The sequence below is a fragment of the Vanacampus margaritifer genome, chromosome 17, assembly GCF_051991255.1.
Source record: "Vanacampus margaritifer isolate UIUO_Vmar chromosome 17, RoL_Vmar_1.0, whole genome shotgun sequence".
Classification (NCBI taxonomy): domain Eukaryota; kingdom Metazoa; phylum Chordata; class Actinopteri; order Syngnathiformes; family Syngnathidae; genus Vanacampus; species Vanacampus margaritifer.
In genome coordinates, this window is record NC_135448.1 from 17025174 (window position 1) to 17145369 (window position 120196).

General features: G+C 41.0%; 9 protein-coding genes and 1 long non-coding RNA gene across 17 annotated transcripts; 4 read left to right on the top strand and 6 right to left on the bottom strand.

Moving 5' to 3' along the window:
- Nucleotides 1-1420: 1420 nt before the first annotated feature.
- On the bottom strand, nt 1421-12860 carry snx27a (sorting nexin 27a). Its single transcript, XM_077548224.1, has 13 exons — nt 12389-12860; nt 8997-9222; nt 7715-7907; nt 7561-7625; nt 6443-6547; nt 6281-6359; nt 5987-6150; nt 5780-5869; nt 4138-4287; nt 3847-3975; nt 3672-3731; nt 3437-3485; nt 1421-2117 (listed from the first exon to the last, which is right to left on the bottom strand). Exons 1-13 carry the CDS (start codon nt 12706-12708, stop codon nt 2047-2049), a joined length of 1701 nt encoding a protein of 566 aa, XP_077404350.1. The 5' UTR covers nt 12709-12860; the 3' UTR covers nt 1421-2046.
- On the top strand, nt 12852-18231 carry LOC144037092 (uncharacterized). The gene is made up of 3 exons (XR_013288813.1): nt 12852-13090; nt 13871-13888; nt 15560-18231. It is a non-coding gene; the product is annotated as an uncharacterized LOC144037092 (long non-coding RNA).
- LOC144037091 (ictacalcin-like) lies at nt 13984-16003 on the bottom strand. The gene is made up of 3 exons (XM_077548232.1): nt 15892-16003; nt 14300-14442; nt 13984-14215 (listed from the first exon to the last, which is right to left on the bottom strand). The coding sequence occupies exons 2-3, from the start codon at nt 14435-14437 to the stop codon at nt 14063-14065; spliced, it is 291 nt and encodes a 96-aa protein (XP_077404358.1). The 5' UTR covers nt 14438-14442; nt 15892-16003; the 3' UTR covers nt 13984-14062.
- Nucleotides 18174-27133, bottom strand: LOC144037090 (protein S100-A1-like). 3 transcript variants are annotated; one of them, XM_077548230.1, is made up of 4 exons: nt 26931-27133; nt 19860-20034; nt 18821-18987; nt 18174-18436 (listed from the first exon to the last, which is right to left on the bottom strand). In XM_077548230.1, the coding sequence occupies exons 3-4, from the start codon at nt 18959-18961 to the stop codon at nt 18275-18277; spliced, it is 303 nt and encodes a 100-aa protein (XP_077404356.1). In that variant the 5' UTR covers nt 18962-18987; nt 19860-20034; nt 26931-27133; the 3' UTR covers nt 18174-18274. The 3 variants fall into 3 exon arrangements, with proteins under 3 accessions (XP_077404356.1, XP_077404357.1, XP_077404355.1); XM_077548231.1 differs by lacking the exon at nt 26931-27133 and adding an exon at nt 21191-21405; XM_077548229.1 differs by lacking the exons at nt 19860-20034; nt 26931-27133 and adding an exon at nt 21191-21408.
- LOC144037583 (protein S100-P-like) lies at nt 21814-23667 on the bottom strand. Its single transcript, XM_077549156.1, has 4 exons — nt 23564-23667; nt 22432-22538; nt 22042-22184; nt 21814-21965 (listed from the first exon to the last, which is right to left on the bottom strand). The coding sequence occupies exons 1-4, from the start codon at nt 23665-23667 to the stop codon at nt 21834-21836; spliced, it is 486 nt and encodes a 161-aa protein (XP_077405282.1). The 3' UTR covers nt 21814-21833.
- Nucleotides 27134-28595: 1462 nt separating the features above from the next.
- Nucleotides 28596-58578, bottom strand: LOC144037352 (protein S100-P-like). Of its 2 annotated transcripts, XM_077548774.1 has the most exons (5): nt 58434-58578; nt 41918-42050; nt 31458-31624; nt 28880-29022; nt 28596-28803 (listed from the first exon to the last, which is right to left on the bottom strand). In XM_077548774.1, exons 4-5 carry the CDS (start codon nt 29015-29017, stop codon nt 28672-28674), a joined length of 270 nt encoding a protein of 89 aa, XP_077404900.1. In that variant the 5' UTR covers nt 29018-29022; nt 31458-31624; nt 41918-42050; nt 58434-58578; the 3' UTR covers nt 28596-28671. The 2 variants fall into 2 exon arrangements, with proteins under 2 accessions (XP_077404900.1, XP_077404901.1); XM_077548775.1 differs by lacking the exons at nt 31458-31624; nt 41918-42050; nt 58434-58578 and adding an exon at nt 29229-29662.
- Nucleotides 32883-46122, top strand: trim46b (tripartite motif containing 46b). Of its 4 annotated transcripts, none has more exons than XM_077548769.1 (12): nt 32883-33144; nt 35461-35722; nt 36590-36770; nt 36994-37192; nt 37273-37419; nt 37542-37637; nt 39458-39711; nt 40490-40611; nt 40708-41046; nt 43024-43253; nt 44270-44337; nt 44531-46121. In XM_077548769.1, exons 1-12 carry the CDS (start codon nt 33094-33096, stop codon nt 44973-44975), a joined length of 2394 nt encoding a protein of 797 aa, XP_077404895.1. In that variant the 5' UTR covers nt 32883-33093; the 3' UTR covers nt 44976-46121. The 4 variants fall into 4 exon arrangements, with proteins under 4 accessions (XP_077404895.1, XP_077404898.1, XP_077404897.1 ...); XM_077548770.1 differs by lacking the exon at nt 32883-33144 and adding an exon at nt 33635-33793 and having other exon boundaries at nt 44531-46122; XM_077548772.1 differs by lacking the exons at nt 44270-44337; nt 44531-46121 and adding an exon at nt 41998-42059 and having other exon boundaries at nt 43024-43172.
- Nucleotides 58478-59328, top strand: dpm3 (dolichyl-phosphate mannosyltransferase subunit 3, regulatory). The gene has a single exon (XM_077548773.1). It carries the CDS (start codon nt 58478-58480, stop codon nt 58754-58756), a length of 279 nt encoding a protein of 92 aa, XP_077404899.1. The 3' UTR covers nt 58757-59328.
- Nucleotides 59329-63682: 4354 nt separating this feature from the next.
- Nucleotides 63683-109792, bottom strand: efna1a (ephrin-A1a). Of its 2 annotated transcripts, XM_077549278.1 has the most exons (6): nt 109696-109792; nt 96705-96792; nt 67645-67940; nt 66048-66113; nt 65856-65951; nt 63683-64698 (listed from the first exon to the last, which is right to left on the bottom strand). In XM_077549278.1, exons 1-6 carry the CDS (start codon nt 109712-109714, stop codon nt 64580-64582), a joined length of 684 nt encoding a protein of 227 aa, XP_077405404.1. In that variant the 5' UTR covers nt 109715-109792; the 3' UTR covers nt 63683-64579. The 2 variants fall into 2 exon arrangements, with proteins under 2 accessions (XP_077405404.1, XP_077405405.1); XM_077549279.1 differs by lacking the exons at nt 96705-96792; nt 109696-109792 and adding an exon at nt 82701-83029.
- On the top strand, nt 66589-69937 carry LOC144037649 (uncharacterized). The gene is made up of 4 exons (XM_077549280.1): nt 66589-66615; nt 66791-66804; nt 69488-69609; nt 69691-69937. Exons 1-4 carry the CDS (start codon nt 66597-66599, stop codon nt 69842-69844), a joined length of 309 nt encoding a protein of 102 aa, XP_077405406.1. The 5' UTR covers nt 66589-66596; the 3' UTR covers nt 69845-69937.
- Nucleotides 109793-120196: the final 10404 nt, after the last annotated feature.

A 120196-nucleotide genomic window follows, 5' to 3' on the forward strand; every position in this document is an offset into this window, starting at 1 on the left:
GTGCAAAAAAAAAAAAGAAAAAAGACCGTATTTCTGGAAATCAAATAAATGCCTCTTTTTTTTCCCCTTCAGTGGGCCGCCCGATACCACTAAACCGAGCTGACGTGCACGGAGAACCCCAAGCGAGTTGAAATGGAATTTCTACACTGTAACAAATAGTCGGGCAAAACATGCAATTGCAAGGCTGCCGGGTCACGGGCGCTCATTCTGACAAAATCATCCGGTTGCCGGCAGAACCTCGCAATCTTGTCAAACTACATAAAATCGAGACAAATGCCACAAACGGGTTTTCCTGCCCCCCACATACAAAAAAAAAAAACAGGTCACAACACCTCAATTTGTCTTCATCCAACAGTCGGCTGAAACACAACATCCAGCCGTTTTGTGCGGAATAACCACAACTTTTCCGGTTAGCAAGATGTACTCACAAAAAAACAACAACAATAATAATACTAATAATACTTTGACGCATGTCTGCGGTCTCAGTTAGTTCGACACACGCACACACACACACACACTTCCTGACATGGTTCATGGAGATTGCAGCCATCTGCAGGGGAGGGACACTTAGCTGGCTGAGCTACACAACCCCCAGGCATCACATTCGCACACACGACTTAACACTTGGCCTCTGCCGTCCCCTATTGTCCATTTAGAGTACTGCAGGATGTGACACAGAACGCCCTACCCTGACTTTGCCTCAACAAATCGAAGACCTCTCCAGTGCGACTCTATGGAAAGCCTTTTTTTTTTTTTCTAAATCCTTGATATCCACGTTAAGCTCCATGTACTAGTATGTTATTTGTCCTCACTAGCAACGCAATTTAGTGCACTAGTAGAACGACGGTCTTGTTAGTAGCATTTTTTATTTTTTTGGCTCACAAGTATGCAATTAGACGCTACTAGCAAACTACTGTAACACCGAAAGGATGAAGCAAGAGTAGCTCCAGGATTCTACTAGTACCAAAGAAAGTCCCACGAAAAGTTTTGCCTGACTTGTAAGATGTAGTTGTCCTGCTAGGATACCAAAGCTGTTCTACTAGTGCAGAAACCTCATACAATATCCAACCCTGTGTAAGATCTATGTACTAGTACCAACTTTGTCCTCTAGTTGGACAATTCCACGCACTAGTAGAAAGACCAGTAGTAGGATTGTCTTACTAGTAAAAAAAAAAAAAAATCCACTACTGTATGTCATTTCTGCACACTAGTTGCCTGCCAGTTGGGCGTATTAGTCTTAGTCGAGCACAGTAGTTTACAATGAAGGTTTGCGTGGAGGCCAAAAGTGGTACTAGTTGTGGAAAAACCCGAAAAATGAGATGTTCTACTTATGTGCTTAATAATGAGGACTAGTGCACGGCTTAAGGCGGATGATCAAGGATATCGATTAAATGCTCATGTTTGATCAATAAATCAATAATTATAGCTCTTATATTAATCTATATTTGATCAGGAAAAAAAAAGGCATGTTAAAAGTACACACAATTAGAACAGTTACATTTTGTGTCACTTTTTGAGTTTTCGGACAAAACAAAACAAAAACTGACCCCGCTAATAGAAAACGTCTTTGTTCGTGTCCAGCATCAGACTTTGCATCTTTCGGTAGCGCAAACTTTTTTCTCTCTCTCTCTCTCCGTTTCCCTCCCGTTTTCGTCTGTCGTGTGGGCTCATTCGAAGCCGAGCGTATCAGCCCGCGCGGCCTGCGGTCCCGTTTCTGGTATGCGCTCCGGTAAGTCGCACGCCAGCCGCCCGTACCGGGAGGGAAGCGTCTCGCAGACACACAGAATGGAGATCCGGTAATGAAAATGGAAGCCGACTTCCCTTCCCATCGCTCGTCTTGGTGAGTAACCGTGGCTTAATGGGTGACATATTCCGATTCCCCCCTTTGAAAAAGAAAAAAAAAGAAAAAAAAAAGGTCGTTCCCGGTTTGCGCTTTCTCGGGGGGGGTCCGCCCGTCCCTCAAGTCTTGCTGCGGTCGACGGGGGTGGGTATGACGATGCGAGTGGAACAGTTCAGTGTGGGACGGGTTTGCGGGTTCGCTTTTGTTTAGGTTGTGGCAATCTCCCCCCCTAGGTGGCGCCATCCCTTCTGCTGCGTCTCCAGAGGCGGCAGATACTCTGCAACACAGAGCCACGGGCGAAAAGAACATGTCATCCGTTGCCGTACAGTCGCGCCCGGACGTCCTGGTGCGGCCCCGAGCGCATTTGAGACGGCTCGCCGGGCATTTCTAAAAACAAATCAAATCTCAAGAGGAAGCGTTATAACAAGCCCCAAAACATTAAACGCACAAATGCGTTTTTTTTAACTCATTCAGCCATTTTCACTGAAGCAACCCCCTTCGCTCCCGGCTGTTTTCCTGGATTTTGACTGATTTTTGCAAGGTCCACAGAATATTGTGTTTATTGCTATAAAAACATGTAACCTACCAAAATTAAGATTAGAGTCTCTTCTTTCATCAGGAAAAAAAGTGTATTTGTATCAAGTTTCCATTTTGCAGCAATTAGCGTTAGAATACGGTGTTCCCTCGCTATAACGCGGTTCACTTTTGTTTTTAGTGTCATTTTGCATTCTTTTTTTTTTTTTTACAGTAATGTACCTATTTTATAAAAAATCATGAAGGTTTAAACATTGAGAATGTTTAAACGAGAGAGAAATGTGAGAAAATGTAAATTCATGGATGAGAAAAGTGTATATAAACAGTGTAGTGAGGGGTTTTAGAGCCTTAAAACTTTTATAATAAAAGTAAAACATAAAGCTAACTACTTTGCGGATTTCATTTATTGCGGGTATTTATAACCCCAGCGGAAGACGAGGGAACACCGCATAGCTAAGTTTCATGAATATTTTGTAATAACTACCATTGCTTTAAGCCACCTCTTCATGTCAGAAGCTAAATCAAAGCATTCTGTAAAACATAAATACGTTTTTGGGAGTGCAGGACAAAGTGTTGAGAAAAAAAAACGTTTTCCAAACATTTCCCACCATTAATGCCGGTTTCACAAGATTGCACGGCGAGATAATACGGACGCTTACCGCCGAACATTTATGCAATATTAAACAAACGCAAGGCTTGGCGAAAGTAAGGACGCGTACAGCGCGCTGCATTCTGTTATTCTCAACAGTCTATAAAAATATTTACTGCATTTATTTTGCTGATTCTACCCAAAAATCCGTAACCGCGATTTATGTATTGTTTTTATTTGATCTCGCAGATGAGAAGTGATAGCGGCAACAATGGGACCCAATTGAATGTGACTCAAATGCCACAGAATGACTTCAAAGTGTTTGTTTTTTTTGCAGATAGCGCAAACTCCCCCCCAACTTTTGTCAAACAAGAATGTGGACACGTCGTCAGTCACTTTGATGAATTCCTTCCCTTGTGGTTTCTGCTGGCAATTTCCTCCGAATGTTGTTATTCAGTGTTTAGCACGCTTACCGTTGCTGCTGCAGTTTTTGTTGTCTTTATCAGAAGCCTCTTCCTCCACCTGAGCGCAACGAAATCCCAAATTAATTCAGGACGCACGCACACAAGCGCACAAGAGGAGTTTTCTGTCTGAGTGTGTTTGCAAAAGATAAGGTCAATAATAAGCCATTTTTAGACATTTGAACTTGGGACTCATGTGCCCCCCCCCCCCCCCCCCTGAATGGAAGAGGAAAGGAGTGGTCCCTACCTGCTTCCTCCACTTGAGCTCACAAAAGACCCGCTCGAAGCACTCGTGCATGTAGTTGAACTGCCGGACGAAATCAAACGACACCAAAAACAAAACAAATTGTCTGTGAATATTTTTGTTCTCCTTCACGTCGGCTCAAACCGATTTTGTTTGCATCGGTGGGTCTTGCGCTCACATATGGAGTGAAAATCTTGACCCAGCGCGGCTTCTTCTCCCCCCGCGCGTACTCGAAGCAGAAGGCCATGCCCTCCTCGTCCGTGTCCCAGCGCTGCATCTCGCCCCACTCGAACGCGATCACCTGGTTCTGAGGAGGCCAACGGTTGCAAATGGGAGTCTTAGCGGGTCAAAACTCACCGTCAAATAAGCGGTCATTGCGCTGATTTGAAATCAAGCAAAACGCAAGTTCATTTCGATAACAAGTGTTAACCACACAAGAGTTTCCCCACGGGGTGCTTTGACCTCTCACCTCCAGCGTGCCGTCCTCGGTGCAGGCGTGCAGCTTGAAGTGATGGATGCTGATGGCCGTGACCACGTGGCCCTTCCGCCGCGAGTCGCAGGAGCAGTGGGGGAAAATCACTTCGTTGTAGCCCTCGCACGAGCGCAGCTGGCTCAGGTACTGACGGGACACACGCAAAAATGTGCGCAAAAAAAAAATGACTTGATATGCTCTCTCGGGTGGCACTCGGGTTGCGCGGGATTTTTTTTTTTTCATGGGCCACCTCTTAAAACTCATGCAAATGATTCTAGAGGAAGGCCATGCGAAAACGTGCTTACGAATTAGCGGCTGCTCAAGGATGAAATGTTTCCACCCATCACTCTTCAACAAATTTAAGGTCACGTTAATAATTGGGGATGTTTGATAGTGATACCACTTTTTTTTTCAGATCGATACCAGTAAGAGTTGAGAAGTCACCGATACCTCTGGTACTTTTCAGACATCAAATTTCCCCATAAAAACAATGATATATAATTTTAAAGAAAGACCTATTATATCCCATTATAGTATTTCTCCGTAAAAATGGCAATTTTCTATTCTTCTGATTTCAAATTTCTGCTAATAAAACGGCCACAAGGAGGGCGGCTGACACTTGTAACGGTCACGGCCGTGGGTACCGATACCTTGAAATAAGGGCTGCTTCTGGCATGATGCCGATACCTGGTATCAGTACTCGCCCATCTCTAGTTAATATATGAATGTAACGCGCTCTTACATTTGCAACTAGCTATGAGACTTAGCATGCCTACAATTGGTGAAAAAAAATAGCTAGCACTAGCTTGATTCCGCTGATGTTACATCACAAAGCGCTGAGGAGCAGAGTAGTACTAGTAGCTACATGTGATGGGAAATAATCACTTAAATTATTTTACAAAAAAAATTAGGGATGAGTGAGTACCAATATCGGGCTGATACCCAGCCTTATTTCAAGGTATCGGTACTTGCCCATTATCGACCGCCCTCTCGTGGCCATTGTATGACCAGGAACTTGAAATTACGGTATTTATATAGGTTCCTGCCATTGTTTGTTTTAGGAAATGTTATGTATCAAAAGTACGAGCGATATCGGTACTTGGTATCGGTGACTACTCGTACTGGTATCGGTCTGAAAAAAAGTGCTTTTGAACATCACAGAGAAAAAATTGCATTGTTTTGCTTTTACATTCTCTCATGTACTGTGTAATGCGTTATTGAAAAATAAACGTGTTCAATGGAATATAAGTTGTAATAATACATTTACTATGAAACCACAATCGATTCCATCAGAATCTGGTAGCAGCTCATTCCGAGTCACAATCATTTCGGAGCCTTTTAATTAAAGCCAGTATTATTGTAAGGTCAGGAGGAGTCATTTGTATGTTTTTGAGAACCACTTCTCAAAATGACCCGATAATTTGCCACAAGCTTAAGCGCTAAAAACAAAAACCCTCACTTGCTCTGACACCAGACAGTTTCCTCTCTATTCCGAACGCACTGTTTTTTTTTTGTTTTTTTTTTACTCTAAATGCTTTTTCTGTTCATCTATGTGAACGTCCAGTAATGGCTCTAGTATGTATAGTAGCCACCGTCCCCGAGTCTCCTCGCCGGACAAAGACGGTTCTGTGGCACTGACCGTGGCCATCTTGCGCTGCTCTGCCAGCTTCTGCAGCTGGTAGGATTTGTCCTCCGTTTTTATGAATCCCTTCTTCACATCATCCAGTGCCTAGATGGCAACGGAGGGGAGAGAGAAAAGATCGATTCAGTTTTTTCCCCCCTTTGCCGGTAAAAAAAAAAAAGAGAGAGAGAAGAGTTTTACTAAGATGTGGCCGCTAATCGTTACCTGGTGAAAGCAGTAGTGCAGCGCCAGCGGGTTGTCTCGAAGCAGCTCCTCCTCCTGGAAGCTGAAGAGCCACTTGCGGAGCGCCAGGCAAGTGCCCGGCACGGCCGACGTGTAGTTCTGCACGTAAAGCTTGTGCGGGAACTCGTTGGGCGCCAGCTTTCGTACTGACGAGACGAGAGAACAGAGGAAAGACGGACCATTTCTGCGCCGATCTAGACATCCTCGTGCTCCCGTTGGCTGCCTCGAAACATGACTCATCAAAAATTAAAAAACGCATCCGAGCGCGGCGCTCACCAAATGTGTGATTGATGACCTCAAACAGGGCAAAGTAGCTGGCCATAATACTGTCCATTCCGACCTTCACCACCAACGCCTACGGGAAGAACGTATCACAATTGTGTACATTACGTTATGATAAAACAAGTGCAGGAAGTTGGTCGAGGTGCGGACTCCGACCTGGTAAACTTGATCCGTGGTGCTGTTCTTGCGCACCCTGACGGAGATGGTGGTCTTGTCGGGCAGCGCTACGCGCAGCTCCACGTCCGTCACACCGTTGTAGTTCTGTGTGGTGAAAGTAGTAAATGTTGAATTCATATACCAGGTTTTCCCCTCAAATGGAATCATGACTAGGGCCAAAATGCCAAATATCGGCATCTGCCTTTTTATGAATCTGAAGGCCGGTAAAGCTGGTTTCTCACGGCGCGGGTGAATGCTTGCCAACGTAGCGAATTGAGGGTTTTCATCAGGATTTGTAAGATGTCCACAGACAGTTTTTACTTTTCACAAAAGCATTCTAACATATTCAGACTATTTTTTTTTACTGTCTGCGAAGTTCTTTTGAAACCTTTTACGAACCCTGACCAAAACCCCAAATGAGCTACCTTGGCATGCAATTGTTGCTCAGTGAGATACAGGGAACTTTTCATTTATGGATGTATTTAGATTTCCATTTTATAAAAACTGATGCTGACATTGGGAACTCCTTACACTTTTTATTTTTTTAAGTTAAAATTAAGAAATTATGCTGAAACTTTGGAAAACTAATTACAGTGGAAAACCTTGGGGAACTATTGTTAAGTTTTTTTATTTAGCTTAACACATGCTGATGACCTTGGAAGCTTCCCGCTATTTTTGATATCATTTTTAAACAAATCAGTCAATTCCTTCTAGGTTTAAATTTTAAAGAAAAAGTTTTTTGGGGGGAAATTTCATACTAATATTTTCTCTTTCACTGCAAATGAATATTGGCTCGAAATATTGGTTATCCGTCTCCTTGACTACTAATAAACGGCATCGGTCTATCACTAATAATTACGATGCATTGATTTGATTAGATTTTTTACGCTCATGTAATAATTACTACATTTACACACATTGAAATCAAATGTGGCCCTCGGGCACTGAAACTTGCCCAACCTGTGTTGTCGTTTTGTCAGATGATCAAAACAAACACGAAATAATAAAACCAATCAAGAGTGCAAATCCTAACGTTTACGTGGGATTTCATGTGCAGTCGTGTGCTCATTTTTTTCCTGTATTTCACAGCACAAAAGCCCGTTGAATATTGAAAATACCTCGTCTGATTCCGAGAGAAACTCCTGCATGATGTCGCTCTCCCCGATCACCCGCACAGAACAAACTAGACGTACAGAAAGAGAGATCAAAAACAAGGTGAGCAGTTCCATCAAATGAAAGTCATGAGGGCGTGTCAATGCCCGTTGCGCGCACCTCGCTCCAGGTATTCCTCCAGTCCGCGGCGGCGGGCGTCCAGCTGCTGCTCGGACAGCGAGAAGGGCCACTTGCCGGGCAGCTTGGGGAAGTTGAAGTTGGAGAACTCCCGCTTCAGGTTCTGGCTGAGGATGGCGAACTCCCGGTAGCGCTTGGAGCACAGCTGCCGGCCGGACATGTACACGTTGTATACCTACGGGACGCATGTGGAATTAACGCCGGCATAGTTTTACCCAATTTCCAACAAGCTTTTATTGAGCAGATATTTTTTTATTGAAAAAGGTATTAAAATAGCCGTCTCGTGTCGTCCGACATTTTCTAACCAGATTGGAATCGTGGCTCGAGAAAGGTTCTCAAGTGGGACACACATTCTTCTTTTAAGGTTATTTCTTAAATGTATTATTATTAATATGGGAACAAGTATGTGTATGCTTGCGATATATCTTGGGATTGCCGCGATCAAATATTTAAAAATTTTTAAATCAATTATTCCATCAATTCATGAAATAATCTTGCCAGATTTATTACAAAATCAAGTTAGATCCAATTATTCTTGTACATTTGGTATTGCTAATTGATTCAACAATACTAAATAAACAATTCAGCAAAATCATATAAAAAGGAAGGAGTGATGCACTGTTGACATGGCTGCTGTGGTTTGACCTGCAGCCTCGCGCCCAAGATAACAGATAAGAAATCCGCAAGTGTGATATTGCTTTTATCTAGCAGTTGCACAAGCACCATCTATTAAGTAATAGTTATGAATGGCCGCAAATTATAATTGGTTTATTTAATCAGTTATTCGTCTCGGCCAAAACAAATAGCAGCAAAATTGGCCGCAAAATAGCATTAGCGGTTATCTGTTAACTCATCTTTTTAGAATCAATCCTATTGATTATTCCATCGATTACCCACCCAGGTCATTGTAATAGTTTTGAGGAAGACATTTTCGGGTTAGACTTCCCCAATTTAGTAGACATTTTCTCCCCTGCTCTACTATTAGCGCAACATGCTAACTAGCCATTCCGTCAACCAAACATTGAAATAAAGCTTTTTCTTTTTTTACAGAGTTAGTTGGACGATTTGTGCAATATTGAAATTAAGCTTTTTATTTTTTTTACAGAGTGAGTTGGATGATTTGTGCACTTGTTAGACACTTGGGCATATGGGAACCTTGTATGAGGTTTCTGCTCAAGTACTATAACAATAAAATAAAAAAACACACATTGAACCTCCTCCATATGAGACTATGATGTATTAAAAAAAATAAAAGTCTACTCACCACAAATCTCTCGGAGTGCTGCTCCACGTGCTTGTAGGTGGGGATGGAGATGGGCACGGCCTGCTTGTCGCCGTAGTCGTAGTTGGGCTGGACGTCCTCGCCCCCCTCCAGGCCGTCGGCCTCCTGCGGCGGGACCGACAGCACGGCCAGGACCAGCTCCTTCTCGCCGGCGCGGATCAGGTCCACCACTTGCTTGTGGGTGGCGCCCTCCACGCTCACGCCATTGCTGGAGAAAAAAAAAACACACGACACCGTGTTAACTAATGCACATATTGCATGCCGTCGAAATGAGAAGACATTTATATACGTTTTTTATTTTTGGTAGTTTAAAAATGATTTACTGCTGAATGTGTCTTAACGCAGTCACTTATGGTGTCTTTAAAAAAAAATAAAAAATACTTGACTGTAAAACACTTTTTAAATGGCTCCACCATGACATATGTACACTGTTGTCATCGGGGTAACGAGTAAATAACTAAGCTGCCTCTCTTGCTTGGTGGTGCCGTCACACACCCGCTCGCTTGACTTGGCAGAGGCCAGATGGCAGCAGCATCGGGTGTCTCGGATAATCTTCCGATGAGCAACAGCGGGACGGCCGAGGAGAGTGCGACGTGCCAATTGGCTACTTGTTTAACATAGCTACCTTTGCGGGGGGAAAAAAAAGAAGCTGAGTTTTGATTGTTAATAAATCAGTAATAGAATTAGGGGAAAAAAAGGGGTCTTGGAATTTCAAGAAAATAGGTGATGCATGTGTGCGTCAAACTGAGCTGCTTTAACGGTCACAAATCATTTATAAATTGCAACAGAAAATGAGGATAAAACTTCTACTGGCACAATTTCTGTTATTTTCGTCTTTTTGTTATATTAGGAATATAGTTTTTATTAAAGCAGGAAAAAACATGAGACATTTTTAGCAAGTACATTGGGTCGTTTTCAACTTACCGTCACAATATCAATACAAAATTACCCCCCCACACACACACACTATATGTCTCCGTGGATTCTCAGTTCTCCTGGTCATGGTAATCTACAGCGATTAAATTGAACAACTAATTTGATGTTTTTCTTACTTGCTTTCTGTAAGTATTCAAAAATGACATATGCAAATATTCTTATTAGGTCACGATTTATTCTTTTGTCCTCAATTGGACATGAGACATTTGGACAAATTACTTATTGTCTACTTGAAGGCTAATTGCTGTCATTTTATGGATTGTTTCTTTTTTTATTCCAAAAATAAATCATAATTTTATTTTAAAAAATTGGGGGGGGGGGGGGTAATAAAGCTAATTTTGTCCATTTTTAAATGAGCCATTTTATTAGGTTTACAAAATGTTATAATTTTGTAATTTTTTTTGTCATATTTTGGATTAAATAAAAAACATTATGAGGGAAATTTGTGACAAGTTTCCAAATATTGCACTGGTACAGAAACTCAAAATGAAACTTCATCGGCTCAGATTTTTGTTTTTTTCATAATTGCAATCATTTCATTTCTTAGACTAAACGTAGTCACACTGACACACAAACGGCAGTCTTTCGCTGATACGCGAGGGTGGATGGAAAGCACTTGGTTGTTATCATGACTTCCTATCTATAAGTTATACAAGTGCGGTTTGTAAAAAGAAAATCGTGCAGACTGACTAGGAACTTAAACCTGCGTGACATGTAAAAACTGCGGTTACTCTAACAGCGCACACTAAATGTAGTTCCTCCGGGTTATGCTATTCAACTAAAATACATCATGTGATGCCAAAACACTGCTGTATACTGCTCATAAACAAATAACAAGCACAACTCAATATGAATTTTGTTAAGACGTTTTAAACAAAAGCCGCTTCTACATAAATGCATCACATTTCCCTCAAAGTATGACTAACATCAGATATTAGGCCAAAACCACAATTCCAGCGAAGTGCTGACTTGCACAACTGATTTGTTTGTATTTAGCAAAATTCCAAAGCACGCTCATTTTCACATAACGTCAAGTGGCCAAGGACCCAAACACACATTTTTAGCGCTTGTTATTTTTGATGGCTAAGCAAAGGAAGACGACGCTCGTTTCAGTTCCCTCCGTGTAATTTTAGCCTTTTAAATCCCCATGGTCACATTCGCATGTCTCGTGACTTTCAGACTTTAGGGGGGATATATTGTGGGAACATGACTTTTTAATGGCTTCTATTAAAATCGGGTGCCTGGAGAGACTGCCCACCTATCAAAACATGAAAAACGCGTTTGCGATCTGCCTATTTATGAAAATCCATCTGAATTTCCCCAAATTGTGATGTAACAGCCAGGCTTATTTACATAAAAAAGGCCCCATCACTGAGTTCCTTCCTCCGTGACTTGGATGCTAGGCTAGGTGAAGATCTGAAACCTTCAATTTCAATGACTGAAGAGCTTCGCAGCACGTACTTGTAGCTACAAGATGAAGTTGCGGATGCAGTTTTTGTCCACTGCATGCACCACACTCACAAATCTAAATTGATAGAAAGCTTACTTTTCAAAGGCAGTATACACTGTATATATATGTTAAGCGGCGCTGTTTATTAATTTAAGATAGTTATTTGGCTTTCGAGCTCAAATTACAAAACAAAGCACACAATTGACTCAAAAATGCCAGGTCTGTTTAGATTGTAATATTTGGCAGTGTTTTACAAAACATAACAAACTACTTTCCATGTGATATGATGAATATGATACATATTGAAAAATTTATTCAACTTCAGCAAAAAACAGAAATTGCTGTCTGAAAAGCTTTTGGAGCTGAGGTGTACTGTACCTAATGTTTTGACTTATTGTCCAACAAACGTGCACATGGGGGATACACATACAAACCTAACAATTAAGAGTATGTTTATATGAGTAAAAAAATGTCAATAAAAGACGAAAAGAGGTAAGCAAACCTCGTCGAATGTTTAGCTAGCCTGTCAGGCGGTGTCACTCACGCAAACACACGACGCGATGACGAACCGGAGGGGCAACACTGCGGTCCATTGTCCACAACAACTACGTCAACTAAAACGGACAATATTTGGGATAACCGTCAGAAAGGCTGACGTTCGGACGTCGAACTCGCGTTCAATGAGAGCGCCCGGCCCAAGAATGTTGTGGGGGGAACCCGGGGCTGTCTCGACGAGACGTTAGCTACCTGGGCTAGCTGCTTGGCTGGAGCTAATCAACATGCAAAGCCCGTAGTGCAACTTACATAAGCAGCTTGACGTCTAAAAATGTCCCCAAAACAATTTTATTTATTGTCGAAACGTTATTTTGTAACGCAGGTAGTGATGAAAACAATGACGGCTGGCTAATAAACACGCTGAATGGCACAGAAGCAACAGTTTAACCGCAATGCTAGCGGCGGTGGCTAGCGGGGGACGAAGCCAACTTACACCTCCAGGATCCGGTCACCTTTGGCGATGCCCGCCCTGTCCGCAGCCCCGCCGGGCAGCACGGCGCTGACGTGCTGGAGAGGAGCGTACAGTTCCCCGTTGATGCTCCGCAGCTGACCGCCTTCGCTGACCTGCCCGCGGACGTTGAAGCCGTAGCCCGACTCGGACTTGACTATCCGCACCATCCGCGGACCCGACGTCGCCGTAGCCGGGCTGAGGCCCGCGGTGCCCGCCGCCGGTGCGGTCACCGCCACCGGGCCGTTGAGGTGGGATGCCGAAGGGAGAGGCGGCCGCGTTTCATCGCTCCCTACATCCGCCATTTTATCCACAGGCCCCTGCTGACTGCTGCCCTGCGGTCGGTGCTGGGTGTCTGCGGGGCGAATTCAAAAACAACGCACTCCGGCTCCGTCCCTGCTGCGACGTTACTACCTCCGCACACACTCGCAAAGCGTCAGCGACTGTTGTCGACGGCCCGCCCATCGGGAGCGTCACGGGACACGGCCACGCAACGTGACCTCACTCGGGGGCGTGGCCACAGTTCTCATGCCACAACTATGCAATTTCATAAAGCAAAAAAAGGATGCCTTGGTTAACGTGTTTTCGCACTGTGATGAATGGAAATGACTTTGAAAGAAAAAAGTTGCACAATATTAAAGTAGTCAAAAGGTCATAATTTTCACAGAGGATAAAGCATATATGCCTGTAAGTATTGCTGTATGTTCTGTGCACGTGCCAATACCATTTGTGTTCAAATATAAGGGTTAGGGTTAGGTATAAACTGCTCAAAGAAAACACTTGGCCTCTTTTTTGATTTTTTTCCCTCCAGTTTAGATGGCGAAAATTTTGCCATCCATCAAAAATAGCACTCATTTTATGACATGTTGACAGGGTTGAACAGGGTCAGGTCAGTAATTTGTCTCAGGGTTAACACTGGCAGACATTTATCTACATTCACTGTCGCTGCTTCAGGCCATTCACGCTTACCAGTTTATCTAAGATGCACTTGTCCATACAGAGAATTGGGACAGTTGAAGAAAACACACACACACACACACACACACACACACACAGTGAAAAGCCCCAGTTTGAACTGATTCATGTGAAACACGCAATGCAGTGTCTGCCATAATGGACAGTGTAATATTTATATTTTTAAAAATCAATCAAAATCATGCTACACTATGATACACCAGCATCCAATTTTTGATATAGAAAAAAGTCATATTGCTGCTTTGGTACAAAATATGGACATCGTTACCGCTCACGATTACAACATCGATAGTCATCACAACTCAAATGTACAATTTAAAATAAACTTTCAATTTGTCATGTTTTTATCATATTACATACTTATTTCATTTAAATAAAAAACTCTAGTTTTAGATAAAAATGTATATTATGGTAGAAAAATGTGTTTTGTTTACTAACAAACCTTAACCTCCTTGTGTTCTTCTATGGACTGCAACCTGAATGAATCAACAGCGCCCCTGCTGGTTTCAGGCAAGTGCTGCACTCCATTGCTTCATGATGGAATGAATTAATTCCATGAAAATGATCATTGTGATGATATATTCCCACAAAACACAAAGCGTAGGTTGAGTATTTTAGTGGTGTTTATTGCATGAAGTATGTTTGACTTTATTGGTGTTTTATGGCCTTTCAGAGATGTTCGCTCTATTTTTTGCACGCGCCCCCCTTCATGCTCTCTTGCAGCACCATAGCGAGGGAAGCCACCAGGCTGGCAAACTCCATGAAGTCCACTTTGTTGTCACTGTTCATGTCCAGATCCTTGAAGATGCGGTCAATGGCCGCCTGGTCCTTGGCTTTCTATTCAACACACACACACACACACACACATGCAATGACTTAACATGTACATTTTGTTTGTTGGTGTGCTGGTCTGTCACTCACCCCCATCTCCAGCCCAAATTCCTCCTTGAGCATGTCCTTCACTTCTCCTTTGCTCATGTTGTTCTTGTCGCCATCCTTGCCGGCGTACTTTTGAAAGGCGTTGATGAGTAAACAGATGGCGGCCTGAACTTCACCCATGATGGCTACAGGAATTTAAAAACATTTAATTGCATTTTTCTTTTACTTGTTTTTGCATTACATCCTGTCTTTATTTTGCGAAAAATAATCACACTTGAGAATTTTTTTTTTTATTACACACCACCTCATTGATGTTTCGGATACTTACGGCCCCACTAGTCTAAACACGGTTACTGGTTAACACTGCTTTTGTGGAATACCAATTAACAAGCAAAATCCACCCATTTTTATCCATCTCCGGGGGCGGCCATTTTGCCACTTGCTGTCAACTGAACATGACATCACAGTTGCTCAGGGCTCAAGTAACAACCAATCACGGCTCACCTGCTTTCTGAGTTTGGTCATGTGACGTTCCTTACCCGAGCCCTGAACAATTGTGATGTCATTTTTAGTTGACAGCAGTCAGCAAGTGACAAAATGGACGCCCTGTGAGAGATAGAAACTGGCCAATTTTGCTCCATAAGTCATATATTATGGGTACTGTGTTTTATTTATTTTTTCTTTTTGAATACATTTTGGGGTGAGGGTATTGTTATATATATATATTTTACTTTTTACTTTTTTTTTTACTTCGATATGGTATTTATTGAATCAATGTTATAGTTAAACCTTCAAGCATCATTTACATGTTTATTTTTGGGTACTGCTTTTTATTTTTTTACTTTTTTTCATCATTTTCTGGCAAAGAAGCATCATCTAAAAATAGTATTAATTTGTAAAGTCTCAATTTAATTTTTTATTAGTTTTTAGTTTTAGCCAATGCTTATTCATTCTATTCTATACTTTTGCAATCTCACCACATTGATTTCAAAAGGATGCTATCGTAAGTGCTATGGCGCCCTCTAGCGGGCCGAGTGTTGCCCGTGCAAGTTTACTGGAACACCTCCCACTGGAACCACGCGATGCTTTGTGGTGGTGAAAGACTGGCATGCAACCAAAGAGCCTTGTTTATTATACGCTCAAGTTGAGGGAGTGGTTTGTAGGGTGGAAAGACTATCAGACTGTCGGAGAAAAAACATTTTGTCTCAGACCCAGCTCCATTAAATCATCTGTTTGTGTGGCCTGCTTTATTTTGAAAGATTTAACACTGCTTCTTTTTTCTTTCTTTTTTTCCTCCAGCAGATTCCTGGCGAATGAAGCGGAACATTGCCAAGGTGACAGCGTCGTGTCTCCAGATGCGGAAACTCGATTAGAAAGTGTCAGGAGATAATTGCTGAATCTCAAACTTGACTTTATTGAACATAAATCGGACAAGTTAACATTGGGTTAAAGTTGCATGTGTGGAGAGCCCAAAAAGTCAAAAAGGGTGTGGTTGTCCACGCAAACCGCCATCGGATGTCCGTTACGTAAGCGTGGCACGTCTTTCCCAATTGAAGTTCAAAGGTCAGCTAACTTAATCATTAAGAAAGACAGTAAAAAAAAAAAAAGTTTCTGAATGGGGATTTTCCACTCACCTGAGTTGTTGTAGTTGATGTGGAGAAAGAAGAGTGAGAGTGCAGTGATGAAGTGATGAGAAAGAGGATGCGGGGACGGCTTTATACTTTCACCACACCCTCCACTAACCCTCTCTCCCTCCCTCCCTCTCTCCCTCCCTCCATGTTCTCGTTCATCACTCACGCCTCCTTCCCTCGGATCCTTTTTCACTCTGACTCGACTTCCTCTTTGAAGCGACATTTTGTTGCATAACGTTTAAGAATAAAGGCCCAAAACGCATTTTTAAGAAACTAAATGTTACCTTTTCCCCCCCTCCGCCGTCAACAAACTTTATTCACATTCCAATTCTGAAAAGTTTGTCAAATTGGCAAGTTTGAGTCACTGCGTGCATTGTCTTCAGTTTGCCCTGGCATTTTTTGTGGCGGAGGCTGTGACTCACAGTCACAGGGTGCAACGTTCATTCCATGCGCACACACATAACTCATTGCTGTGGCAACATGTTTTTTTTTGTCAATGGCTGTTGTGTAAAAAAGAAAAAAATATATTTCTTTTCACCCCAACTTATTACCATCCAACAAAGAAGGCCCGGATCAGATTTACAATGTTCCAAATGTGAAATTTTGCCAAATCATTTCAAACTGACTTTTTCATAGCTTGCATGCAAATAGTTGCGCTACCTGCCCATTAAATGTCAAATTAAGCAGCCCATGACTCGGAAGCTAGGCTAACTGAAGATTCCAAGCCACTTTTAAGCGATGGCCATACCACACTGTCACACAGGAACACCCACACCCGAAGCATGGTGCGACGCCCAGGCAATCGTGCCAAATTAAAAGGTAAGCAGAGCTGCATTGACTTTTGTTGGATGCGCAGATTAGCGGCAGCTAACAACATTAGCCTTTGATTAGAATGACGTCCCTCAAGCCACTACTAAAACATTTTCACATATTACTGGAAGGCTCTCACATTCCCAACTGAAATTATTTCCGGCACGAACACAACATACAGAGACACTCTCACATGGAAACGAAATGCTCTCACACGCGCTTAAAGTGCTCTCACTAAACTACTTAAATGTTCTCGTACAATACTGAAATGCTCTCAGTAAACCTACAGAAACACTCTCATGCAGCACTGAAAAGCTCTCATCACTACTGTAATGCTCTCTCTCACTCGCTACTATAACACTCTCACATGACTACAATATGCTCTTGCACGCTGCTAAAACACTCTTACGTAACTACTGAATGCTCTCACACACTCCAGTGAAATGCTTGTCAGACACCCAATTGACATGCTCTCACATGCCGCTAAAACACCTTCACATGTAAATGAAACACAAAATTCAACATATAATCTATGAGCATTTCAGTGTGAGAGGATATCATTAGTGAGTGCGAGCGAAGGAATTTTAGTGATGTGCCTGAGGGAGAGGGAGAGAGAGAGAGAGCATTTTACTAGTGAAAGAATTTCGGCAGTGCCCTGAGAGTGTTTCAGTTAAGTTTGTGAGAGGCAATTCTGAATGATGTCCCTGACTGACTCCTATCGTAACATCGTTGTTTCTTTTGTGCCATCTAGTGGTCCAACAGAAGAACTACACAATCAGTTCTCAGTTAATTTCATCTAGTGGTCAAAACAGAACACTACACTCAAAGCAAAACCAAGGTTGTAATACACACACGCGCACACACTGCACTGTAACCTAGCAACCTATGTTTGCATTGTAACCATAACAACTGCAAAGAGGGAGTGCTCATGATTTGATCATGACTCTTTAGCCCCGATTTGTGACTTTCAGGCACTCTTTATTTATTTATTTTTATAAGCCTGAAAGTGGAAAATTTCTGAAGCACACGTTTCTACTCAAACCAATCATTGAGTCAAATATTCAACAATGCCAGGGGCCTGGATTGGATCAGTAAAGTAGGCTCGTCCTCCTCAGCAATGTCACAACATTCAGCTGACATGAGGTTCAAACAGACATTATGAGTGGAAAAACACCGACGTGCCTATTGACTCATGAGGAGTCTTTCTTCATGGTAACAAGCAACCTCTATAAGTCTTACATCCTAGAGCGGTGAGGAGGGGGCGTGAACGCTGGGAACATTCCGGCCCTTCCCAAGATTCTGACAATTTGTTATCATAAAGAGGGAGCGGCTCCCGTGTACTTTGACTCCAGTGGGAGTTGCTCCATCGCACCTAAGCGTGGGGCTAAATGATCATTCTCTCACTATACAGTATCAAAACATCAGCAAAAAAAAAAATCAACATTGTACAATAAAACAACACAACTCATATGGGGTGGGTTTGAACTCCTTTGAGACATTTTAATGGACATGCGACTTAAAAAAAAAAAAAAGACAATGAAATGCTTTGTGGGATTGTATTCACTTTTTTCTTCCTTCACTTTCTGCCCTCGTTCTTCACGCGCAACTGATAGCACCGCTCGCACGCGATGGACAGGCCCACCACCAGGGACACAAACTCTTCAAAGTCCACTTGGCCGTCCCCGTTAGTGTCCAGGTCCTTCATAATCTTGTCAACGGCGGCCGGGTCCTTCTGGGACTGAAAATGCAAATAGTCAACTCAGGTACAGTGCTTCCCCCGTTATGATTATGGAAGTACATCTGTGCCACTTGAGTTTGAATTTTGGACATATGGACACTTCCATGTTAGTTTCGTCTTTTTATTTTTGAATCCCTAAATCTGAATTTACTGTCGAGTTGCATCTCTTGCAGTACCACATTCTGCCACAACATGTTTGGCAGTATTGAGCTCTATTAGAAGAGAAGCAGTAGAATTAAGAACGTGTTGCTGCTCTGTGTGTGTAAAGTAGCATTTGATTTACGGATTATAATTGCGATAAAGTGGATGCTAATTTCCATTAGCCTGTCAATGGAATTTTGCATTGTATGTTAGCATTAAGATAGCAGATTATTGATGACGCACCCTTAAAAAGTTGGACAGCTCATTCTCCATCAGCAACCGGAGCTCCCGCCGGCTGAGGGTGCCGGTTCTGCCGTCCTGCGAGGCGTAGCGGTGAAACACCAAGATGAGGGACTCCATGGCTGTCTCCAGATCTGAAGGCATGTTTGCTCGCTCGGGTTGGAGTCGCACTAAGAGGACACGTTCACAGCCAATCAGTGTAAAACATGAATTTACTTCAAGTGTTTTTATTGTATATGATAAATCAAACTCCACTTTGGTAAAATGCCAGCTTTTGATTAAAATTATTCAATCATTTTTGCTCTTCTGCTTCCTTTCATCCAGTGGCACACTAACTCTTTTTTTGTCACATTTATATGATAAGTAAATATGCTATTATATGCACACCCCCCATTTTTTTTTTGTTTAGCTCTGCATTATTTATGCCTAATTCATTTATTTTAACATGTTTTTCACAAATGTGTTCTTGGGTGGAAAAAAATAAACACTATTAGATCAAAATGTCAACATTCAGAGCCATGTAAACGCTTTTAAACTGGCATTTTATTATTCATGTACATAATTTAAAAAAAAACATTCCTCAGTTGTAATTTTCCATGTTGTAATGCGGTGACATATGGAATGAAGAATTAAGGGCTGTGTCCCTGTGAAGGGTTAAGCAAAAGAGCCTGCCCACAGATGACTAAACTGTCTACAACTCACAGGAGTTCAGAGTGGAAAAAAATAATTTTGTCCCTCTTTGTGTTGGAGATTCAATTCAAGCTGTGGCAAAAATCGACGTTTATGCGGCAATATGCCCTTGGCAGGCCACACCTACTACTCTGCATGGTACATTAAATTAAAAACTGACATAGTGTTCTAATTCTACATTTCAAACTTCGAGATGGATTTATGTCCACCCTACTTTAATTTACACTTATATAATATAGTATATAATAACCCAAAAGGGCACTTTACACAACATTTAAGACATGTTCTAGCTGCACTTCAGCCAATGAAAGGTTAATAAGCAACATGAACAATCAAATGCTAAAATTCCTACCGTGCAAAAAGCTTGTGAGTCAGCTCGGGGCAAGTATGCAGCAACGCTCAGAAGTTGACACAAAGTGCAGCTCAGGCTTTTATAGGCAGGCTCCGCCCTGCTGCGCTGTTTGTGCGTCAAAAGTGAGCGAACCCACCAGTAGACGTCCACCATTTGGGCGTAAATAAACTTTACACTGCAGGTCAGAGGGAGTGGTAGGATGTTTATGTCTTGCACTGGACTCATCATAGCGCAACTAGAGTGATTCAGTGATATGCATAGACGATTGTCTCGGAAATTGATTCACCGAGTCAGCAAATCCTCTATCTAAATCTATTGAAATGTGTGTTGACAACACACCCAGCATAAAAAGTCATTTGGATTTCGTGTAAACTAGTTAAATTGATCACATTGAAAACCAAACTGCACTCGTAGCATTTGCTTTATCGGGAAATGATCCAGTCATTTCCCGGAGGTGGAACTGGTGGAGTTTGGCGCCACCTAGTGGACAATAGACGCATTAACAACCAAACGAAATTTGACATCAAAAACCGATGTACAAAATGTATATAAATATACATTATAAATTCAAATGGTGATGAATAAAATAAATAAATCACACATTCGTCCAAAAATATAAAATAGTCAAAATGTATCATCCGTTAAAGCGATTGGTGCCTACACTGAGTAGGCGTGGCTTACCGTGGAAGGTGCTTTACGACCAGACTGAATCCACTGCATGGCGAAAAATGTAGTAGATTTGGAAAAACAACAATTTCTGGAACGATAACATCACCAGGAGGGCAGAAGAGTCGCATTTTTTTTTTTTTTTTTTTGTCTGTGGTATGGCAGCTGGCCGGCAGTTGTATTTACAGATGTTATCAACAAGCTGCTAAAAAAACAAAACACGGACGTGATGGATTTGAAGGCAGCCACGTCGAACATGGACGCTCTGGTTCGCATCAGCGTGAGTTAACATCTCGTATTTGTATTGACAATGTGTATTTTTAGATCATGTACGCCATTTTGATGTCTGTACCTGAGCAATTGGTCTGCTCAGTTTATTAAATTACACGCAACGCATGTCTGGCATAATGGACAGTGTAATATTTATATTTTAAAAAATCAATCAAACTCATGCTACACTAGGATACACCAGCATCCAATGTTTGATATAGAAAAAAGTCATATTGCTGCTTTGGTATAAAATATGGACATCGTTACCGCTCACGATTACAACATCGATAGTCATCACAACTCAAATGTACAATTTAAAATAAACTTTCAATTTGTCTTTTTTTTATCATATTACATAATTATTTTATTTAAATGTGTTTTGTTTACTAACAAACCTGTCATGGTGTGGTCACAGAGCGGCGTGGTGTCTGTCGGCGTGTGAGGTGGAGGACCCAAAATGCAGGGAGGCAGGAGAACCACAGCAGGAGTGCAGGCGAGACTGGCGTGCTTTATTTTACAGAACACACTAACCAGGGTACTGGTTAATGCTAACTAAACAAGGAAGTGAAAAGATACAAAATCAAAGTGACAGACAAGATCCCACACGGACTGATCACCACCCGGAACTAAATACACCCACACTAATTCGTTAACTAGCCACACCTGGCGCCAGGCACAAGTGGCTGAGGGCCCGGATTGGTCAACCCGCGGAAGGGCGGGAACCCACTCAGGGCCCTCAACCAAAGCCAGATCTTCCCAGACATGACACAACCTTAAACTCCTTGTGTTCTTCTATGGACTGCAACCTGAATGAATCAACAGCGCCCCTGCTGGTTTCAGGCAAGTACTGCACTCCATTGCTTCATGATGGAGTTCATTAATTCCATGAAAATGATCATTGTGATGATAAATTCCCACAAAACACAAAGCGGAGGTTGAGTATTTTAGTGTTGTTTATTGCATGAAGTATGTTTGACTTTATTGGTGTTTTATGGCCTTTCAGAGAGGTTCCCTCAATTTTTTGCACGCGCCCCCATGCTACATGTCCTCTTGCACTATGGAAGCGAGGGAACCCACCAGGATGGCAAACTCATCGAAGTCCATTTTGTTGTTACCGTCCACGTCCAGGTCATTGAACATTTTGTCAATGGCCACCTTGGCCTTGGGTTTCTACTCAACACACACAAACACATGCAATGACTTAACATGTACATTTTGTTTGTTGGTGTGCTGGTCTGTCACTCACCCTCATCTCCGGCCCAAATTCCTCCTTGAGCATGATTTTCAAGTCTCCTCTGGTCATGTAGTCCTTGTCGCCATAATTGCTGGAGTACTTTTGGAAGGCGTTGATGATTGAATCGATGGCGGCCTTAACGTGACCCATGATGGCTACAGGAATTTAAAAACATTTAATTGCATTTTTCTTTTACTTGTTTTTGCATTACATCCTGTCTTTATTTTGCGAAAATTAATCACACTTGAGAATTTTTTTTTATTACACACCACCTCGTTGATGTTTCGGATACGTAAGCGTGGCACGTCTTTCCCAATTGAAGTTCAAAGGTCAGCCAACTTCATCATTAAGAAAGACAGTAAAAAAAAAAAAAAAGTTTCTGAATGTAGATTTTCCACTCACCTGAGTTGTTGTAGTTGTCGTGGAGAAAGAAGAGTGAGACACTGAGAGTGCAGTGATGAAGTGACGAGGAAGAGGATGCGGGGACAGCTTTATACTTTCGCCACACCCTCCACGAATTTCGCCCCCACTTAGTTGGGTGTGAAAATCAGGGGAATTTACCTTTACCTTACCTCCAACGTTCATTCCATGCGCACACCCAGAATTAATTGCTGTGGCAACATGTTTTTTTTGTTAATGGCTGTTGTGTAAAAAAGAAAAAAAAAAGATTTATTTTCACGCCCGCTTATTACCATCCAATAAAGAAGGCCCAGATCAGATTTTACAATGTTCCAAATGAGAAATGTTGCCAAATCATTTCAAACTGACTTTTCATAGCTTTATGCAAATAGTTGCGCTACCTGCCCATTAACTCTTTGACTGCCAGACGTTTTCAGAAACGGGACGTCGCCAGTGCCAGCCGATTTAAGCATTTTGACTGATCTTTCAAGGTCCACAGAAAATGTTGTGTTTGGACTATGGAAACACACATACTAGCAAATGAAAGATTGAACTCTCATCTTTCACCAGGAAAAAAAAGTTTGTTTCTACTTTATTCCCTTCTTCAGTAATCAACAATAGAAAATGGTTAGTTTCACCGAAATGCTCTGTTTTGAAACAAAAAGCGGAGAAAAAGAGCTTTTTGTGAAACGATGTTATTTCATGCACTCTAGTGAATTGTACACTTCTTTCTGTCCATGAATGATGCCACAAACACCTAAATAGTGCTTTACTTCTGTAAAACGCTTTCACCAACAATGAAAAAGTGTTTTTTGATTGCAAAATACGTTTATTTCCATTCAACAGCGCAACAATTTGACAAAACAATTTCACAAACTATTTACAATTATGTGGATGTTTCAAATACAGTTTTTCTTTTTGTAACACTCCCCTGCGTGCAAGGAGATGGAGCAGGATTTGCACAACAAATTCGTTTCACTTCGATTGTCCGTTTCGCGTGCAGACGTTACACTTTCTTGACGGCCTTTTTTTCCGGTGAATAGCAAGTAGCAGACTGTACACACTCCTCCGATGAATATGCATTGGACTCGGGGCACTCTTCGTCGTCCGATTGAACGTCCACCTGAGCGTCCGCCTGAGCGTCCGCCGGCTGAGGGTGCCGGTTCTGCCGTCCTGCGAGGCGTAGCGGTGAAACACCAAGATGAGGGACTCCATGGCCGTCTCCAGGTCTGAAGGCATGTTTGCTTGCTCGGGTTGGAGTCGCACTAAGAGGACACGTTCACAGTCAATCAGTGTAAAATATGAATTTAGTTCAAGTGTTTTTATTGTATATGATAAATCAAACTCCACTTTGGTAAAATGCCAGCTTTTGATTAAAATTATTCAATCATTTTTGCTCTTTTGCTTCCTTTCATCCAGTGGCACACTAACTATTTTTTGTCACATTTATATGATAGTTAGTAAATATGCTATTACATGCCCCCCCCCCAAAAAAAATGTAGCTCTGCATTATTTATGCCTAATTCATTTATTGTAACATGTTTTTCTACAAATGTGTTCTTGGGTTGAAAAAAATCTTAGAATTAAAATTTTAGATCTAAATGTCAATATTCAGAGCCATGTAAATGCTTTTAAACTGGCACAAAGCTGGCATTTTATTATTCATGTACAAAACTTAAAAAACCTTCCTCAGTTGTAATTTTCCATGTTGACATTCGGTGACATGGAATGAAGAATTAAGGGCTGTATCCCTGTGTCGACGTTTATGCAAATATGCCCTCGGTAGGCCACACCTACTACTCTGCATGATACATCCAATTAAAAACTGACAGTGTTCTAATTCTACATTTCAAACTTCGAGCGCTCGTTAATAATGTTAAGAGTGTTATAAGTAATATGTAATTTTTATATAGAGGAGAGTCCCGGACGTAGCCTTAAGAAAAGTGTATTAAATAATGATTAATACTGAAATGTTGCTTTGCAAATAAAATAATTGTATGATACAAATTTACGTAATAAAACAAATGAAAATGGTTAATAAACGCTAAACGGGATAAACTAATTAGACGGTAAAATTACTAATAAAATTTCCAACGCTAAAACCGCAAGCGTCTGCGTTAAATAATTGAACGACATTATATAAATTGTTGCCGTAACTGATTTTATAAGCCCCTTATATAAATTTCTTAAGCACTAATGTTGAATACTTAATCTGGCTTTACGAGTGCAAATACGTCATATTTAAAATTATGTTTGATATAAAACAAACGAATATTAATACGCAAATAACATAGAAGTATAGTGTTAAAATATTGTAAAATTTAGATGCATATCTTATGCTTACAGAACATAAATAACTTTGACTGATTGTAGTTGCTATGACTCCAGCTGACCGCCAGGTGTCATCCTTTTATAAATTAGTGACGCAGGTCAATTTGAAAATTTTAGTTGCTGTGACTCATTCTGACCGCCAGGTGTCACCCTTTTTCAAATTAAAAATGTCAAGAATAAAATCAACTAATGCAAAGAGGTATATATGACATATTTCAGCCATATTTTTTCTTATTTTAATAATAATAATAATAATAATTAATTAAAAATGAATAATTTGGATGGCAACTAATGTGGAATATTTTGTTATAAGATGATTGTTTTGACATATGGCTGACCTCTGAAATCATTTTTGCAAAGGTGTATTTTTCTTACATTAAATCTATCTTCATTTTTGGAACACGCAAAGAGGACAAAATTCTTTTATTCTTCTTCAAGTGGAAAAGCATTTAATTGTTCTACTTGTCACTATATATCGCTAGCATAGCCAGATACGCAAAACGACATTATTTGTACTGTAGTTAATAAATGAAAATGTCTGGGCCAGTTAACGAGCTAAGAACATGACTTTGTAAACCTCAGCAGTTATCTGACACACTTGCGGCGGCGGCTAGTTTAGCTTAAAACCTGAAAATGCATTTTCTTTTCGTATAGTTCTTTAGAGTGCCTCATTGTTGGTGGTGAGTGTGCGCACGTCGTGCAGAGAAAGGTGGAAAGGAAAATAAATAGCTAAATAATTAAATAATAATATTCCGATGTGACTGCCGGCATGAAGACAGTTGCTTCGTGCTAGTGTAGCTGCTTTAGAGTGCCTCGTTGTTGCGATTGATTTTAACCAGTTGAAGTTTTAAACACATTTTCACAGCTGAAACTTGTAGCTATAGTCATAAGTAAGATGCTAGTCAAAGTGGCATCCATTTTGTTTGTATGATTTGTTGGGTTTCAGCACAGCATTCGAAAGTAGGGAGAATTTGTATTTTTTTTTCACAATTTTGAAGCCTTATTTTATATACCTGGTGATTTCTTACTCTTGAGACCCCTAATATAGAAACATTTTCACCAGGATTTATGAAATTGGTGAGTCAAGTCCATATAGGTGAGAGTCTATATTAAGCTTGATGCGCCAAATGGAAGTCTCGGCTATATTATCAATGATTCAAATCTGCCCTTTTTGCATTTTTAACAAGGATGACGACCGCTTCCACTTTCCCGTGTTACGCACACGCGGGAACATCCCAAATCGAATGCCATCAAAAATGAAGACAAGAAAACATGGACGCCGCCCCCTCTCGCTCCAACCGATCATTTCAATGCCAATCGATTTGCCTCCTTCAGTCCAACATGAAGAGCCTGGAGCAGGAGCTGCACTGCCCCGTGTGCAAGGACATCGTCAAGCAGCCCGTGGTGGTAGTCAAAAGGTCATCATTTTCACAGAGGATAAAGCATATATGCCTGTGACGTGCCAATACCATTTGTGTTCAAATATAAGTCGCTAAAAGGTTTCTAATTACGATATCAGTGCCAAGTTTCTTTAGCCCTTCTATGTCGTTTCCTATTATGTGTTAGCAATGCACTAGCTGACTTTTGGAGAGGAAATTGATGTGGTTTGGCTAAACGCACACTGTATTATTGCCTTGGGTTTTCTCTTTAGTTTTACAGTAAACAAACTGGGACTGGTAATAAACTGCTCAAAGAAAACACTTGGGCTCTTTTTTGAAAAAGTATTTTTCCAGTTTAGATAGCGAAAATGTTGCCATCCATCAAAAATAGCACTCCTTTTATGACATGTTGACAGGGTTGAACAGGGTCAGTAATTTGTCTCAGGATTTACACTGGCAGACATTTTTATCTACATTCACTGTCACTGCTTCAGGCCATTCACGCTTAAGCACCAGTTCATCTAAGATGCACTCATGCTACACTATGATACACCAGCATCCAATGTTTGATATAGAAAAAAGTCATATTGCTGCTTTGGTATAAAATATGGACATCGTTACCGCTCACGATTACAACATCGATAGTCATCACAACTCAAATGTACAATTTAAAATCAACTTTCAGACATTTCATACTTTTACATAATTATTTTATTTAAATAAAAAAAACTCTATAGTTTTAGATAATAATGTATATTATGGAAGAAAAATGTGTTTTGTTTACTAACAAACCTTTCACGGTGTGGTCATGGAGCGGCGTGGTGTCTGTCGGCGTGTGAGGTGGAGGACCCAAAATGCAGGGAGGCAGGAGAACCACAGCAGGAGTGCAGGCGAGACTGGCGTGCTTTACTTTACAGAACACACTAACCAGGGTACTGGTTAATGCTAACTAAACAAGGAACTGAAAAGATACAAAATCAAAGTGACAGACAAGATCCCACACGGACTGATCACCACCCGGGAACTAAATACACCCACACTAATTGGGTAATTAGCCACACCTGGGGCCAGGCACAAGTGGCTGAGGGCCCGGATTGGTCAACCCGTGGAAGGGCGGGAACCCACTCAGGGCCCTCAACCAAAGCCAGATCTTCCCAGACATGACACAACCTTAAACTCCTTGTGTTCTTCTATGGACTGCAACCTGAATGAATCAACAGCGCCCCTGCTGGTTTCAGGCAAGTACTGCACTCCATTGCTTCATGATGGAATTCATTAATTCAAAAAGCCCAAGTGGAGCCCTGTGGACTTTCTCCCCTATGGCATAACCCCGACTTTCAACTTAATAACCAACCGTTTCATTTAGCTGTGTGGGAGCAGAAAGGAATTACACATCTCCACCATCTCTTCTCAGATAATATGTTTATATCATATACTGTACATCCTTGCTCCAAAAATACAATATAAAAAACGGAAATTTTTTACATTATCTACAAGTTAAAAATATGATAAAGAAAAAATGTATTCACAGAACATACATTATCAATATATGATGAAGAAAACTCCGACTCCAACATTTGTCTCCAATGCTTACAAAACACTACAGACACTTATGTTCATGCTTTATGGTTATGTACTCCGGTTATGTATTTCTGGACTAAAGTCTTAGAAAAACTTTCCGCTATTTTGGACTGTAGGATACCTTTATCTCCAAACTTGTGTTTGCTAGGTGACCTAACAACAACTGACTTACCACATAAACAATTTCAATCTACACTTGTAGCCCTTACTATCGCTAAAAAAACTATTCTTGTTAACTGGAAAAATAAACAAACTCTGAATATCGACCAATGGTCTAACCTCCTCATAAATCACATTTTAATGGAAAAAATATCTGCCTCAAATAAAAACCAAATATCAAAATATATAGAAACATGGTCTACGTATATAGAAATTTTTAACCTAATTCCGGTTACTTAATTCTGTCTGTTAGCGAGAGCCACTACATCGTGATAACTTGACGTTTCTGCATTTGGCAATTTATTATTATATTATATTATTAGTATGGGATTTTTTTTTAATGGGTTTTAGGTGAACTGATGAATACACACACGCTCGCACGCACGCACGCACACACACACACACACACACACATACAAAAAAAAAAAATATATATATATATATATATATATATATATATGTATATATATTTAAAAAAAAAAAAACATTTATTAAATTTTTTTTAATTGATTTGTTTGTTTGTTTTTTAAAAAAAAGGAGAGCAATGATGATGTCAAATCGAATGAACAATACTGAGTTCTCCTGGAAAAAAAAAAAAAAGAAGAAAAAAAAAAAAAAAAAAAAAGAATTAATTAATTCCATGAAAATGATTATTGTGATGATAAATTCCCACAAAACACAAAGCGGAGGTTGAGTATTTTATTGTTGTTTATTGCATGAAGTATGTTTGACTTTATTGGTGTTTTATGGCCTTTCAGAGAGGTTCGCTCTATTTTTTGCACGCGCCCCCATGCTACATGTCCTCTTGCACTATGGAAGCGAGGGAACCCACCAGGATGGCAAACTCATCGAAGTCCATTTTGTTGTTACCGTCCACGTCCAGGTCATTGAACATTTTGTCAATGGCCACCTTGGCCTTGGGTTTCTACTCAACACACACAAACACATGCAATGACTTAACATGTACATTTTGTTTGTTGGTGTGCTGGTCTGTCACTCACCCTCATCTCCTGCCCAAATTCCTCCTTGAGCATGTACTTCACGTCTGCTCTGGTCATGTAGTCCTTGTCGCCATAATTGCTGGAGTACTTTTGGAAGGCGTCGATGAGTGAATCGATGGCGGCCTTAACGTGACCCATGATGGCTACAGGAATTTAAAAACATTTAATTGCATTTTTCTTTTACTTGTTTTTGCATTACATCCTGTCTTTATTTTGCGAAAAATAATCACACTTGAGAATTTTTTTTTTATTACACACCACCTCGATGATGTAAAAGGGCAAACTAACTTCATCATTAAGAAAGACAGTAAAAAAAAAAAAAGTTTCTGAATGTAGATTTTCCACTCACCTGAGTTGTTGTAGTTGACGTGGAGAAAGAAGAGTGAGACACTGAGAGTGCAGTGATGAAGTGACGAGGAAGAGGATGCGGGGACAGCTTTATACTTTCGCCACACCCTCCACGAATTTCGCCCCCACTTCAGGGGAATTTACCTTTACCTTACCTTAACCCTCTTTCCCTCCCTCCATGTTCTCTTTCATCACTCACGCCTCCTTCCCTCGGAACCTTTTTCGCTCTGACTGGACTTCCTCTTTGAAGCGACATTTTGTTGCATAACGTTTAGAGTAAAGGCCAAAAACGCATTTTTAAGAAACTAAATTTCACTTTTTTTGCCCCTCCGCCGTCAACAAACTTTATTCACATTCCAATTCTGAAAAGTTGGTCAAATTGGCAAGTTTGCCCTGGCATTTTTTGTGGCGGAGGCTGTGACTCAGTCACATGGTCCAACGTTCATTCCATGCGCACACCCATAATTAATTGCTGTGGCAACATGTTTTTTTGTTAATGGCTGATTTATTTTCACGCCCGCTTATTACCATCCAATAAAGAAGGCCCAGATCAGATTTTACAATGTTCCAAATGAGAAATGTTGCCAAATCATTTCAAACGGACTTTTCATAGCTTTATGCAAATAGTTGCGCTACCTGCCCATTAACTCTTTGACTGCCAGACGTTTTCAGAAACGGGACGTCGCCAGTGCCAGCCGATTTAAGCATTTTGACTGATCTTTCAAGGTCCACAGAAAATGTTGTGTTTGGACTATGGAAACACACATACTAGCAAATGAAAGATTGAACTCTCATCTTTCATCAGAAAAAAAAAGTTTGTTTCTACCTTATTCCCTTCTTCAGTAATCAACAATAGAAAATGGTTAGTTTCACCGAAATGCTCTGTTTTGAAACAAAAAGCGGTGGCACTCTAGTGAATTCTACACCTCTTTTTGTCCATGAATGATGCCACAAACACCTAAATAGTGCTTTACTTCTGTAAAACGCTTTCACCAACAATGAAAAAGTGTTTTTTGATTGCAAAATACGTTTATTTCCATTCAACAGTGTAACAATTTGACAAAACAATTTCGCAAACTATTTACAAATGTGTGGATGTTTCAAATACAGTTTTTCTTTTTGTAACGCTCCCCTGCGTGCAAGTAGACGCAGCAGGATTTGCACAACAGATTAGTTTCACTTTCGATTGTCCGTTTCGCGTGCAGACGTTACACTTTCTTGACGGCCTTTTTTTCCGGGGAATAGCAAGTAGCAGACTGTACACACTCCTCCGATGAATATGCATTGGACTCGGGGCACTCTTCGTCGTCCGATTGAACGTCCGCCTGAGCGTGCTCGGTTGTGCTCCGCGTTTTCCGGTGTTAGCTTTGCTAGCCGGTGAACCTTTATGACGTCGTCATAGCCGCCGCGTCAACGCTTGCAACTTCGGCGTCAACCTCGGAGTCACCATCATCATCATCGATGATGATCATCGTCGTCATCAATGTGCTCTTTAGCGTTGGTCGATGCCTTTCGTCTTTGAAAAAAATTCCCAAGTGTGAGCTGCTTGCAACCGGTCGCCATTGTTCGCTTCTTCAGCCATCTAGCTCCGCCTCACGTCTTCTACTGCCGCGTCAATGCTTCCAACCTCGGAGTCACCATCATCATCATCGATGATGATCATCGTCGTCATCAATGTGATCTTTAGCGTTGGTCGATGCTTTTTGTCTTGGAAAAACAGTGCTCGAGCGTGAGCTGCTTGCAACCGGTCACCATTATGGCTTCTTCAGCCATTGTCCCCTCAACCCTCTAGCTCCGCCTCACGTCTTCTACTGACGCCTACCCAATCTTGTCAAAAGAGAGTCATTGCTGCCATCTAGGGGCCAAAAATAGTCATTAGGCTAACTAGATCTGCTTGAAACTTTCACCACAGCTGGCCAAGGCTTTCCTCCACCCGTTTCAAAAAAATTAAAATAAAAATTGGATTTTTATTTTTTAATCCCTAAATCTGAATTTACAGTAGAGTTGCATCTCTTGCAGTACCACATTCTGCCACAACATGTTTGGCAGTATTGAGCTCTATTAGAAGAGAAGCAGTAGAATTAAGAACGTGTTGCTGCTCTGTGTGTGTAAAGTAGCATTTGATTTACGGATTATAATTGCGATAAAGTGGATGCTAATTTCCATTAGCCTGTCAATGGAATTTTGCATTGTATGTTAGCATTAAGATAGCAGATTATTGATGACGCACCCTTAAAAAGTTGGACAGCTCATTCTCCATCAGCAACCGGAGCTCCCGCCGGCTGAGGGTGCCGGTTCTGCCGTCCTGCGAGGCGTAGCGGTGAAACACCAAGATGAGGGACTCCATGGCTGTCTCCAGATCTGAAGGCATGTTTGCTTGCTCGGGTTGGAGTCGCACTAAGAGGACACGTTCACAGTCAATCAGTGTAAAACATGAATTTGGTTCAAGTGTTTTTATTGTATTCAATGTATATCACATTTATATGATAGTAAGTAAATATGCTATTATATGCCCCCCCCCCCCAAAAAAAAAATGTAGCTCTGCATTATTTATGCCTAATTCATTTATTGTAACATGTTTTTCACAAATGTGTTCTTGGGTTGAAAAAAATAAACACTTTTAGATCTAAATGTCAATATTCAGAGCCATGTAAACGCTTTTAAACTGGCACAAAGCTGGCATTTTATTATTCATGTACAAAACTTAAAAAAACATTCCTCACTTGTAATTTTCCATGTTTACATGCGGTGACATGGAATGAAGAATTAAGGGCTGTGTCCCTGTGTCGACGTTTATGCAAATATGCCCTTGGTAGGCCACACCTACTACTCTGCATGATACATTCAATTAAAAACTGACATAGTGTTCTAATTCTACATTTCAAACTTCGAGACTGATTTATGTCCACCCTACTTTAATTTACACTTATATAATATAGTGTATAATAACCCAAAAGGGCACTTTACACAGCATTTAAGACATATTCTAGCTGCACTTTAGCCAATGAAAGGTTAATAAGCAGTTAAGAAGTTGGCACAAAGTGCAGCTCAGGCTTTTATAGGCAGGCTCCGCCCTGCTGCGCTGTTTGTGCGTCAAAAGTGAGCGAACCCACCAGTAGTCGGCCATCGTTTAGGCATAAATAAACTTTACACTGCAGGTCAGAGGGAGTGGTAGGATGTTGATGTCTTGCACTGGACTCATCATAGCGCAACCAGAGTGATTCAGCGATGTGAATACAGACGATTGTCTCAATCGATTCACCGAGTCAGCAAATCCTCGGGAAATCTATTGAAATGTGTGTTGACAACACACCCAGCATAAAAAAGTCATATGGATTTCATGTAGACTAGTTAAATTGATCACATTGAAAACAAAACTGCACTCGTAGCATTTGCTTTATTGGGAAATGATCCATTAATTTCCGGGCGGTGGAACTGGTGGAGTTTGGCGTCACCAGGTGGACAATAGACGCAACAACAACCAAACGAAATTTGACATAAAAAACCGATGTACAAAATGTATATAAATATACACTGTAAATCCAAATGGTGATGAATAAAATAAATAAATCACACATTCGTCCAAAAATATGAAATAGTCAAAATGTATCATCCGTTAAAGCGATTGGTGCCTACGCTGAGTAGGCGTGGCTTACCGTGGAAGGTGCTTTACGACCAGACTGAATCCACTGCATGGCGAAAAATGTAGTAGATTTGGAAAAACAGCCATTTCTGGAACGATAACGTCATCAGGAAGGCAGAAGAGTCGCATTTTTTTATTTTTTGTCTGTGTTATGGCAGCTGACCGGCAGTTGTATTTGCAGATGTTATCAACAAGCTGCTAAAAAAAAAAAAACACGGACGTGATGGATTTGAAGGCAGCCACGTCGAACATGGACGCTCTGGTTCGCATCAGCGTGAGTTAACATCTCGTATTTGTATTGACAATGTGTATTTTTATGCTATTTTTAGATCATGTACGCCATTTTGATGTCTGTGCCTGAGCAATTGGTCTGCTCAGTTTATTAAATTGGTTTCTAAATTATTTATATATATATAATTAAGTCTATACGTTTGATTAAATAAGCAACAGTCGACTACAGCACCAACACACATACATATCTATAGAGAATGCATTATATATATTTTTTCATTTAAAAAAAATACAGACTTTCCATCTGATTATGTGCCCAAATCCCCCCCAGATGTGATATAAATACATTTTAAAAGCAAAATGGCTGCATCCAGTGCGCTCGAGAATGAACCGTCTCCAAGGGATGCTTGTTGCCATGGAGACGGCAGTGCTGGATGCTGCGTCAACCGCGCAGTTAAGGAGGGCTTTCAATCGCAATCGCACAACACCTACTCAGTCACACATAACACAGTCAGCATATTATGTAGGTTTAGATGAGTAAACATATTAATATAAACGGAAATTTGCTCGCCCCTCCCCCTCCATCCTCCCCCAGCTCCCTCCTCCTTCCCCCCTCCCCGCATGAAGCCGTTGCGTCGGACGTGAGTGCGTGCCTGTAAACTGTCATGGCGCCAAGGTTCTTGCCGGTGAAGGTAAGGACTCGCTAAAGCACTAGCAGCATTAGCCTCTTATGGCTACGACGCTACACAAGATGCAAGGATTGATGGAATCGTAGCAGGAGAGAAAAATAGAGAGCAAAAAAAGTGGGATGACATTGGAGACAGAAGTGCTCGGAGAAATGGGGTGATGCTGTCGCAGGTCGGATTTATTACTAGTAGCGGCCTGTAGGTTTATCCTGGGTAGCTATATGCGTGTATATTAGGCATCCAGATGCTATAGTCGGACGTCCAGCGTGCGGTTTTATTGCTAGAAATGTGCCGACGGTGCAGCATGGAGTGCTGCCATAAGCGTTCCCGCATGTCAGCTTGTGATTTCAACTCGTGATGTCATCCGCTGTCATCCTCATGGTGAGGTTTTGTGTGACGTCGGCCCTTTTCCGTCATTGGAGCGAAGGCACATTACAGTTGTACCTTCGTCCATCAAGTGGAAGAGCATTTAACTATATATCGTCACTATATATCGCTAGCATAGCCAGATAAACAAAACAACATTATTTGTACTGTAGTTAATAAATGAAAATGTCTGGGCCAGTTAACGAACTAAGAACATGACTTTGTAAACCTCAGCAGCTCTCTGACACACTTGCGGCGACGGCTAGTTTAGCCTACAACCTGAAAATGCATTTTTCTTTTCGGATAGTTCTTTAGAGCGCCTCATTGTTGGTGGTGAGTGTGCGCACGTCGTGCAGAGAAAGGTGGAAAGGAAAATAAATAGCAAAATAAATAAATAATAATAATAATATTCCGATGTGACTGCCGGCATGAAGACAGGTGCTTCGTGCTGGTATAGCTGCTTTAGAGTGCCTCGTTGTTGCGATTGATTCCAACCAGTTGAGGTTTTAAGCACACATTTTCGCAGCTGAAACTTCTAGCTATATTCATAAGTAAGATGCTAGTCGAAGTGGCATCCATTTTGTTTGTATGATTGACAGTTGACAGGTGAGTGGGGCGGGGTTTTTAGCAAGTTGGTTGGACACGCCCACATCAAAAGCCCCTTGACGACAGGTGGGATAGATTTCCAACCAGTTGAGGTTTTAAACGCACATTTTCGCAGCTGAAACTTGTAGCTATAGTCATAAGAAAGATGCTAGTCCAAGTGGCATCCATTTTGTTTGTATGATTGACAGTTGACAGGTGAGTGGGGCGGGGTTTTTAGCAAGTTGGTTGGACACGCCCACATCAAAAGCCCCTTGACGTCAGGTGGGATCGATTTCCAACCAGTTGAGGTTTTAAACGCACATTTTCGCAGCTGAAACTTGTAGCTATAGTCATAAGAAAGATGCTAGTCCAAGTGGCATCCATTTTGTTTGTATGATTTGTTGGGTTTCAGCACAGCATTCGAAAATAAAATAGAAACATTTTCACCAGGATTTATGAAATTGGTGAGTAAAGTCCATATAGGTGAGAGTCTATATTAAGCTCGATGCGCCAAATGGAAGTCTCGGCTATATTATCAATAATTCAAATCTGCCCTTTATGCATTTTTAACAAGGATGACGACCGCTTCCACTTTCCCGTGTTATACACACGCGGGAACATCCCAAATCGAATGCCATCAAAAATGAAGACAAGAAAACATGGACGCCGCCCCCTCTCGCTCCAACCGATCATTTCAATGCCAATCGATTTGCCTCCTTCAGTCCAACATGAAGAGCCTGGAGCAGGAGCTGCACTGCCCCGTGTGCAAGGACATCGTCAAGCAGCCCGTGGTGCTGCCGTGCCTCCACAGCGTGTGCCTGATGTGCGCCTGCGAGGTGCTGGTGGCCAGCGGGTACCCGTCTCCGGACCTCCCCGCCGAGCCCAACTCCCCGGCCTCCACGCCCAACATGCGATCCCCGCGGCAGCTGCGCAGGCCCACGCCCAAAGCCGAGCAGCGGCCCATCGACCGGGTGCTCCGGGCAGGTGAGGTTATTCATGTTAACCAAAACTAACACGAAGTAAAATTCCTTTTTGGTTATGAAGTAAAATAAAGGTTTACTTGACTCATTGAGGCATTTTCAGCAGCAAAAAGTTCATATTTTGTCCAGAATGATTTTGGTAACTTTGATATTTTTATATTTATTATTTATTTTTAAAAATGATTTTTTTCACTTGCTGACAACTGAAGATGACATCACCTGTGCTGAGGAAGTAGTTAACGACCAATCATGGCTCACCTGTTTTCTGGGTTTGGTCAGCAAACCGAGCTATGATTGGTCGTTACCTACTTCCTCAGCACAGGTGATGTCGTCTTCAGCTGACAGCAAGTGGAAAATTCGTATTTTAGGGTATTAATTGTACATGAAAAAGAATGAAGTTACCAAATTAATTCTGGACAAAATATTAACTTTTTGCAAGTGAAAACGGCTCAGTGAGTCAAGTATCCTTTTAAGGTATGGGGTTCGTACAGGCTGCCGATACCTGCTACCGATACTTAAGACACCAGTTTGACACATTAGCAAAACAAAATTTTTTATCATTGTGTTAAATGATAGTTTTATGTATGTATATATATATATATATATATATATATATATATATATATATATATATATATATATATATATATATATATATATATATATATATATATATATATATATATATATATATATATATATATATCAACATATATTCCATATGTAGAAAAAAAAACTAAAACTAATAATAACACCATTAAAAAGTAAAACTAAGTATAAGAAACAATAAACACTGCTCTAAAAACTAACCAAAACAAACTAAAAAAAAGTCACAATGGAAAATCCAAAACTATCCGTTTGTTTTTTCAAGGTCCCCACCCGCCTTCGCCGTCCACGCCCCGCTCGCCAGGCTACCCGGGGCGGCGGCGCAAGGAAGGCCCGCCCCTGTCCATGATGTTCCCCTGCGTGCCCTGCGGCCGCGATGTGGAACTCGGCGAGAAAGGCCTCACCGACTGCTTGCGCAACCTCACTTTGGAGCGCATCGTGGAGCGGTAGGTCCCACAAAACCAAAACGATTTTTAGTCATACTTTTTGCCTCACGTCAACGACAAATGTGCCGCTCCTTCTGTTGTGTGCGTCTTGGCCACCAGGGGGCAGTAGACAGCTCAGTTTGAGACGCCACTTTGTCATTATCGCGTGATCCTGCCAAACTAATCAAAATAAACACGGTTTCATTTTCTTCGTCCCCCCCCGCCGCCCCTATTTTGCCGGCAGATACCGGCACACGGTGAGCCTGGGCAGCGTGGCCATCATGTGCCAGTTCTGCAAGCCCCCACAGGCCCTGGAGGCCACCAAGGGCTGCGGCGACTGCAGGTCCAATTTCTGCAACGAGTGCTTCAAGCTCTACCACCCGTGGGGGACGCCACGGGCGCAGCACGAGCACATCCTGCCAACGCTCAACTTTCGGCCAAAGGCAAGCTGCGGCGCGCTATTTGAGTTTCATCCCCGTCGTCATTGCGTTACGCGTTTTTTGAACTCGGTCGCCTTCGTCAGGTTCTGACTTGCACGGAGCACGAACAGGAGAAACTGCAGTTCTACTGCAGGTCCTGTCAACGGCTGCTTTGTCCGCTCTGCAAATTGCGCCGCTTGCACACGGGACACAAGATCCTGCCCGTGGCCCAAGCATACCAAGCTCTCAAGGTACAGCCAAAAACGCCATTTTCACCGATCACGATTCATCAGCTGATGTAACCGAAGCGGTACTTGACACAAAACCCTACCGTGGTCTCTTTCTTGATTGTGCTGTTGTTTTTTTTTCATAGGAGAAGATTACAAAGGAGATGAACTACATTCTGTCCAACCAGGACACGGTGCTGGCTCAGATTACACAGCTGGAGAGCGCCATCACTCAGACGGAGGTCATTAACAAAGCACACACACACACAGGAAAACAAGAAAATGCACACAGGAAGTCAGCTATCTTGGTTAGAAGTGGCCATTTTTGGGTAAATTTTCTCCAAAACAAACTTCTAGGGATAAAAAAAAAAAATCAGCCTCTGGAGTATGAATATCAATATCTATCAGGAGTATACACACAAAAAAATCTTATGAAGCCATGTTGGAAAACGCATGTGAAGTCAGCCATTTTGATTTAAGGTACACATTTTAGGGTACATTTTCTCCAATACAAGCTTCTAGGGATTTTTTTTTTTAAACATTTAGCCCCTGGTGCTAGTTTAGCTTAGCATCATAAAATGTAATACTTACTTCTATCATAAGTACGCACAAAAAAAAGTCTCAAGAAGCCATGTCCGAAAAGACACAGGAAGTCAGCCATTTTGATTTGAAGTGGCTAATTTAGGGCAAATTTTCTCAAAGACTTCTTCTAAGGATTAAAAAAAAATTCAGGCCCTGAAGCTAGTTTAGCTTAGCATCATAAAATGTAATACTTACTTCTATCATGAGTACGCACAAAAAAAAGTCTCAAGAAGCCATGTCCGAAAAGACACAGGAAGTCAGCCATTTTGATTTGAAATGGCTACTTTAAGGCAAATTTTCTCAAAGACAAACTTCTTCTAAGGATTAAAAAAAATTCAGGCCCTGAAGCTAGTTTAGCTTAGCATCATAAAATGTAATACTTACTTCTATCATGAGTACGCACAAAAAAAAGTCTCAAGAAGCCATGTCCGAAAAGACACAGGAAGTCAGCCATTTTGATTTGAAGTGGCTACTTTAGGGCAAATTTTCTCAAAGACAAACTTCTTCTAAGGATTAAAAAAAAATTCAGGCCCTGAAGCTAGTTTAGCTTAGCATCATAAAATGTAATATTTACTTCTATCATGAGTACGCACAAAAAAAAGTCTCAAGAAGCCATGTCCGAAAAGACACAGGAAGTCAGCCATTTTGATTTGAAGTGGCTACTTTAGGGCAAATTTTCTCAAAGACTTCTTCTAAGGATTAAAAAAAAAATTCAGGCCCTGAAGCTAGTTTAGCTTAGCATCATAAAATGTAATACTTACTTCTATCATGAGTACGCACAAAAAAAAGTCTCAAGAAGCCATGTCCGAAAAGACACAGGAAGTCAGCCATTTTGATTTGAAGTGGCTACTTTAGGGCACATTTTCTCAAAGACAAACTTCTTCTAGGGATTTAAATTTTTTTAGCCCCTGTAGCCAATTTACTTTATCAGCGTAAATCTTGAAACCAATGTCTATCATGAGTAAACGCACAAAAAAGTATTAAGAAGCCATGTTGGAAAACACACAGGAAGTCAGCCATTTTGTTGGACGTGGCCATTTTAGGGGAATTTTTCTCCAACTCCAAGACAAACGAACTAGTGATTTTTAAAAATTCAGCCCCTGAAGCCAGTTTCCCTTAGCAGCATAAAATTTAATACCAACCTCTATCATGAGTAGATGCACAAAAAAGTCTCAAGAAGCCATGTTGGAAAGCACACATGAAGTCTGCCATTTTGGTTTGAAGCAGTCATCATAGGGTGATTTTTGGCTATTATTATTCAAGTTATTATTCAAGTTTGAATTCATCTTATAGTTTTTGTCTGGGCAACAGCACAGTATATTGCAAACCATTTATGCTAATGAGGACGAGGGAACAATGGGCAGAACAGCTGCATCAACAACAATGGTAGTCTTGTGATGGCAGCGGCCTCACCGACAATAACATCAAAGTCATTGTCGTAGGAAAAGTACTGCGAGACTAATGATTGCAAATCATGCAGGTGAACAGCGTGTCGGCTCGCGAGCAGCTGGCCCAGAGCATCAGGGACCTGACGGCGGCGCTGGCCGAGCGCCACGCCTCGCTCACCCAGGCGCTGGAGGCGGCCCGGCACAAGCGCGGCCAGGCGCTGGCCGCTCAAGTGGCGGAGCGGCGGTGCTTGATGGAGCACGCCGGCCTGGTGGCGTTCACGCAGGAGCTGCTGAAGGAGACAGACCAGCCTTGTTTCGTGCAGGCCGCTCGCCAGACGCATAACAGGTGCGCCGTTAAAGTGGCTTGGAAGGGAAACAAAAGGACGATTGTTCTCTGGGTACTGTTCCTGCTGCCTTTGTTTAAAAAAAATACTTTTTTTTTTTTTAGGGGGATTATGTTTTAGACTCTAGAGCCACAACATAGAAATATAATGAGTGAGGCAAGTAAGAATGCCCAAAAAGACAAATGAAGTGTTACATTTTGGGTTGAAAGACATTTAAAGGTCTGGAATGTTTTTTTAAAAAAAAGCCTCTAAAGCTAGTTACATTCAGCAACATAAAATTTGGTGGCTGCCTATCAGGAATACGTCCTTTACAAAACGACACAGAAAGTCTGCCATTTTGATTTGAAGCGGCCATTTTAGAGTCAATTTGACCATACGTTCGTGGAATATGAGTTAAGCAGCAAAATCTCAAGTCTCAGGTAACAACCAATCACAGCGCAGATTCAGAAAACAGGTGAGCTGTGATTGGTTGTTGCATGAGCAGAAACCGCGATGTCATCTTCGCTCGACAGCAAGTGGCAAAATGGCCGCCCCCTGATACGAATAAAAACGGTTGGATTTTGCTTCATAACTCTTATTCCACAAATGTCATATTAACATGAATGTCATGTTTAGCCTAGTGAGGTCACATGTAACATATTATTGTGATTGCTACCAATTTGAAACCAGTTTTACGACACAGATGGGTGACACTACTTTGTGCAACATTGCGTTTTTGTCGTTGCGTGTGGGTGAAGCGTAGCGGCAACATTTGGATGATTAGGCCAATTTCTGTTCTAGGTTCAGCAAGGCAATTGACAACCTTCAGCATTTTGCTCTGGCAGCCGATTCGTCCTTCAGACATTTCCAGCTGGATGTCTCCAAAGAACTCAAACTGCTCACGGAGCTGAATTTCATCCGAGGTGTGGACAAAAGACACATTTATGCCTTCATTTTAATAAATTTAATAAATAATCATGTTTCTAATTCAAAAGGATTTATTGATTTATTATTTTTAGCTCCTTTGGCCCCAGTCCTCGACACCCAGCACTCCCTGGCCTACGACCAGCTCTACCTGAGTTGGCGCCTGCCCCTGGACTCTGCGCCCGCCTGGCACTACTCCGTTGAGTATCGGCGCAGGGGGGTGGTCCCGGGGGGCGCGTGCCGGGGCGGCAACAGAGGAGGGCTGGCCGCCGCCCGCTGGGGCTGGCAGAGACTGGATGAGGTGAGCGCAACGAGCGCCGTCATCGACAGGCTGGAGATGGACAGCGTGTACGTGCTGCGGGTGAGGGGCTGCAACAAGGCGGGCTACGGAGAGTACAGCGAGGAGGTGTACCTGCACACCCCTCCGGCGCCAGGTGAGGGCGACGATGGGAGCAGTTTTATGGAGGATATGTTTTCATTTATTGATTTATATTTAATTGTATTTATTTCTACGGAAGTGTATTGCATTCACTTGAAGAAAAAAAAACGACTGTTTTTCTGACACATTTTTTGGGGGGAGCTTTGCTTTTTGACTAATTTTTTTCTGAATATTTTTTTTTCTGTTTTACTGAGAATGTTTTCAGTTTTCCCGAATATTTTTTTCTCTGTTATACTGAGATCCCCCCCCCCTCTTTTTCTGAATATTTTTTCCCGGTTTTCCTGAGTAATATTTTCTCTTGTTTTTCAGAATCATTTTGTTCCTTTGTTTTTCATATTTTTTTATAGCAGAATTTTTTTTTAGTAAAACAGAAAAAAATAAAATAAATAAATAAATAAATAAATATATATATATATATATATATATATATATATATATATATATATATATATATATATATAGTGGTTTTTATTACCATATATATAATTTTTTACCACATATATTAATTTTTTGTACTTAATATTTGAATTATATTTTTTATATCCATTTTTATTTGGACTTTTATTCATTTAAAAAAATTATTCAGTGATTTATTTATTTTTAATTTTGCCAGTTTTGGTCCTCCATACAGTTTATCAAAGCCGTATTTTACCAAAATTTCTCAAAACTTTGATTGGAAAATATGGAAATTCAGTTAAGTACAACACATTTGCATTTAATCATCCACTCTTGTTGAAATTCCAAAGAGGGGGCGTGGCCTATAACAATTCATCCACTAAAAAAAAAGTCTGAAAATCTGGTGGGACACCTTTCGGTCGTGCCACGGTGAACAGGTTGTAAATTCATTCTCTCTCTTTTCTGCTTACCACCATTTTCCTTTTCCATCCACTCGTCACGTCCTGTACTTCCTCATCTCTCCCTCTCACGTGTTATTTCCATTTCACAGCTTGTCATCCTCTTCAGCGCTCCTCCCATGCCGCCAACCCACCTACACGCCACCTGCGGAACGTAAGAAATCATGCCTCAGGACTCCCGCGTCACATGACGATCCCTTTCTATGCGATCTCTTTGTGGTCATTCCACGCATTCCGCCGCTTTTTCCATCTTTTGCACCCTAACCAGATGCGTCGCCGCGGTGATGAGGTTTGCAGATTGTTAAGACGGGATGCTTAACAATCAGATGGGATTCCGACCTGGGGCTTTTCTGAAATCATGGGTTTGCTTGAGTGACTCCCTGCAGGCTGTTTTTTCCCCTTCCTGCTATTGCATATGATCGATCCCTCTGTCAATTATATTTCCTCTTGAGGAAAAAAAACAAAAAACTAAATATACTTCTGTCATGTGACACCGTCAGTATTCTTCTCCTTGAGTGGTCAGTGTAAAGATCGACATCCTTCCTGTGTATCTACAGTTGTACTTTGAAGTTTGCGTCTAGGATACTCAGTTCTGATTGGCCCAAAAAATTTGACCAAAGTGGCTGCTCCAAACCAAAATGGCTGACTTCCTGTTCAATTTTGGGCACGGGTCCTTGAGACTTTTTCCTAATCCCTGTCATGATAGACACATCCACCAATTTTTCATGCTGATCAACAAAACCCGTGTCTGTAGGCCTCCAAATGATCGTCAGATTTGATGCCCGAAATGGCTGCTTCAAAACAAAATGGCTGACTTCCTGTTTAATTTCAGGCATGGGTCTGTGAGACCTTTTAGTGCCTCATACCATGATTGACGTCCACCCAAATTTCATGATAATAGGTGAAGCTGCTACAACGAATTATATCAAGCCAACAGCAATTAAACAAAAACAGGAAGTAGAAATCTACCAAAATAAACTTGAACATCAAGGTACCACTGTACTAATATCCCCGAACTCAAGCCTACTTCAGTACCACTCCCAATTATCCCGATCATCCCTTAACTCGCCTGCCCGCCTCTTCCGGCTCCTGACTTCCTGTCCTGGTCCCCCTCCCAGTGCTAAACTTCTACCTGGACTCTCGCTGGGGTCTCCACGCCGACCGGTTGGTGGTCAGCAAGGAGCAAAGGGCGGCCCGCAGCGTGCCCGGCCTCTCCCTGCTGCAGGCCGCCGACCATGCGCTCACTTCCTGTCACCTGACGTCGGACCTCTTGGTGGGAGACGTGGCCATCACGCAAGGACGACACTACTGGGCGTGCTCAGTGGAGCCCGGCTCTTACCTGGTCAAGGTATGCGATAACGATTGTGGAAAAATGCTCATGGGACAGAACATTAGGTACATCTGGAATGTGTTCTCGTATCGACCTCAAAATTGTCATATTTACAAATAATTATTAATATTAGTAAAGTTTCATTTTTGAGTGAAGTTTTATTTAAATTTGATGTAATTATTAAAAACACAATTTAGAAATTAACTGGGAATTTGGGGTTAAGTTTCTTTAAACAACCGTAGCATAAAACCCACCCAAAAAGGCCTAATTTAAAATGTGATCTTTAAGAAATTCTCTGTGAAGATATTTGTAATTTAATGTGATTTTTACAAATAAAAATTTAATTCTGAAATGAAATTCAGTATTAATACAAATATTTTTTTTAATTGACTGCAATTCGTTGTTAATTTTAACTCAACTGTAATGTTTAAAATGTTTAACCCGTTTTTCAAAATCACATAAAATATTCATTTTTTATTGAAGAAAACCAACATTAAATTAGAAATCTAATTTAGGACTCCGATATATATATTTTTTTTTTTAAATAAAGATTTATTTAACATCACAACAGTACTTAAAAAAAAATCAATAGCAACAAAAAGGGCAAATTAAATAAATAAATAAATAAATAAATAAAATAAACCCACTCGCCAAGACCCCGATATAATTTTTAGACAACTTTTAATTTCACAAGAAATTTGTCATAATTTTTCAGCAAATGTAACGGAACCAATATAAAAAAGTAATGTTTTTAATTGTTTTTCTTCTTTTTCCTCCCCAAATCTGACATTTAAATTTTGGGCAAAAAGAAAAACCTAATTATATGAAAAATATTTATTTAATAATATGGTTTAATTTTTTTTAAAATAAAATAGAAAAAAATATAAAATTTGAAACCGAATTAATCTTTTTGTAAAGATAAAAAAAAAAAAAGTAATGTAATTTTGATATAAAATGTTGTTTCCCAGTAGATTGAATATAGAGAGTTGACGATGCAGCCTGTATCAGCTAATCAGATCCTCTTTCTTTCTCAGGTCGGTGTTGGTCTCGAGTCCAAGTTGCAGGAGTGGTTTCATCTACCAGAAGACATGGCCAGTCCTCGGTAAGTAGCCGCTCGTGATGCAAAGTACCAAAAATCGACATCGCAGATACAAATTGAGGTACTGACACTTTCAAAACAATACATCTGTTTTGTTTTTTTTTAATCCGCGAAACTTGTGTCACTTTGATTGCTAATCCTCCACATGACCGTAATGAAGTTTGCTAATAATGACCGTGATGGGCTCCCCCTGCAGGTACGACCCAGACAGCGGTCACGACAGCGGGGCGGAGGACGGCGTGGACTCGGCCCCTCCCTTCTGCTTCCTCACCATGGGCATGGGGAAGCTCTACCTGCCCCAGCACAGCTACAACCACCACCACCATCACAACGGCCAACGCTCGGACCCCAACGGCAACGGCCCGTCCCCCCCGGTTGGGCTCACCTACCCGCTGCCCCCCCGGCTGGGCGTGTCCCTCGACTTCGAGAAGGGCCGCGTGGCCTTCTACGACGCCCACTCGCTGCGCCCCCTGTGGGAAGGTCACGTGGACTGCTCGGGCCCGGTGTGCCCGGCTTTCTGCTTCATCGGAGGGGGGGCCCTGCAGCTCCAGGAGCTGGTGGCCAACCGGGGGGCCGACCAGACGCCCGTGAGGAGGGTGACCATCCAACCGAGAGGCGGCGCCAATTTAAATCACAACTGAATACAATTTAGAATGTTAAGTATTTTGCCTTTAGAGCATTTGTACGGCAACAAATATGCAATGTAATTAAGTTTCTTACGTTTTTATTTGCAAGAATCATCGCTTTTGCTGTACCCGACATCGGTTGTAATTACACACAGTGCTTAACAAATGTATTAGAACCCCATCAAAAGGCAGAATTGGGACCTAAATTAACAGCATCATAATTTGTGAATGTTTCTACATTGACAAAGTTTTTTAAATTCAGCACCCAAAGCTGGCTTGACGTCATGAGCAGACCCACAAAAAATGTCTCAAGAAGTCATCATGCCCGAGAAGACACAGGAAGTCTGCCATTTTGGTTTGAAGTAGCCATTATATGCGGTCACCATAAAACGAGAAATTCTAATAACTCAACGTGTTTGGAAATTTAGACCCCAATGCCAGCTTTATTGGCCAGCATGAAATTTGCTATGCATATCTAGCATGAGCAAACACAAAAAGTCCCACAGAGCCATGCCTGAAAAGACACAGGAAGTGTGCCACCTTGGTTTGAAGCGGCCATTTTAGAGTCATTTGCGGATCCTTCCAAAAACTAAACGAATCCCAATCCTAGACATTACGTCCTATTACTACCAAATTGAAACCATACACAAGTGATGCTAAATTACAAATAATTCCCAAAACAGGTGTTAATCACTGTACATTTGATGCTTGCACATGCTAATGACGTTACAGCGCCATATCAGCCATTATAATGCCATTAAGTGTTGAATTTGCGTGCTTTATGTAAGTAAACATAGATTTATGGCATCTATAACAGCACTCTGATGCTAAGTTATTGTTTTAATGTGGTCAATTAGCAGTTTGGAGGAACAACAAGGTCATAGACATTGCACCGCTGGTTTCGAAGCCTGTGTTTGTGCATTTTGTAATTCCAAACACGATCAGCCACACGTCTGTATGTGTGTGTGTGTGTGTGTGTAATTTACACCCCTCTGCACATGAATGTGTATGCGTGTGTCTGATAACAACATGTCTCGATAGTCGACCATCAGAAAAAAGATTGTTTCTAAACCAGTTTTTTTTTTTTTTATCTCGCTTGATTGTCATGCTAGCGAGCATCCTTGAAACACAACAAGTAAACACAATGGGAAAAAATATTTTGTTTGTCATTATTTTTACTTGAGTAAAAAAAAAAAAAAAAAAATACATAACCACTAATTAGGTTTGCTTAGTTCATACTTGGGTAGGCAGTTCAGGAACCCGACTATTTATATAGAAACGTATAAAAAAAAAAATTATATGCCCGTTTTTAGGGTGTATCATGACGCTACGCCGCTAGAGGGCAGCAAAGCAACAGCATTCTCTTTAACACGGTCTTCATCCTCGCTGCCGCTAATATCAAGTCCTAACAGATGGAACCAATTTGTTGGACAAACACCGCTTTAATAAATTGTTACAGATTTGGCAATGTGCTGTTGAAAAATATGAGATTGGAATGCTTGGCCCGGTCGCTCACGTTCATACATATTTAATGTGGAATATTTATATAATTGCTTGTGCTCATGGTGCTCTTTTTTTTAACCAGTGAGAATAATTTTTTATAAGGTCTTTACAAATAAAATGCATTCTAATTATTATAAGCAGAGTAGGGAGATTGAAGTTGACAGCACATAACAAAATACAAGTTTGAAATGGAGCATGTGTGGGCATACTGTTGTTTAAAACAATGAACTTTTGATTAAAAAAAACTAAACAAAAAAAACTTGTCCACATTCCAAATAATAAAAATAATAACACTTGTGGAATTTCACTGGTTTCCTCGTGCCAAGGCAAACACACGCCGCACGGGCTGTGAACCATCTGCTTTTGATGAAGGTATTACATGTGTAGGTGTTTAGCATTCCTTATGTAAATGTAATGTAAATCCCTGGCGAGGCTTTACTGTTTACGGGCTTCAATATGAAGAAGAAAAAAAAGTCACATATGTGTTTAATTAGGGGAAGTTTGATGTTTTTCAGCTGATTAAAAAAAAAAATACAATTACTGTATTGAAAAAGTATTGGAACACCTGCATATTCCAACTTTGTTTTATTTCATTTTAAAAAAAAATATTTCATGTTTTTTTGTATTATTTTAGTATTTTTTTTTACACGATTTACTAATATTTATATTATATTATTTATTTTCATTTTCCAGCCATATATTATTGATTCTCTGCTCGCCCTGTGCAGTGGAACCTCGAGTTATTGGACATAGTGTTCAGTCCACCATAAAAGTATAAAATATTTATTATAAAATATTTATTTATTTTTATTTTTTGGACAATTTGCTTCAGGAGACCACTCCTCCCCCTATTAATCCAATAAATTGCATGGTATCTCCATGTTTGTATTATACTGCCCCCAGGTGGCCAAGGAAAGCACACCATGAGGAGCAGCGCAATATCTGTTGAATTGAATCAAAAAAATGTGTGTTTGACTTAAAAAAAGAAGAAGAAAAAATCAAAAATAGAATTAGCTGTCTCCCGTTCTCAGTGGCTCCAATTTCCTCTGCAGCTTCAAACCCAACCGATCCCACAAAGTTGAAAGCGCACAACTGACCAAAAAGGTCTTCAACTACTAAGACGAATGGTGATTTACGGGGGGGAATTAAGCCATGTGGTCCAAGGCCCGACTGACGAATGGCTGACTTCAACTTTTCATCTCCGTAAATCACGCGGGAGACGAGCGAGGAGCGTCCTGTCGAGAAGCGACGCAACAGGACCGCACCTCCTTCTTTTCCCGGCAAATCTGCAACAGATTGCGTTTAGTCTGACTGGAGGTATGCAGCCACAACAGAGCAAGCGGGGGTCCGCGTAATCCCACCCCCATCTCTAGTATTAAGCGGCCACTCTTTTTAAGACCTCGCCGGAATTACCCACATGTAATCTCCGTGATCATCATTTACTGGACTTCAGATCAAGGGGGGGGGGGGGGTCTAGTGAATGGGTGTGTGTGTGTGTGGGGGGGGTCTACCGCGTCTGAGCTCAAAGCCATCCGGTGAGCGGCGGCGTGCACGGGGCGACCATCTGGAGAACACGTACGCTCAGAATTCGCCAGCCCGAGCCTTTCCAACGACGTAGCGCCAAAGCACGTGTTGATTTATTTGCGCAACCTGTTACTCGGTGGGATTTTCCCACAACATAACCGTACGCTCTTTTTTTGTACATGAATATTTCTTTCTTTGTTGGCAGAGGTGGCAAATCCAGGTCCAGAAAGTAAAAACCCTGTCACGGTTTGGCTTTAGCCCCAAGTGCTAGCTAGCGAGCTCCCTAGCTAGCTCCTTGGGCGCTTGTTTACCTGCAAGCTAGCTAGCTAGCACAAGTGGCTAAAGCCAAACTGTGGCAGAGTTTTTACTTTCTGGACCTGGATTTGCCACCTCTGTTTAATGGCAAACATTTATTATTATTTTCTATAAGCATTCTGTAAACTTTCCAATGAATACATTTCCAGTACCTTCGACGATCATATAAACATCAAAACCAGTTTTAAAATCATGACCCCAAAAATGTATGCAAATCGTCCGTCTCAACTTGTGTCTGCCTTCAACTTGTCTGCTGTGAACTTTTCCTTCGGAGGAAGCCGATGAATTATTCACCGTCTCAAGCGTTCAAATCAAATTGGACAGGTGATAGTCAACTCCCCCGCCCCCCTCACCCGCTCCACATTCAACCGCTCATTCGCCAAGGGAATCCAATCGCGCTATTAAATTCAATAACGCCTCTTTGTGACATTATTCTCCCGGACGCTGAAACACTTTGCAGCCGCCGCCAGAGAGGAAGTGCATTAATAAAACATACACTTCCTGGTTTGATCGCATCGCCGGTGAGAAACAAAGTGCGGCAGAGGGAAAATGTCAATCAGTTAAAATGGCGCTGAGATGATTACAATATTTGTATTTGGACAATATTTGAATATTTTTTCCTGCTTTACATTTTTGAAGAGTTGTTTATCTAAAGGGTTCGTATTTTTTTTGTCATTTTTGTGTTTGTAAAACTACCTTTTTTTTGTAAAATAAAAATATATATATTTTAATTTTTTTTTATTGTATTTATTTTGGCACTAAAAGAAACTGCATTTTTTTATTATTACAATAGTCTACATATATTTTAATGTTTCCATTTAATGTTAATATTATTGATCTAATTTTTCCTATATTTAAAAAACAAATAGTTAAACATTTTCTAATAGTTATGTTTTTGTAATGATTTATAATATATTGTATATTTGTTAAATCATTTTGTTTGTTTAAGTTGAATATTATGTATTTTATCTAATAGTTGCCTATTATACTGTAAATATTTTTGTGACATTTATATATTTTCACATACATTATTTTATTTTTTAATGCACATTTTGCTTTATCGTACAGCATAAATTTATTATATTTCACCAAAAACTTGGATTTTTATATTTGTAATATTGTATGTATTTTTTTATTTTTTTATTCTGTCATTAAAAACAAGTTTTTAATGTATTTTTTTATTTTTATTATTTTAGTTTGTTTGTCTTTTTTCTTCTTCTAACATTTGTGTCCAGTATTTTTTAATTTTCGAGTATTAATTTGAAAAACTGAAAAAAAGAAACATTTTTAAAAATTATTTTCTAATAGTTTTTATTGTTTTTTTTTTTGTCCAGTATAATAAGATTTCAGAAGATAATTTGCTTGAGAAATGTGACTCTAGATCAAGCTAGCGTTGGTTTTTTTGGTATTTTAAATTAAATCATAATCGCAATTTATAATCGTAATTCTTACAAAAATAATTTACTGTACTGTACAAGACGACGTGTATCTTACTTTTCTTGGCTTACCTTTACGAGGCTTAGCGGTTTACGCTAAGCTAAGCTAAGCGAAAAGAGAGCGTGCCGCGTCAGGTTTCTCCACGCGGCTTTTCTGTTAGCGGCATGTGAAAATATTAGTTTAACGCGCAGGAATGTCGACATGCCGGCCTTATCCGCGGAATTCCTTTTAGCTCGAAGGAAGTTGAAAGTCTTTTGGAGGCTTTAGCAGCGCAGGAGTTACTTTCAAGCTAGGATAACATGACATCTGGCGTATTATTCTCTCCGTAAGAGCGGAGAAGCTTAATGATGCTTTGCTGCGAACGACGACGTGAGCAGGTGAGGGGCCGCCGACGTACAGTATGTGCGTTTTTCCATTGATACGGCGGTTGAAACCTGCTGAGTCGGCCGGGGAAGTTAAAATTCCAGGTGTTTGAAAAGTGAAGAAAAAAAAAAAAGTGTCCTGTCGGATGGGAATGCCAACGGGGGATTCGTAAAGCAGGCGTTTCCTGGACGGCTTTGTCCGGACCAGCTGTGCATACATCATAGCCACCGTGATGACTGCAGATGCTTAAACGTGGGAGGGGGATGAATTTATGGTGTAATATTCTCACATTTTTCATTCATATATTTTTCCTATTGTATTCTAATATTTGTGTATTAGGTTTAATTTAAGAAGGGTTTCACGTCCACCACGGCAATCCATATCCCACCTTCCAGATGCTGAGCAAAGGGGTGAAAGGTCGGCAGGTGCCTGGAGGCAGACGGGAGGGTGGTCGAGTTTCAGCGGGGGTCAAACAGAGTTAAGAGACTGAAGGGGGGCGGGGACAATCTGTCCAGTGTCCAGAGCAAGAGCAGCGGTCTAATCAACTTGATTTATTACGGCCAATGGCAGACTGTCTGCGGAGGTCCCAATCAGCTTTTGAAGGGTTTACCCGGCGCCGGGCGCAAAGCCGTAATCCTCGAATCCTTGACCTTTTTTGCAATTTGGGCATGAAGTGCGAGGCGGTCAATGCGGCAAGCATGATCAACGGCGCCACGATTCCACCGCTAACGAGGCCATTTTGCATTCAACACTTAAAAATGGCCACTCTAGGTTTTAAAGGAGAAAATAAAGGATTGCGCAGTTCTAATCAAAATTTGATCTTTTGACGTCTCAAGAATTGCTCATTTCAGTGTTTAGGTTTTTGTAGAATTAAACCATCCAGTACATTTTTGCCTTAAAATTTTGTTGATATAATGTAAACATTTTTGTATTATTTTATAATATTTTGCTGACTCAGAGTCAAACTGGCTCATCCACTAATAAAATGGCTTCGCTTGAGCGATGACTAGAACAAGGAGAAGAGATCCGGGACTTCATTGACAAGTCAGGATCGTAGTCACAGACAACTCGGGACATAAGCTGGGTCATTCACTGGTGAAATGCTACAGCTTGAGTGCTGACCAGAACTATGAGACGGGATCATGGACTCCAGAACTTTCTTCGTTTGATTTGGTTCATAGTCAGAGCAGACTTGGGCATAAACTGAGCGACCCAAAAATTGAATGCTACTAGTTGAGCGCCGACTAGAACTAGGAGAAGAAATCACGGACTACAAAACATTCTGGACCTCCTGGACCCTAAAACCTTCATTGATTGGATCATAGTCAAAGCTGATTTGGACATAACCTGGGTCATCCACTAGTGAAATGCTAAAGCTTGAGTACTGACTAGAACCATGAGACAAGATTATGGACTTTAACTCTTTGACTGCCAAAAACGTTAAATAACGTTTAGTAAAATCCTATGGAGGAGTGCCAAAGACGTTAAAAGACGTTTTTTTTTCAAAACAGAGGTGAAACTAACCATTTTCTATTGTTGATTACTGAAAAACGGAATAAGGTAGAAACAAACTTTTTTTTCTGATGAAAGATAAGAGTCCAATCTTTCATTTGGTAGTATGTGTGTTTCCATAGTCCAAACACATAATTTTCTGTGGACCTTGAAAGATCAGTCAAAAATGCTTAAATCGGCTGGCACCCGCGGTATCCCTTTTCTGAAAACGTCTGGCAGTCAAAGAGTTAAAACCTTCTTTGTTTGATTTGAATCATAGTCAGACCAGACTTGGACATAAACTAAGTCAGCCAAAAATGAAATGCTACGAGTTGAGCGCCGACTAGAACTAGAAGAATGGACTCCAATACCTTCATTTTCAGATCAGGATCATAGTCAGAGCTGACTCCGACATAGGCTGGGTCATCCACTAGTGAAATGCTACAGCTTGAGTGCTGACTAGAACCATGAGACGAAATCATGGATGCCGAAACCTGCCTTGTTTTATCCGAATCATAGACAGAGCAGATTTGGACATAAAATGAGTCACCCAAAAGTTAAATGCTACTAACTGAGTGCCGACTAGAACGAGCAGAAGAGATCATGGACTCCTAAACATTCCTTGTTTGGTCAGAATCACAGTCAGAGCAGACGGGCATAAACTGGGTCATCCACTGGCGAAATGCTGACACTCAAGTACCGACTAGATCTTTAAGAATAGATCATCAACTTCTAAATTTCACGCGGCCGCACTCTTTCCAAAGCCGCTCATGTTTGCGGAGCGTCAACACAGGAATCAATACGGGAGTGGATTCCGTTTTATTCACCTCAAACTCACAATGTCCGTTCTTGCGTTCCCGTCTGCAATGGAAACAACATCGGGGTCATTTCAATCCAGTCTAGACGAGTTTGTTGTCGCTCTGACCCACACGAACACGCACATAATCAATACCTCGCACATTTCCACAACGTCCCGAGGGGAACTTTCTTAACCGATCGGTTCCACTGTCAATAATGCTAATGCGAAAGGGCACCGAGGACAGATAAGAAGGGACATCGGAGGACAAGCGGGAGGTGGGTGGGTGGGGGGAGGGGGGGGGGTCGACGTCAAGCTCATCCCTTTGTCGGCGGCTTTTACACCGACAACAAGCGTCCGATCGCGTTGTCGTCTGCTTCTCTGTGCGCTTACGCGAGGGGCGGCGTGAAGATAATGCGGAACGGCGTCCCATAAAGGTCAACAAACAAAGCGCAGGGGGGGGGGGGGGGGGGGGGGACAAACGCGAGCTGATGTGATGGGATTCATTACGACAGCGTGGGGGGGGGGGGGGGGGGTGGGGGGGGCGGTTTTCGTTGCATTCCTCCATGGGGAGAAGCTGAAACAGGTGTTTGTGTGTGTGTGTTTAAGTCTTGAAAGACTTGACAAGTGCGGCGCTCACATGCTCGGGCTCGCTCACACTTGACCTCCCGGTGACCTTTGCACCTCCCCCCGGCAAGAGACGCTATGAAAGTTTTCTCAATCGGACGAGAGGCGCGCTCTCACACAAACTTGCTGACTGAACCGCCAGGCTATTTCCATGCACACTCCTGTCACCTGTTTGCTGTAAAGTCGTTACACAAACTTTGATATGGTATATATATATATATATATATATATATCGGGATACTTAAACATGAAGCTAGCAATAAGTTGCGAATGAATAAATTATTTTGACAGATATCTGTCCAATATATTTTTTTTTTAACTCAAAGTTCTTTTTTATTGACGTCAAACCACATCATTTTCATTATTTATAGGTTCTACTCTAAGGATTTTTTTTATTATTATTATCAAGAATTGTTTTTTTGAACTTGTTCCTGAACCTTGCATGGATCCAGTGACGCACTTTTTTTTAGTCACTCTTTCCTTCAGCAGAACCCGTCTCATGAACCCACTAGCCAGGAAACAGAGGCTTCCTGTTTTGGACTCCAAACCCTTTTTTTTTTTTTTTTTTTTAAATCTTGCTTGTATCTTGAATTCTAGCTGAGACTTTTTACATGTGTTGGTTCACACATTTTGTCTGGAACTTTTGACGCCTGTCAGGTTGACGTAGCCACTTGGAGGGAGTTAACAAAGTGTTCGGATTGCATGGAGGGGGGGCGGGGTGGGGGGGGGGGTCTGTCTGTACTATAGCGGAACACGATGCATCCAAAATACTGCTACTCGAGTTTTGGCTAGAACTAGCAGATGAAATCATTAACTCTTTGACTGCCAGACGTTTTCAGAAAAGGGATGCCGTGGGTGCCAGCCGATTTAAGCATTTTTGACTGATCTTTCAAGGTCCACAGAAAATTATGTGTTTGGACTATGGAAACACACATACTACCAAATGAAAGATTGGACTCTCATCTTTCATCAGAAAAAAAAGTTTGTTTCTACCTTATTCCGTTTTTGAGTAATCAACAATAGAAAATGGTTTGTTTCACCTCTGTTTTGAAACAAACGTCTTTTAACGTCTTTGGCACTCCTCCATAGGATTTTACTAAACGTTATTTAACGTTTTTGGCAGTCAAAGAGTTAACTCTAAAACTCCCTTTTTTTTTTTTTGTTTATATGACTTCTTGTCAGACCAGACTCAGGTATATCCTCTGCCATCTCTTAGGCATCGTAGTCCAAAATGGTGCTACTAGAGCGCTGAATAGAACTATAAGAATAGATCAATTCCAGCCTTTCCTTTTTTTGGGCATCAATCTTAATATGAGAGCCGGCTCGGGAGTATCCTGGCTCATCCCTTAGTGATGCTGGTTTGAAAATGCTACCACTCAAGTACTGACTAAAACTACAAGAAGAGATGAACGATCATAAACCTTCATTGCTTGATAAAGCCTATAGTCAGAGCTGACCCGGGCACACGCTTTGTCATTCCCCGAGTTATAAAATGCTGCTGCTCAAGCACCGACGAGAACTAGAAGAAGAGATCATTGACTCTAAACCTTATTTTTCTCTATCAAATTTAAAGGCAGCGCTGACTAAGGCACATCCTGACTCATCTCTTAGACATACAGGTCCAAAATGCTGACGCTCAAGCACCGACTCGAAGTAGAAGAGTAGAAAAATAACACTAAACCTTCTTTTGTGATCAAGACTATAAGAGAGCTGATTAAAACTGATCCTGACTCATCCCTTCTATATATGGAGGTCCAAAATGCTGCTGCTCAAGGACCAACTAGAACTAGAAGATGAGATCATTGACTCTAAACCAGGGGTGGGCAAACTTTTTGACTTGCGGGCCACAATGGGTTTGAAATTTTGACAGACGGGCCGGACCAGGAGCATTTGGACCTCATAGCACAGTAAACACACACAGATAAATGTACAACCCGATTTACTTATAGTGTGCGCTAAGGACTGCGTTTTTCAAATGTGCAAAATCCACTTATTTAAAACAGCTTTTCCAATAGCTTCATTTTTATTGTTTTAGCTCAACTTTTGCTGTGTTTTTAATGCTTTGTAAAGTGACCTTGGGTGTTCTGAAAGGTGCTGTTTTTAAATGAAATGTATTATTATTATTATTATGATTATTATAAAATAGCTCTAATCCAGGTAGTACGTTTGCCTCAATGAATATGCAAGATGCGGCATTTACACACTATTTCAACATTCAAAACATATTATTACCCACAATAAAAATCCTGGCGCCACCTATTGGTGAAACGCGGGCATTGCAGGGACAAAATTAAATGTATGATTTTGAATTTTTTTCTAGCCTTATTGGATAAGTTCGGCGGGCCGGATTGAAAATCATAATGGGCCGTATTTGGCCCGCGGGCCGGGGTTTGCCCATACCTGCTCTAAACCTTATATTGCGATCAAGATTATAGGCAGAGCTGACTAAGGCATATCTTGACTCACCTCTTAGATATACAGTAGCGATCCAAAATGGTGCTGCTCGAGCACTGACTAGAACTAGAAGAGCATATTTTTATGTTGCCTGAACCGAACATGCAAAAAAATTTCCCGCGGGGTGCTAGCAAGCCTTTTTTGTTTTTGCACACCTGGATCCTCTACTAAATTAAAGATGAACACCACATTTCGTTTGACTTTTGAGACCTACTTTCTTTTTCCTCTTTCCTCTACATTTTGTCCCACGTCGACCCTAAAAGTTTCTTTGCTGTGTCCCGGGCCCCTCGGTAGGGGTTGAAGGTGTCGGTCGGGTGATTGAGATAAAGTCCGGATGAGGAACAGCTGGATTTAATGCACCATTAAAAGGTCACTGCTTGTTCAAGCTGCACCTGCAACCCCCCCCCCCCAATTTAACCCACCACCCTTCAATTTCACCCCTTCTCTCTGTAGTCCTCTCCTCTTTCGCACCCCCATCTTTTCCCTCGGATGTCTTCTCTGTACCGCGTCTCCACAAGGCCTGCAGGCCGCTTGCTGCGTTACGTCTGCCAAAGCTCTCGTTTTCTCTTTTGCTCTCGGCCGGAACACTGCAAGGGGAAAACGAGCTGGCAGCGTGCGGGGAGGAGAAGCCAGCGCCACTCGGCCCAATGTGGGACGCACGCACACGCACGCACGGGCTTCACACTGCTGCTCATAACAGGCAGCATATATGATGCATGCATGCATGACTGGGAGGGCGTGCAGAGATTTTCCACCACCTGGAGTCAAAATATATAGCGTGCTATAGATAAAATGCTAAGCAGATGGGGGGAAAACATGGGAATATTTTATGATGTATGGAAAAGAAATGTGGGAAATTGAGGAAAAATATGGAAAGCAGTTGGGGGGAGAGTTGTTGTAAAACAAGACTTTGACTTTGAAAAAGTGTACTTACGTTATGATTTAGTTCAAATGTGTTGCAGGTAAAAGTTGCAATCCAAGTAAATGTTTAGGGGGGGAAAACAACACCATAAATGAATACATGCAAATGTATTGTACTTAAAAGTTAATAAATGTACTGCATTGTAAAAATAAAATAAAATAAAAAGCTGAAGCCACTCTAAATTGTCCACAATTTGAACATTTAATTCAGTGATTCTATTGCATAACACTAGCGGGTGCTAATTATTTAGCGCTACTCGTATCACACTTTCGTCACACTTCAGGTAAGATGACTCGGATAGGAAATTTTCAACAAATGAATTCAAAATTGAACTGAAAAATGAGGAATAAATATTCTAATTTTAATAGAATTATTGTTCAAATTTTTAATAAAAAAATATATATATATTAAAAATGGACAAGTACGTTAAAATAAATAGTAGAATTTCACCCCAAGGCTGGAAAAAAAAAATACCAGTGGTTTATAATTACCGGTAAACTGATTTTGCACGATTAATTACATAATAACATTTTTCAATTACATTTTTTTTTAATTCGTAAAACTCTCTTTTAATGGATTTTAATTTTTAAAAAAAAGTATGACTTTTTTTTTTTAAGTAATTAATTGAATGTGTAATCAAAATAAAATTATCATGATTAAAATGTTGACATTTCTTCCTGGCCTCCAAAATAAAACAAATCCTGATTAATTTTTGTTATGAATTTAATAATTTCAACAGACTTCCCCATAAATGTTTTTTTTTTCTCCAAGTAAATGTAACCATCTAAATCAAATGATTGCATTATAAACAAAAAACAATGAATACAGTTACAGCTGTCTTTATATTTTGTCATAGGAAAAATACATATATAACTACAATAGTATTACAGCAACACATTTTCAATAAACAATCTACTTTACTGCCTAGATGGCATATTCATTTTTAATTAATCATCACCACATTGGACAACAAGCCAACTTAAATGGTTTATCCGGTAACAAAACAACATATTGTTGATTAGTGACCCCCTCAGCCGTGAAAAACGTTCCACTAATAGACACAAATGTTGATAAAAGCAGAAGAAAACAAACAGCTGCTCCACTCTGTAAACATTAGCACCCTTACAATAACCCTCCACGCTCCCTCAAGACTGATGATCATTTTTCTCTATGCCCAACTAAAATCAGTCATGTTTACATGTACGACACCCTAGAGGGGTGTGTGTGTGTTCCACCCCAGCACGTGGACTTCCATTAACCCCATGAAAGCATTGCCAAGATCTGATTTGGCTGCTCCTGATGGCCCCCCTAATGGAACTGTTGCTCTGGGGGGGGGGGGGCACATTATCGTTTAGTAATGACTTAAAGCGAGGGCCTAATGATAAACCCATTTGCAAAATGACTTCTTTTTTGTGTGTGTCTGTGATGTTGAAAGTAGTTGGAATGAGCATATTCTCTTTGTCTGTTGACACTAATTCTAATTACGCTTTAATCATCATCATCATTATATTAGCTAGCTAACTAATGTAAAGAGAAATATGGAAAGTACCAGAGTATGTTGATATGCATAACATTGATTGTACATATGTATAAGATCAATTGTTTAATAGTTCCCAGGAAGAAAATAATATATTATGACCATATTTGTGTACACATTATAGCTTTCTCGCTAATTAATCACTGCTATAAGGATTCATTTTAAAGAGTGTTTGTTTTACCTTCAGAAAAAGAGTTTCTGACGTGATGTTTGCGAGCGAGGCTGCTCAACTACATTACCCAGAATACACAGCGTCAAAGTGACGTCATTTATATGCGCTAAACTGAGTTGGCCAAAAGCAAAAGGTACGTGTATTTCGGAATGATGTTATTATTATAGAAAATACGAAATAATTACGGACAATTGTAACGAAAACTGGCGCTCGATTTTTATTTAGTCCTTTCCGAGTGGTTATGTTTAAAGTTAGTCGCTGTTTAGTTGTTAGAAAAAAGCTACTTCTGTCGCTATGCTAAAGCTAAGCTAACCATACATTCCCATTCTTACCTGCTACTTTCTTTCTCAGCTCGCTTCTCTGTCCTGGTGTCATCATGACCAAACTTATGGAGTGGCTGTTCGGAGTGTCGGTGGTCCTGGCCGCCTGGGTGCTGGTCGCGTTCGATCCGCTGGACCTCAGCGTGCCGCACACGTACCGGGAGGTGGCCTTGCCAATGCCGCTTTACCTGCTGGTGTCGTTCGGCTGCTACTCACTGGCCACGGTGGGCTACCGGGTCGCCACCTTTAACGACTGTAAGGAGGCGGCTGAAGAGCTCCGGGACCAGATCAAGGAGGCGAAGGAAGACTTAAGAAGAAAAGGCTTGAAGATATAGAACTGACGGACAACTATATTTATTTGGGCAAAAAAAAAAAAGTGGACATCTTGAGGCTGGCAGCCAATTACGGACCACAAATAAATGTACAAGTTACAATATATTTTGTGATGATTTGAGATGTTTTATATTTGTAATATATCAGACTGTATCTACTACTACAAAACAGTTTGGAGCTGTTTTAATGGCTTCTGGATGAAGTTACATTCACTAAAACGATGTTTGCAAACCTTTTATTGAGCCGAGGCGCACAGAAGAAATGCAAAACTGGCATGTAGACATTGGCATGATTGTCTTGTGAATGTACGCATCATCAACAGTATGTGGTATTATTGGAGATACTATATGACAACCCCTCCCCCTTAAAAATTAATAATTGAGGCGATGAAAATCTGTAACAATGTTCAGTGAACTCAATCCACAACAAGCAGCAGTTTGTTCGAGAGCAAACTGTTTAGCCTAATGCTAACAATGTAAAATGCCATAGATGGGTAATTCTCATTGTTGTATGTGTATGATATAGAGTGCTATTTTTCTTATTAAAAAAACACATTCCAAAAATAAAATAAAAATTGTTTTCTTTTTTGTTGTTGTTGTAAGGCTCGAAACGATTAATGGTACTTCATCTCAATGGGCAAAGATGATTGTTCCTCTTGTCACTATATGTCGCTAGCATAGAAAGATAAAGATTATTATTATTATTTTTTTTTAAAGAAGGCAATATTTGTAAATGGTGAACGTGGATAATTTCTTGTGGCACAGTTGTTGGGAATCACTGCTTAAGAATGCTTCTATTCTAAAAGAACACGCATTGTAACCGCTGCGCATTTTTGCCTGTCAGTGTTCAACCACACGCATGTTAAATGTGTGTGCGCGTGCCCCGCGGCTCTGGCGGGAAGCTCATTCAATTAAAAGTCTTTATTTTTCTTCAATTGTTTTTCTTTAACTCAAGTATCTGTGTCAGCACGTCTGTGTGCGACGTGTGCAGGTACATGCCGTCTTCAAGCTTAAACCCACATTCGTCAAAGGGAATATTACACAATCGTGTAGTTACAAAGGTTACCACTACCAAAGTGTAGTTCATTTTACTGACTGGCTTTGTTATTGTTTCTGTGCTACTTTTGAGTTCTGTTCACCCCCCCAAAAAAATTGCAGTTGAATATATTTTGTAAATGTACTTGGTCACCAAAAGCACTTAAAAGTCATCTATACTGTAATGATTGACATCTAAAATAGCCCTGATTGCATAAACAGGAAGGCAACGCGGAAATGGACAAATGCATACCGACTAACTGTTCACTGCAAAATTTAAATGGAAACGCCTTGAATATGTATTGTTATATTGCCTGCCTGCTTGTTAGCTAAAGCGCTAAAAAAAAACAAAAAACACCACGTAGATGCTATTAGTTAGCCTGTCTATGATGCTTCACATTATATGTTAGCATTAAGCTAGCAGAATTTAGGGCAAAGCAGTGTGGTTGTTTTCGATACACAATGTAGGCTAGTTTTGCTTTAATTCAATGGACATTGTGCTGCTACTTCTGATGCGTACATAGAGACGGTCACAACTCCCCAGTAAGCAGCAGTAATATTCGTCCTTCACAGAGTAGGAAGAATACGTGCTTGTCAACACGCGTTGCTGCTTGTTAGCTAAAACACTATAACATCGCCACATTGATGCGCTATTCGTTAGCCTGTCTATGACACTTCCCATTGTCTGCTAACATTATGCTAGCAGACTTAAGTGTAAAGCTATGTAGTTGTTTTAGATACACAAAGTAGGCTAGTGGACATTTGAAATTACATGGTTCAGTTGCACAGTTTGTTGTTTCAACACTCAATGTGTACTTGTGTTTTGTTTTATGTGTTCACTGTGTCATATTACCACCATTTTATGTTTTACAGCCCAAATTTACGGAAAATGACGTGGTCTGGTTCCTGTGGGCCCCAACCCAAAGAGCGCGGTTAACAGGATGAAATGTACATCATCCGGCAGTTTTCTGCCTTCCCACGCGGCCTTGGTGGGCCGTCGGAGGGAGAAGGTTAGCAAGCGTATGTAGCCGCCAGCTAATCTGATTCTGGCAAGGAGTGCTTCTTTTGTGCGCGGCCCCCCTCCGTTGTGCGTAAACAAAGGCGAGTCGGGGCCAAAGGCGTCATTAGGAGCTCCCGTAACTTAGAAAATAAAAACACACGCCAGCAGCACTACCATGCACATATTGTACACCCCCTTCATAGTCCCCCCCCCCCCCCCCACACCCTTGCCATCCAAGCTGTTACCCGAGCAGACGGCATGAAAAGCAACCTGTTATTTACCCGGCAAATCTTCCACTCTGGCAATGGCACCAAAGGCCTTCGCCGACTCAATGGGCAGCGGCGTTGTCAACCTGTCGCCACATGTGAAATATTTCGTTTGCGCGCACCACACTTTGAAAACGTCCATCTGTTTTTTTTCCTGCCAGCTACACAATAAATCAGATGAGAGGCCAACATGTTACACCTGTTACACTACATCCATCCTCATGACAGACTCAAAAAAAAGCATAAAAACACAATTAAAAACATCCCAGCCATTGTCTGATGTTTAGAAATATAAAATATCTTATTTAAAAAAACACTCGTATAGTTATTAAGTGAGCTAGCATCTTTTGCTAACGTTTCATCTTCATGTTTTCAATGAAGACTTGCCACAAGAACATTAACCTGACAAATACACGTAGCGTCGCTATAGTCTAACGTTAGGATATGTTGGAGGTTAATGGAACACTTTAAAAATGAAAAGGCAGAACGGAGAAGGAGTTATCCTTAATTTAAACACGGCAGCTAGGAGCGAAAACACTTCCTGATCAGCTGACTAACACTAACCAATCAGAAGCTTTACTTTAGGTAAATGCAAGTGAAAGACGGAGAGCAGCAGATTCGACACATCAACTTAACTATTTGTACAAATATATATATATATATATGAATGTGTAAATAATAATTCTGGAAACAAAGTAAATCTACATTTTAACAAGCAAGGTGTCATCGTCGCTGGCAGAACGTTTCAAATTGCGAATGCTTAACCCGACTGAAAATTATTGCCACAAATATCCAAGTACGCTACGTTTATTTCTTGTAAGTTTCTGAGTTTTTTTCTCGCAAATTTGGCACGAGTTTTTTTCTCTCCGAATATCACCCCCTTCTAAAAAAAAAATAAATAAATTATACATGGCTCTAATAGGCGTCATATCATACAAATTGCCGCGAAACAAATGGCATGATTCTCTACAAATACATCTTTGTAAACTCTAATGATTCGCACGCATTCAAACTGTTCAGACAAGCAACAAAGACGGATTGGAATTCCAAGAGTAATTAGCCCGGCAGCAGCTTATTGTGGATATGTTAATCCTGTAAGTCTGCCCTCACAAGAATTTACTAGGATTCGCTACAAATAAAATGTTCGATATCGAAATTACTAGAAGAACTGCTACTAAACAAACCGCGAACATTTTAGCCACACCCGGTCCCTGTGACGGTGACGTTTGTCCCCCGGTGACACTTTTAGAGGAGATTTGACGGCGAGCGTGCAAATGACAGCATGGGAAAGTGACGAGAATATCAACAACAACACAAAAAAGTGAACTAAATAAAAACAATGGAGGACAGGAAACCAAATGCATTGAATGGCGCAATTAAGGTCTCCACGCTAGTTTTCTGCACATTCACACAGACTGGCATTCCCGACGAGCAAGTCAACAATAACAAAAACAAATAAACCAGTGGAGCCACTCAAAGAGGCCAGCTGGAATTTATGTTGTCGTCCCCCCCCCCCCCTCCACACCCTCCCACTTTGAAAACATTGGGCAGTGGCACCGGCGTTTGCCGCCACAGCTGTTTTTACTGTCACGGCCATAAAGAGTACGGACGACTTGACAGCACAATGGCGGGAGACAAGCAAAGTGGGCGACGGGGGTAAAGGTCACGTTTGAGGTCACGCGTCGAAGTGGCAAACTTCTCGGGGGTAAACATTGTCACCTTCCAGCTTCATCTCACCTCCGTTGTTGCTTTTCAACAGTCTGCAGACACGTTAACGCGATTAGCAGGCCTGTCACATTCACGGGGTGAGTGGCGGGCTTCGCGTCGGAGAAGACCTCCGCCAAGGCTTCGACGCAAAAAGAGGAAGTTCGTCTGGCTTCTTCTTCTTCTTACAACTTTTTCAGTGGAGTGAAAAGTCTTTTTCATCTATAATATCAAATGAAGTGTTTAACAGAATCAATAAATCACAACAAAAAATAATATATATATATATTTTATGATAGTTGTAAAAGTATCAAAATAAACGGTAACATTTAAAATAAAATATTGAAAATAAACAAAATGTACAAATAAAAAATAAATTAGACAAAAACAGCAAGTTCATATTTTTAAAACGTATGAAATGTAAAAAAAAATCGAATCAAACCAAAATTTATTACACGAATCAATTAACATTTTACATAGTAATATTTGATATTATTATTATTATATATAATTAAATGTATTAAATAAAAGTAAGACTATAATAAACTAAAATGTCCAATTTAATCTAACTAAAGTATTAATAATATAAAACAATACAGTAAAATGAATTTAAAAAATACAGTAGTTAAAAAGCACCTTCAAAAATAATATACCTAAATAAAAACATTAAACCTAATCAAGAAATTAGTATTTGAAGCAACGCTATAACATTGAATTTTTAACGCTTGCAGTTTGACTTGCAAATTAAAACTGACAATTTCTACTTCTTTAATAAAAGACAATATTTTTCACAATTTGAATGACAATATCAATATTTGGATTGAGACCACCACCTCTGTTACCTTACTCCTGTAAAAAAAAAAAAAAAATCACATAAATTCATAAAGTTAAGCTTGGGGAAAAAAAAAGTAGTGACAACTCATGTCTTTTGGTTTTCCCAAAAATATTTTGTTTTTTTATTCCACATGAAAATTTCACATTAGTCATATCAAACAGGTTTCGTTGTTTTATATAATATTCTATGTATTTACATATCATACACATGTACAAAAAGTTGTTTCGGTAAAAACAAAAAAAGACTTCAAATGTCGTCACACTGTTGTGCTTTGTCTCTTTCCAATCATCCAAATTGAATGCAGTCGTAGCTTATTGGTTGAATTTCATCTTGGATTCCAGGTTGTTGGTTTTTTTTTTGGGTGGGGGGGGTGAGATTGACCAAACGGAGCAGACCAGCCTCCCCGCGAGATACAAAAACACACAAAAAGTCAGTGTTTGCTTTCGGCACCAGTCCATTTTGTCGCACAACTTACCCCTTTCACACACACACACAAACTCATTCGCTTGCTCGCTCGTGGTATATACAGGAAACCTCCCGACGCAATGTCATAAATTATCTTCACAGAATGTACAAACGTTTTTCTCATGGCAGTGTGTCAGCGTGTGGAATTGTGTGCTTGTCATGACAGCAGTCCGTCAATGCTACATTTCGATCATAACACACAAATAGAACGCGATACTGGCGAGTGTGGGGGCGGGGGCGGGGGGGGGGGGGGGGGGTCACAAGATAGAGGAGGCGACCAATCTTTGGCTCCGAGGGCAGTAGGTTCAATTTCATATTTCATAGCGTTCGCCCCGATCGCTCGTCCTGTTCTATCGCGAGTCCCGTCTATTCTTTGTCCTCCCGTCTCGCCCTGTGGCCGGCCACAGGGCTGAGCTCAGGCGCTCGGCGGTTTCGTCCCCGCAGACTGTCCCTTCATTGTGGTCCCACACACACACACAAAAAAGTGGGGGGGGGGGGGGAAAAGGCCTGTGAGAGTTGCCTCAGTGCAGCAAAAGCAAAAACGGGACGAGCAACGATAGGATGGATCGCGACGTCGACGACGCCGAGTTGGTCCGTACGCTCTTCCGTACCTCGGGGAGGCCGACCACAGGGTCGTCGGCTGCAAGACACAAAAAGACAAGCACGATGTTGAGTAATTGTGTCGGCAAAGCTTCAAAGCAAAATGGCTGACTTCCTGTTCAGTTTCAGGCATGGGTCCTTGAGACTTTTTCACTCGTCAAGTTGTGTTGAACATGTCCACCAAATTTCATACAGATCGGTGAAACTGTTTTTTTTTTTTCATGGTGTAGCCTCCAAAAGATAAAATCGAATTTTGATACCAAACAGCTTCTTCAAACCAAAATGGATGACTACCTGTTCAAGTTCAGGCATGGGTCCTTGAGACTTTTTCACTCGTCAAGTTGTGTTGAACATGCCCACCAAATTTCATACAGATCGGTGAAACTGGTGTGTTTTTTTCATGGTGTAGCCTCCAAAAGATGAAATGGAATTTTGATGCCTAATGGTTGATTCAAACCAATATGGACGACTTGCTGTTTGATTTCAAGAATGGGTCCTTGAGACTTTTTCATGCGTCCTGTCACGATAAGACATATCTACCCAATTTCATGCCATTTGGTGAAACTGGTGCGTTTTCATAGTGAAGCCTTCAAATGACAATCAAGCTTTAATGCTAAAATGGCTTCTTCAAACCAAAATGGATGACTACCTGTTCAATTTCAGGCATGGGTCCTTGAGACTTTTTAATGCATCCTGTCATGATGGACATGTCTACCCAATTTCGTGATAATTAGTGAAACTTGTGTTTTTTTTTTTATGGTGAAGCCTCCAGATAATCTAATTTTGATGCCAAAATGGCTGACTTTTTGATCCGTTTTGCGTATGGGTCTTTGAGACTTTTTCATGTATCCTTGTCATGATTGACATGTGTCACCAATTTCGTGTCGATGGGTGCAACTGGTTTCTGGGGCCTACCCCCCCCCCCCACAACTTTCCAGTTTAGCTAGCATGCTAGCTAATACTATTGATGAGCCTCATGTGATTTGTTTTTTTGAAATTCACTCCTGACTACAGTCAGTTATGTAACATGGGTTAATAATTGTGCACATGTTATGGTGTTGATGTTTTATGATCCTTTCTGTTTTGAATGTTTTTTTTTTCCCGCCATCTCGTGGCATTTAAACGTAATTACAACCCCCTTGCGTAAATTTCTCTCTTCTTGCAAGGGTTCACTGATGGAGAGAGGGGCCATCATACCTGCGGGCAGTCTGTTGGACGGGTTGTGAACCCCGCCCCCAGCTCCCACGGCGTCCCCGCCCGTGCCTCCTTTGGCCACCCTGGCCTCCTGCGAGCCTGAGATCAGACAACAAATGGGTAAAAAAAAAAAAAACAATCAAATAGCCTTTCAAAATGTCCGCCATTAAGCGATCGTGGGTGTTTTTTTCTCACCGTCGGCCGCGACGACGTCCACCCTTAGTCGCAGGCACTCTTCTCCGTGGTGGTGTAAAGGTTTTGCTGCAGGGACGGGGACGGGGACGGGGACGGGGACGGGGACGGGGACGGGGGTGAAAATCACACACATGCGTTAGCATCCCAACTAATGCACTTATCCTCTCCTGGCCTCTTAATCCATCCCATGCATGCGTGCACGCCGCGCACACACACACAAAGCTTAAGGAGGCCATCTGTGACGAGGCGGAGAGCGCCTTGCCCCGCCGCTTATCTAATTACAGTCGCGGTCGGGGCGAAAACTCGACTCCGTGCGTGCGGTTGCACTGGGGCGAGCCGACACCCCACTTTCGGGCTTACCGTATCAGCGACAAGTGGGATGTTTGGACTGCGCAGATAGCGTACAGTCAAGCTTAGAAAAACAGGAGACGGTTTGAGGTTTGGGAGGGCCACAGTTAAAGGCCAGACCGAAATTCGATTGGAAATGTGTGGGGTGACCTGCAGGGGGGCTGTGCCCTCGCACCCTGACAGATTTGGAGCACTCTTGCAATGGAGAGAGGCAAGACAGGTGGAAATTATATAGACCCCCTAAAAAACATTGTTTAGGTAGTAGTTTTAGTCTAAGCCAATTGGACAACTTGTGGTTATTTTCACTTGAATTGTATAGATTTGATGTGACGTTTTGGGGAAAATTATTTTTGAAAGAATCTATTTTTGCTTCCATTATTTTGCTGTCATTGAAGTTCTTAGTTTCAGGGTAAGTCGAGTGAACATTTTTTATTTTATTTATTTATTTTAAAAATAAATGTTATTATTTTTTGTGTAGGATTTTTTAATTGCGCAGGTTCAAATATAAATTTTTTTAATTTTCAAAATTGGCAAAAAATATTTTTAAATGATTTCGTTTTTTTTGGGGGGGGGCAGAAAAAAACTATTTTAATGGTTGCTGTTTTTTCTCACTTAGTTAAAAGGTATTGTATTTTTTTTCACCTTGACATAATGTTTGCTTTTATTTTTGAACATTATAGTTTCCAAAATTCTACTTGTTATGAAATTATGTACACTTCTTTCATTTTATTAAAACTGCTATTTTAACAGATAATTTTTCCAACTGTGCAATAAAAAAATGGGTTTGTCCCTTAACGTGTGTATTTTTCAAATAAATTGTTCATTTTATAATTAAAACAATATTTGGATAATTTGTCTAAATTTATCATGATGTCATTTTTATAAACATCGGAAATACAAAAAAAAGTATCATATTCAAATCATTTTAACATTAGAACCCCCCCCCCCTTTTTTTTTTTTTTTTACATACTATAAAAATAATGTGTAAAAAAACTGGAAAAATTGCATTTTAGAGCCCAGACCTAAATCCAATAGAAAATCGGGGGGTCTAGCACAAGAAATGCCCTCGCACCCTGACAGGTTTCGAGCACCCCTGGAAGGAAGAAAATTCTTCTTTTAGTTCTATTATTATTATTATTATTGTTATTATTATTACTGACCAATTTGTTTATTTTTTTGTTGAAACAATTTCCCAACACTTGATGAATTTTTTCCCCAAAAATAATAATGTACTGTAATGTTCACTTACAGATATAATAGTAGCTTTCTCCTTGTCGGAACTCCTTCCCGAGGGTGAAGGGCGTGAAGCGCTGGAACTTTTCGGAGAACTTCTCGGGCCCGTGCGGCGCGAACGGGTGTCCGCACTCCCAACGCATCTGGTCGTACGACTGCGGCTTGCAGTTCTCGTAGTCCTCGCGTTCCACCATGTAGAGCACGTAGCGCTCGGCGTCCAGCAGCGGCACCTCGCCCTGCGGGTAGTGCGGGCACACGATGTCCAGGTAGTCGTTGAGTCGCACCTCCACGGCGTAGTCGTCCCATAGAAAGCTGGACGCCAAAAAGGGAGACGATCAATAACATCCATCTCTTTGTTCACACTCGTAAACAGACAGTTAATCAAATCAAGCACTTCACTATTAGCTAGCGTGTTTCACGCTAAGATCGCTAATACAAAGCAAACAATACGTGTTAGCATTAAAGATTATATGCTATATTGTTTGTGTTTATATGTTGCTAAACTGTTTGTGTTCGAACATCCATTGCTAAAAGTGTTACAACAACGCTACCTAAATGCTACTTGGCTACATGCTAATTCATGAATTTATAAAACCCCAAGATACCCGAACAGGACATAAGAAAATAGGCTGGCCTCCAAAAAGGGGATGTTTAGTCACCCTATGCTATATTGTTTGCATCATGTGTTGCTAAACTGTTTGTGTTCAAATATCCATTGCTGAAAGCGTTACCGAGATGCTACTTGTTAGCCTGGTGCTTCCCATTTTATGTTAGCATTAAGCTAGCAGACTTTAGCAACTTAGTGGCATTTTAGTCATTTAGCGTTAACCACATCGTCACGAAGATGCTACGTTAGCTTGTAAATGGCGTTTCCTATTATGTGTTAGCATCAAAGATAACATGCTATATTAGGGTGACCATTTCCCCAAAAAAGAGGACACTTGCCCCGCCCTTGAAATTGTGGGTAACAGTCGCAGTTACACAGTGTACTTCACCTTCTATTAGTCACGCAATGCCAACCGGACATGAATTCATGAATTTATAAAACCCCAAGATGCCCGAACAGGACATAAGAAAATAGGCTGGCCTCCAAAAAGGGGATGTTTAGTCACCCTATGCTCTATTGTTTGCATCATGTGTTGCTAAACTGTTTGTGTTCAAATATCCATTGCTGAAAGCGTTACCGAGATGCTACTTGTTAGCCTGGTGCTTCCCATTTTATGTTAGCATTAAGCTAGCAGACTTTAGCATCTTAGAGGCATTTTAGTCATTTAGCGCTACCACACCGTCACAAAGACACTACATGTTAGCTTGTAAATGGCGTTTTCTATGATATGTTAGCATTAAGCTAGCAGACTTTAGCATCTTAGAGGCATTTTAGTCATTTAGCGCTACCACACCGTCACAAAGACACTACATGTTAGCTTGTAAATGGCGTTTTCTATGATGTGTTAGCATTAAGCTAGCAGACTTTAGCATCTTAGAGGCATTTTAGTCATTTAGTGCTACCACACCGTCACAAAGACACTACATGTTAGCTTGTAAATGGCGTTTTCTATGATGTGTTAGCATTAAGCTAGCAGACTTTAGCATCTTAGAGGCATTTTAGTCATTTAGCGCTACCACACCGTCACAAAAACACTACATGTTAGCTTGTAAATGGCGTTTTCTATGATGTGTTAGCATTAAGCTAGCAGACTTTAGCATCTTAGAGGCATTTTAGTCATTTAGCGCTACCACACCGTCACAAAGACACTACATGTTAGCTTGTAAATGCCGTTTTCTATGATGTGCTAGCATTAAGCTAGCAGGTCCCAACGCCACCCGTCTCCGGTCTCACTCCCTCTCATTCCCACCAGGCGAGGCGAGAAGACGAAGAGTCAGCCTGTCTGCCTCCCCTCGACTCCTCCACCTACTTTTACGACGTCAACTCCGCTTCCTGCCTCCTCCAAAGGAGACAAAGTAGCTGCGTCAAAATTGGGTAAGGTAAAACCTTTATTTTTGTTTTGGGCCTCTGGGCCCGCCGAGTTATTATGTGTTTATCTGCGTGGACTTTTCACAGGAAAGAATTTGGGGCTTCCTCCTTCGCATTGACGGAGAGACTGCTGCTCTCCTCCCACAGCTCGTCATCTGTCAGCGGCGAGGAAGTGGAGCCTCGCGCTCTTCCCAGTGAGCCCCATCCATCAACAACCTCAAGCAGTAGCCACCACCATTAACGCACAATGAAGCCCTCACGCGCACACGCACACACACACACACACACCTCCCACTCTCCCTTGCCGAGCGATGCCTATCAGTTTACCGTCTTCCTACTGTACTGGATCACCAGGAGGTCCCCGAGGGTGGATGAATTGGACAGATTTTAAATATTTACACAACAGGCACCGGGGACGGGCGACCGGTATCGCTTTCTGTTGCTCTTGCAATGAATACGCGTCGGCCGGCTTGTCAACGCTCCAGCAGGATTTTAATCACATCTTTAGATCTTAAAAGGGCTTTTTTTTGAGCCATCCAGATCGGGCTCGGGGACTCAAAATGAGTCCCTGGGTGATTGGATGAAGCGGGGGGGGGAGCTCGGACCCGCGAGATGGACGTACAAGTCTGAAAACAGATAAAAACCTCAAAGGTCAAAAGTCTAAGGTGCGATTGCTATAACGACCATGTGTAACTAGGATGCAATCCAACATAGCGCACGGATCTCTACCAAGACCAAACTGTAATTAAAAATGTATGTCCTGTCCTATATGTTGTTCATGGAGGACAGATCAGAGGGTTCCAATCATATCTTTCAATCATCATATCTTTAGATCTTCAAGATCATAAACTACTGCCGGCCTACTTCATATTATAACAATGTTGCAATTTTTTGTTTTTTCCCTCGTTTCCTGTTACCCTCCATCAATGCCATTTTTTTTTTTCACCATTCCTAAAGGGTCCATGTAATCATATTCATTTGACTGCTTAGATACAGTGTATATAAAAAGTCTACACACCCCCGTTCAAAAAAAAATGTGCTATAAAAAAAAACGAGACAGAGATCGATCATTTCAAAATATTTCCACCATTAATGTGACCTATAACCTGTACAATTCAATTGAATTAAAAACAATATTTTACAGAAAAAAAACTAAACGGTTGGATTAATGTGGTTGCACAAGTGTGCGCACCCTCTTATCGCTGCGGTTGAGGCTCATGTTAAATGGGAGTCAGCATTTGAAGGGCTTCCGATTAGCCTCAAAGTTCAGCTGTTCTAGCAGGCTCTTTACGACATGTTTTGCATACTTTGCACACTTTTTTGCAGTTACTAAATAACTAGCAAAGTAACTGTAACTAAGTAGCTAGTAACTTAGAGCCCAGTGGATATTAGGTAAATATTTAAAGTCTGTCCAGATATGCAAATAGTTACAGCTTTCAGGACATTTTTGCTTAATTTACTGCTTCAGTTACTTAGTTACTAATTAACTGTAGGAAAGTAAATGTAATTTAGTAACTAGTAACGTAATGCCTTGTCTGTCCAATTGCTTAGTTACAGTTACAAAATAGTAATTGTATTAAAGTAATTGTAACTAAGTGACTAAAAGCAAAGTAAGCGAAAACAAAATGTCAAGAAAAGCCTACTAGAACAGCTGTAGTTCATTTGGGGTTAATCAGAGGCACTTTAAATGGTGGAAGGTGTTTGCTTACTGGCATTTAACTTGAGTTTGAATCTGGTCATCGTCTTATTTTCTTGTCTTTATCGTCATACACATCTTATTTTTCTACTTCTATGTCTTATTTTATCCTCTTCAGAATCAGCCCCCCCAAAAAATATGCTTGTTCTTGGCTTCATGTTGTTTTTCCTGGCGGACTACCCAAGGTGGCATCCAGCATTTGCGCCTGTGTGACACGCTCCAGATGCCCCGGACGGGCCATGAAAGCACGCACGGCTCCTGTGTCTCGTTAGCTGGTGGTTTTTGTTTTGTTGCCAGAGGTCTCCCGGGGCGCGTCCCCTCGGCGGACCAGAACAGACGCCGCGGCTCCAACCGAGACTCGCAGTTCCTTGCAGCCGCTTGACTGCGCTGCCTTCACGCCTGATGAGCAGATTAGCCGGCTGGAGACTGGGGGGGGCGTGTTGATGATAGGTGTAGCAAACTTAAGACGGGACGCGGTAATGATCCTTCTTGCTCGGGCGTCGGCCTCGTTGGCACTTTCCCGCCACGCTCTGTTTACCCGATCCGAGTGTTTTGACCGCCGGCGCTTTCAATCCCAGTCGAATCGATAACACCATTGAGCAAACACTCTTGTTTGCTCTCTGCCTGACAAGGTTATCATCCCCCAACCCCCCCACCCCTGCAAATACTGAACACAAACAAACAAACCCCCTCCCCTACCCATGCCTGGTTTCCAACCGGCTTCAGTATGGTCCCAATGTGTTGGTCCGAAGGGGGGTGCAATTAAAAGACAAAAAAGGGTATTAACTCTTTGACTGCCAAAAACGTTAAATAACGTTTAGTAAAATCCTATGGAGGAGTGCCAAAGACGTTAAAAGACGTTTTTTTGTCAAAACAGAGGTGAAACTAACCATTTTCTGTTGTTGATTACTGAAAAACGGAATAAGGTAGAAACTAACTTTTTTTTTCTGATGAAAGATAAGAGTCCAATCTTTCATTTGGTAGTATGTGTGTTTCCATAGTCCAAACACATAATTTTCTGTGGACCTTGAAAGATCAGTCAAAAATGCTTAAATCGGCTGGCACCCACGGTATCCCTTTTCTGAAAACGTCTGGCAGTCAAAGAGTTAAAGTCGCCCTGGAGGGGGGTAATTATGCCCACTTCTCAGCCCCTTTAGGCTGTGGAAATAGGGTGGGGTGGGGGGGGGGGGGTATAGGGCTGCAGGAGGAGGGGAAGGGGAGAGGGGGTCAAAGGGCATTAAATTTGGGGATGGATGGCTTTTGAAGTTTCTCTCTGTGGGACTTCTGTGAGTGAGTGCTACAGTTATCAATAGCCACTGTTTCATACTGACTCCACACCAGGGGGAGGCTGGCTAGCCCCCCCCCCCCCATTCCTCTTTTATTAACGGCAAATAGGCTTAATTACCCGGTTGCCTTTTGTTCTCCCCCGTAACACCTCGCCATTGAACCACTCCGCATCATCAGCTTAATTAACTGATCGGGATAGCGCACTTCAAAAGGGGCGGCTTAGCTTTTTTTGCCAAAGGGTTTAAGCTAACAAATGTGCGTCTGTAAAGTCCCTCGCTGTGTGTGTGTGTGTGTTTGCCATGATAAGCTGCATAATAAAGCGAAAGTAATGTCAGGTGGTCAAGAACTAATTTGGTCAAAAACAAACGGATGCACAGCTAAAATGGGTTAAAACAACAGGGAAATTTGACTTGGCAAGATTTCTTCGAACAAGTAACCATAGCTAGCCTAGCTAGGGTAATTTTACACCATATACACAGAATTATTATTTTTATTATTTTGAAGACAAACTTACTCATAACCAACATCAATAAGTAATGAAAACATAGGTAATGAAATGGTTTGCTTGAATGGCAGACAAAGACCAAGCATGTCGTTAGCTTAATAGCATAATTGCCTATGCATTTTAAACTTACGAAACACAATAAAAAAATAAAAAAAAGCTATATGCTTGTTAATTTTTTTTCGTTTTTTTCCCATGGTCATGGTAATCTATAAAAGACTGAACCGAGGCAACTGGAATCTTTCGACTTTGTTTTTGAAAAGTGTTCGTAATTATGCTAACATGCTAACAATATTTAGCTACTTTTAGGCATTTCATCCTGGTGAGATTTTAGTTTTTGCGGCATGCAAGGCAGAAGGAATTCCTGATTTACTGGAAGTTCTTCAGGAGAGTTCTAATCTCCCCTCTTTAATCTCGCCGGCCAGTGTTTGGCTTTCTTCACCACCTCCTTTCATCCGTCCGTTAGCCTCTCATCTCGGCACTCTGGCGCTCGGCGGAATGTCGGACGGATCAAAAAAAAAAACGCTCGGACAATTGCCGAGTCAGCGACAGAAGGATTTGCGAGGAGGCTACAATCCCACAGGCGAGCTGGATCGATTCTTATTTTTTATTAATCTGAAGGCCACCGACCACCCAAACATGATTGTTTTCATCCCCGGGCTTTTACACTCGCCATTAATGTGATTTGAAAGGTGAATGGCCTACATTGCGGATGAGTGAACCCGGAATGTAGGTGGTGGGGGGGCGAAAGGGGTTGAAGGCGGGGGGGACCACCTAATCGTCTCATCCAAGCTTGGATTACTGGCTGGTGCAGAAGCCAGGCTCAGTCCATTGAGTGGCACCAGACCCTGCTTAATGTAGAGGGGCGGGGCGGGCTTAGAGTTGCACAGTAAGGCCCAAAACTGGGTACAGCAAATTGACTAAGGGTACGTTTACACATCAACACCAAAATAAAAACAATTGTCAATGTCATGTGCATGCCAGGCCACTAGGTGGCAATGTCACGTTGTAAAGAAACATAACAGTTTCGTACTTAGCATAATAGCATATACCGTCGTATGTGGGTTGTGGAACATTTGTACGCTTAACATGACGTTGAACGAAAAAAGCTCCAAAGCTCACGTAACTGAACACCTAAAAGTATTATTTATTGGACTCGAGATTTTTTTTTATGCGAGTACATAATCAGAGCGAAGGACGCGGTATCAGAGAGAAAAGTAGTCCCGAAGGCCGTGTAACTGGGTCTTTATCAATCACTGCCACTCGCCTCCCTCCCACTCGCTGTCCCCCTTCCATCACTCCATAAGCACGCAAGATCCCCACCCACCCCAGAGTGTCAACTCCGACCCCCAGCACTCCCCACGCCACACCGCCTGAGCCAATCGCGAGCTGACTCGGCTGGTATTCCAAAAATGCAACTTTCTCCTGCCCACTGTTTGCTAAGACGAACGCACAATGTGACGTGGGCACATGCCTGGTGGTCGTCATGGGAACAAACGCGCTCCTTTGACTTCCTTTTGAACATAATATTCTGGCGGACGCTCTTTGTGTGACTTCCCGCGATCAATTTCAATCTGCTTTCTCTGTCATTCCACCTTTTGTCTGATGGGTTCATCAGTTATTCCGCCCGCGACTTCCGCCCAAAGGGGATGAACACAAAGCGTTGGGGACGGCGGAGAAATAATTGGCTGATTCCACGGGCTCTGGCGGAGGCTTAGATGAATACGCATGCTCTTTTGCAACGGAGTCACACACTGTCTCTCGGAGACATTTGTATCTTATGAAAAGAGTTTGCGGCAGAAAAGGTCAGCGCTGACATCACATTGCTCAGGAAGCAAATATATCGATTTGGCCGAATCGATTCGGCGCAACAAAAAACTTGCTCACTGTTGCTGCTCTGGCAAACACAGCCTGAGCCCGGGAGTTATGATTTCCTTAGGGTAGGCTTCACGGTATTAAAAGGGAACATAAGATGTGTCCACAATTTTAAATGGTCCCCAGGTGTCTTAGTAACATCTGTGACATTCGCCAAAATGCAACATGCTGTGTCGCGCCATACAACGGAGCAACCACCAACCGTGAGACGCTAAATGCGGTGATAACCCCAATTCCAAAAATAAAAATTGCAATATAATAAGTCCAGCCAATTTCTATAGGGTAAGCTCGCCCCAAAAATCAGATCACTTTGGCTGAGAGACCCTGGATTGGTCGCCAGCCAATTGCAGGGAACATCTAGAGACGATCAGTCACGCTTCACATGGTCAATTTAGAGTCTGCATGTTTTTGGAATGTGGAAGGATGCCGGAGTACCAGATGCAAACCTACGCCCAGAAAGGCCGCATCCAAAATTCAAACCCTGAAACTCAAAACTATGAAGCAGACTCATCCATAATGGCGGCACCATAATACTAACAGTGATAAATATTACCGGGTTTTATGGGTAAACTATAAACCTTTCATCCCTAAGGAGCGACTTCCATTACCGGTGGAAAATGTAGCCGGAGTAGCTCTCACTTCCAGACGGTGATGATACAGTTTTGCCGGTGGGTGATAGAAGCTCAACGCTGCACGTTTACACAATAAATGAAACAATGTCTCATATTTACTCAACGACACAAGATAATATCTGATCGCCCCGTCTGGCTAATTCGAGATTAGCGCCGCAATCACACGGCTGTTTACAAAGCGAGCCCCTTCTTCTTGCTCCTTGCTGTGTGGGACCAAGCCAGAAGGGGAAGTCTGGTGCCTAGATAAGGAAGAGACAAGAGGATGGGCAGGAGGGGGGTGGGGGGGTGGAGGCCAAGGAGGAGACACCCGGGATCCCAAATAGAGACGAGGCAAATCTGACAAGCAAGTGAAGGCTGATTCCAGATGGCCCTCATAGCTCGACAATGGCGCATCCGTCTTGAAAAAAAAACAACACAAAAACAATCGATGTCTATGAATCACCACTAATCTACGGCAAGGATTTAAACAGCCTGGGAAACAGTCGCTCGACTCTCTTATGTACTCGCACTGAGCAAGACGTGTGAGAACAACCATTGTTTACGCCGCAGACAGGATACGCACTTTTCCCGGGAAAAAGGACGGGGACGGAAAGCCGAGGCAGGCACCTCGCGGGGGGGGAAACACGTAGCAGACTTTGCCACGGCTAAACAGTAAGCCGGCGACAAGGAAGCAACCTTTGGCCTGATTCACTACCCGGCGAGATCCAGAAAAACAACAGCGTACCATCAGTCAGCCCGTAAGAGACGATTACATCCGTTTGACAAGCTCCAGCACAGATTGAATTCATCAGACAGATTGCAGAGGCAGATTAAGCGGAGCGGGGCGGACAATGCGGGTGAAAGATGGGGAGAGTCTTAGGAATTTTCAGACAGGACTGGGAAAGAGGGAAATGGGGGGGGGGTGGTTGAGTGCTTAAGTCAGAACAGTGGGACGTGTTTTGGAAGAGTATCGCTTTGGGCTACTGGGAAATCATGCAACTTCCTTATCTGTGGCTGCTTTCACACTGCGTTCCCACTCAACTGGCGTATCGGAGGAGTAATCTCAGAGCCGGGACACCGTCAAGATCGATGGTCTACCTTGATCGTTCATTTAAAAGGCCAATTCTTTCAACAACTTTCAGCTACGTCTCTATACAGTCGCAAGGCTCGCAAGAATGAAGACGACATTGTTTTAACAGACCGTGTCTTGCTAGAAGTTTTCAGTGATATTGCAACATATTGTCGATGTTCTCCTACCAGATCGATTCTTGCATTATAGACATTTTTTTTTAAATCAAAAATGGCAAATGTAGGTCCAGAAAGAAAAAAGCCCTGTCAGGTGCAGGTGCTTCTACTCAACCGGCAGGTAAGTGGCTAGAGCCAAATGGTGGCGTTTTTTTTTTTTTTTTACTTTCTGTACCTGGATTTGCCACCTCTGTTCTTACTAGTTCTTGATAGATATTACACATTATGAACATTTTAATTCTTCATATTAACCTTGTCGAAATGTTTTGTGTCCTGAGCAGAGCAGATGATGTTGATCTCGTATGGTCTGACCTTAGGCTGGTACACATTGATTGGTCCAAAATTCCTTGTTTTATTTTGTACACGCACATTTCGGTCTTGAAAACAAAATTTGCTTTGAAATAACACACACACACACACTCTTTACTTTCTTCATCAGTCACGGCCACCGTAAATTTGGCTCAACTTGTTTGTGAGATTTTGTTATGGGGAAAAATAGAACCTTCAACTATATAGCATATTCAGTCCTGAACACACACCCAAATTTGACTCTGTTTTCGCCATCGCTCACGGAAAAGTACCAGAGAGTTTGTTTTGTCTACAAATGAAAGAGAGGAGGTCTTTTTAACTATGAGAAACCGTTGTGCACGCGGAAGAGCTACATTTGACGCTCTGAATCCCACGATGTTTAAGTGATGATAGAGGCTGTTATCTGTCCAGAGATCTCTGATTGATTAAAAATCTTTTTTTGCAAAGGTGTATTTTTCTTACATTAAATCTATCTTCATTTTTGGAACACGCAAAGAGGACAAAATTCTAGATTCCTCTTCATTCTCCACTCGTTTTTCTTCAAAATATACATCACAACACAGTCAAGAATAATTGTGGCTACTTTGTTTTAACAAACCAAGTCATCCTCCAAGTTAGCACTGATTCTTGAGTAATTGACGTTATCTTCGTTAGTGACAGTCGACGTAGTACAGAGCAAATCATTGCAATTAAGAAATGAGGTCTTTCGATATATTTCTCCTCTGCATGAACAAGGCACACATGCGCATATTCGACAAATAAGACAAATAAGTGTTTTGTATTCATGATTTTTTTGGATCCTGGGACATCTGCGGCTCTACTTCAGCAACACACTCGAGAAGAAACCACAGACGTTCGGGTGAAAAGACCAAGAAGATTTGCTTAGGGGTTACTGGAGTGGCTTTTCAGAGTGCGGTGAAGTACGGAAGTTGAAAAGGGAAGGCAAAGCCTTCCGGGGGAAAAGTGCCTTGTGACTGATCACCACGGGTGCCAAGAAAACGCTAAGAAAATTCTACACCTCTCAGAAGGCTTCCCTCCTTTCCCTTCGCTCACACACTACCACGGAAATAATAGACTGAAAAGGGACAGCTTGTAAGGTTCAGATAAAAAAAAAGCTGGCAAAAAAAAGGGGGCCTGGAGAATGAGACTTTCCCAGAGGGCGGGTACCCTGAGTGGCGGCCCCGCATTCAAGGACCACCGCCGCGCCAGAATGACTGACAGATTGATAGAGGCCCGGGCCACTTCATCACACAGCGACCCCTGACCTCCAATCAGTCGCGCTGATTAGCATTCTCTTTCTGGCCGCACCGTGAAGACCGCTAGCCTAATTTGTATGGGAGCAAGGACAAAACAACGTCCATATTGAGTGGTTAAATGCTAAATTAATCCCTCACAGGGGTGAAACATACCTGGAATAACCTCGTTTGAGCCGATACCGCGAGAACATGATAACATTATGTAGTGGAGTGTAGACCTCTGCCAGGGATGACTACACCTGACATGCTAATCCAAGGAACGTTCCACATACTACACTCTTAAAAACATACTTCTCCAGAAAAAAAAAAAAATAAAATAAAAATAAAATAAAAAATAAAATTAAAAAAAAAAATTAAAAATAAATAAATAAATAAAAATATACTTCTCTTTTCTTGCAGTAAATACAGTAAGATAATTGCTAGTTTTTTTTTGTCAGTTTATGAGAATTTCAGAATCTAGGTAGCTCGTTAGCTAGGTATAGAAAGATAGCTAGTTTGCTATGTAGCTTGGAGAGAGAGCCCATTTGGCAACATTGGAGACTGCAGTAGCAAGTGGAAAGTCGAAAAAAGGGAAGCCGGCCAAGAAGAAGGTTTGCGGGGTGAAGGAGAGACAGGTACCGAGGAGGAGGAGGAGGTCTACTCGCGCGTTGTCAGCAAGAAAAAGAGTAAACAAGCTGCGGACGAGACGATTATTGCTTCACAATGTACGCTTCACAGAGATCCGAACGCGACGGTGTGTTAATGTGTATGAGAATGGGTGAGACACTCCTATCTACTTGTACATGCATACCACACACACACACACACACATCATACACACACGCACACTGGGCAGCCAACTTCTGGGAAACAACAAGTGCCCGCTGACTAAATAGTTCCTGGTCCGACACAAAGAGCTTTGCACGCTCATGTCGTAAAAAAGGTCAGGAAGTGCGGAAACTATTCAGGATTTCACCCCAAAACAAAAGTAGTCATTAAGCCGGCCTCGACCTTGGAAGTCGGCGGCGGCGTCCAAGCGCACAATTTGTGGCCAGCTCAACTTCTCAAACGAACAAGTGAAAGTGCGTGCGTGTGTGAATTTGAGTGTGTGTTTGCATGCTGCGTGTGAAGGGAAACAAGGCCTGTAAAAAAAAAAATAATAATAATCAACCTGAAATCAATCAAATCAGGGGTGGACAACCTATGGAAAGTGGGCCAAGTGCTGCCCCTGATGGCATCTAAACTGGCCCTACCAAGTAGCCTAATGCTAAAAACAAAACATGATTTTTATTGCTAGTTAGCTAGTGAAAAAACTTGATAGCCAGTGAACTAGGCAGGTCGGTTGATAGCTAGTTTGCTATAAGTAGAAAAATCACTAGGTACATTGATAGCTAGTTAGCTTTAAGAATAATTGGGTAAATACATTTTAGCTAGCTCTTTAAATTTTTGACAGCTAATTCACCACTTAAGATGCTAGCTTGTTAGCTGGTAGATAGTAAGAAAGATACTTTGATAGCGACATGTCTACGTAATTAAATAGATAAATGTAGTGTTGGTCTCGGACGACTGATAAAGAAAAGGTTCCCGAATCGCCACCCTTGAGTTAAGACGGATGACAGGTCTAATGCTCATGGATGAAACCATCCAGCGGGGAGGAGGCAGGGGAGCGTCAAGCATCAACACACACTATCGAGTAACAGGTCAGAGGGGCAACGCGATTGCCGGATCGGATAAAAGCGACAAATTAAAACTTTTTTTTTTCTTTCTGCGAATACAAAGGATTATGCGAGTCATCCAGGAAAAATAAAAACAGCGAGTTGCAAATGGGCGTCAGATTACAGTCACACAAGCGAAACAAAATCCATCTGGGACTCGATTCACATTTTCGCAGAAAGGCTTTTGCCTCTCCGGACTCGCTCTCTAGTCACGGATATGCATTTTTTTTTTGCTGTACAACATGGCTTCTCATATGTAGGAAATTAAACGGGTAATGGTGGTATTGGGGCAAGAATTACACAGTTACATTGCATTTTCACATTTTCCAAATTAAAGTTGTTTATGGACAGAAATCTAGGAAGACAAACTAGGTAAGTAGCTAGACTCGGAGAATCTGGAAATTCATATTGCAAGTTGGTATTTTGGCGAGCTAGTATATACAATAAGAGTTTAGTTGGTCTGTTTGTCCGACTACTAGAATCTGAAAATTCACAAGCAGGTTAAGTTGGATAACTACTGTAACCAGGTACTTAGTTAGATAGCTAGCATTATATGGCTAAGATCGAGAAAATCAATTATTTTTTTTCCCATGTGTGCAAAACAAAAGGTTATAAAGTTGGGATACTACTACTGAGAGGTTGCTCACAAGCAAGCTGGACAAAATACCAGAATGTGGGAACTGTCGTGGCAAACTAGTAAACTGGCAATATTGCGACTAGTTGGCTATAGTTAGACAAATAAGTTGATAATGCCAAAGTTCAACAACTGGCTAAGAATGATCAATTGTGTTGATGTGAAAAAAACTAAATTCGACAAAGATAAGAAAGCTACTAAAATGGCTACTTAGCTAGCTAACAGGCTAATCAGTTACTACAATTAGAAAATTCACAAAGATGGTATATGATATTTTGTGACATGATTTGGTCATAACACCTTTAAATTGTCTTTTTTTTTTTAGAGGGGGGTGCAAGGCTTAAAAAGTTTGTGAAACCCTGGGAAGACGTTTGTTTACTCCCCACGGCTCTAATTGACCCCCACTTATTCCGAGCAGCCCCTAACCCGGACAGTTTGGGCTCCGATTTCTCCCCCCGCCAACCTTGTCATCCATCTCCCTTTGCCCCCACCCCCCCACCCCCACCCACAGAGCGTGACCCACCGGGCAGGCCTCGAGTTACCCACTCGCTCTCTGTCGCCCGCCATTATTGCTCGCCCCGTCACCTGAAATATGACCACCCCCGCGCCGACCCGACAGCCGCGTAACCCCCCGCCCACCCCTTTCACTGATAGCTCTTGATTTGAAGCTTATTGGTGGGAGCGCACAGGGGGGGGGGGGGGGGCTGTCAAGTGAAGAGGATATTGCAAAAGATATTTCAACATGTTATGAGTCAGATTTGTAACGGCAAAAATATGAAACTGCGCAATGACACACGTGCACATCATTATCTTGCGGGAAATTGCTGCACTTTTTCAGAAAAAACAAGGCAAAGTCATCCGATTGCGTACAAGCAGGTAAAAGTGAAACACTGCTTCATGTCATTATGCTGACAAAAGCCATATGTTGTTGTCTGGCTACCGTACGAGACAACAATCCCGTTTTAGCAGTAGTAGACCAACCAAACATGTTAATTATGACGACGTACAAAAACATTGGAATTCTGCCGGTATTCCGCCTGGTGAATGTAAACACCATATCCCAAAATGACACATAATTATCCCCAAAAAGCACGTTGCATGACTGCTGCACGCAAAATAATCCACGTTTAACATGTTTAGTCCATTCATTTTAACAAGGAAGTCTCTATTAGTTGAACGTAAACACTGTCTGATAATGACCCAGAACCATCCAAAAAAAAAAGTGTGCACAAAAATAATCAAATCATAACATGTAAGAGGATAAGATACAAAAACTAGGATGTATTGCATTGCATGGATGTAAACACTGTAAGAGTATGCTCGCAAATACAAATAGGCACACAAATAATCCAATTTTAACACATTCAGTCAAACTAACACGACGATGACTAGATTAAAAAAAAAAATGGGACACATTTTTCTTCAGTATTTCACCACAATGACCTTTCTATAGCACATATTGCCACCCTGAAATGCAAATATTCACACAAATAATCCACTTGAAACAACTAAATCCAGCTTCATCGCGCCACATAGTCATATTTAGTCATAATTACGCAGAAATTACTTCACAAAAAGCAATTTTGACACAAAATAAATCATCAGCATGAAGCTGTTTAAAGCACCCTGTCGTGTAAACTCCAGCACACATGCGTGACTTTTTAAGCAGCTTTCTGCCCTCCAAACTTGCCTTCTACACACTAGCTTTGCTTATCACACATTGCGCAAGAGATTAAAATGTGCCATAATAATAATAACAGGTTCAAAACAGGGAATAAAAGGGGGAGGAGGGGAAGTGTGGGGGGGGGGGGGGGAGTTGAGGAGGAGGCGCCCTAAAGCTTTTTACATTATCATAACAACAGAAGCCAAATTGCTCGCGTCACAAATTCATTGCCTATGCAGGAAGGAAGACCACAAATAAATACGGTACAAGTTGCAACATGCAAACTGGCGCGTAAGTGCAGCGCTCGTAGACCGACCGGACTTACTTTTGGTTTGTGCCGTTCCAGAAGACGCTGTGGCGCTCGGACGAAGCCAAGCGGGCGCACACGCACGCCAGCAAGCCAACAATCCAAAGCAAATCCATGGTGGACCACACCGACGCGTGCACACGCACACGGACCCACACGCACGCGCGCCCGCTCGCTCAGGTAAGATTGTGCGCGGGGCAAACTTTCAGCTCTCGAGGGCGATTAAAGCACGAGTAGACGAAGAAGAGGAAAAAAAAGAAAGTCGTCAAAAAGATTCTCAAGAGTGGTTTAAAATGAACGAGCAGAGATTGTGTCAGCCACGCGGATCTGTAGTGAATGAGTGCGGGTGTCGGCGTGGCGGCTGATTTTGTTAAACGCCCACCGACAAAAGCCACGCCCTCTGCATGTCAGGCGGCCAATCAGAGGACGGTCCGAGAAGCGCGAGCTCCCGCAGGTTCTTGAGGATAATAAACTCGACGTGTTTACATCATTAAGACGGCATTGAAAAACATATTTTATGCAATTAATCTAATTTTTATTATTATATAGATGTAATATGTCATTATAAAAACATTACTTTTCGTTTTTTAACTCATGATAGTATACTATACATTATTGGATTGTGATGTGCATATCTACATAAATACATTTATACTTACACACATTTAAAACAGATATGTATTTACTTATTGACCATCATACTGTTTTTAACATTTAAATGTCCAAATATTCCATATTCATTAAAAAAAAAACAGGGATGTAGAAGTGTTAAATCTTACTGCCACCCACTGACATTTCCACTACAAGGTTTGATGTTGCCATCCGTGCAATATCTATATTACTGTAGTTGTAGCATTTCAGAACTACTGTATCTACTGTATATGGTGAGCTTATTAATTACATGTCAGGGGCTATATCTGAGGGGGGAAAAAAACACCACCGGTAAAAACGACAACCATAGCATATAGGAAATTAACCTTAGTAGGTGGGAAATGTTATGATGAATACAGTACATAAATATGTATGACATATTCGCATTCAAATGGCCAAGCAGAAGCTGAAATAAATGTTACATGTCTTTAAAAGTGTGTCAGCCGGTGTCCTTGAATGTATTGTGTTCCACTTTAGTATAAGTATAATGCTCATGATTGAGTCATGTTTGGGAAGCATCTGCCACACATATGCTGATTGCATGATTTCCTCCCCCCCAAGAGAATTGTGGAGAAAAAGCAATAACTCACAGCGAAAGGCGTGCATCGAGCCATTAAGCGGAAGCGTGTCGTCGTCAGATGCACGCCGAGACCCCCCGTACTCATTTTCACGTCCGTTGACATGGATAATGCGGCCCGAGCCGAGCCGCGTGGCCGGCGGGGTGTTTTTTTTTCTAAACGTACTTCTGCTTGACGTGACGTTTTATGTGCCGTGGCATTCAGAGGCGGCCGACCAACATCAACAAGGAAAAACACCGGGAAATGATTCTTATGAAAACACATTTACTGTAGATGGAACTGAGTGAAAGCGACGGCATATTTTTGCAGCCACTCAACACGGTTGATGTCAAACGCTCAACTTTGGTTTCCATCCGACCGCAGTGTTTTCTCACGCGCCTTGTCGGAGTCATTTTGATCACTGGCAAACTTAAGCCTGTATATGAAGTAACATTTATTTATTTTATTTAAGGCAATTAATATTTTTAATCATAATTAATCACATGATTTCAATAGTTAACTCACCATTAATCGCAAATTTTATATCTGTTCTAAATGTACAATAAATTTCTTCATACTCTTGTTAACATAAAAGTGGAAAAAACTGTTAAACTAAAAGAAATATGACTGCATCTTTTAGTCATTGATACAGTAATTTCATAATCATTCATAAAATTGCGTTAAAATTAAAAAGAATTACTGTACTGTAAAAAACGAGTGATATTGATTTGTGTTGAGGTCATTTTTCTGCCACTAGATGGCATAACTGCATTCGTATCACATTGTGACAGCTCAGTGCATTTTTTCTTTTCATATTAAGAGCGATCTAATCTTTAACATGAAGTAACTTGGTTGATGTTCTGCACATTTTTAAAAGTGCATAATACAACTTGACTCCAGTCTCCACAAATATATGCATCATTATTAAATTTACTATTGCTAAATTTTGACGTGGATGAGTCTGCTGCGTTGCGACTGGGATTTCCCCAGTACAGGCTTACAGGTAGTAAGGGGCGGCCATTAATCACACTTTGAAAAAAAAAAATTGTGGCATTAAAGAAGCTTTAAATTAACTCAAAATTAATGCATTAATTTTGACACCCCAAATGTATTTATCTATGTATGTAAGTATGTATGTATTTTTTTTTATTTATAAGTAAATTATTTATTTATTTATTTTTAAGTAAATTATTTATTTATTCATTCATTCTTAAGTAAAGTTAGTTTTTAAATTTTTGGTTTGTAGGTTAATATAAATGAACCAATCAAGAAGTTAATCTAGCAAAATTGCACTTGGTAAAAGGTACTTGATTTATATAACGCTTTTCCACTCGACAACTCATTCACCTACTTATGACGCAGCATCAGGAGCAACTAGCATGGGATCGAACCCAACCCACAACCTCTATGTTGGAAGACGACCATTCCACCACTGAGCCACGCCCCCCCCCAATTGTTGGTTTCTTCATAAAGTTTTTTTCTGGCTCGATTTTGTCTAAATGGCGCTCGTCGGCTTTAGCGCTTGAACTCGTCAGTTGTCACCGAGCCTTTCGCTGACGCTTTTGTTACACATTCCAGTCTTGTGCGGGTCTACAATCTTGTCCCTGACAATCCTGACACATCACTAGTCCTGCCTGTGGGGAAATAGAGACCGAAAGGAAAGAAATTGGCTTCTGGTTCACGCGTGCTTCGTACACATGACTAGCAGAGCTGCTCACAAAATCACCTATTCAAGTTTTTTTCCGGTGGAACCCATCACCAATGTGAGTTTTTTCTTCTCTTTCTGAGACAATCTTATATGCTGCCAAAGCACTGTTGAATAGGAAAGTAGTACATTCATTTGTATAATAAAAACAGACGGAGAAGTACGAACGTGCAAGCGTTGTAGTCAGACTGTGAGAAATCGATCGGTTCTCATGTTGTGAGGTGTGAATGTCACCAAGGTTACCAAATATAGCTTCCCCCGCCCGCTCAAGTACACGTGCATTTCCGTCCACTTAAAACGATTAATTGTAAAAGTAGCTTGGATGGATCGCAGGTGTCAGATACAACTACGGCCAGAATTTACATCAAATCTTCTTTTTTTTTTTCTAATTTTTTTTTACAATTTATGCAGGGAACCCATCCATCTGGTGCACAGGGGGGATCTCTATTTTCACACATTTATGTAATCTGCCTTCAGATAACAAAAAAAAAAAAAAAAGACAAAGCACTGCAGCAAATGCAGAAAGACACATATATATGCTAATTGCACACTATTGGATGTCAAGCGGGTCAGCGCAAGTAATGTGTTTGTATTCCGAGGGAAAAGCGCTCATCCCTCGCGGGTCCCTGGCTGAGTCCAATTGTTTTCTCTAGCTGAGGTGGGAAGATGAGAGGATGAGTGGGAGCGCGGGACGTAATTGTTATTTGCACTGCAATCAAACGGAATTGTTGCGGAAAAGCTTTGCAGCACAATGGAGAGATTGCTTGTTGGAAGCGATATCTGCAGCAATGGGCTACATTTATAATTGAAGAGCCTATCAAATATGGAATCAAAATGTAAAGTCGGACCAAACTTGGCAGCCCCGAGACATACTGTGATTATTTTTCAGCCTATAAACACGTAAACCTCATTCAACTGAAAACTTGACCCTCTTCTGTGGCTCCAAGATAAGATGAAAAATGTAGCAAGGGAACGTGACGGTCCATATGAATAAAGAATGTTCTTTTAGTCCATTTAAGCCAAAGTCATTAGATGATGTCATCCAAATTGCGCACTCAGTCATCCCGCCAGGAGGATTGAGTCAAATACAGAGAGTTTATCTACCATCTGCTGTGTTACCCCCAGGTCTTGCCTCATTCTCTCCTTCAAAATACTTAACCGAGACGATTAAAAGTTTTACGTACGCTCGTTCGTGCTGAATGGAGATATCTGAAAATACGGTAACGTGCATGCTAGGTTAGTTGTCGTCAGTTGAAAAAAATGCCAGATTGATCAAATGTATTTCCTGGAATCTGGTTCAAAACTGACTTTGACCCTTGTGAGTCCAACAACTCAGAAAATTGGTACGATTTCAGTCGTTTTGGGGAGGACAAGACCACATACAATGCTAATGCTAATCCATAATTTGAACAAAATCCAGAAACTGAACGGAAAGAGGCCCAATACAGAATTTCAGTCATTTTTGGTAGGACAAGCCCACATACAATGCTAATGCTAACGCTAATCCATAATTTGAACAAAATCCAGAACCTGAACAGAAACAGGACAACACAGAATTTCTGTCGTTTTTGGTAGGACAAGCCCACATACAATGCTAATTGCTAACGCTAATATATAATTTGACCCAAAATCCAGAACCCAAATAGAAAAAGGACAACAAAGAATTTCTGTCTTTTTTGGTAGGACAAGCCCACATACAATGCTAATGCTAATCCACAATTTGAACAAAATCCAGAAACTGAACGGAAAGAGGCCCAATACAGAATTTCTGTCGTTTTTGGTAGGACAAGCCCACATACAATGCTAATGCTAACGCTAACATATAATTTAACCCAAAATCCAGAACCCAAACAGAAACAGGACAACAAAGAATTTCTGTCTTTTTTGGTAGGACAAGCCCACATACAATGCTAATGCTAATGCATAATTTGAACAAAATCCAGAACCTGAACGGAAACAGGCTCAATACAGAATTTCAGTCATTTCTGGTAGGACCAGCCCACATACAATGCTAATGCTAATGCTAATCCATAATTTGACCCAGGACAACACAGGATGGAAAATGTGACAAACACGTCAAACTGAACGCATCAGTAAGAATTAAACAACGCTGACAAACAACGAGCGCTCAGGCAAGCTAGCGTTAGCATGATTTCGTTTGCGTTTCAAGTAGCAACAATTTGATTGTTATGTATTGTGACAAGTGCTTGATTTATTGGGTTAATTCCATCTCCATTCATTCGCACTGCTAGAAAATTAATTTCAAATCAGAACAAGTCAAGTCAAGAGTCCCCTGTAATTAGGTTTTCCTCCACCGCCATGTAAACACGCCGCCGCCCGTCCTCCATTTATGCTGCAGGAGCTCGTTTTCACTTTCCTGCTGCCTGCCTCTCAAGTTGGAACAATTACAGCAGAAGTGGCCCAGTCCTTTTGGCGCACGAACACAAACGCGGGTTGTCGTGTCGCCCTGTCATTACGCTCCCATCCCCAAACAACCCCGCCGCGTATTTACACCAACTGCGTCCGCTCGCTACCTGAGCCGCCATGTCGAGCAGCCGCCCATTGTTAGTCAATGCCAGCTCTGCGGGACGTGTTGCTGCGAATCGGAGTTCTATTCTTTGGCAACAATGGCCATGAAGTGTTTCCTGTAATTAGCATTGCACAGCTCTGCCTCTGATTATGAAATAGAGGCTGTGATGATGGTTTACCAGTGCATGTAAAGAACTGAATTTGGGGCACGCTGTTGCATGGAAATCAGGGTTAATTAAGGCCTTTTTTTGACCAATCCTGGAAATGATCATTAAAGTTTTCTGTCATCATTTACATTTCCACCAAATGTCATGTTGATTGGTGAAATTAATGTCAATAGCAATAAAAAAAAAAACAACAACTTCCAAATCCTCAAAATTATGACATTTTGATGTCACACCACCAATATTAACTCATTCACTGCCATTGACGGCTATAGACGTCAAAAATTCATTTGAACTATTTCTATTAGTTTAACATTTTTTATACTTTTGTTAACAAGAGTATGAAAACCTATTTTTTTATTGTACATTTAAAACAGATATAAAATTTGTGATTAATTGTGAGTTAACTAGCGAAGTCATGCGATTAAAAATTTCAATTGGAATTAATTGCATGACTTCAGTTGTTAACTCACGATTAATCACACATTTTATTTCCGTATTTCCCCCCAAAAATCTAGGTTTTCATACTCGTTTACAAAAGTGGACAAAAAATGTTAAACTAATAGAAATAGTTCAAATTAATTTTTGACGTCTGTAGTCGTCAATGGCAGTGAATGAGTTAAATGGCAAAGAGAAAAAATCTTGAGAAATTTACCCATCTGTCTCGTCACTTGCTTCCTATTGGAGGTGGGCATTAGTGATCCAACTCATGGTGTTCCACAGGGTTCAATTTTGAGGCCCCTGCTTATTTAGGTAAATTTCCCTAATTTCCTTGCCAAAGTACAAGCAGCGGAATTCACTCAAAATGGCCAACTTCCTGTTCAATTTCAAGAATAGATCCTTTTTCATGCGTCCTGCTATGACAACATTTTTGGGCATCTTTGGAATAGATCCTCAACAAGACAATTTATACCTGCCAATGATTACGAGAGGCAATTTTAAAGCAAAACAAAAGGTCACTTAGGGTGAGTAAACAAATCTTCATGTTAATTAGCTGTGGTTGTATACGGGAGGCGTTGATTATCCCAAATGAATGATAATCAGTGTGATGGCTGAAGAGAATGCCTTTGGGAAAGCGTGCACACTAATATATATATATATATATATATATATATAAATAAATATATATATTTACTACTGCACATCCGCTAGTACGAGCCAAGGCGAGAGACAAAGAGCATCTGAGAAGGAGGCGGAAAAAGAGGAAGAGCAGGAGGAGGAGGAAGGAACACATATTAGATAACAAGAAGATGCGAGGAGGCGAGCAAAGACGAGAGCGGAGAGCTTAAAAAATATATCGAGTTAAGACCAGCGAGGTGCAAAGCAAATAAGAAACAAAAAACAAATGAGGCAGAAATTAAACAGAAGCCACACAGCCGCCGTCGTTTGCGCCGCTAATTAGCGAATGTGCTAACCGGTGACCCGTCGTAATTGCTCCTTCTTTGAGGCCATTTAGGATTTTCCGTGGCGTAATGAATCATTTTCTTCAGAGTGATGTGATGACACGTTCATAAAGGTCGTAAGATTTGGAAAACAGATCACAAGAAATCAAAAACATTGTTGACATTCTGCAAGGCGTTGGTAAAAAATATTTTTGTGTACATTGTTAAAAGTACACATTCGGGGTACAGTATACCCCCACCAAATTATTATTTTTATTATTATTTTAAAAACTTGGTTTTAGGATGATGGTCCAGTTCACAAAGAGTACAGTAAAAAAAAAAAAAAAAAAGCTTCTCTTGTGTAAACAGAAAAAGATTTAATAACATTTCAAATGAAATGTAAAAAAAAAACACTATAAAATTTAATAGAAAATAAATAAATAAATGATTATAACCAGTGTGAATTTATTATGGTATGAAATCACAAAATTGTGAATTAAAAAAAAATTACAGTAATTAATTTGAGAATTTTCTTGTGGAAAATGTAGAATTCTATATTCTATATTTTTGGGAACGTTCAACATTTTGAATTTAGAATGATTTTAATCATTGTGAAAAAAAACTCCATTCATTTGAATGGGGTTTATTTTCTGATGGAAAATGTGGAATTATGGGGAATTTTTTCCCCTCCAGGATGTCCTGCACGAGCAGCAACATTTTGACATGGGAATGAGTTGAATCGTTTGTAAAATTTTAAATTTGAGGAAACTTTGTAAAATGTCTTAATTAATCTAGGAAATTATGAATTGGATTTTTCCCCCCTGAAATGAACCGTTTCTCTATTGTAAATTTGAATTTCATTAAGAAATGATAAGTTTCTTTGATGTTTTTTTCTTCCTTAAGGAAAATGCGGAATCGCGTGGAAAGTGGAAAGCGAATTCTGGGAATGTGACAAACGTGTCATAAATCGGCTACGTAATACTCCCGAGCATTCACACAAATAATAAGCCGCCCAGATGACGCACGAGAGGATATAAAGGTGGAACGGGCGCATAAAAGAGGCGGATTTGGAGAGCACCAGCAGATTATTACTGCGGAGCTTTTTTGTAAGATGAATCAAAGTTATGCCTGAATGCCAGGAGACGCTGCATTCGGAAGCTGTGGGAGAGTCGGGCTTCGAGTGTTTACAAGTTGCTCTCTCCAAAATAGGAGCCTTCAAGGCATAGAGAAACAGTGTGAGAAAGTGGGCAGGTGGGAAAAGCGGCGAGAAACACAACGTTGAATGGGGAAACAAGTTTTTCTTTTTCCAGGACAAAATGTGGGAGAAAAGCAAAAAAAAAAAAAGGGGGGGGGAGGCGAGATTGACACTCCAATGTAAATAGGCGGACGAGGGCGGACGCAGTGAAAGAGGCAGATTCGCTCAAAGGGTCCTTCAATATGTATGAGGGCCGATGAAAAAAGACTAAAAAGAGCCCCTCTGCTGTCAGTGGACTTGTGGACAGTTGGTCCTGAGAAAAAAAAAAAGGACCACCCAGGGATTTGTGTTTACTACACAACAACAACACAACAACACACACATCGGACGTGCACGGCAGAAGAGAATCACTTGGAAATCTGGGAATTGCATAAAAAGTGTGAGAATTAGCAGTTGAATCTGCGATTAATGCTTGAAGTCGACTAATCACGCGTTTTTTGGTTTTACATCTGTGAATTAATTAATGAATTCATTATTTTTTTTGTTGTTGTTGTTTTTCTTTCTTTGAATTTAAACAGGACATTAAATTTGCATGTCTCGAGACTATAAATGCCTGACTTAACAAGACGACAGCAAAAACAAAAACAAGCTAGTAGCAGCTAGCCTGGCTAGCGTTAGCTACTCCGATCGCCGCTAACGCACAAACAACTGTGTGCTAAGAAGAACTTAGCATTTTTGAGACTGTAAACATAAACAAAAACTCACCAATTTTTGCCCACATATTGTATATTGTGTATACCAGTATAAAAAGTGGGTCTGTAGCGCCCCCTACAGAGGTTTAATTCAGTGTGAGGTGCTGATGTATATTACGCGTGGCAAAAAAATAAAAAATAAAAAATCGGTCTCATTATTCCTGGTACAAAATAGCCCGGTGGTTGGGGACCCGTGTTCTAACTTGTCACCACATTACGATGATCAAAAATGGGCTTTTTAAAGCAGCTGGGCTTGTTTCTCAGCTCCAATGTGAGCTGAAACGGCCTCGTTACATTTTGTCCTGGACGCACCTGAGCCTCTCGCCGACAGCGTGTACCCCCGCCGTCAAACGCGCTAAAGCCGGCCATGTTTGCTAATGGCCTTTAGCGAGACATTAGCGAAAGTGACAAGCTTCCCAAAGAGAAGCGGCGTGTCCGCAGTGTGATGACCTTCCCGGCACTGAGGGGCCCCGGGGGGCTCCGACCGGGGGGGTCGTTTGGCGCGTTCCCAAAATATAGCGGCATGTGGACCCGGCTGTCACATTGCGCGGCGGCAGAGAGTGACGCCGATGCTAACGAGGGATTGCCCTCGACGTTCATGTTTACTCGACAGCGCTCAAGTGTTGTGTTTCATTTTTATGATTGTGTGAAAGGGAGAATGAGGTCAAGTGTGACTTTAAAACCTCCACCATAGCCCAACAATCCTAATTTCCATGCCCACTAAATTTAGATATCCACCTGCTACATAATATCATGGTTTCATTTTGTCATCATGATTCATTAATTTGTCACTAAGAAATTGGAAAAATGACAAAAAAATGCTTAAGTGTGTCAGTAAAAAATATATAGAAATTAAGTATGTGATTATTATTATTAGTAGTAGTAGTAGTAAAAATTGATTAAAATAAAAAATTCTGAATTGAAAATTTCTGAAGTTCTAGTCATTATTTAGGAAACAACCAAACAAATAAATGAATGAATAAAAATATATTCCCAAAATGCCAGACTGAAAAATAACAATAATAAAAAAAATATTATGATGATGATAATGATGACAATAATGATAATAATAATAATTAAAAAAGAAAATGTCTGAATTTGAAAACAAAGTTTATATATATAAAAATACTGTAGAATTAAACAATATAATAAATACAATTAAAATTCCAAATTTTGTCATTGAAATGGCACCATTATTCGTTACAGAAAAATGGAAAATGATGAACAATAAATGTGCTAACAATAAAAGAAACATAAGTAAATACATTAAATTAAATGCCTCTATGTTATCAAGATGTTCTATTTTTATTTACTAAAACATGTACAAAAAATTACCCCCCACCCCCCAAAAAATGGAAAAGAAAACTTTTTGGTTCACAATATATTAAATCTGACAGCGTCAATCAATACTGACAATTATTATCTTTCTAAACGAAGAACCTTTGTCATTGTATTCATCAGCTTGTGCAGGTGCGCTAAATATTTGGCCGCTCCAGACGCCACGAGACGTCGGCCTTACACCTGAACACCGACACAATAGCAGCAGTGGAAACTATGCAGTGCAATGGTGTGAATGTATAAACATAGGAATGTGTGTGCGTGAATCTCATGAGGTATCGACACAGATTGTGCGTGTGTCTGTGTGGTCTGCGGCATGTGTGTGCCAGATTACGCCGCTACAAAAAAAAAAAAAAAAAAATGCTCTGAAGCAATTACTCCACCCTCCTTTGACAGCGACACATGCTGCCACTCTGTGCTCCTTATAGTGCAGGCAATAACAGGCCTCGCACCCTCTTTTCCATATGAAGGGGGCCACCACCCTCCGCCAGCTCCCCGGAACCCAAATAAGGACTTTGCCAATGGATTTTACAGCCCCGGTAGACAAAAGACAGCAGTTGCCATGACTTATAAGCGATGACAATGCATTCAAGGGCCTTCTGTCAAACAAAGCAACCAGCGGCACACTTCTCGACACAAACGATTTTTTACAGCCACCTATTGAGACCTATCCACATGCGGCTAAAGAAGGAGAAAATCTATTTTACGGCACCCCGCGCCCAATAAAGTGGCACGCTCCAGGCTGGAAAAACAAAAAAAAAAGTCCGGATCAATTTCAGCTGGGCCGCCTGAAAGCATCGTGATGCATTCGCGCGCACAGGTGGCGGCGGGCTTTTGTGCACGTGCGAGGCACACTCCTGCCCATGTGCGAGGGGGGGCGTCGCTTAAAAGGCCACTTAAGATAACAGGCCCTTCTGCTACCACGCCTCTTCCATGAGATAAGATGAAGTCATTAGTTTGGAATTGCCCTCCACCGCCTCCTCGCCTTTCGCCTTGCAGACCAAACAGAGGGTGAACGAGGTTGTTTTGTCCCCACGTTCACTTTAAGAAGGAAGGAAGGCACTGGACATTTCAAGGAAATGTTTCGTTAAAAACAATTGCTTGGGATTCAGAAAGCAGATAAATTCTATCGATAAAGGCGTATTATGGAAAGTTTGAGTTATTTTTGACAAGACCATAACTAATATGTGATTCCTTCCACACACAAAAAAAAAGGTGTATTAAGGAAAAAAAGTGAGAGGTAGTGGAGTGGAGTTTTGGGCTGAAATAATAGAGACCAAGAAAAAAAAAATCCTCCTAATGAAAAATGTGCATGTGACAGAGAGCAAACAAGTTTGTTCCGATAAAGGCATATTAAGGAAGGTTTCTATCGGCCTCTTTAGCAAGGAAGTGGCAGAGTGAGTGACACAGTAGAAAATAACAGTGGACATGTAGGAAAAAAATCATTGTGCATGCGACTCAAATGGGTTCGTTCCGATTAAGGCATATCAAGGAAAGTTACTATAAAATGACCGACTAATGCTGGAATATCGGGGAGTGACATGCTAGGCCCCTTTTGTGGATGCATGAAGGGGTAAAAACGGCCTGTGCAAAACTATTTTCTTTAGTTTCTAACTAACCCTTTGTTGGCATGGTATAGAAAGGAGAAACAATGTAAGACCATTTAAAAACACAACGTAGCATCCTGCATCCTCATGGTGTGGCTGCTGTCATTGCAATGACTGAAATAGAAAAACTCACGGTGTGGCCACCATTGATCGAAATATGAACTCATGGTGTGGCCACGTCACGAAGGTGACGATTACCAGCGCAAACTGCTATTTAGGAAAATGAACAAAAACTCATCATCATTAATTGCTGTTTGGATGCTTTTTTAGCGCTGGAATGCCTGCGAGTCGATGTGACCGCAACCTCTTTTACATGACTGCACACATATCTGCTGCCCAGATGCTACCCACTTGCATAGCCAACCCCCCACCCCCCACCCCCCACCTCTACTTGAAGTCCTCCAGCTGCCTGGCCTCCACTTGTGGCTCCCTTGCAGCCCTCCGCACCGCTATTCATTAACAGCTTCTTAATGCTCCCAGATGGGACAGCTGCAATTTACGACGGCCTCGCTGCCTTTTTTAAGGGCACCCGAGCACCAAGTGGCCCAAAAATTTATTATTGTTATTCTTGTGAAATGTCCAAAAATGTATCAATATTTGCAAAGGTGCCCCCTGAGATCGGTTTGACCAGTGTCTGTTGCAACAACATTCACAAAAGTGTCTCAAGGACCTATGGCAGAAATTTCATAGAAAGTGGGCTATTTTGATTTGAAACTGTGATTTCGGAGGATTCAACATGAAAAAGACACCACGGTGACATCAAATTGGATAGACATGGCCATCATAGCAGGATGCACAAAAAAGACCCATATCCAAAATTGAAGAGGAAGTCAACCGTTTTGGTAACTGGGAGGCTTCACCATGAAAAAGACAGCGGTTTCAAATTAGGTGGGCATGTTGATCATAACACAACACGCAAAAAAAAGGTCTCAAAGGACCCATGCTGGACATGGAACAGAAAGTCAACCATTTCGACCAACCAGACTCCTTGGTTGTTGTTTGGTGATCATTTGGAGGCATCTCCATGAAAAAGACACCATTTTTACAGACAGACACCAAATTGGGTGGACATGTCTCAAAACAAAACTCTCAAGAGCCTATACTGCAAATTGAACAGGAAGTCAAATATTTTTGTTTGAAACAGACATTTTGTGTTTTTTTTTTAATGATCATTTGGAGGCTTCACCATGAAAAGTCACTAGTTTCATTGATAGATACGAAATTGGGTGAGCATGTCCGTCATAACAGGATGCATGAAAAAATCTCAAGAACCTATACTGCAAATTGAACAGGAAGTCAACCATTTTGGCTTGATGTAGACATCTTTGGGGGTTTTGTTAAAATGATCATTTGGAGGCTTCTCCATGAAAAATACTTAATTAAAAAAAAAAATTTTTTATCAACACGAAATCGAGTGTGGATGTCGATCATAAATTGGATGCATGAAAAAGTCTAGGGACCCATGTCTGAAATTGAACTGGAGGCCAACTATTTTTTTTAAATGATAATTTACAGGCTTAACCATGAAAAAGACACCAGTTTTATGGACTGGTATGAAATTGAGTGACCACGTCTATCAAAATAGAACGCACGAAAAGTATCCATGTTGAACATCAAGCCAACCATTTTGGCGTGAATCAGAGATCTGGCGTTTTGTTTGCTTAACATCTGAAGGCGTCACCATGAAAAAGAGGGTGGGAGAAGCATGCAAGCTTTCTTTACATTTGCTTGCATGCGAGCACCTTTCGCCGTCATCTCCATGCATAGTGAGCCAGACTTGTTTATATGTACAACTGATTATCTTAATTCGATGTCAACACCCGGCGCGCATTTTTGCTCTGGCTCAGCGCAAACATATGCAAAATATGTCGAGCGTTGATTTCCCCGCTCGACCCCGCGCTCGCCCCTGCGCGGCGGCACGTAGCTATCGCGCAAAAGGGCACTGCGAGGACAGCAGATGAAAGCGCGAGCATACTTCAGGTTTTGACAGAGCTCGCTTCCAAAAACCTGACCTCAGAGGAAGCCTTTTTTTTTTTTTGGGAGGGGGGTGAATTAAAATGTCATGAGCTCAAAGGGGAAGTCCCCCCGCATCCAAATGACAACATGTGCGCTGCCGTTGCCGCGCGCGAGTGTTTGCCAAACCTCAGTGCACGGAGGCGCCGTATCGATTGGCAGCTTTTTGCTCCGGGAGGGCGAGGAAGGATGGAGGTGGCGGTTTGCAGTGTGGATCCTACAAATGGGCAGACAAGAGCAGACGGATGGAAGAAAATCAACGCACATAAGCATGCGGCGCACATTCGCTTTGAGGAATAGATGCATAGACACGAGAATAGCTGGATGATCCGTGGAGGCACACAGCAGCAATCAGCGTGTGAATGGCTGATTCTCGCTATTTATACTTTGAACATACATTCTTGAATGCATCCAAGCAATCAATGAAATTGAAATGCCCCCAAAAATGCTGACAGTCAAGCATTTTACAGTATGTACACATTTGTGTGAATGCTGCATATTGAGCATTAACACAAAGATTGTGTTTCTGAATGCCTTATTCTCAGCATTTACATAACGTTTTATTGGCACGCAACAGAATTGATCGCTACTGCTTTTGATGTGTTGAATGGTTCAATCTCAAATGTTTTTTGTTTGTGTTGCTTTGTTTTTCTTCTTTCCGAAAAATCAACAAAACTTTGGTGCAATGACTGCTTGACTCTCAGCATTTACACACTTTGGTGCATTGACTGCTCGATTCTCAGCATTTACACATTTTGGTGCATTGACTGCTCGATTCTCAGCATTTACACATTTTGGTGCATTGACTGCTCGATTCTCAGCATTTACACATTTTGGTGCATTGACTGCTCGATTCTCAGCATTTACACATTTTGGTGCATGACTGCTCGATTCTCAGCATTTTCTCATTATTTAGCACATTGAATTGTCATTGGTTTAATTTATTCTCAGTATTAACACACATTTTGCATACTACAACAATTGTGTGAATGCTGGATGATGGCACATCAATTGCTTGATTTGCGTTATTTACAAATTTTTCATTTATTTTATTGATTCTCAGTACAGCATTTACTGTACAGTATGTAAGTGGTTGATTTTCAGCATTAACATTTTTTTGTACACTCCCACTTTTTTTCAACATTCAGCATTTACACAATCATGTTTTTTGCCACTCAGGCAGTGTAATAGCTTGTGTGATGCTTGATTCTCAGCTTTGATTTACATTTGTTCAGATGAAACTTTGTATTTGTCATTTACTGTACATAAGCGTGTTTGGCATTCACAATGATTGCTTCTCTGCATTGACAAAAATTTGTATGTAATGAATATGTGATTTTTTTGGCACTCGGGTGCAGTTGTGTAAATGCTTGCTTCTCAGCATTCACGACCAATGTTTGTTGCATTGCAGGCTTGATCATTATTTACACTTTTGATGCTTTGAATGTTTTACTTTCTATAATGTATTCAAAACTTCTTTCTTTCTGAATGAACGTTTGATTTTCAGCATTTACTGTACACAAATGTGAATGCTTGACATTTGGTAACGATACTATGATAATTTGGAGCACACAAGTGAAAATGCCTGGAGTACTGACTGCTTTATTCTCAGCATTCACAAACTTTTGGATTGACAAGCGCGTTAACATTCTGAGCGTGTATGCCTGATTCTCAGCATGATGCTTTTTGTTGCCTTGATGACACACCAACACAAACTGTTGCCGTGTCAAGAGGCCAGCGTTGGCCTCGTGTACTTCCTGGTCTTCACTTTCCTGCCTTTCCTCGTGGAACTCATGGCGGGGTTTAAAAATAACCAGTCCGCCGCTTTCTCTGAGGCAAAACATAGGGTGCCCGCACCCTCCAGCGCCACTATTTCTATTTGGGGAGACGTGGACGCTCCAGGGGTGGGAATTGTTGCCTCTCAACATGGCCAACAAGGAAAGATGGAAACAATCTTTTTTGGAGTGGGTGTCAAGGGTGGGTGTTAGTCTTACGTCTCGGAGCACTTATTCTAAATGTTGCTAATAGTTAGCAGACGTGAGGTGACAATGGTAGTCCTACATGAGAACACCACTACCTGCACGTTGGAGCGGCATAGCAAGGAAAATAAATGGAAAAGCGGGTTCAGGGACATAACGCTGAATACTAGGAGCCGAGCTTTTTTGTTGTTAATACTTAGCAGGTGTAAGGAGACATTGGAGAGGCATATCAAGGAAAATAGATGAAAAAGATGAAAACATCAAGCTTAAGAATGGGAGTGTAGCCTCACAATGCTAATACAGTGATTAGCAGGTGTAAGGAGACAGTGGAGGTGTGCTCAAGAACATCATTATCTGCATGTTTGGGTGGGGTGGCATAGCAAGGAAAACAGAAAAGCAGGTTCAGGGACATGTAGCTGAAGACTGTGAGGCAAGCTTTAATTTGGAGTGGCATAGTGAGGAAAACAGAGCGTGATGAGACAGTGGTGTTTCCAGACATGGCTACCCTGCATATGCAGGTGGCATAGCAAGGAAAGTTGATGGAAAAGCAGGTTTAGGAACACAAAGCATAAGACTACATGTTGCTGATAGTTAGCGGTCATGAGGAGATAATGGCGCTGTTACACAAGGACACAGCTACCTGCACTTTAGAGTGGCATAGCAAGGAAAAAGATGGAAAAGCAAGTTGGGAGTGTTGCCTCAGGCTGCTAATAGAGGGTGTAGGAGTCTAGCTTCACATTGCTAATAGTTAGCCGTCATTAGGCAAGAATGGCGTGGTTACGCAAGTACACCACTACATTGTTCTCATAGCGGCATAGCAAGGAAAAAAGCCTAGCCTTACATTGCTAATACTTAGCATTCGTGATGAAACAATGTTACACAGTTAGCCGTCAGGAGGCGTTACACAAGGACATCGCTACGCTACCTGCACCGTCGAGTGGAATAGCAAGGAAAACAGATAGAACAGCAAGTTTATCTCTAGACCAAAAAAATCTGGCCTCACATTGCTAATACCTAGCAGGCATGAGAAAACAATGCGGCGCTGCCAGAAAAGGTCATCACTACCTGCATATTCAGGCGGCAGAGCAAGGAAACCAGATGGAAAAGCAGGTTCAAGGACATGCATCTGAATGGAAAGCAAACACAGACAAAGATTTTTTTTTTTTTCCTTTTTCGCCCGCACTCCAACACACATGTGTGCGCACAGGCCAAGTATGTCCTCATCGCCAACATAAGTATAGGTGTGTGCGTCCACCAAGAGGCGACCACAATGCACAGCTGGCAAGCACCGAGACCCCAGTGTGTCAGTAGTGTGGTCAAGCCAGGGGCCCCCGTCTTTCTCTCGCTCTTTCCTGCCTTGTTTTCAACTCTCTCTCTCTCTCTTGGTCACATCCTGGCATGTTGACGCGTCTGTCTGCCCGCCTGCTCCAGACAACGGTCCTTTCCTTCCCAGCTTCTCTTCCAATGGAAACGACTTCCAAAATGTCATATCGTATATATCACAACAGATGTCATAAAATGGCTGCTTCAAACCCAAATGGCCGATTTCCTGTTTGGTTTCGGGCATTCCGACTTTTTCATTCTTCTCGCTACAATTGACGTAGCCGTGTTTCGTGTCAATTGGTGAAAATGGTGACGCCATCGTGAATAAACTTAAGTTCAGGCCAGGGTTATTATAGTTTTGGAATTTTCATTTTGGCTAGTTTTTATTTCGTTTTGAGTTTTAAATTTAGTTAGTTTACAAGGGTGGTTCTGTTACTTATTATTAGTTTTAGTTATTTAAAAAAAAAATGCTTAATTTTAGTTTAGTTTTAGTTAGTTTCAGTATTAGTTTTTTTTTTGTTTACATGTATTGTGCTCAATATTTAATAAACACTATGGTAAAATGAAAAAAGGCATTTCTTACTTAGCGTTTGGCTGAGTTAAAATAAATCACATTTAAAATCCTCCCCAAAGACTCATGTATTAAATTAATTACCAAAGACTAAAACGAAGGACATTTTTGCTATAATTTTAGTTAGTTTTATTTTATTTTTGTAAACATAAAATGTAGATTCAGTTCGTTTTTGTTTTTAAAAAATATTTTCGTTTTTATTTTATTTTATTTTGTTAACGGAATAATTTTTGGGAATTTTTGTTTTTTCGTTAGTTTTCGTTAACTAGAAAAAAAAAAAAAACGTGGTTCAGGCCATATTAGATGAGGCCTAAAGTATTTTCCCCAAAACATGAATGTTACTAATTGTGATACTTTTGTACTCACAATGCTACAAACTACGCTATCCTAAGCATCCAGACATAGAAAATACCAGACGTTCCTGGACTTGCAAAGACATACATACTGTAAACAAACAAAAAAAAGCCGAAACACGCAAAAAAAGGCAAATTTTGCTGACGCCGCTGGACTCTTGTCGTTCAAGGGACCACATTACAAACTTCTTAAACAAAACACTCACAGTGTAATACAGAACTCACACGACCGCAAGACACTGCTAAATAAAGACGGGTCAGGACTAAATGGCCGGGTTCAGATTCAACAATGCGACACGGGGGGGGGGTCACGAGAAGACAAACTGGACTACAATTGTGTGAACGTAGTCCAGAGATGAACAATGGAAAGATTATTCTGTACACAGCATATTTTACGCATGAAGCCTTTTCAAACATGGTGTTTTTCCCCCCCCAGACATCCCTCAGGCCAATTGAAAAAAAAACAAAAAAACATGACAGACAATTCACAAATCAGATTATACTATAAGAAAATACTATAAATTGCCTGCGGCTTTGTGTCAGCGCCCGTCAAATCGATGAGCACAGATGCTCCAAAAGTCATTAAAATTGATCAATTTGGGGGCGTGAGGGTGGCACAAGGACACCACCTCAGTCAGCAGTTTTTGCTTTAAAAATCCATATTGTGAACGTGCATGTGCATGATTATTGAGCAAATTTATTTAAACGTTATTTGTAGCTTGAATATTTTTAGGAAACATATTATCTGACCAAGCTGACTTATCTAACTACCTACCTAAGTAGAGAGCAAGTTAGCCATCCAACTGGATAGCTAACAAGCTATTTTTCGATGCGAAATTCAAGTTGCTGGCAGATTATCTTTCTATTAGTAGCTAGCAATCAAACAAGCTAACTGGATGGTTAACAAGCTTTATTGTGAGCAGATTTGCGTTTTCACGGTGTTGGAGGCAAAACTAAATCTATTCGACACAATGCAAAAGTCCGCAAACAGATTATGAGTCAAACTAACTAGACAGCTAACAAGTTATCATATTACCTTTCAAGCTATGTGAATTTCAAGATCTAGTTAGCTAGCTACAAAGCTAGCTAGCTATGACAGTATTTTACTGACTATCTAACTGTGATTTCCAAGATTCTATTAGAAAGTATTTAGCTTGCTAACTACTATAACTACTAACAGGCCCCTGGTGATGAGCATCTTTCATCCTCAATGTGCCACGAGGAAATGGTCACATCAAATCTAATTAGCCCGGACGTTTTATTTTAGCTAGAAGCAAGCCACTAAAAGATCCCCGCTGTCAGCGGAATGATTTATTCACATCCGATTACAAATCATGCCTTGCCAAACATGTTTTTTTTTTTTTTTTTGCCCATGGAATGACCTTGGTAAGGAAATTAATTGGCCGTGTGGTCAATTGTACATGGAAACAAAATGGCTACGCTATTAAATATGGTGGTTGCAGCATTTGAGGGATTGGACTTTTTCTTTTTTTTCCCCCCACAGATGTGTTGAACATGTAGAACAAATGCAGGATGATGATGATGATGGCAAGAGCTTCTGGGAAATAAATAATAATAATAACGTGGTGATACTGGTATTCTATGACTCATCTTGATGCGGTTGTAACATACACACACCAACACACATATATTCTGTTTATAGACAGCGCGGGCCAATAAACACAAATGTGTAAAAGCAAGTCTGTCAGTACTCAGGTTTGGTTGTCCAGTCGCATGATGACACTTGACTTCCTGGTTCAACAAAAATTACATAAACTGACAGGGTCATATTTTTTTTTTTTTTTTTTAGTGTAGGGCAGAGGGATTGGTTCCATAGAGACTCCAAAATCGGCAAAAAGAGATGAACATGACAATAAAAAAAAAAAAATCCTTTTTTAAAATTATTTTTTTTAAATTAGTTAGCAGACTGTTTCATTATCAGGATGACGTTAAAGAGCAGGACGATAGCATTTTAGATTCTGGTTGCAAGAAGGATCATGACCAAAGTGGCTAAATTCGTCTATAAGTGAAGAAGTCATGGAACACAACATTCCCGTTTGTTTGTTAGCCAGCATATTGTCGCTGTCCTGTGAAAAACACGCATGTCCATTTTTGTCTTTTTTATTTATTTTAATTTTTACGTCCATGGGGATGAAACTGAATGCAGACATCCCCAAAATGTTAAAAATAAATAAATAAATAAATAAATAAATTAATTAATAAATAAATATATATATATATATATATATATATATATATATATATTTTTTTTTTTAAAGGACTTAACGTTATGCTACTTCCTGGTCCACCATTTTTGATTCTCTGGTGGTAAAGACGTTTGCATTATGTGGAAAATTGCAAACTACGGCGATAACTACAGCAAACTGAGATCCAATCAAGCAAAAGCACTGACTTGTCGAAACATTCCGTCTCATTTGGGTCAGTTATGATTGAATGATATTTTTACCTTGAGGCTGTTTGGCTAACCATTTTGAAATCAATGTAAAGGCAAGACACATTTAACAGACTTGTGAACTCTATGCCAGATTTTGTGTTTTTTTTGTTGTTGTCGGGGCTTGATTTAAACGAGGTGATGTTGAGCTATCGAGACACGTTGCTTCTAAGCGGACGCTATTGGCTCGGGGCAGTTATGCTGATCCGTGAAGAATCAAATTCTTACTTTAGACGTAAAACAGCAGCAGCGTGCCAAGGGGAAAAAAAAAAAATTGTAATAACAAGTCTTGTCTTTTCCAAATGACACGAATGTAAAGTCGTGCAGCAGGATCACGCTTGGTGATGATGATTGTTTGTTAATGAGGACGGCGTATTCTTAATACCCCCTCTCGCGTAACCCACTTTGAATCAACGGCTGACCTACTTCTACGCTTGACCTGCCGCCGCCAACGGCGTCGCCGCGCTAGCTCTCGTTTCCTATAACCTCACCCCCCACCCCGCCCCGCAACACACCCGTCCAAACGTGTGATTGGATGGAAATCCGGTCGAGGTGAAAATAAGCGAAGCGTTCAAAAGTAAATATTTCCCACAGCGTTGAAAGCATACTCTATATGCACGCTCCTGATTAGTTGTGTAAACATTAAATGTCACATTAAGCACTACACTCCCCAGCGTAAAAAATGCGTTAAGTAGTATTTAATACAAAAATACAACAAATGTTACAGTACATATACTGTATGAAATGTAAAATCTATCCCTTATTTGTTTGATATATTATTTGATTGAGCCACTGAGAGATACAGTGGGCTAACTCCATTCTTGTCATTTTCGCTAAATGGCTGCCACTATACATGCTTCAAGTATTCGTCAAGTCTTTTCATATCAACTGATGACACAACGAGGCACACCTGGGCAAGACGCGAGTGGTTGGAGGGAGCTGATTGGTAGACACAAGGTGATTCTTATGAGCTGACGAGGACAGGTGGCACCGAAAACCACGAAGACTTGACGCTGCGAAAACATGACAAGACATAAAACACTGACTTTAGCACATTACTGCCACCAACAGGACACACTTGGAAATACATGCTGTTCGTGATAAATGTCACATAATCTAACTGCCTTGATATTTTCGCAAAATGTGGCATTTTTGTGCGCGCAGATGCTTATGGTGCTTGGATTTTCTCACCCAATTATGAATATTGAATCATAATGATGCCTAAGATGATTTTGTCGTCAGGCAAACCAAAGCTCGACATTCCAGACATCTGCATCCAGTTATGCATGAACTGTATATATGTAAAAACTTTTGTCTATGCGGCTAAAGTCCGCCGACGCAAGCGCCGCCGTATCTCTGCCGTAGCTCACCATGTGCCGTCCTGCTGGTGCAAAGCCATAAATCAGCTCGGGTGCGAGGGCCAGCTCATGAGCTCATTGCTTTCAGCTGTTTGAGGAAGTATTAGCCGCTCGTACAAGTGGCGTGATTGCTTAAAGAAACAGATTTATGTCCCAAAAGAGGACGGCAAAGACCACGGCTGGAAAGGAAAAGGAAATATTAGTGTGGAAGTTTGTAGGAAAGGGGCCACGTACAAAGAATTCCAAGGATGCGGGGCCCCATTCTTCAACCGTCAGACACGCTAAAACCAAGCCAATGCAGGTCCAAATATACTCATATAGCAGCATATTGTTAGCATTGTGGCTAATGATCGAGCAGTTACATTATTTTATGCATATTATAAACGGCTTATCAAAGCCAAACAAACAAAGTTGTCATGTTCATTTTTGAGGTATTCAAAATGACTATATGGATGACTACATAGCATAACGTTAGCATTTTGGCTAACGAGCTAACAGCAGCATGCTATTATTTTACGGATAGCGCAAGCACTTTGCTTAAGTCGACCTGTGTTTTGATCCGATTTGGTTTTTCATACGGATGTGGAACTGATTTTGGATGCCTCGGAATTTGAAGGCAACTCCAAAGCTGTGTGGCGTTGCGGTGCTTGGGAACGCATCAATGCAACATCATTCAAACTCAAACGTTGAACTATCCCATAAATGCTGCCAAATAGGCACTATGGGGTCGCTCCGCTTGCACGCGAGTGAGCAGATGTATGGACGGTATATCCATACATACACGTACAGCACGTCCTAATTTGTGTGTGTGCGGCAGGCGTGTTGTCGCGTTGCGTGCTGCTCCAGAGTCCATGTTATTCCGTCTCCTCCTGGCCGCCTGGTTTACGGAGCTATTCTGGGAAAATCCAAATGATAGTCTTTCAGCGTGTGGTCGGCCCGTTGCGGTTCCGTATTTGTACTTAAAACCCGGAGCCTCCTGCCTCTGACTTCCCGCCCCGCTCTTCTTTTCTGGTGCATTCTTGATGTGACTTTTTGTGAATTGCATTTACATTTGATGGTGGGGGGTTGCAGACGGGCAGTGCACCCTGTGAGGAAGGGATGCGCCAAAAATTGGACAGGACAGAACAGGCCAGCAGTTAAGAACCAGACAATTCTATGCTCTGCGAGAAAGGGATGCTTATGAGACAAGACGAGAAGAGACAAAACAGAATAGCACAGGACATGAGCAGTGCTACACCCTGTGAGGAAGCGATGTGACATAAATTGGACAGGACAGAACAGGACAGCAGTTAAGAACCAGACAATTCTATGCTCTGCGAGAAAGGGATGCTTATGAGACAAGACGAGAAGAGACAAAACAGAATAGCACAGGACATGAGCAGTGCTACACCCTGTGAGGAAGCGATGTGACATAAATTGGACAGGACAGAACAGGCCAGCAGTTAAGAACCAGACAATTCTATGCTCTGCGAGAAAGGGATGCTTATGAGACAAGACGAGAAGAGACAAAACAGAATAGCACAGGACATGAGCAGTGCTACACCCTGTGAGGAAGCGATGTGACATAAATTGGACAGGACAGAACAGGACAGCAGTTAAGAGCCAAGCAATTCCATGCTCTGCAAGAAAGAGAGACTTACGAGACAGGACGAGAAGAGACAGGACAGAATAGCACAGGACATGAGCAGTGCTACACCCTGTGAGGAAGCGATGTGACATAAATTGGACAGGACAGAACAGGACAGCAGTTAAGAGCAAAGCAATTCCATGCTCTGCAAGAAAGAGACTTACGAGACAGGACGAGAAGAGACAGGACAGAATGGCACAGGACATGAGCAGGACATGAGCAGTGCCACACCTTCTGAGGAAGCGACGCAATGAGTAGCAAATAGAAACAGGACAGGACAGGAGCTGTGAGGCAGGCAGTGCGATAAGCTGTAAGAAAGGCATGTCCTGTCCTTCCTCACACTGTCACACTTCCTCAGTCACTGCTCCTTTCTTGTCCTGTTCTATTTGTTTCTAATTACATCCTGGCGCACTGCTCTAGTCCTGTCCCGTCCTATTTTCTCAGAATGTAGCACTACCTGAGTCAATTGTACTGTCTTGCTCTGTCCTGTCCTACTTGTTGCATCCCTTCTTCACATGGTGTAACACTACCTGGGTCATTGCTCATAATCTGTCCTGTCTTATTGGCTACTCCTTGCAACCCTTTCTCACAGGAGTAGGACTGTCTGGTTCATTGCTCCTGTCCTGACCCATAAGCTACACTACGTGCACCAGTTCCATGACGTACTTCTGATCTTGCTAGTTGATCTGCAAATTCATTTGCGGTAGTTTGTTTCTGCGTTTACAACAGCGGTTAAATACATGCACAGGAAAAATGAGTGGGTGGGTTCAGCAAGGATCAAATTCAGGTTTTAGCCTACAGTTGGAAGCCCGTCCGGAACCTGGTGCAAGTGATCCGTAGGACAAGACGGGGAGCACTGATCCAGGCAGTCTTACACCCTGTGAGGAAGGACACGGTAAGTAGCAAATAGGACAGGATAGGACAATTGAGCCAGTTATGCCACACTCTCCGAGAAACGGATGTAACAGGACAGTAGCATGAGCCAGGCAGTCTGTCTTTGTTTTGTCTCGGTCACTGTTGCTGTGTGCATGGACGTCCCGAATGCATCTAAAAACATCTCCCCAACACTTCCTGTCTCTCCCTCCAGGCCTCGCCTGTAATTGCTACCCTAACCTATGGAGCTGCCCTTAACATTTCACTCTCTTTGCTAAGGAATGAGGCAAATGTGGCTAAAATCACTTTTAAAGGCGCACGACAGTGCAAAGGACCCGACCGGCGATGGCTCGAGTCCGTGGATTAGAGCCGGCAGCGCTCAGCACCTCTAATGTGCCGTCAGAGCCATTTGGCAGCGCGTTATATTTTTAACTTCTCATCCCTTTTCACTCGGACCAAAAATACCAAGATGGATCACGCCGACTTGTTTGCGCTTCCCTAACAGATGTGGTAAACATGTTAGCGTTCAAAGGCGAGCGCGCTCCGCTTGTCAAAGCCGAGATCATCAGCTATGATTTAGCTGCCGACCATATGCGCTTCCTATACGTGCACAGCAACCCTCCACGTATACTATTTTATGCATGTGTAGCCATTTATAGGTCGGCGAGTCATATTTGGTCACTGGCACGTGCCTCGCAGTATACAACCCTGTTATTCTACCAGCAAATTAACAGGGATAACTATTATGTCATTTTTTAAAACATAACTCAACTTTATTTATGTATTGTAGCACTTTCACAAGGATAATGAAAAATATACCACATTTGAAAAACTATTTTTATACCCTTATTTTTTTATAATTTCTATAATACACACTATTTAAAGAAATGCAATATAATAAAAGTAATTCAAGAAATATAAATACAATACAAATATATAGTCTCATTAATATCATATATTTATGTTGTAAACTTAATTACGAATTTAATTTATGAAGTCAAAAAATCTTGTCAACAAAAGTAATGATAAAAATGAAATATTAATAGAATAAAATGATTGTGTTAATGTTAATATATTTTTTTATGTAATCTTATTACACATATACAGTATGTATTTTTTAAATACATAACGATAATTCCCACCAATTGCTACTAAACTACAAGGTTGCATATTTGCTCTATTTCTTTATATAGTTTTTACATTTAGTAACTAAAATTAAAAGTAAAATATTTAAATTAGTATGTATTTGTCACTTATAAGCACCTACCATATGTTTAAAATAACATAAAAAGTAAAAAAAATAAATAAATATCCAAACTAGGATATTACATACTTGTTGATTTTTATATAACTATTCAATTAACAGTAGCACATCTAAAATACATTTAATTATTTTACTTATAGTCGAGTTAAAGTACTTTTACACTTTGATACTTATACGAAGAAGTAAATACTGTAAAACATACTAAAATAATGGAAGAAAAAAAAACTTACATATTATATCATCTTAAATACCTTAATATTCACTCCATAAATATGAAAAATGTCATTTTATCAAAAGCGACACCTATTGCTATTGTTTAGCCTGTCAATGGCATTCTGCATTGTTTGTTAGCATTAGCATTAAGCTAAGCAAAGCGATTTGGTCAATCAAGAATCGTTCCCTATCGGCCACCATACAACACTTGTAAAGTATCCCAAATTTTTGCTCTCAAGTCAAAGCAAAACAATGGCTGGCACTCATATCTCAGGTCAATGTCAAATGTGCTTTGCTTTGCACTTTGCAGTATTGTTGACAGTGCTGAGCGCCACTTCGGTGATGACCACCTCGGCTGCATTGCATTACATCATCACCAGGCTTCATCCCAAAAATAGTCGGGCTGAATCTGCCTGACACGTCTCATCGTTAGAGAAACTAAATTTAGAGCCCGTACGGCTAGATTAATGGACTTTTTCTCCCCACTCACATGAAAGCTCTCTTTAAATCATACAAATGTGTTTTTAAATCTCTCATTCATCTCCGCCGTCATCTCCTGCCTCACTCTACCCTCGCGTCCTCCTATGGCCTCAACTGTCCACGACTTCCTGTGTAAGCACTTGGCCTGGGTCGACGCGTGGAAAACAAACAAAAAAAAACACCAACACTGACTGACGTTCTACTGCGGTCCATTTTTGTGTGTGTTTCTTTTTTTTTAAGGCCTCGTCTTCTTCCTCCTCCCTGAGCTACAAAAAAAAAAAAAGCCACGCTTGGTTCAGTTGCATGGTTACACACGATAAATAAATAAATATGCATAATTATGTAAGTTGCCTTTGGCTCAACGGCGACCGGGAGTGCCACTTCGAATAAAACGCTATCGTCTGTAAAACTGCGTCCGGGGTGAAAAGGCTCAGAGCTATCAACAATTTATATTTAATACACAGTGGGGTTAAAATTGTCAAATTGATGCACATACACAATACAATAATATAAATACATTTAAATACAAAATAATATATTGAGATAGAGCCCCCCAACTAACAAACGTATCTCACAAATTTATATACAGCAATAATCATGCCCAAAGATGTAGATTATAATACTAACCTTTAGTCCTTGATTTCATAAAAAGCAGGACTAGAGCAGATGACAGATGAATAATTCTCAACCAAAACGAGGTTGTGCTGAAATACTTCCTGTTTTCTTCTTCTTCTTTCACATTTACACCGTCTCAAATTAAATAGGTGTGCCGCCCTCTAGTGGTCACTAGTGATATTACACCCGGTTTAAACGAAAGTTTTAGACCAAAATAGAGTTATTAACCGTGCCAATGGTATGAATGGAGGATGGAAGGGGTTTACAGTATCCAGAAGAGATCATCATCAAAATACCAAATATATAAATAAATAAATAAAAATGTTTGAGCGTCTGAAATAAATCCAATACAAAAACAAGCAAGAAGCACATTGATGACAGTGACATTTGGGATAATCCTCACAAACGCTACTTTGCGTGTGGAAGAAAAGGTCAAAACTCTTTCTTTTTTTTTAAGTAGATGTTTTTAAAAATACCCGCGCTGTGTGAACCAACAAGCTGGAAACCACAGAAGAGACAAGACCTTGTGTCCGCCTCATTCCGTCGGCCATTGCTCATCTCGGATCAGCGGACGACGGAATGGAGGACATTCCGCTCCTCGCCTCTTTGGCCTTTTCTACACTTCCCCCTGCTTCTGCTGCGTGTGTGAAAGGGGGCTTTATCAGCGGTTCTGAATGGCGCGGGTCCGCATGGAGCCAGCCCACAATGGGCCCGTCATCAGAGGCGAGCAGAACCCGTGAAAAGAGGAACAAAAGAGCCTTTTGCCTGAGAGGGGCCCCCACTCGCCACTCTGTAAGCGGGCAGGTGCGCCCCCCTCCCTTCGGGATTCATACAGTACGGATTTGCCACCCTTCTTTTCTGCATGTCGTTCCCAAACACACACTCCTGTTGGCCGTGTGTGTGTTGTTGTTGTGTAAAAGCGACTCCTCCCCCTGACATGCCCTCAGTCGAAGTCGGGTTACCGGGTGCGCGCTTGCCCTCGTCTTTGGTTCCCAACATGACAAAACACGCAAACCGTCACGGATGTCTCCTCCTTCTCCAAGCAAGGGAGCACGCACTTGGAAAACAAGCATGTGCGTGCGTGCGTTTGCATCATACTGCTAAATTTATATTCCCTCCCCCATGTTAAATGCAAAAAGACATTATATAGTCAACATGCCATTGAAAATGTCAACACAAGAAACGTTTAATCGTTATTGTACTTTTGTTGTATGGATTATAAAATTGTTTGAGTATTATTTGAGATTTCTTTCATTAGTATCACTCATTTCAATTATTTAGATTTTTTGGTTGCTTCTATTTTAACTTTTTTAACGCTAATATTTTCATAATCAATTCATATTTCTTAGTTTAAGTACTTTAAAACTACAAACTTTGGGAAAGTTTCAATTTTATTAATGATTATTTTGTTTGTTATGTATAATTGTACGTGTCGCATTAACACTATTTTTAAACAGTTTGAGAATTTGTTTAAAATTATTTAAGAATGACGTGAAATCCCTTTCATTTATTGCGATATTTGAAAAGCTATTCTTGATGTTTTATTATTAAATATTAGCTAATGATGTCTGACATTTTCTGAAATGATTAAAAATTTCGCAACACATTAGATTCATTAATGGAATGTATTCATTATATGATCAGTAATTATTATACTTGATCAAAATTTGATATTTGACAATATTATTGTGTTTAAAATATTTTACTTAAAAAAATAATTTAAAAGCAATTTGGCATTTTAATCCTCCTAATCATTTATTTAATTCATTTTAAAATTCTCTTTACTCATTCTTTACCAGCTTAGTAAAAATTTGGACTCTAAATTCGGTCATGTGATGTTTACAAGCTGAACCGTGATTGGCCGTTACCTGAGTTCTGAGCAATCGTGATGTCATTTTCAGTGGACAGCACATGGCAAAATGGCCGCCGCCCCTTGAGATGGATCAAAACAGGTGGATTCATTCATATTCCACAAACACAATATTAATCAGAATGCCATGTTTAGACTTGTGTCGCCGCATAAAACATACTATATTATTGTAAAGAACATTTTTGACGTGACTTCCTTGATTATTATCTTTCAATATGTAATTGTAAAATTTGAATTACAATCTTCATTGTCATTTTATTCATGTCTCCACACCCCAACCCCCCCGTCCCCCAAATGGTCATCTGGTAGCTTTAGCGTTGGCTAATCCTTGCCGTTCGCCACACAACTGGCACAACAGCTGGATGGCCGTTCGCAGCCTTTCCCTGACCCACCCCACCGCCCCCCCCCCCCCTTCCTCACCACATATGGACACCATCGAGGATGATGGATTTCTCCCGGTGGGCTTAAATGCGCCTGCATTGAAGCTTTGTTTCTGCCGCTCCAAATCATTACACTTGACTGTAAAAAAATGGCATGAGGCGGGGATTAAACCAGGGTCCATGTTGGCCAGTGGGCTAGTGGGACTGGGGATGCTTCATAGACCTTCCTGGTCCAGATAAAAGGCAGTGAGTTTTAATCACATGCAAAGAGGGGCTTGTCGGGTCTGAACGTGGAGGAAATCGACAGGATGTTAAATACAGTGATGTACATGTGGGGATTTAACGAAAATGAGTTAGATACATAGCTAGTTAGCCAAGTTGGTAAAAAGGGCTGCTGTGAGCTTCAGTTAAGTGCAAGGAGGGCCTAGTTGGGTCTGAATGTGGCAAAGGTCAAAAGGATATTAAATAGGGTGGAAATTACACATAGCTACCTGTAGTTAGCCAGGTAGACACTGGAGAATGGCAGCTAATTAGCTTGAGTCAAATGGAGGGACTAGTCGGGTCTGAACGTGGCAAAGATCAAAAGGTTATTAAATAGGTTGGAAATTACACATAGCTACCTGTAGTTAGCCAGGTAGACACTGGAGAATGGCCACTAATTAGCTTGAGTCAAATGGAGGGACTAGTCGGGTCTGAACGTGGCAAAGATCAAAAGGTTATTAAATAGGTTGGAAATTACACATAGCTACCTGTAGTTAGCCAGGTAGACACTGGAGAATGGCCACTAATTAGCTTGAGTCAAATGGAGGGACTAGTCGGGTCTGAACGTGGCAAAGATCAAAAGGTTATTAAATAGGTTGGAAATTACACATAGCTACCTGTAGTTAGCCAGGTAGACACCGGAGAATGGCCACTAATTAGCTTGAGTCAAATGGAGGGACTAGTCGGGTCTGAATGTGGCAAAGGTCAAAAGGATATTAAATAGGTTGGAAATTACACATAGCTACCTGTAGTTAGCCAGGTAGACACTGGAGAATGGCCACTAATTAGCTTGAGTCAAATGGAGGGACTAGTCGGGTCTGAACGTGGCAAAGATCAAAAGGTTATTAAATAGGTTGGAAATTACACATAGCTACCTGTAGTTAGCCAGGTAGACACTGGAGAATGGCCACTAATTAGCTTGATTCAAATGGAGGGACTAGTCGGGTCTGAACGTGGCAAAGATCAAAAGGTTATTAAATAGGTTGGAAATTACACATAGCTACCTGTAGTTAGCCAGGTAGACACTGGAGAATGGCCACTAATTAGCTTGAGTCAAATGGAGGGACTAGTCGGGTCTGAACGTGGCAAAGATCAAAAGGTTATTAAATAGGTTGGAAATTACACATAGCTACCTGTAGTTAGTCAGGTAGACACTGGAGAATGGCCACTGATTAGCTTGAGTCAAATGGAGGGACTAGTCGGGTCTGAACGTGGCAAAGATCAAAACGTTATTAAATAGGTTGGAAATTACACATAGCTACCTGTAGTTAGCCAGATAGATACTCTAGAATAGCCACTAATTAGTTCGAGATCAAATGCAAAGAGGGACTAGTCGGGTCTGAACTTTGCAAAAATCAATGGAATATCAAATAATTTATTAAGTTAGATATGTGGATAGTTAGCAAGGTTGACAGAACTATTCAGGGGAACTAGTCAGATCTGACAAAAATGAATGAGTTATTAGATAGGAGGATATAGTACATGTGAGAACTTTGAGTCAGTTAGATAAAGTAAGTAGTGACCTAGCCAGGTCCATAGATAGGCCAACAGTGAGCTTCAATCATGAGCAAAGAGGGACTAGTTGGGTCTGAGTGTGGCAAAAATTGATGGGTATCAAATAACTAAGGGGTACATGTGAATGAGCTTGATATGTAGCTAGCTAGCCAGGCCTATAGATTGGCTGACAGTGAGCTTCTGTTGCTGTACCTGCAAGGAGGGACTAGTCGGGTATGAAAGTGGATAAAACAAAAGGGTATTAAACAGTAATATTTGTAGCTAGATATCCAGGTCGGTAGATAGGACTAAAGTGAGGTTCGGTAGTCATATGCAAAGAGGGACTAGTCGGGTCTGGAAAAAGAAAGAGGGACTAGTCGGGTCTGGAAAAAGAAAAGAAAAAGGTATTAAACAGTAATATTTGTAGCTCGATATCAAGGTCGGTAGATAGGAATAAGTGAGGTTTGGTATTCATGTGCAAAGAGGGACTAGTCGGGTCTGAAAATGGCAAATAACAACATGGTATTGAATACGGTGCAAATGATTTCTAATACAAATTAAAACTCATGAATTATATTTGTAGAATTTGTTAGCGCTTACTGTAGACTCTCAATATGCGGTCACTCCACAATGTTGTGTTGCAAACCAAAACACTGCTTGTGTAAACAGCAATTTTGCAGGATGTCTACGTGAAAGGCTTGTTAAGGAGTCCTCAAACTCCTCATTTGGGTGTGAAAATACGATCGAATGTTGCTTCACATCAGTCATGCTAACCGCCTAGCGGGGATGCGGAGACAATTGTGCAAGTGGCGCTCTGCCAATACAAGTGAAGCCGCGTTCGGACTCGTTTGTTGATCAAGTGACTCCTTTCGCAATATGAATTTATTTGAAAAGATATTGCCGCAGCATGAGTGTGCGCGTACTGTAAATTTCACCTCCACTTGATCCCACTCAGGAAAATCAATGATATTTAATAAAAGCAGCTTACCCACATGGGCACAGGTCACATCAGCTGAAAAGCCGCCCCCCTCCACCTCCCCCGCCAGGCCCCTCCCTCCATGTCGAGATGCTCATATAATTACATACATACTACTCTGACATTAATGCTTACCCTAATATATATATATATATATATATTTTTTTTTTAAATATTTTTAACGACCAATCTGAAATTAGTAATTTGACTAGTTACTTTTAAACTCAAGTAATCTTGAAAACTAAGTAACTTTTTAATCTAATTTTACGACTATTTATTTGTTTCTGTTTAAATCTGGTCAAAATATAAACAAATATCAGTACTTGCCTTTGCCTTTGTGTGTGTGCGGGGTGGGGGTGCGGGGCAGTGACTTGGCAAGTCCCGCCCCATCGACACCGGCCTAATTTCAACACGCCAAAAAGCAGGGTGTAAATTGTGCTACACTTCAAGATACTTTGAATATTTCGCTAAAACCTTTATTACAATGTACATCTTAGGTTATATTTGTAAGAATTATTCGTTTTACATCATTATATGACTATTTTTCTGGTAATATTTTGAACTAAACATTTTTTATAATGATACTACAACTTTTTTTTTTTTTTTTTAATTATGACTTTTTCTACTCTAATATTTGGGCTTTATGGTTATCATATATCAATTTCTTTCTTATAATTTCACAACCAAGTTCTTAGGAAATTTTATTTATATTTTTAGAGAGTTATGACCTTTTTTTCTGAAAATGTCCTATTTATTTGTTTCTGTTTAAATCTGGTCAAAATATAAACAAATATCAGTACTTGCCTTTGTGTGTGTGCGGTGGGGGTGGGGGTGGGGGGTGGGGGGCCGTGACTTGGCAAGTCCCGCCCCATCGACACCGGCTAATTTCAACACGCCAAAAAGCAGGGTGTAAATTGTGCTACACTTCAAGATACTTGGAATATTTTGCTAAAACCAGGAACCGTTACGACTTTCACTTATTTGGAAACGAGTATTTTTAGTTGAGGATTTCCGTTTTTTTAAAGCCTGTTTACATGAAGTTTAGTCATGTTTATTTTTAACTGCCATAAAGATTTCCTTTGATTTTTATTCATCGGCAGCATGACATAACCGCTCTGCTTTTTTTTTTGTGGATAACAGTCATTAGTTATTCTTGGGCTTAAGTTTTGACCAGATGCCCAAAGTGTGGGCACATCTGCACACACACACACACACACAGAAAACACACACACTCACATTGAAGGGAGGGGATTACTGTTAAATCTGCGGGCAGAGGAAAGAGGAGGAAAGAGGAGGCGGCCATTAGCGAACATTGCGGTGACTTGCGGGAAGGAAACGGCAGAGTTGATAATAAGAGGCCTGACAGGAAATGGAAGCTTGTCAAAGACAGACCGCGTACCGGGAGAAGTCCACGAAACATCCTCGACAGGCCTCATCTTCACGCAGGTGCGCGTTGACGCTCGCAATCTTGCACCGTTGACCACGTTTTAGCTCAGCATTTTCTTCTCGTAATATGTTTCAGTTTGGATTTCTTCATTAGACAGGTTTGTTCTTGTCAAAACTACGATTTTCTTCTTCTAATATTTCAGTTTTATTTGTTAAACTTTTTCCATTTAGTATTACACCTTTGTATCTTACTTTTTGCAATATTACAACTTTACTTGTGTTAATGCAGCTTTTGTCGGATTATTTTGATATTATATATATATTTGAATTTTAGTTTTGTAAAATTAAAATTTTTTTTTTTTTTTGCCGTTGTGTCATTATGACTTAATTTTAAAGTATAATTTATAGTTATTGGATATATTTATATAAAGCACATTTTGTATTATTACAATGTACATCTTAGGTTATATTTGTAAGAATTATTCGTTTTACACCATTATATGACTATTTTTCTGGTAATATTTTGAACTAAACGTTTTTTTCTAATGATACTACAACTTTTTTTTTTTTTTTAATGATGACTTTTTTTACTCTAATATTTGGGCTTTATGGTTATCATATATCAATTTTTTTCTTATAATTTCACAACCAAGTTCTTAGGAAATTTTATTTATATTTTTAGAGAGTTATGACCTTTTTTTTCTGAAAATGTCCTATTTTACTTTCATAAAGTGACTATTTTCTCCCCTCGACTATTATTTCTATAATAATAATAATAATAATTTTAAAAAAAATCTCTTTTTATGACTTTCTGTATTTTCATTTCTTTTTTCTTTTTTTTTTCCCCAGGAGAGCTCAGTATTGTTCATTCGATTTGACATCATCATTGCTCTCCTTTTTTTAAAAAAACAAATAAATTAAAAAAAAAAAATAAATGTTTTTATTTTTTTAATTATTTTTTTTATATATATACATATATATATATATATACGTATACACACATATATATATATATATATATTTATTAATTTTTTTGTATGTGGGTGAGTTTGTGTATGTGCGTGTGTGTGTGCGTGCGTGCGAGCGTGTGTGTATTCATCAGTTCACCTAAAGCCCATTAAAAAAAAACCCATACTAATAATATAATATAATAATAAATTGCCAAATGCAGAAACATCAATGTAAGTTATCACGATATTGTATTTTCATTTCCATATCCATTATTACAATATTCTCATTATATCTCATTAAATGAAGTCATAATACTACTGTGTGAGAAAAAAGTTGAAATACGAGAATCACGTCATAATTTAAGAAACACCATAATGCCCTTGACCCCTCGCCCCCGGTAGTCATGGTAACGAACGCTGTCCTCTGCTTTTGAGACGGGACTGCTTCCCTCAAAACAGGCTAATTTCATCAAAATTGTTAAGTGTACTATAATACTTGATCCTTGGGTTATTTTGACACAGCATGTTATTAAAACATTTTTGAAATTCTGAAATCAAATTGAATATGCCGACGCTTTCGGGGGAATGCAAAACAAACCGACTTTCTCCCCGTGCGAAGCAACGATGCCACCAAACCCCTTGCACGTTGATGTGACGTTTTATTGCTGCGCTGGTCCAAATGTTCCGCAGCTGTGCTTTGAATCCACGCAACGATGGAAGGAAGTCGCTTTAATTTGCCCTTCAGAGCTGATAAATGCCCGGCACCCCTGGCAAAGTGAGTCACGCTCAAATGTAAATATGTGCTCTGCGTACAACAACACTGTTACTCACTACCGCCTGGACATGTTGTTTTATGTGTGAGAATTAAGTCAAATCCTCCTTCAGGGGCTTCCAATTCATTCGGGCTCTCGCTCGGCTAACGCGCCGACGGGTGGAGAGAAAACAGGACGACAGGGCATAATAACGGGCCGAGCGTTTTATGCGCTTCGTTTGCATGCGTTAACACGCTTGTCAGATCAAACTCGCGGCCCGTGCAAATGCAGCTCATCGTAGAGCAGGAGAATAAACAGAGAAAGCATTTGAAATGAGTCCGATATTCAAACATGCAATCAGATAGACTGGAGTAAGGGTCACCAAGATGGCAAAGCGCCAGGCTCGGACGGTCATCCAACAGAATCTGGAAGATTTTCTAACTTTATGGCCAGCAAAATCATCAATCCCGGGCATCTTCATATTGTTCGATTCCCATTCATCAATGATTTGAGGGACGGGGGGGGGGGGGGGGGCGCTTTGGCTGTGGATTCCACCACCCCTCCAACCCCGCCCTTTACACGCCTTTGCGCTTTGGTATTTTGAGAAAAAGGTTTTATTCATTTATTTATTTTTTTCGGTGGGGGGATTAAATTGGAGGGTTTTCTTCCTCTATGGAAGTCCAGATTTGACAATATATATATTTTTAAGTTGTAACTTTGTGATTTAGAACTTTTGTTTTCTCAAGGGATAAAACTCTTAATTAAAAAATATATATATTCTGAAACAAATATGTCATTTCAAAAGTAAAGGAAAAAGGAAATATGACTGAAATATGAAGTCATCCTATAGTATATTCTGAATGGCCCCTTGATTAACAAAAAAAAAAAGCATTATTTTCCCATAAAACTTTTTTTCAAACCCCTAAAATCTTCAAAAATGGCTGTATATACGTTTTTCAAAAATAACGCTGTTAAAAAAATGTATTATTGAAAAATATCTTAAAATTAAGATTGTAATATCATTAGAAACAAACAAAAATATTCAAAAAATATATTATTCCAAGAAAAAAAATCTCACATATTTAGAAAAATAAAGCAGAATTTTTTTTGTAGAGTTGTAGCTTTGTAATACAAGAAGAAAAAAAACAATTCTGTCCATTTGCAATTTATTAATTTTTTTTTGGGGGGGGGGGGTCCTCTGTTTAACTCAATGAAAATTAGCTTCTCTCCGTTATTGTGGCCTTTACAAAACATCCTAAAATGGGGCCAAAGCCCTGTTTAATATAAAAGTAGTGCTTTAGCGCCACCTTGAAAAAAGAAGAAGCTATGTTGAAGTGAGGGGAGGAACTTCTATTACCCAGACCAAGACACCGAATAATACAAAAGTAACTCTTTAGCATCATTCCCATCTGCATTTTTTTTTGGGGGGGGGGGGGGGGGTGAAAAATTGCACACAGATTTTTTTTTAAAAATATTTACGGCAGGACTCGTTCCCAATACAACTGCCACTCTCTTGACATCACATTATGACGTTTAACTAATTGACAAGTTTTATTTGGCAAATGAAACGCTTGCCTCAGTCACCTCGATGACGGAGGACCTTCAGCAACGCGGAAGCTAATAATCGGAAAAATAAGCATCATTAGTGTGACGAGCGCATCCCCCAACACGAGTACACAGAAGTGGCCCCCGTACTCACTGTACAAGAAGAAGAAGAAGAGCAAAGAGGAACAAAAATAGCTGCGATTATAACGCAGCCATCAGCCTTTGACTTAACTTTAATCCTGGGTCAGCTCGTCATCGCCGGATAATATTCTTTCAAGTTATTTTTATTTCCACCTCGTAGCCTGCTAAATCTTTGCCAGCTTGCTTCACTGACTTCTTTTTTTTTAATTTTTTTTAATACTAGAAACCACAGCTACAAAAATACCTAAATACCAAAAACTAGAGAGACTAGTGAGGCTAGTGTTAGGGAGACCAGGGTTTAGGGGTTAAAGGTTAGCGTTTGGGAGCTAGGGTTTTGGGTGCTAGGATTCAGGGAGACGTGGGTTAGAGTTTGGGATGGGTTAAGGAAGCTACGGTTGAGGTTAGGGCAACTAGGGTTAGGATTAAGGAAACCAGAATTTAAAGGTTAGTCGAGGGGATTTACTGTCAACTTCTAATAGAGTTGCGTAATTACGCTTGAGTTTTCTTTCTCGAGGCGTCTCGGTGATGTCGCCGTCGCAAGCGGTGAACATTTCGTCTTTACAAGCAGACCATCTGTTTCCAACGTCGGCGACCAGACGCCGCCACCGGCGTCCGGGGAATTCTTCTTCGACCGGTCGCAGATGGCCAATCTCACACCTAATGACGCCCTAAACGAGATCCGTGTCCTTTCCCTCGGAGCAATGGCGGCTCGCGCTGTTTATTGTTTTAATCGAGACTCGACTTCCAACAAAAACAAA

Excerpts from the sequence above, each read along its gene's own strand:
- LOC144037091 (XM_077548232.1), bottom strand. The coding sequence starts at position 14,437 with ATGGGTGAAGTTCAGGCCGCCATCTGTTTACTCATCAACGCCTTTCAA. Across the intron at positions 14,216-14,299 it reads AATTTGGGCTGGAGATGGGG|AAAGCCAAGGACCAGGCGGC; the intron begins GTGAGTGACAGA and ends TGTGTTGAATAG.
- LOC144037090 (XM_077548229.1), bottom strand. Across the intron at positions 18,437-18,820 it reads AGCTGTCCAACTTTTTAAGG|TCCCAGAAGGACCCGGCCGC; the intron begins GTGCGTCATCAA and ends TTGCATTTTCAG.
- snx27a (XM_077548224.1), bottom strand. The coding sequence starts at position 12,708 with ATGGCGGATGTAGGGAGCGATGAAACGCGGCCGCCTCTCCCTTCGGCA. Across the intron at positions 6,548-7,560 it reads TTCTCTCGGAATCAGACGAG|AACTACAACGGTGTGACGGA; the intron begins GTATTTTCAATA and ends TTCACCACACAG. Across the intron at positions 6,360-6,442 it reads CCACGGATCAAGTTTACCAG|GCGTTGGTGGTGAAGGTCGG; the intron begins GTCGGAGTCCGC and ends TTCTTCCCGTAG.
- efna1a (XM_077549278.1), bottom strand. Across the intron at positions 65,952-66,047 it reads GGACGTCGTCGCGGCCGACG|GCTCGCAGGAGGCCAGGGTG; the intron begins GTGAGAAAAAAA and ends GTCTGATCTCAG. Across the intron at positions 64,699-65,855 it reads GTCCAACAGACTGCCCGCAG|CCGACGACCCTGTGGTCGGC; the intron begins GTATGATGGCCC and ends TGTGTCTTGCAG.
- LOC144037583 (XM_077549156.1), bottom strand. The coding sequence starts at position 23,667 with ATGCCTTCAGACCTGGAGACGGCCATGGAGTCCCTCATCTTGGTGTTT. Across the intron at positions 22,185-22,431 it reads CGACAACTACAACAACTCAG|CCATCATGGGTCACGTTAAG; the intron begins GTGAGTGGAAAA and ends AAATTCCTGTAG. Across the intron at positions 21,966-22,041 it reads AATTTGGGCCGGAGATGAGG|AAACCCAAGGCCAAGGTGGC; the intron begins GTGAGTGACAGA and ends TGTGTTGAGTAG.
- LOC144037352 (XM_077548774.1), bottom strand. The coding sequence starts at position 29,017 with ATGGGTCACGTTAAGGCCGCCATCGATTCACTCATCGACGCCTTCCAA. Across the intron at positions 28,804-28,879 it reads AATTTGGGCAGGAGATGAGG|AAACCCAAGGCCAAGGTGGC; the intron begins GTGAGTGACAGA and ends TGTGTTGAGTAG.
- LOC144037649 (XM_077549280.1), top strand. Across the intron at positions 69,610-69,690 it reads AGTAGCTGCGTCAAAATTGG|GAAAGAATTTGGGGCTTCCT; the intron begins GTAAGGTAAAAC and ends GACTTTTCACAG.
- dpm3 (XM_077548773.1), top strand. The coding sequence starts at position 58,478 with ATGACCAAACTTATGGAGTGGCTGTTCGGAGTGTCGGTGGTCCTGGCC.
- trim46b (XM_077548769.1), top strand. The coding sequence starts at position 33,094 with ATGGATTTGAAGGCAGCCACGTCGAACATGGACGCTCTGGTTCGCATC. Across the intron at positions 39,712-40,489 it reads GCTCGCCAGACGCATAACAG|GTTCAGCAAGGCAATTGACA; the intron begins GTGCGCCGTTAA and ends TTTCTGTTCTAG. Across the intron at positions 44,338-44,530 it reads GAAGACATGGCCAGTCCTCG|GTACGACCCAGACAGCGGTC; the intron begins GTAAGTAGCCGC and ends CTCCCCCTGCAG.